Source organism: Populus nigra, chromosome 10 (assembly GCF_951802175.1).
Source record: "Populus nigra chromosome 10, ddPopNigr1.1, whole genome shotgun sequence".
NCBI lineage: Eukaryota > Viridiplantae > Streptophyta > Magnoliopsida > Malpighiales > Salicaceae > Populus > Populus nigra.
Window position 1 is genome coordinate 11,850,126 of NC_084861.1, and position 124,888 is coordinate 11,975,013.

The 124,888-nt window shown below is 35.5% G+C and overlaps 18 protein-coding genes, 1 long non-coding RNA gene, 1 other non-coding gene and 1 pseudogene across 32 annotated transcripts; 16 read left to right on the forward strand and 5 right to left on the reverse strand.

The window, feature by feature from the left end:
- Window positions 1-1,277: 1,277 nt before the first annotated feature.
- LOC133705968 (peptide chain release factor PrfB1, chloroplastic) lies at window positions 1,278-6,919 on the forward strand. The gene is made up of 7 exons (XM_062131434.1): window positions 1,278-1,611; window positions 1,847-1,924; window positions 2,388-2,608; window positions 3,526-3,729; window positions 4,014-4,229; window positions 5,704-5,890; window positions 6,390-6,919. Exons 1-7 carry the CDS (start codon window positions 1,434-1,436, stop codon window positions 6,692-6,694), a joined length of 1,389 nt encoding a protein of 462 aa, XP_061987418.1. The 5' UTR covers window positions 1,278-1,433; the 3' UTR covers window positions 6,695-6,919.
- A 752-nt stretch (window positions 6,920-7,671) lies between these two features.
- On the forward strand, window positions 7,672-11,294 carry LOC133705691 (ribosome biogenesis protein NOP53). Its single transcript, XM_062131037.1, has 12 exons — window positions 7,672-7,947; window positions 8,169-8,347; window positions 8,429-8,477; window positions 8,587-8,612; window positions 8,896-8,976; window positions 9,064-9,174; window positions 9,287-9,384; window positions 9,792-9,911; window positions 10,011-10,133; window positions 10,399-10,465; window positions 10,582-10,667; window positions 10,997-11,294. The coding sequence occupies exons 1-12, from the start codon at window positions 7,779-7,781 to the stop codon at window positions 11,001-11,003; spliced, it is 1,116 nt and encodes a 371-aa protein (XP_061987021.1). The 5' UTR covers window positions 7,672-7,778; the 3' UTR covers window positions 11,004-11,294.
- A 392-nt stretch (window positions 11,295-11,686) lies between these two features.
- On the forward strand, window positions 11,687-13,821 carry LOC133705692 (uncharacterized). The gene is made up of 6 exons (XM_062131039.1): window positions 11,687-11,977; window positions 12,069-12,144; window positions 12,246-12,353; window positions 12,435-12,533; window positions 12,959-13,084; window positions 13,520-13,821. The coding sequence occupies exons 1-6, from the start codon at window positions 11,960-11,962 to the stop codon at window positions 13,663-13,665; spliced, it is 573 nt and encodes a 190-aa protein (XP_061987023.1). The 5' UTR covers window positions 11,687-11,959; the 3' UTR covers window positions 13,666-13,821.
- A 3,552-nt stretch (window positions 13,822-17,373) lies between these two features.
- On the forward strand, window positions 17,374-20,736 carry LOC133704193 (alpha-soluble NSF attachment protein 2-like). Its single transcript, XM_062128970.1, has 9 exons — window positions 17,374-17,714; window positions 18,130-18,179; window positions 18,273-18,345; window positions 18,584-18,663; window positions 18,983-19,134; window positions 19,375-19,534; window positions 19,620-19,667; window positions 20,089-20,169; window positions 20,532-20,736. The coding sequence occupies exons 1-9, from the start codon at window positions 17,573-17,575 to the stop codon at window positions 20,610-20,612; spliced, it is 867 nt and encodes a 288-aa protein (XP_061984954.1). The 5' UTR covers window positions 17,374-17,572; the 3' UTR covers window positions 20,613-20,736.
- Window positions 20,737-22,009: 1,273 nt separating this feature from the next.
- LOC133705313 (uncharacterized) lies at window positions 22,010-23,543 on the forward strand (annotated as a pseudogene).
- Window positions 23,544-30,322: 6,779 nt separating this feature from the next.
- LOC133704387 (wound-induced protein 1) lies at window positions 30,323-31,295 on the forward strand. Its single transcript, XM_062129196.1, has one exon. The coding sequence runs from the start codon at window positions 30,646-30,648 to the stop codon at window positions 31,000-31,002; it is 357 nt and encodes a 118-aa protein (XP_061985180.1). The 5' UTR covers window positions 30,323-30,645; the 3' UTR covers window positions 31,003-31,295.
- A 5,662-nt stretch (window positions 31,296-36,957) lies between these two features.
- Window positions 36,958-37,933, reverse strand: LOC133705314 (protein LURP-one-related 14-like). The gene is made up of 3 exons (XM_062130454.1): window positions 37,688-37,933; window positions 37,288-37,512; window positions 36,958-37,089 (listed from the first exon to the last, which is right to left on the reverse strand). Exons 1-3 carry the CDS (start codon window positions 37,931-37,933, stop codon window positions 36,958-36,960), a joined length of 603 nt encoding a protein of 200 aa, XP_061986438.1.
- Window positions 37,934-39,899: 1,966 nt separating this feature from the next.
- Window positions 39,900-43,793, forward strand: LOC133705485 (uncharacterized). The gene is made up of 4 exons (XM_062130734.1): window positions 39,900-40,425; window positions 41,392-41,461; window positions 41,558-41,656; window positions 43,411-43,793. Exons 1-3 carry the CDS (start codon window positions 40,240-40,242, stop codon window positions 41,608-41,610), a joined length of 309 nt encoding a protein of 102 aa, XP_061986718.1. The 5' UTR covers window positions 39,900-40,239; the 3' UTR covers window positions 41,611-41,656; window positions 43,411-43,793.
- Window positions 43,794-43,943: 150 nt separating this feature from the next.
- On the reverse strand, window positions 43,944-46,572 carry LOC133705484 (staphylococcal-like nuclease CAN2). The gene is made up of 9 exons (XM_062130733.1): window positions 46,281-46,572; window positions 46,011-46,066; window positions 45,792-45,906; window positions 45,572-45,682; window positions 45,279-45,466; window positions 45,124-45,180; window positions 44,670-44,829; window positions 44,522-44,590; window positions 43,944-44,261 (listed from the first exon to the last, which is right to left on the reverse strand). The coding sequence occupies exons 1-9, from the start codon at window positions 46,431-46,433 to the stop codon at window positions 44,163-44,165; spliced, it is 1,008 nt and encodes a 335-aa protein (XP_061986717.1). The 5' UTR covers window positions 46,434-46,572; the 3' UTR covers window positions 43,944-44,162.
- Window positions 46,573-51,180: 4,608 nt separating this feature from the next.
- LOC133705652 (uncharacterized) lies at window positions 51,181-52,877 on the forward strand. The gene is made up of 2 exons (XR_009844323.1): window positions 51,181-51,556; window positions 51,743-52,877. It is a non-coding gene; the product is annotated as an uncharacterized LOC133705652 (long non-coding RNA).
- On the reverse strand, window positions 52,245-64,722 carry LOC133705650 (protein RETICULATA-RELATED 6, chloroplastic-like). 7 transcript variants are annotated; one of them, XR_009844318.1, is made up of 11 exons: window positions 63,985-64,722; window positions 63,756-63,885; window positions 62,741-63,268; window positions 62,416-62,523; window positions 61,709-62,257; window positions 60,999-61,112; window positions 60,455-60,602; window positions 56,448-60,070; window positions 54,138-54,255; window positions 52,715-54,058; window positions 52,245-52,616 (listed from the first exon to the last, which is right to left on the reverse strand). XR_009844318.1 is itself a non-coding variant. In XM_062130967.1 (7 exons), the coding sequence occupies exons 1-7, from the start codon at window positions 64,584-64,586 to the stop codon at window positions 60,456-60,458; spliced, it is 2,178 nt and encodes a 725-aa protein (XP_061986951.1). In that variant the 5' UTR covers window positions 64,587-64,722; the 3' UTR covers window positions 60,344-60,455. The 7 variants fall into 7 exon arrangements, 1 of the variants encoding a protein (XP_061986951.1); XR_009844321.1 differs by lacking the exon at window positions 56,448-60,070 and having other exon boundaries at window positions 54,138-54,215; XR_009844317.1 differs by having other exon boundaries at window positions 52,715-54,255.
- LOC133705651 (arogenate dehydrogenase 1, chloroplastic-like) lies at window positions 56,746-58,831 on the forward strand. The gene is made up of 7 exons (XM_062130969.1): window positions 56,746-56,927; window positions 57,012-57,180; window positions 57,285-57,440; window positions 57,945-58,027; window positions 58,098-58,167; window positions 58,294-58,368; window positions 58,494-58,831. The coding sequence occupies exons 1-7, from the start codon at window positions 56,746-56,748 to the stop codon at window positions 58,584-58,586; spliced, it is 828 nt and encodes a 275-aa protein (XP_061986953.1). The 3' UTR covers window positions 58,587-58,831.
- A 6,406-nt stretch (window positions 64,723-71,128) lies between the features above and the next one.
- On the forward strand, window positions 71,129-73,639 carry LOC133705315 (uncharacterized). Its single transcript, XM_062130455.1, has 6 exons — window positions 71,129-71,300; window positions 71,398-71,579; window positions 71,652-72,413; window positions 72,495-72,572; window positions 72,890-73,021; window positions 73,274-73,639. The coding sequence occupies exons 1-6, from the start codon at window positions 71,129-71,131 to the stop codon at window positions 73,637-73,639; spliced, it is 1,692 nt and encodes a 563-aa protein (XP_061986439.1).
- A 2,597-nt stretch (window positions 73,640-76,236) lies between these two features.
- LOC133705874 (uncharacterized) lies at window positions 76,237-81,075 on the reverse strand. Its single transcript, XM_062131292.1, has 9 exons — window positions 80,855-81,075; window positions 80,430-80,558; window positions 80,259-80,326; window positions 79,418-79,471; window positions 78,951-79,205; window positions 78,790-78,852; window positions 77,913-77,981; window positions 77,785-77,830; window positions 76,237-76,642 (listed from the first exon to the last, which is right to left on the reverse strand). The coding sequence occupies exons 1-9, from the start codon at window positions 80,886-80,888 to the stop codon at window positions 76,578-76,580; spliced, it is 783 nt and encodes a 260-aa protein (XP_061987276.1). The 5' UTR covers window positions 80,889-81,075; the 3' UTR covers window positions 76,237-76,577.
- Window positions 81,076-83,524: 2,449 nt separating this feature from the next.
- Window positions 83,525-84,564, reverse strand: LOC133706006 (PRA1 family protein B3-like). Its single transcript, XM_062131499.1, has one exon. The coding sequence runs from the start codon at window positions 84,354-84,356 to the stop codon at window positions 83,721-83,723; it is 636 nt and encodes a 211-aa protein (XP_061987483.1). The 5' UTR covers window positions 84,357-84,564; the 3' UTR covers window positions 83,525-83,720.
- Window positions 84,565-85,417: 853 nt separating this feature from the next.
- LOC133705316 (probable leucine-rich repeat receptor-like protein kinase IMK3) lies at window positions 85,418-87,214 on the forward strand. The gene is given in 4 exon segments (XM_062130456.1): window positions 85,418-85,509; window positions 85,982-86,214; window positions 86,422-86,946; window positions 86,949-87,214. Coding segments are annotated over 4 exon segments (1,032 nt in total). The 3' UTR covers window positions 87,131-87,214.
- Window positions 87,215-92,264: 5,050 nt separating this feature from the next.
- LOC133705606 (laccase-12-like) lies at window positions 92,265-95,527 on the forward strand. Its single transcript, XM_062130897.1, has 6 exons — window positions 92,265-92,475; window positions 92,587-92,738; window positions 92,917-93,164; window positions 93,375-93,503; window positions 94,115-95,077; window positions 95,180-95,527. Exons 1-6 carry the CDS (start codon window positions 92,350-92,352, stop codon window positions 95,308-95,310), a joined length of 1,749 nt encoding a protein of 582 aa, XP_061986881.1. The 5' UTR covers window positions 92,265-92,349; the 3' UTR covers window positions 95,311-95,527.
- A 1,039-nt stretch (window positions 95,528-96,566) lies between these two features.
- On the forward strand, window positions 96,567-96,639 carry TRNAV-UAC (transfer RNA valine (anticodon UAC)). The gene has a single exon. It is a non-coding gene; the product is annotated as a tRNA-Val (tRNA).
- A 2,558-nt stretch (window positions 96,640-99,197) lies between these two features.
- LOC133704243 (laccase-5-like) lies at window positions 99,198-102,109 on the forward strand. The gene is made up of 6 exons (XM_062129021.1): window positions 99,198-99,391; window positions 99,501-99,652; window positions 99,765-100,009; window positions 100,139-100,267; window positions 100,653-101,606; window positions 101,695-102,109. The coding sequence occupies exons 1-6, from the start codon at window positions 99,278-99,280 to the stop codon at window positions 101,823-101,825; spliced, it is 1,725 nt and encodes a 574-aa protein (XP_061985005.1). The 5' UTR covers window positions 99,198-99,277; the 3' UTR covers window positions 101,826-102,109.
- A 4,844-nt stretch (window positions 102,110-106,953) lies between these two features.
- LOC133704472 (dehydration-responsive element-binding protein 2C-like) lies at window positions 106,954-109,064 on the forward strand. Of its 3 annotated transcripts, none has more exons than XM_062129299.1 (2): window positions 106,954-107,198; window positions 107,906-109,064. In XM_062129299.1, the coding sequence occupies exon 2, from the start codon at window positions 107,970-107,972 to the stop codon at window positions 108,831-108,833; it is 864 nt and encodes a 287-aa protein (XP_061985283.1). In that variant the 5' UTR covers window positions 106,954-107,198; window positions 107,906-107,969; the 3' UTR covers window positions 108,834-109,064. The 3 variants fall into 3 exon arrangements, with proteins under 3 accessions (XP_061985283.1, XP_061985285.1, XP_061985284.1); XM_062129301.1 differs by having other exon boundaries at window positions 107,924-109,064; XM_062129300.1 differs by having other exon boundaries at window positions 107,932-109,064.
- A 2,012-nt stretch (window positions 109,065-111,076) lies between these two features.
- On the forward strand, window positions 111,077-118,696 carry LOC133705387 (SNF2 domain-containing protein CLASSY 2-like). 5 transcript variants are annotated; one of them, XM_062130556.1, is made up of 9 exons: window positions 111,080-111,374; window positions 112,288-112,620; window positions 112,779-112,865; window positions 113,377-113,627; window positions 113,976-115,610; window positions 115,731-115,859; window positions 116,182-116,974; window positions 117,662-118,127; window positions 118,228-118,696. In XM_062130556.1, the coding sequence occupies exons 3-8, from the start codon at window positions 112,817-112,819 to the stop codon at window positions 118,102-118,104; spliced, it is 3,300 nt and encodes a 1,099-aa protein (XP_061986540.1). In that variant the 5' UTR covers window positions 111,080-111,374; window positions 112,288-112,620; window positions 112,779-112,816; the 3' UTR covers window positions 118,105-118,127; window positions 118,228-118,696. The 5 variants fall into 5 exon arrangements, with proteins under 5 accessions (XP_061986539.1, XP_061986540.1, XP_061986536.1 ...); XM_062130555.1 differs by lacking the exon at window positions 118,228-118,696 and having other exon boundaries at window positions 111,077-111,374; window positions 116,182-117,558; window positions 117,662-117,801; XM_062130552.1 differs by having other exon boundaries at window positions 111,082-111,374; window positions 116,182-118,127.
- The last annotated feature ends 6,192 nt before the right edge of the window (window positions 118,697-124,888 follow it).

Genomic DNA, 124,888 nt, shown 5'->3' on the forward strand with positions numbered 1-124,888 from the left:
CAGAAAAAAAAAAACATTAAAAAAAAAAACAATATACTCTTGCTTTTTCCCATTGCAGATGGCCGGTTATTCTTGACTCCACGTTTTCATAGCTAGCCTAGATGAGCAAATTCTCCCTTTCATCTTCTTACTGAATCAAAATCATATGTTGCTAATTTATTAGCCATATATCGTGACCGTGGCTGACTACAAAATGAAAAAAAAACAGAAATCCATGTGCCAAGATCATGGCTATGTTTTTTAAAAGAAAAGAAAAGAAAAGAAAAAACGTTCAGCTAGTCATCGTGGTGAGCGCAGCGTGCCATTTCTTCTTATCAATTGGCTTTTGGTTGCCTCCAAGGACCAGGCTGCATTTTTCACGCGTTACCTGAGTATTTTGGACTCGGTGTATTTTGATGCATTTTATTTTTAAAAAAATATTAAATTGATTTTTTAAATATTTTTTAATAATTTTAATGTGTTAATATTAAAATTTTAAAAAAATATTCAAGTGATTTCTTAAAAAAAAAACATTTTGCACCTGGGTTGTTGATTGGTTTGATACACGGTCAGGTTCAGTATTGTTTCAACTTGCCGATTTTTAATGCATTGAGATTGTTCTTCGTTTTTTTTTAGATAGTTTCATGAATTGCTTGCTTGCCCCTCATTTTCACAATACTTTGAAATATCTTTATTTATAAATAATTTTAATTTATTTGATTATAAAAGCTATCACTTGTAATATAAATTTTAGGATAACTGAGAAATTACCTGATTATTATCTTTATAATCAAGAAGATGGGTGTAAATTGAACCAAACATCCAAAATTATATATATAAAAAAAAACATAGGATGCATCGAACTTCTCAATGAAAAAGATTATCAGCAGACATCATCTCACTGATCCCCAATCCGATCCAATTGTTTTGTTTTTTTTATACGAGCCTGTTTCTTGGATGGGCTTTTAGGCATTTATTCTTGTTATCGGGCTTCTATTACGTGGGCTTTAACTCCCTCGGCGCAGCCCAAGATTTGATGATTTCAACAGAAGAAAAAACTAAAGTCCTTAACGTTTAAAACTAAACAGTATTATCCTGAAACTATTAAATTTTAATGAATGTTACCCTGATGAAATCAATGAAAAAAAAATACTTATTAACCAAAATTCTTATTTATTTTCAGGATGTTAAATTATATTTTTTTTTACTGAAAAAATCCAAATTAAATTTATTACAATATTAATAAAAAAAATGGCACATCTTGTTATTAGGGTGAAATTGCTTAATTGTGAATAAAGAGATTTAATTGAAAGGCACTTGTCTTATCCTCTTGAAACTGAAACAGAAGTAAGAAAACAGGATTGAGCCACAAGCATCGAGAGAGAGAGAGAGAGAGCCATTCGGTTCTCAACAGACTGTTGATAGTTATAAAAGCTGGTCTGAATTGAGGTGGCATGGAGGGCATTCTAGTTCGCAATTTATGCAGTAGCTCCAGTGCTACTGTGCTTTTAGCACCACCATCAAGACCTTCATTTTTGTTTCAACACAAGGCCTCCTTTTCTCCTTCTAACTCTACCATGTTTCCATTGCTCTCTTCACTATTCTCTACCTCTTCTCGCTCCTTTTCTTCTGGTACGTTAATTTCAATACATTTTTCACTCTGTGTGTTTCTTATTCTTAGTGGTCTTCATTTCTCTATTTAAGTTCTGGTTTCGTGGGGTTGTTTAATTTGCTCTGAATTTTAATGGGTTTTATTTACTATCATGTTTGTATTGTGTAGTGCGATACAGTGTGATGGTTTTTAAATCACTGATTCTGGTAATGTTTAGTGCTTTTTTTAATTGATATTTGTATGGTTTGGATGTAGTTATATATGCCACACCAGACAGCCAGTTGAGTGTTGGAACTGATACGGATACGGATACCAGAGAATGGGCAATGCAAGGTTTTTTATGATCATTTCAAGCCAGTTATTTTTGCTTTTAAGTTTAGAATATAGGAGAAAATGCATAATATGTTCTTATGGTATGGTTGTTCTATTATAGGGCATTGAAATTGATAACTTTTCTTCAATATTTTCCCTGCGTGTCTTTGTTGATTCTTTATCCATTGGTTTTACAATTAGCGAGGACAAACATGGTGATGCATTTGGTAAAATTATTATACTTGAGCATATACTAGCAGTAGTCTTGTGACCTTGTCACTTGCAATATCCAATTTCCAATGATTCTTAGCCACCGTTTCTGAGAAAATCTAGAGTAAAGTGGCACTTGGAAGCGACAGAGCTTCAAACTAACTTGCTACTGCCATTTTAACATATATCATGAAATAACAATAGGACTTTATCTTGTGTGATTTATTAAGAGGCCCATCAAAATGTCTGTTTACAATGTTAATATTTCTAACAGATTTCTATAGCTTAAGGAAGGATGTCGAAACTGCCTCACAGCGTGTTGAAGAGATGAGAGCTTCTTCCGGTCTGCATCTATTAGAACAAGAACTTGCAGATTTGGAATCTAAAGCAGCTGATAGCTCCCTTTGGGATGACCGTGCTAAAGCTCAAGAAACCCTGCTGGCCCTGACCGATGTGAAAGATAAGATAAAGTTGCTTACAGAATTCAAAACCAAGGTCCAAATCTTTTCTTTTGGATAGCGTCACAGTTGCTTTTCCATTATTGCCACTCAGTTAAGAATACAGATTGGTCATTAATTAAGTAAACGTTGGTGAGATATGAAGTACATTTTCCCACGAGAATAACAAGTAATGCATCTTTTCACATAATTGACTTTGGCTATTTGTGTTGGGGAAAATCAAATGTGTTGAAAAGTTGTTCTCTAAGCACTGAGTTGTTCAATAGTAGCTGTCCCCTAAATGTGTAACTCACTAGCAGTCCCTTTTGAGGGGAAAAAACATTACAAGTATGTGTAGATTGTAGATATATTATGATTTAACATTTGATCTAATGAATATATGTTTCAATAATTTGATTAAAAAGGTCTGGTGTTGATAATTGTGACGAGTAAAGATAAGATATGCATGTATAATTTGTGAGTAAATAAATACTTTCCTAGACTTGTTATGTCGTTGTTTTGTCACCAACAGAATGAGCCTTGTTGGGGTTTACGTGTTTTTTTGTAATCTATGTAGTTGATGCAGGCCAATAAACTGGAGTTTAGATTGTGTGTGAAGAACTACCTAAATGAGGGAATACTAGCTATTTAAAAATAGATTGTGTTGGTGATGGGAATTCGTAAGAAGAATAGTTTGCTACAAACTTTTTTCTGAAAAATAGCGTCTCAACTAGTTGGTTCTGTTGAGTGTCATTGATATGCTTGTATGTTTATTATATGACGTTATCAAGTGTAGCATTATATTTGGGAAAAATGGGGGTTCTAATTGTTGTATCTGGATTCTAAGATGAGATGTTTTTTTTATATATAGATATAGTTGAAATTTAATAAAAAGTGACATGCCAATGACTGAAAAGTTGATTTGGCCTTAAATGTTTCTGGATATGGTGTTATATGCACATCTCATTGGTGCAGGTTGAAGAGGCTGAAACTATAGTTAAATTAACAGAGGAGATGGACTCCACAGATGCTGGATTTCTAGAAGAGGCAACTGGGATCATTAAAGAATTAAATAAGGCATTGGATAAGTATGAGTTGACTCAACTTCTTTCTGGTCCTTATGATAAAGAAGGTGCTGTTCTATCCATCACAGCTGGTGCTGGCGGTACAGACGCACAGGTAACGAGCCATTGCATGTAAAAGGCAATGGTAAAACATGGAGTTTTCTCTCTTCAGATCAGTCAGATTGAAATGTTGTTGTTTTCTTTATGCTGGATTGAATGGAGTCCAAATTCATCTACTTCAAAATTGCTATTATCCGTGACAGCTCCAATATCCGAAGAGGTGTGTCCCAGGTTGAAACTGGGATGTGCCGGGAAGGCGCTGGGTTCTAAAGATTATTGAACATCAATGCATATTATTGCTTTTTCTTGTGTAAAATTCTCTCATCATTTCCAGTGTAGGACTGGGCTGACATGCTTCTCAGGATGTATGTGAGATGGGGAGAGAAACAACGATACAAGACAAAGGTGGTTGAAAGTTCACCAGGAGAGGAAGCTGGGATTAAATCAGCCACAGTTGAAGTTGAAGGCCGTTATGCTTATGGCTACCTGTCTGGGGAGAAGGGAACACACAGAATCGTGCGGCAATCTCCTTTTAATTCCAAAGGTCTTCGTCAGGTAACTTCAAATTTTTTTTCTTCAAGAGAATGATGAACTTGGGGGCATGGAAAATATTTTCCTCCATTTTTTAGTGGGAAATAGAACAGAAAATACTTTCCATTGAACTCTTGAATAGTGCCAATCAAAGGAAAATATTTTAACCTTCTCAAGGAGGGGAAAATATTTTTCTTTGCACTGTCAACTCAAGATATTTGCCTGCCACCGAACCCTGCAACTGCCATCCTATTACTACTGTAAACACCATTTTGTAATCATCCCACCACAACCCTCTATCACCGCCACCACAACAACCACCGCCACAACCACACTGCCACTAGCCATCATCTTATTATAAATGTAATCATTATTTCATCACCATCTCACAATAACCTTCTAACAACAATACAATAACCTTCTAACAACAATACAATAACAACCACCACCACCGTTGTTGTCGACTCCACCACCAACCACTTTGTTTTGTTATTAAAGTAACCATTATTTCACCATTATTGCTATTATCATCACTCCTATAACATCCATTGTTCTATGACACCCGCCATTATCGCCAATAATATTACTATCACAAATATTATAACCGTAACCGTCATTAAGTTTACCATAACTATCATTACCACCACCACCATTTTATCACTAATATTGCAAGTTCAAGTTTTCTAGTCTTATCACCATCATTCAAAAACCATAAATGAAAAATAGCTTATTTTGTTAGAAAATATTTTTCTTGATTCATTCGAATAATGGAAAATAACTCATTATTTTGCATGAAAATATTTCCCTTAGGAAAATGTTTTCCTTTCTGCAAAACAAACGTACCCTATAAGTTCATGACTTAGATGCGGTGATGGCTATTTTCTGATTGCATCTCAACTCTACCTTCAATTAGTTACATTGCCTGGTTTTAAAGGGAAAAACTCATTAAATGGCATGTAGATGAAAATTGAATTTGAGTCACCACACCTTTTTCCACTTATACTTGTCATGTTTCTCATGGCATAGGTTATCTAGTTATCAGTTGAACATAAGTGTGAAGTCATGCCGTGTAGACATGGCATTGACCTAAAAAATGAGTTTCTCTCATATTCTGGAGTTCCGCTAATGTATATTAGAAAGCATTATCAATGTACCCTGGCGATGTGATTAACAAGCAGTTTCATGTTCTCATGGTTTTCAAAACATGATCAAAATGTTCTATTAGTTTCTCTTGCAGTCATGGTCTTGTGCTTTATGCATGCTTTCCATGATTTATACCAAATCTTGAATAGTTTTGTTGGTAACTCCAGACATCATTGGAAGCGGATGAAAGATTAGCAATTGAAATTTCAGGATCTGTACAAGGAGATAAAATGAAATTTAGGATGATATATTGATTGAGAAAAGTCGGTGATATAAGAAAATTCCGAATGGAATTTGGTTCTTCCTTTCTTTTAATGATCCACGTGTATGTTCTAACATGCAGTTTTAAGTGCAGACCAGTTTTTCTGGTGTTGAAGTCATGCCTCTACTTCCTGAAGAGTCGATGGACGTGGAACTACCTGAGGAGGACCTGGAAATTAGTACTTCAAGGGCAGGTGGGAAAGGAGGGCAGAATGTAAACAAGGTTGAAACTGCTGTCAGGATAACTCACATTCCCACCGGTGTAACCGTTCGCTGCACAGGTGTGGTTGTGCCCCTAAATTCTTTTGTTGGTTCTCTCTTAAAAAGTTGTGACCTTGAAGGGAAGTAGTGGAATTGGTTTATTAAGAAAAAAGCAAACGCTCAAAGTTCCCAAGTTGTGAACATAAATATTCAGCCGTGAGATGCAGTGTACACCTCATCACCTCCCACTAGCTTAAGGTGCTAAATCAGTTGGGAAGACAGGGGGTGGGGAAGGGGGAGCGGGAGCACACGGAGAAGCATCCCAGTAGCGTGTAAAATAAAGGTTTGAGAGGGAGAGTCAATAGACCTCGTTACTGATTGAGAAGAGAAGTTTTCACTGGTTAGAGTTAGAATGCTGATCTGTATGCCACTCTAGCAATGCAATTTCTCTTTCATTTGGGTATCAAATTTTCCATTTGAACTTTGCAGTGCTGACAGGCTTCTTTGTCAAATAGAATTTCTTGTTTTTGTAGTGCTGTACAATTCCAAAACTGATGGCGTTTCCTTGCTGCGTTGCAGAAGAGAGATCCCAGCTATCAAACAAGATCAAGGCTCTAAGCCGGTTAAAAGCGAAACTATTGGTCATAGCTGAAGAACAACGAGCATCCGAAATCAAGCAAATAAGGGGAGATGCAGTGAAGGCAGAATGGGGCCAACAGATAAGAAACTATGTATTCCATCCATACAAACTCGTCAAAGACGTCCGGACAGGACATGAGACATCAGATATTGCTTCTGTAATGGATGGCGAATTGGATCCCTTCATCAGAGCTTACCTCAAGCACAAATACAGTATGGCACTATCTGCAAGTGAGCCTAATTGACACTTAAGCAACTCCATGGAAGCTACTGATCAGTTAGCCATGCAGCAGTCTCTATCTTCTGAAGTAATATAATTTTTTGTATAAAGAACTGTGTATCAAAGGGAACTGTTTGTATATCAAAACAAAATCAGATTAGCGTGGCCAGCTATTACTTGGTTGAATACTTGTAGCGGGGATCGAGGACCCAGCTATATATGTCATAATATCATCATCATTCATCAGAAACTCACAATTTCTGGGGGCTGTACTTTGTTGTTCGTATGGGCCTTTAGGAAGGCTTTAATTGTTAGTGTTTTAGGCCCTTCCTCTGCAACATTCGGTATTTGGGCCTTGTCTACGAGAGGTTCCTTAGGTAGTAGGAGTATTCAGAATTACAACATTCTGTTCTCAAGCGAGCCGGAATCAGGGATTTAACTAACATATGAAAATTATTAAGTAAATCATGTGATTTATTTCTTTTTATAAATGCATCAATTTTTATAAAATCTAACTGAAAAATATTTTAGTTTCAGCATGCAAAATTGATTTGAAAATATTTTTATTATTAAGATAAAAAGAAGAAGATATTGCTGTGGTAATTAATGACTTGTACTCTTTTCTAGCTTGACAACACTAATTTCCAATTCAGTTTTGATATATTTTTTTTTTTGGGTAAATGCGTCATATTGGCTGATCATATGGTTAAATTACATAGGTGTAGATCACCTGCTGTCAGATTCAACCAGTTGACAACAAATGAAATAAAAATTTTAATTTGAAGGTTGAAAACTAAAGTGAGAATAGATTAACCCTCAAATCAAAAATAAATTAGATAAAAATCAAAAGGAATAAAAAAAAAAAGAGTTAATTAGGAAAAAGAAAGGGGGTTGAAATAGCATTCTTCCAGGAACAAGAAGCACGCATAAGACGTCGTCGTTCTGTCCACTAAGAAACGACGTCGTTTCAAGCAGGTTAGGTATATAAACGGCACTGTCCATATTTTGCAAATCCGCCTCCCTTTCATCTGCCCAAGCAAAGACGGGTGGAAGCCAAAGCACAAATACAAGCACGGCCACACACAGAGAGTGTTAGGAACTAGAGAGAGATGGGGAAGAAAGCAAAAACCTCAAGAAAAGGAAAGAAAGCATGGAGAGCGAACATTAGCACAGAAGACATCGATAATTTCTTCGAGAAATCAACAAAAGACGCTCTTACTGGCGGCTCTCTTGCCCATGTCGAAACCGACTCCCTCTTCTTCGTCGACAAATCCAAAGGTTCGCTTTTTATCCTTCTCCGTGATCTGATAACCAGACTCATTGCTTAACGGTTTCCAATTTTGATTGTTGAATTTCACCACTAAATCCCAACTCATGCTGTTATTCGTCAATGTCTTTGCTCCTTTTTTAATTCAAGGGCGTTTCCCTATCCTGTTATTGTTCTGTTTAATTATTGATTGCTTGTTTTGTCCCTAATCTCTGCCTTTTGTTGTTCACAGATCTTTCTGTGAAGCGGAAAATTGAGAAACACAGGGAGAAAGTGCTTCGTTGCGACAGTGTGCTGCATAAAAACCCTTTTGTTCAAGTGGTGCCATCATCTTCGCTGAAGAGATGCAAGAAAAATAATAAGAATAAGAAAGATTCTGAAGCAAAAGATGCGACTCAAGATGGTTCCAAGGTGCGCGAGGATAGAGTTGTTATGATTTTATGCTCTTATGGATAGTGTGGGATTGATTGTGTTTGTATTTCTTTGTTCTAGGATGGTGCTGTTTCGGGTTCAGAGATGGCTGATATATGGGAAAAAGAAGGTGATTTGTAATGACCTGGTTTGGCTTTTCTTTTTTTTCCTGTTTTTCTGTCAGTTTGGCATTTGGAAATAATGACTTTTGTGCTTGGTTCTTTCCGACACTCTTGCAGGCGAATGCGATGGCATAGCTAGAAAGGTACCTAATGCTTTTTATGATTTAACTTCCTGTGTGATTGGCTTTTATGCATGCCTGTTGATTTGCCACTGCCACATATTTCCTGTGACATATGATTTGAGAAGGAATGCATGTACTGTGCTGCTTCACTGTGTACAACGGCGTCTTTCTATGAATTTGATGCTAGTGGATCCCATTTTGCTCCTTAGAAATGTAGAAACACATAAGCAGTACTCGATTTGATATTGGCACTGTCTGGATTTTTCCTTTTTATGAGGCCTTACTGTTATCTGATTGATGACAGATATCCAAACCTTCAGTTATTCCAGCTGTGGAAGTTGAGCCTCCAGGATGCTCATTCAATCCTTCATTTGAAGCTCATCAGGTAATTTGATCTGCATTAGTGATCACATGTATTTCCTATGTTGAACCTTCCAAATTCAAATGCTGTATTTCTTTGAATTCAATCCAGGATTCTTTGGCTCAAGCTGTTGCAACAGAAATGCAGAAAGTTTATCAAAATGAGCTGGGACCTCAGCCTGTCCCTTTAACTGTTCCTGGACAAGTAATTGATGAAGAAGATGTAAGTATCTCGTGTTCTATTTGCTTCTATTGTTCACTGTGAACATTGCGCGTGAAAATGTTGCACTTTTGTATTTTGTGTGCCTTCTCTTAAAATATACACAATTTGTCAGATGTACTTTCTTGATGCGGATAATGGGAATGATGGTGATGGTGATGACACCGATGAAGAGGTCTTGAATGAGAATGAGGATTCTGCACAAGAGCAAAGGTCAGCTTATTTTAACCTTATATGACCACGGTTGGTATGATATATGTACATATCACATCTTGCTCACACAGATTATGCGGGCATGGATCTATATTATTGGGGTGCCTAGGATTATGTTCAATTATTATTAAATAATTGTAAATAAAAAAAATCTTTCTTTAATTGAATTATCATGCTAGACGTAATTGAATTTATTTTGATTTCTTTTGCTCTAATTGTTCTTATGTGGATGATCGAGCTGAATGGTGGGAAAGGATTCATATAGCTGACCCAACTAGTTTTGATTGAGGCTCCTGTTGTTGCTTTTGTTTTCTAAATTTCCTTGGGCTAAGAAATTGGGTGGGTTTTACTAATATCCTCAATATTCAATCACACGACTTCTTTCTGTCTTAATGACCTTTGTGCAGGCCCACTCAAACAAAGAGGGTGACACGAGTTGTATTGAATAAGAGAGCAAGGCGTAAAGAGCAGGAGAAAAAAGAAGCAGAAGTCAAGAAGAAACAGAAACTTTCCAAAGGAATTGACAGGTAGGAAAGCAGTTTTTTTTTTTTATGTTGAGAAAGGTGCTTTTCAAGTGAGATAGATTCCCATAAGGATATACTCTTACTTTGGCTTCTTGATTTCAGTTTGCCAGATATCATTCAAGAAATAGCGAAAGAGGATGAGGAGAAGCATAAGAGAAACATCCGGAGAATAGTATCTAAGCAAGAAAGACTAAAGGCACGTCCACCTCGCTTGGGAAGGCACAAGTATGTATGGTTTCATGTTAAAATTTTTATATTCTAGTGCTGGTTGGGAGAGCAAATAGATCAGTGAACTTTCTTTATTTTGTTTTTTCGGGACTCACTCAAGTTGGAGATGTTAAGATGTTAAAGAAACGTTTTATTTAGTTGGGAATCAAGAAAATTCGAAAGTTTAAGGTTTCTTATTAAATTGATTCGTGTCTCTATTTCCACTTTTATCTGAGTATATTAATCTCAACCATTGCAAAACTAATTGCAACCGGTATTTCAGATTTGAGCCTGCCCCTATTCAAGTACCGTTATCTGAAGAGATTACTGGATCCCTCCGTAAAATAAAGGTCATCTCATTTTTCTCTTCTGTTGTTCTCTGTTTATTTATCAGATTTTTCATTTGCTTTAAGGTTGAATGGAAACTGAAGGAAATTATCTTTCCTCCTTTTGTTTTTGATTAAAGGGTTGCTGCACCTTAGTAAAGGATCGATTTAAAAGCCTGGAGAAAAGAGGACTGGTTGTTCCAACAGCCAAAACCAAAACCAAAAGGTTGGTTTATGAGTTGCAGGATTGCATTTTGAGCAGCTTATGATTTCTCAAATGCACGTGCATCTTTTATATATCTTACTCAGATTGGTCTTTCCCTGTTTCCCGGCAGGCTCCATACTGTCCATTACTCTTCAAAAGAGTACAGATCATATGGCTCCATTACTCTTCAAAAGAGTACAGATCATATGGCTTGTCTTGCTTGACAGATTATGGAGTTTGCCACTTCTTTTATTTGCAAAATTTTTAAGCTCTTTGTTCCAACGTTTTTATGCTTCCTATATTAAATGTCGATGTCTTATTGAATTGATCTGTTTCGTATTTCTGGACAGGAAGTAGAGAGTGGTGGTTTCATCGGTAGGGATTCCTTGGTAGCTTTTACCGAGGCTTAGGTGTACCTCATGGCATTAAAGTACGAGAAGAAAGCGACCATTTGAAGATGAAGGGATAGCTTCACATCCTGATACTGAAGATTTTGGCCTATGTTATTGAGTTTATTACTACTTTCAAGCAAATTTTGACTCACTTTCAGACAGAGTCATGTACCAAGTTAAATTGTTCTGCGTTTGCCTTTTATTGAAGAAATAGATTATTTATAATCGAAGCAAGAGAATGCAGTTTAGTTTGTTATTTATTTATTTATTCTTTTCACATTGCAATACCTTCCAAGCGCGATTGAGCTGTTGGATGATAATTCCCCACGGTTGCTCATCATCATCGCTATTGGAACTAGGGTTTTTTCTCCTTTTCACTATCCTTCAATCGTGAAGATGGAACCTTCCCCCCCTTCTTTATTCTTCTGAAAAAAATAATAACTATAATCTGTAACTTTTTAGGGAAAAAGAAGTGGGATTTAAAGAGCATTCTAGAAATTACAAGAGATTGAAATATCTTCGAACTTCACCTCAAAGGGCAACGAGATTTATGACATCCTGAAAATGACCTGCTGCTGCTTTGCGGTTTTTACTCTTGATTTGATTCAAAAGTGAATAAATAACTTCAGGTATAGAACAAATAATCTTTCGAGAGAAAAAATATTTATCTTGAAAAGGAGTATCTGAAGTTCTGCAGACGACGCCGTAGGATTATGATCGCTAGATTTAGTCGATTAATCTCTTCTACAAGGCCATTTCATATATATACAAATATATTTTATTTTTATTTCACTTAACCAGGTGAGACGCGGTCGCGGTGGGCAGCAAAAAAGAAAAAAACACAGAGAGGACCTGCCTGTGCCTGGGTTTTGATTGAGAGAAGTGGAGAGGTCTCTCACACCCACTAGCAGCAGCAGCATCATGCGCGCGCTTAAGAACGTAATGCCTTCCTTCTTCTTAAAAAATCAAATCTCATGTCGTTCAGTCAATCAAACTATTTATTTCGTTATTTTCTAATACTGTGGTGCAGTATTTGTGCCGTTTTAATCCTCGAAATGTTCCATCTCGCCACTTCTCATCATCCTCATCACCATTCAGTAAAAGAGGTCTTCTTTCTCTCCCTCATTTTTGTTATGGTTAATTTTTTTTTATTATTATTATTTAGTTAGTTAGTTACAAGTATTAATGGGTAATTCTAAATTTGCAGATGAGCTATCCATTGAAGAAGATGCTGAGAGGAAAATTGGATGGTTGCTGAAATCAATCTTTGTCGGGACCGCAGCCTTTGTTGGTTATCAGTTCTTTCCTTACATGGGTATGCCAAACACAGTGCTGGTTTGGCCTTTGTTTTCAATATTCATAGATTTGACATTGTTTGCTTGCTTCCTCTTTGCAGGAGATAATATGTTGCGACAGTCGGTTTCGCTTTTGCACGTTAAAGATCCCTTCTTTAAAAGAAGTGGAGCTTCTAGACTAGCCCGTTTCGCCGTTGATGGTAACCACCTCTTTCAATTATTACTCTGGAAGAGTTCTTATCTGTAAATTACTAGCTGGTTGTTTTAAGTTGATGTGGGTTGTGATTGTGGACCTTTGTTCATCTCTTGTAATTAAAGTTCAAGCATTTGGTGATGTATTGGTTTGTACCTGTAAATCCACTGATTGCATCTTCTGAAATCTGTATCGAATATTTCTACTAGACCCTTCTTTTCTCATGACTATTGTAATTGAGTGTTTTTGCTGGGTTTAAACGAAGGAAATTCCATGATTTTTAGAAGTGGTGACCCATAGTGAAGTAGTCAACTACCGGATGTCTGGTTTAGATTGAATTAGCTTGGCATGCGGGATGTGGTTTGAAGATTTTTCCTTTTTATTGACAAATTCTCGCGTGTATGCGCTGCTTATTCTTCTTCTTGATTCTAGATGAAAGAAGGATGAAAATAGTGGAGATAGGTGGGGCTCAAGAGTTGTTGCTCATGCTGGAAGCTGCAAAAGATGACCGCACCAGGAAAGCAGCTTTGAAAGCTCTTGCTGCCCTCTCACAGTCAGGTTACATCAAAATGTTTGCATTCATTGGATTGTACTTTATATTCCTTTTCTTATGGATCTCAGATATTGATATCAAATCATAAATCATGGATACTTTTTTTCTAGCAACATAAAAATTTGATTTACCAATATAAAAGGAAATGACTCTGGTTCTGGTTAATGAACAAAAGCAGGTTAAGAACACAAATTGGAGTTCATGTTTCCAATATAAGACATGTTTAAAACAATAAAGAATATTGCACTCTTAAATCCTTTAGATTTTTCTAATCTCGACTCCTTGTTTTGAGAATTTTTAAATTCTTTAGGTGTGATTTTTTATTGGCTCAATTTACATATTTGAGTGTTCAAGCACGTTGCAACGTCCATAAATGTAAATGACAGCACAATTGCTGCCAAGAGTTACTGGAACTTAGCACTTACGTTTTGGAACTGCAGATGAAGCTCTAGGAGCTTTACACCTTGCTGGGGCAATATCGGTGATTAAGACTATCCCAGATTCCTCTGAGGAAGCAGAAATTGAGAAATTCAAGGCTAGCTTGCTGAAGAGGTTCCAGGATCTGAAATATGAGAACTCATCTTAAGTAATTTGTTCAAGGTATTAAACCTTCCCATTGTAGGCATGAAGTGCGGCCAGGTCAAACAGTCATTTTGATATCTTGGAGAGATTAGAATTTACAAGGAATGAAAACACAGTGCATCCTTTTTTAATGTAATACAAAGCCAACTTTTTTCCCCTATGATAACCATGTTTTTAATGCTATGAATCAAAGGGCTCACGTATCATGAGCTCATGGAGTCGCTAGCAAACAGTTCTGCGCATTTGTAATTGCATTCATAAGGCTGTGTTTTACATTGAGTAGCTTAGTTTGGTTTGCCAGGCAAGTAGTACTCAGCACAGGTCCCCCAACTATTTTGTGTGTACTGTTCGATGTGCTCGCCAGAAATGGGTATGTTCATTGGTGCTGGAGTTATGCATGGGCGTGGACAGGTGCCCTGTTGGACCTTTTCTCTTTGGAGAGTTTATGAAAATACCTTAAACAAATTCAGCTGTCGTCGTCAACCCAGCGATTCAGATGGTAAAATGGAAGTATTATGCTAGTCTTGTTCTTTTATCAATTAACCCTGTATGGTCCAGGATTCTTTGCAAGTTCACGCATTATCAAATGCACTTCGGCCTTTGTTCCAATCTGGTGGAATTTGGAAAGCTCTGATTCAGCCCTCTTCCTTTGTGTCTGTAAAATTTGCTTCCAACTTCCTATCGTCATATGAAATCTTTCTTCTTCCAACTTCTTTTTGTCATATGAAATCTTTCTTTCTTGCTTTCACAATGATGTATGAATCTGATTCAAGAATGTTTGGATTATCATCTTACACACCCCTGTTTTTAAATCCTGGGTCAATGCTCTCTCACATTACAAGCCAGTAGTTGTAATGAATCAAATGACGCGATCTCATATATTATTTTTCAACGCAAACTTGATCTTCTGTTCGATTATCTGATCTTGATCTTGTGTCGTCTGCTTCAATTCAGAAGTTTCAAAGAGCAAAAATAAAAAATCTTAATTTTATACGCAACTTCACATTTCTACATGTCCTCCGCTAGAATTCCGTGAAATTTTCCATTGCCTTGAACTGTGGATCACCACCCAAAAACATATTCATGAACGAATTTTCCCCATCTTTTAGCTCCAGAAGCCACAACCTATTTAACTCGAACAAGCCATCATCCAATTTTTCTCAACAGGTTCAATGAACGTCCAATTTCAAACATTCATTTTCTCAACATTCTAGTCACTCTCCTTAACCGAATAATCTGCGTGTGATCCCTCATTGAATTCCATATTTTCTGGGAACTTGAGCATTGCCACACTGTTCTCACCATGATCCTCTAATAAACTACTGGTTCTTTTGCCGGATGAAATTAGAACTTAGACAGTGTAGATTTCAACACAATTATGCCTTCAAAAAAAAGGATGAAAAAATAAACTTACCCACACGCCTGAACAAGACCAGTGGAAGCATAACAAAAATAACAACGAAGAGGAGCGCAAAAGCACGAGAATTCCAAACCATTCTTGCAACACACCCAAGTGCATTGATCCATCATGGACATTTCCAGACGGTACGTCCCCTGGCAAAAATGGTAAATGTATTATGAGCTCTACAATTCACTGCCATCATAAATAGTACTGTTATATTTAACGAGCTAGTCAAAGGACTGTTCATTATTGAAATTCAAGGGCAGAAGGCCTAATTAACGGAGCTGACAAACAAATTCACTTCCGTAGCTAAAACAAGACATGGATTACAGCCAAGTTCCATGCATAAATATATACATTTACCGATAATAATCAAGCACCCAGGAATAGTGATCATGACACATCCTTGCACAGACACGGATCCTACTCTCCCAAAAGCCTCCCTCATGACACCAGCATATGTTGTTGTATCCTCGGAATGTGTACATCTCCACAAGAAATCCACAGAAATATCAACCAGCCAGGCAATGATCGTAATCAACAGAAAAGCAGGTATTAGTGTATTACACCTGGTGTTTGTCGTTTGTTGTGGGGTAGAAGTGTAGAACCTTCCACAAGAAAAAACACAAAAGCAAAAGCGGTAAATTCATGCTTTTGCTATTATGTTTTTTTGAAGGATGAGAGAAGAAAAATGAGAAAAATTTATTTCAATGTAAAACTTTTTATATGGGTTATGGACTTAAATATTTGGAGCAGATTCCTTTTTGAAGGACAAATTCGAACACAATAATCAATAGTTTTTGCTTTTGTTTTTGTTGTGGGATAGAACCTTCCACAACATAAAACATAAAACATAAAAATAATAAAAATAAAAGCATTAAATTTATGTTTTTGCTGCTGTATTTTTTAAATTTAGTGATGTCTCCCACTAGAACAAGTGTAAATTACAATATAAAAAAAATATTATTTTTATTCTTGTGTTTTTTTTAATTATAGAGAAATTATATTCCATATCAAACATATAACAAAAACAAACACACTAATTTTGATGGTTAATTTAACTGGTCAAATCTTGAGTTTGCTCTTTAATGATCACGAGTTTGAGTCCTTTTAGAGCCATTAAAAACTTACATAATTATTAATTTTAAAATCTATAAAATTAATTGAGATACATATAAGTTGATCGAACATCTATATTAATTAAAAAAAACATACACCTTGTACCTTTTTTTGTTACGTTAATTTTTTTGTTTTTAAGAAATCTAGAAACAACCCAGTTTGAAGCCCAATCAAACAGCCTGCTCGCTCAAATAATAAAATTATAAAACAGAACCAGCCTGGCCCAGATCAAGAAAGCAGGTACAGGAAGAGCAGCCATTTTACTTGAAAAACACAAGCGATTTTTTTGTCTGGTTAAAATATAATTTAGTCCCTGTAGATGCAATCATGTTCGACTTTAGTGCTTATAATCTTAAAGATTCTAATATCAATAATCATGAAACAAAGACTTAATAGTAGTTAGTACCCGTTTAGGTAAAAAGTTTAGAGATAAATGCACTGAAAGTTAACTATAGAATATAAATTCTTGGTTATATGCGAGTTCCACGTTTAAAAGCTAAAATCTTAAGTCTTAATATCTTACATTTAATGTTTTCTAGATTCATTTTCCCATGTTATTAGAAATCTCCTCTTCAATCCTTCTTTTAACCAAATATTTTTTTTTTATTAACCACTATTGTAATTACATTCACGTAAAGCTATAGTTATAAAAACTGTGTAATTTTTAATGTTAGAAATATTTTTAGCACGATTATATATGTACATGATCCTTACATCACCAATTAAAATTCAAATTATAGGTTTAATTGTTAAAAAAAGTTAATGCATCGATAGGCTTTGAAAATTTTACAGTATTCGAAGAGTAATCAATGAAATCTTAATAGTTATTTCCTGGATTTACCTTAAATAAAAGAGAAATGTGAAGAAAAGAAAAAATAAAAACCACAATTCATCAAGAATAATAAGAATATATTCATCTAATTTATTTTTTCCTGGTTGTATCTATATTTTTTAAAATGAGCCTAACAAATAACTATTAAAATGCCACTAATAAATAATTACTAATGAATATCATCAAATTTATCAGTCTTGGATTAGAGCCGTAACAATAATACCTCTTATAGCTAAAAAAAAAAAAAAAAACAAACGGTTCAACCTGATGATTTTCGCAGGCTTTAGGTTAATATTGAAAAATAAAAACTACAAGGTCAAAAGAACATTTAGAAATAATAATAACTGAATATATTTTTATTTCTCTCTTCTTGGAAAATTCCCTCAACAAATACCATCGTCATTGTATTTTTTTCACTTCTACGATTTTTTCTTTCCGTTTATTGCCGAGTCTACATTGCGATTGACATTTTCATCTCTATTGATAATAATTTTAAATACCATTTTTTTTATATTAAAAAAATAAACAATAGAGAGAGATCGTTGAGGAAGTCGAGAAATGGATTTGGCAGCAAAAGGAGACGATTTCGAGAAGAAAGCAGAGAAGAAATTGAACGGTTGGGGTATTTTCGGTTCCAAATATGAAGACGCCGCCGATCTCTTCGACAAAGCTGCCAATAATTTCAAGCTCGCTAAATCCTGTATCGCTTCATTTCCCCCTTTTCTTCTTCTTTTTCTCTTTTCAAATAAATAATTCATTTTCCTTTCTTTATTTATTTAGGATCTTGCTACATCATCTCAGCTTATGATTTTATTTATTTGCTTCTGTATTCCTGATCATTTGTTGCTTTCGCGATTGAATCGGTTTTTTTCCCTTGGTCTGAGCAGTTATATTGGAATAATATTTTTTGGATTTTTTGTATCTTAATTCGTAAGGTTTGGTTAAAAATGGATAGGGACTTGCATTTTTTATTGTTTTGATTTGATTATAGTCAAAGTTTATCAATTAAATGATCACTTAACAAACATGTAAAGTTGTGTTATATCCTCAATTAGTTTTGCTTGTGGTAGGCTTGTACAATCGGTTGTTCATTTTTTCCGGTTATTATGTTTCAGGGGAAAAAGCTGGATCGACGTATGTCAAGCTGGGACAGTGTCATTTGAAGGTGTCTGTGTATGATTGAATTAGGCACTGAATTTTATCAAATATTTCTTTCCCTGACTTTGTTATTATCTTATGTTTTTTTTTTTTTTTGTAGTTGGATAGCAAACATGAAGCTGCCTCGGCTTATGTTGACGCTGCTCATTGTTACAAGAAAACATCCACTACTGGTATGCACTAGTGCTTGCTTTCCTACACAATTATTTAATTCAAGGCATGAATTTATTGCAAATATAACTCACATCATTGTTGGTTCATTGTTAGTGTGCCTTTTTTACATGTGTACGCTACTGTAAGGGTATTAATATAAGTTACCAATATGCGATATGTAATGGGGTTGTATCCGCCTTCCCCCATCTTGTGTTCCTTGCACACATCACCTCATCTGTGGAGCTTCTCCTTGTGCAGAGGCAATATCTTGCTTGGCTCAGGCTGTAGATATGCTTTGCGATATTGGAAGGATCAGTATGGCTGCAAGATATTTCAAGGTATACTCTTTTTACCAGCGTTTTTTTTTTACTATTTGTTGTTTTTACTTTTCTCTTTGTATCAGTTTTGGTATTTAGGCAATTATTTTTTCTTTTTGAGAAGAATTTCTGATTGACAAACTACATGTATAAAATATCCTGATTTATTGTTTTAGGTTTTACTGTATTAATCATCTGCAACATTATTAAGCTTCAAGAATTTGATAGCATGCAACTCTAATGGTATACTAGGGATACATTTGTAAAAAAATTTAGGGATCCGTGTTGCTCTAATTTCTTATAGATATTCAAGAACCTGGAACTGCCTTTAACTGTGCAGGAAATTGCTGAATTGTACGAGTCAGATGCAAATATTGAAAAATCTATGGAATATTATGATAAGGCTGCCGATTTCTTCCAAAATGAAGATGTAACAACATCTGCCAACCAATGCAAGCAGAAAGTGGCAGAATTTGCTGCTCAGCTCGAACAGTAAGGGTGTTGTTTTCATTTTTGGCGTATATTTGCTTTTTTTGTGTTTGGATGCTGTTACATGCACTCTAATATGTTTCATATTTATCTTTTTCTGTCCACGTTGAATGTTGCTGCATTGGTTGCTTGGTATGACAACTAGTATTAAACATTAATAATTTAGAGTAAAGTGATGTCAATTCGGGCGCACTGCTAAAGTGGCTTTTAGAGATTTGACTAACTTTCTGGTGATTTATCCAGATACCAGACTTCAATTGACATTTACGAAGAGATAGCTCGACAATCACTTAAAAATAATTTACTGAAGTATGGAGTCAAAGGTCATCTTCTTAATGCTGGCATTTGCCATCTCTGCAAAGGCGATGTTGTTGCAATTACCAATGCATTAGAGCGATATCAGGTCTTAAGTTTGGCTCCACATTTGCACCTGGATGATTTACCATACAGCTTGGATTGAATCAATGAAACTTAAATTTCTGTTGCAGGAGATGGATCCAACTTTTTCAGGAACTCGTGAATATAAACTGCTTGCGGTATGTTATGTATAACCTGGAAAACTTTTGTTGGTCTTAATATGTTTCTTTTATAGCAATTTCCTTGGAAATGGTCGATTGCTTCCATTTTTTCTGTTGGTTTTGAATGCGCATATATATATATATATATATATATATATATATTACTTTTTTTGTTATGAGACTGTTAAGTGTTAACATCCAATTTACCTTCTTTATGCATGATGCTGACAGCTTATTGATATATGCAGACTATAGACAAAAACTCTCATATACAATTATTTATTTGTGTGTATCCACATATTCATATATGAAATCTGAATCAGCCCCCCTCCCCCCCAACACACACACACCGATGCCGCCTCCTTTTCTGTCTCTATTTTCCCCTCTTTTGGGGTGTAATGATAGAATGTCTATGAGCAATCACATTTTCTGGTGACAGGATATTGCTGCTGTCATTGATGAGGAAGATATTGCAAAATTCACTGATGTTGTCAAGGAATTTGATAGCATGACGCCACTGGTACATCTCTCCTTATAATCCTTAAGTGCTTCACGCTTGAATTTTTTTTGAAAAAAGCAATTCTAGGGATAGGTAAATTTCTTCTGTATTTAGAACTTTTACTAGAAAATCTGTGAATGCATGTAACTTTGTGCATGAAGTATTCTATCTGTTGTACTCATCAAGGGTTCTATATCTGCTCCTATTGTTACTGTTTCACTTTCTCGGTCATACATCCCTGTCACCAAGTGAAGAAGTGAACCACTGAACTACACAGCCACCTATTAACCTCTCGCTATTTACTTCTTTTGTATATCTGATAACTTGATATCTAGTTTCTCAATCTGCTGATGATGGCATTCTTTGCCTTATTTGCTGTGCAGGATTCCTGGAAGACAAACCTTCTATTGAGGGTGAAAGAGAAGCTGAAAGCTAAAGAACTAGAGGAGGATGACCTCACCTAAACTTTAGGTTTCAAACATATGTTGTTTCGGTTTCTCACTGATAATTGCCCTGTACTGTGATGTGTGTCCAGTTGCACTCGTTCACAATGCGTTCTATTACTAAGTATATTTGGTTTGGTTTTTACTTGTGTGTGTTTATGGTGTTCTTTTGCGTCACGTGGTTCCCCCACGAACTTCAAAGGAGAAAGGGATTTGCAGAGGATAAAATCAAATTTCTTCAGTCAAACCCTTACGGTCTCGCCCATTTGGCGGGTTTACGACAAGAAAAGAAGCTTTTTAGCTTCTTCGGTCAATGTAGTTTAGTTGTCTCACTCATCCCATACGTGGATGTGAGAGGCAATTACGATTGTTGAGTTTGTCAATCCCTTCTCCCAACATTCACATACGATTGGAGAAATAAACAGAGGAGGTCTAAATATAGCTGTTTGTTTTGGATTGATTCACCTATCATTATATTATATTCTGGCGAGATTTTACTTTGATTTTCTGGTCACGTCTGCACATCATCATCGAGAGCTAAATGAACCAATGAACTGCGCCGTGTTTAACTGCTGTACTTGATTGGTCGCTAATCAAAGCAGCAATGAACAGCACGGTTAGATCAGGTGGAGTTCGCTGGAGATTCGGAGGTTGAAGGCTTGAACAACCGAACTCTGCCCTTTGTTTTGAGTTTTCAATCGTTTGAATCGATCAGCTGGACACTTCTAAAATCAAAGTTCTAAAATCTAAGCAGGCGTAGAGCTATCTAGGTTTTAGAATGGCAAGAACAAATTTTAGATTTGGAGAATTCTAGGCTGGTCTCTAGCACGTCTATCATATAAAATAAGCCTCATTGAGATCGCAGATTCAAGTCCAGAACTGGTTCGGGCTCCATTTTGGGGCTAATGGTGTTTCGAGGTGAATTTTGTATTTTATATTATATATTTTTTATAACAAATATAATATATAAAAAGTTAGGAGAGTTAATGCAAATCAATTGAACGTCAACTAGTAGAATATCTAAAATAATATTTATTATTTCATCTACATCATGAAATAAAAAGTTCAACGAAAACAATTCTTGAAATGAATATTTACAAGAAGACGTAAATCTTTAGATATGCTAAAACAAAGAGATAGTTAATAGCATCTCTAAGGAGAGAGATAGCTTTTTTGTTTATATATATTTTAATGGTAAAAAAGTTATTTAGAATATCTAATTATAGTTAAATATATTTAATATATAAATATTTTAATAATATTATATAACCTGATCATTCGACAGATCTAAATACGACTCGAAAGAATTTTAATCATCCAGATATTAAATTAATTAGTACTGATAACAGCTCAAATTTTGAGGGTGATAATGACTTCAGTTAATTACGGGAACCCCAAAGAAGAAATTGAGGAATGTAATGGTACTTAAAGCCCAGGATCAAATACGTCTTCAGATTTCAGCATGTAGGAGGACACTATTAAGCAATGAAAACCCACAGAGGAAGTCCCAAGATAGCTTACTTTCCCTTCCTAATAGGATTAACTTTCTTAAATTTGGTTATGCATCTGCCAAATTCAGGCAGTTAGCACAGGAGAGAGACGGCTTTTCACGTTCAGTGACATCTTCGAGTAGCCATGGTCTTCGAGAACGCATTAATGGGGTTTTTGCACGGAGGATTGATTGGACTTCGCTCATGAAAATGGGCAAAGAATGGATCCAGAACCCAATGAACATGGCTCTTTCTGTGTGGATCATGTGTGTTGCTATCTCAGGGGCAATTTTTTTCCTAGTCATGACTGGGATGTTGGACCATGCACTACCTAAGAAGTCCCAGAGAGATGTATGGTTTGAAGTCAATAATCAAATTCTCAATGCACTCTCTGCTCTCATGTGTCTGTACCAACACCCAAAGCGGTTTTATGACCTTGTACTTCTCTGTAGATGGAATCCAAAAGACATTTCTAGACTCATAAAGATCTACTGCAAGAATGGGACTTACAAGCCTCATGAGTGGGCGCATATGATGGTGGTGGCTTTACTCAATCTTAACTGTTTTGCTCAATATGCACTTTGTGGTCTTAACTTAGGATATAGGAGATCAGAGAGACCAGCCATAGGAGTTGGGATATGCATTTCTGTTGCAATAGCTGCACCTGCAGCTGCTGGTGTATACTCCAATCTTAGTCCCCTTGGGAAGGATTACGAGTCTGAAATAGACGAGGAAGCACAGATGCAGATTTCCGCTGGTTAAAGGCCAGGGAAGTTGAGGCCAAATTCATTAGAGATGAACAAAGAATTATTGAGACTAGACCACAGTGGAGTGGAGGGATACTTGATTTTTGGGATGATATTTCTATAGCATATCTATCGCTTTTCTGTTCTTTTTGTGTAGAAAGAATTCATAATCATCCGGAATATGGAGAGACTCGGACTTGGGAACATGCGTGTATGTTCACATTTTAACTTTTCTCCACTTTTGCTTGGCCCCTTTTTGGATTTTCAACATGGCTGCTGTTAATATTGATAATGAGACTGTCAGAGAAGCACTAGGCATTACTAGAATTATTCTTTGTGCATTTGGATTACTATACGGTGGCTTTTGGAGGATTCAAATGAGAAAGAGATTCAATTTGCTAGCTTACACATTTTGCTTTGGTGAGCCAGCTGTTTCTGATTGCACTTTGTGGTTATGTTGTTGTTGGTGCTCTCTTGCTCAGGAAGTTCGAGCTGGGAATTCTTATGATATTATCGAAGATAAGTTCTGTCAGAAGCAAATGGACTGCAGTAACAAGATGCCACACATTCACCTTTCCCCTGCAGAGATGGTTCAAACCCAAGTTCTCCACTTGGAAACAACTCTAGCCCATCCAAGTTTACGATATCTAATTCTCCAAGCCCGAGCACAGATTCAAAGGGGTATAACACGCCTAGTAGGCAGCTTCTTATGGTGAAAGAAGAGTCTTCTAGAGGAGTTAAGGATGAAACTATGACTCCACCTGCGCCATAATTGATAGAAAGAGAAGCCAATTCAGCTGGAAAAGAACATATATAGCATTTGTATTTTGTAATTAATTGACGAGGTGGGTTTTGAAAACTATTACATGTATTGTTAGTGTAGTATGTTGAAATGCAATAGATATCCCTGTCTCTCTCTCTTTCTCTCTCTGTTTTTTACATGCAAGTTTGCCTCGTACAAGTGTTTTTATTCTGAACACCATTGCTTTTGATATGGCTTCAAAATCCTGTCCATAGTTTGATCAAACTACGAAGAAAATATTTCCAAAAACAATTATTTTCTGATAGCAACGGTCTACAAAGTTGTGATTAGGTTCTTTGAAATGAAATGACTTCTATGTGCTTCATTTGATTGCAACTTTCTAAGTTTTTAGACCGGGATTCCGTGACCCAGCATTTTTTTTTCCCGATGAGTTTCTTGCGCAATACTTGGTCTGCTTAATTTGTTTGCTGACGGCTTGTGTTAGATTTACTATAGGGATGTGGGAATAGAAGTAGGTTAGGGCACCTAGTTTGACTGCATGAGTTAAGGTGGTGAAAAAAGACAGATACTGGCACATATCGATGGCACCTGGCTCCACTCTGCGAGACACTTTTTAGACTACAAAAATTCTTGGAAAAGATTTTTAAACTTCCATCAACCTAGTTTGTTTTTTTTCTTTGATAAATTAGCAATCCATTCAGAAAAAATAAATAGAGAGAGAAGAGGATAAATACCACTGAGAATAAGAGTTTCTGAACCAAGGAAAAGAAAATACTCAAATCATCCGTCAAGGAAAGGTACCCCTTTGGTATTTTGTTAGATCCATACTATATAAGATGCAGTGATTATACGTTTTGACTCACTCAAGCCCCTTTCTGCATAACTTAAATCGTTTTATGTTCCTTATACACACCCGATTTTATCAGCGTTCTTTTTTGTTTTTGTTTTTCCTGTGAATTGTGATTCTCTTTCTAATTCTTTTCTGTTTCGGATTGTTCTTTAATCATCGTTCAATACAAGTATTGTATCTGACACTATTTGATTCCAGTTGCTGGTTAATTGGCAATTACAATTCATACTCTAATTAACGCCCGTCTTCTTGGACACTGATAGGGCTGGAGGTCCACAGGGGAGAAATGAGAAGTCCAACTGTGGCAGGAATTGTTCTGTTACTTGTTTGAGACTGTAACCGCGTGTTTAGTGTTCGTAAGGAGATATTCAATGTTAGCTATTCCTTCTCATTATTGCATAGCACAAACATGAATATACATAGAGAAGGAGAGTAGTGGTTACTTTGTCATATAATCACAGGGGTCATTAAATTATCGGTGGTATTGGTTTCTCGCATGGGTGACGATCGCGGCCAAGATTCCAAGCTGTCAATTTATGTGCCTGTAATGGGGCATGTTAAGCAATATTATGAACCTGTAATGCCATGAGAGTCAAGAGTACACTGCTCACTTTATTATTGACGTCGATAACTTGCATTCAAAGTGATCACGGCCGTGCACCTGTAAGACCAGCTTTTTCATTGAGTGGTATTGCATACACAGAGAACCGGGCTCAGGCTGCATAATCCTAGTTCATAATTCTGCCGTGAGTATTCTGCTTTGCAAATTTAAGATCGTATATATGATGTGTTAATGTCCTGTCCATTCCCAGAAAATTATAGCAGTGGGACTATCTCCATGCTTGAGGACCTCGTGGAGAACACTAGCTAGACAGGGTTTAGCAAAGGGTCTGTTTGGCTGGAAATTGATACTATTGTAACTCCAGGTCTCTTTCCATTCTGCAGAGTACAGACCTGTTCACCACCAATTTTTTAATTGCCGTAACAACATTATGTGCGGTCCCCTTTAATGGTAATGCCTTGACATTATATGAAAAGAACAGGAAATAGTTTGGTGTTAGAGCTTCCTCTTAACATAATACTATAGAGTAAGAAAGATAGTGTCATGGTGGTCAAATGAAATTCATACTGAAAGGGGAAGCCGAATTTTATATGAGGTGGATGATTGTGGTTTCAAACTCTTCTTTCATGACAGAAAGTGGACTCCATGTAATGCCATTCTCCAGAAAAAGAGGAGCGAAATGGAGAAATGTGTCCCCAAGGGGTGTAGCGTGGTGGCAAAGGGCTTGAGATCTGCACAGCAGGTCTCGAGTTCGAGTCAGGGCGTGCACCTCTTGTAAGAGCCTGGGACAGCCGGGGTTTTACTCACTCACCTGGGCCCACAAAGTGCGCTTTCCGGGAGGTGGGGTTTTCCTCGAATCCAAAAAAAAAAAAAAAAAAAAAAAAGAAATGGAGAAATGTGGATACATTTGAAAATAATTCTTTAGAAGAATTATTTTTTAAGCAAAACTTTTAATTTCCAAGATGAAGTCACCTGCAATTGATTCGGAAAGGTGATTGAGAAAAGAAAGATATTATTTGAATCAAGAACCCCCACTGTCTTATAGAAAATTATACCATGCTTGTCCTTACCGAACATAGGAACATAGTATGCTTGTTAGTGTTATGTGGGTGGTTCAATGATTAAAGGAAAGAAACCTATCGCTTTTGTCACTCACACCAACTTTCTTGTTGTTTAACTGGTTATTGCTTGCTTCTTGAATCTTGTCCCTCGATGAAAAGGGTCATTTCTTGAATGACTATGTTAAATTCACCCCATGAATGCATAAGCAGACAGTAACAGAGAAAGATTACCAAAGCATGCGTTGGTTCTTGTTTCAAACTTTTTCATATTTTACTCCGTTGTCTGTTTTGCTTTTGATTTTTTTGTTATGTTGCATCTGTATTGTATACGCGTGTCTTGCCATGCAGGAAAGACGGTGTAATGGAGTAGTAGGTTGATTGGTCACACAAATTGACAACAAGATCCGGTGAAGGTTATATCAGCAGAACACGTACTCCAAATTAGCTTTTTGATGATGGTATACGAGGAGAATGGCCGGAGGTCAGTACAGGAAAGGCTACCGGAAGCTCTTCATGGCTCCACGCGTATTCGAAAGGACATCAATGCTTTTTTGTCTCAGGTAAACAGGGTGGTAGGGGCAAGTAGCAAGCACCAACCAGGTTTCTGCTATGCCAGAACTGAACAGAGTGGATTGAAATGCATGCATACTGTTGCTTTCACTAATCAAAGGTGACTTCCCACAATGCAGCACTAATTACTCGATCCCGCGAAAGGGATTTTGATTATAAGCACGTATATTTGCAAGGTTGCAAATTTTCGAGATCATCTCAATACATCTAAATCAGCAATAAATTAGTGTCAATCTTTAAAAGTGGAGATCATTTTTCTTCTTAATTATTAATTTTTTAAATTTTTTTTTTAAAATACATTAAAATAATATATCTTTTTATTTTTAAAAAATTATTTTAATATCAACCCATCAAAACAATCTAAAATTATATAAAAAAATTAATTTAAAACAAAAATATTCAAAATTTACTCAAACATGTTTGTAACACAATACCAAACCGGAGCTTCCATCGCCACTTGGGTATCTATTTTGTCTGTTTGGGATTGTAGTAATGATGGCGGGTAAAAATATTTTTCACTTAGAAATGTATTAAAATAGAATTTTTTTATTTTTAAAAATTATTTTTAATATTAATACATCAAAACGATCTGAAAATATAAAAATTTTATTTTAAATAAAAAAAATAAAAACACGATTTGGACAGCTTTCCAAACACTCCCGATCCTTTTCTTCTACTGATTTTTTCCTTTCCTCTTGATTCCATATCTCTTGTTAGATAGTGAGGCCATGAGATCCCTGCTAGGTGCCTAGCACTGTTAACTGGTCTTCCTGACGATGATATCATCAGGTGAGTTTTCATAAACCTAGATCAAATATATTTTCTAATCGATTCATGTTAATAGTCTATTAAGATTTTTGATCGATAAATAAATACTTGCCAACTATACTAAACTCTCAGGCATGCTCTCTGGTAAATTTAATCTTTAGCAATAATATCAAGATATGATGGCTACTAGAAGCTTATATAATTGTTAATTTCAGACTCGCGGGATTAATTGAAATACACGCAAATTAACCAAACATTCATGTTAATAAAAAATATATATAAAAATAGGCACGTGTGTTAATCCATTAAAAAGAGCAGCATCTCTTCGTAAAACAGTCTCCACGCCAAATGGCCTACTCTCCTCATCGGAACAAGCGAGTGCCATCGATTAGCTTGCAAAACCTGTTGGAACATGAACACCCACTTGGACATTGTCTACTCTAATCCTGTTCTTTGAAAGCGATTTGAGTTTTTAAGGACTGGAACGTATATACAATATAAAATCTGGCCTCTTAATCTCAATCCTAAAAAACCTAATTTCATTTTGCTTTATGGACAAGGGAGGGTGGTTTGCCCTTGAAAAAGGCATTGAACAGTGATGCACGTCTTCTTCAAAGCATTGTGCTTGAGCTTTCTTTTCATTTCAGGAGAGGTGTCTTTTTCAACGATGGGCAAATCAAAGCGCAATGCTGTCTATGCACACCGATTGATAAAGCTCTTCGCATCTCCCATCATGGGCAAACCAGTTGATAAGATAAAATCATGAAAAAAATAATAATTTCAAAGTTCGTGGTCTTTTGGGTGGCCCATATGCCATTAGAATTACAAACTACTGAAATGAAATTAATCGTAGCCCTTTTTCAGTGCCTTTTTCAAAATCCATTTCTCGCAGACTACTGAAAAGTTGGTTGGTCAAAAAGTTCCATCCTCCCATGGTATAATCCAAACTAGTCTTCCTCGCGTTGATGAGTAGCGTGCAACCTCCCTTATCAGGGCAACTTTGGACCCCTTGGTTCAGTATATTAGACACGGTGGAAAAATGAATTTTTTATTTATTTTTAAATTATTTTAACGTTATGATGATAAAAATAAATAAATTTTATTTTTAAAAATTAAAATTTAAGTCAACTAGAATTAACCTACTAACCTTGTGGCTATGAGAATATAATTAAAATAACCCTACAAAAAGAAAAGTAAGGAAAAAAAACACAAAGATCAACTCTAAAAAAAATTAACGTTGAAAGATGAAATTTAAAAAAATATATATAAAAAACATAAAAATAACCAAAACTTACCAATTTTAAATTTTAAAACTCGTGACTATAGTCATGAGGTTAGGATTGACCGTATAGAAAATAAACCTTAAAAAACCAACGAAGCAAGACTCTTAATAAAAAAAATGTTGAGGTACAAAGCTGAAAAAAAAATTAAAGTTAACTCGTTAATCTTCCGACCATTGATATAAAATTTGAATGATGTTATAGAAAGAAATATGAAAAGAAAAATATGAAGACCAATTTTAAAAATCAAATATTTAAAGATAAAATTAAAAAAAATAATTTTATAAAAAATTTAAAAAAATCCAAAGTCAACTCGTGTTGACTTTCAAAACTTATGGCCTAGTAAAAAAATAATGGATGAAATTAAAATAGATGTAACAAAATAAAGATCTATAACAAATTAAATACCAGCAAAAAAGGATGTTGTCAAAATTAACAAATTTTAGCTAGTGAAATGATATAAAAATATCAAAAAAAAAGAATTAAGTCTGATTAAAAAAAGAAGAAGATAAAACCTAATTATTGAAGATGAAAATGAATAAAAAAAATCAATTAAAAAAAGATAAAAATAAATATGAATAAAAAAATAAAAATTAAACTGGATATGAAATATAAATGGCAGGATACTCTCATATTTTGACCAATTATTTTTTTATTAATATTCTATATCTAAGTTCTTAAATCAACTTAATTATATATATATAAAAAAATCTCTAAAATGAAACTTTATTCCAGTAACTTGCCAGGACACCTTAGGAAATTAATCGTGCTTGAGAAATGAAATGTCTAAAAGGTCTCTCTCTCGATAAAAGTTAATATTTGTTTACTTATAATGCTAATTAAGTCATTTGGCTATTTATAATGAAAGGTAAAAATTAAGCTTGTCTATAATTAATTTGCATGTCCCGTGAAAAATTAAATCACCCATTAATTGTTCTCTGCTAAAATACTTTACCCCCATGTTTTAGTTTCTTGTTGATTAATAATAATTAATTAATATAAAAACAATCCCTCACAAAGTCGATAGCGTAAAATACCAAAAACACTTGTCTTTAGCTACTTAAATTCCAATCAAAGGTCAAAAAAGTTGGCTCCACTAATCTGTCTTCACCGCTTATTTGTCCTCGCCTCCTCGGCGCGTCCAAGAATACAGACAAGCCCCAAGAATCCTCCACAACCCTTTCTCCAATCCTTTAACGCCACGTCATCTCTAACCATCATATTTCAAAACTTACATTTTAACCCCTACAGATTCCGGGATATTTCATTTCGGCTTTTATCGTATCAATTATTTCAGTATCGATCTTGAAGTCTTATATAAAACTATCCTTATGGTTTACACACACACACACACGTGGCTAACAATTGTTAACATGATTTTTATTAAAGTTCACTCAGCCTCATATTCTTTTATCAAACATATTATAACATTTCATATTTTTATACTTTAATATAATGTATAAAACATCCCAGAAACCATACAACCAAACACTCATCGAGTGTAAACAATATTTCCTTTGAAATCACCAAAGCACCCTCGAGAAATAATACGATGACAAAATTATCCTCAGAAGCCCACCGAGCATGAAAACACAGAATCATAACCCAATCCATGCCCCTCTATATAACGCTCCCCTCTCCCAAATAGAAACTCCACCAGTTCTCATTTCTCTGGTAGCTATTTCTTCTAGACACATCTACCTCTATCTAGAACTTGTCTGTCTTTCTCTTTCTTTCTTATTTGTCTAACAGGTACTGTCAAAGCTTTCCAAGAACTGGCTAACTCACAAGAAATTCTGGCAGAAATCACTGAACCAAAGCCACCAACATCATCAAGAAAGAACCAAGAAGTGGTTCTTGCTTTCTATGAAGCCTTAAAGTCACGTGACGTGGACACGGTACACAAGATCCTAGCCCACGATCTTGAATGGTGGTTCCATGGCCCGCCGTCTCACCAGTTTCTGATGCGCCTTCTCACTGGTGAGCAAAAAGACAACGACGTGCCGTTCGAGTTCTCGCCTATTTCCATCACCTCTTTCGGAAACATTGTGGTTGTTGAAGGGTGTGATACCAGTCGTTCCATTTCCTGGGTGCACGCTTGGACTGTTACGGATGGGGTAATTACCCAGGTTAGAGAGTACTTCAATACCTCTCTTACTGTTACTCGTCTTGGAAACCAATCACAGCCGTCTGATTTTAAGTCCAAGTCAAAGTCATCATCAACTACTGAGATTTCTCCTGTGCATTGCCCATCCGTCTGGGAGAGTAGTCTCTCCAACCGGATCGGTAAGTCCGTTCCGGGTTTGGTTCTGGCTATTTGAGTGGACTCTGATCAGGTGCATCCGGACGTATTGTAATATACTCGTGGTTTGGAATAAATAGGGTGCGCACGTGTGTTTTGTTTGTGAAAGAGAGATGTGAATCATCGTCACTTGGGTCCTGTCTGGTTTGTTTTACTGGTCTGGTTGTCGTTTTTCGTTTGGTTTTGATTGTTAAAGTTGTAAGAGTGAAAGTAGTTAGAGCCAGCCAAGATGGGGAGACCTCTTCGGTTAACGCTACATGTCCCTGTTATTCGGTATTTTCATTGCTCAATAAAGATGTGGTATTGTGGTGATGATGATGATGATGATCTTTTTTCTTCTTCTAATTTTAATTTACTGGATGCGCCCTCGCTTTTTACCGTTTTACCAAAATTGTGGCAACAGTATTAAATAACTTGTGCACTGAGCAGTGAGCACTGCTTTTAAAATATATAATTAGAGAAAAATATTAAATTACCGATAAATGTTAAATTTAATGAAGATGGAGAACGGACAAGATTTTGATGAAGTTAGAGAACCCAGGGCAGGAGCACGTGTCACTCTGGAGCCCCGTGGAGTGTTTGAAGGTTTTGGTCAGCATTATTGGGTGGAGCGGGAACAGGGCTCCATACCATTTAGGTCTACACTCTGTTATTCCAAGTTTCCAACACCATCATTTATGGTAAAAAAAAAAAAAAAAAACTAAAATAGCTTGGCTGGACATGTATTTTAATTACTCTTTAGTTTTAATTTCTATAAAAAATCATTTTATTTTTTTATTTCAAAACAATAACAAGGAGAAAAGAAATACTACACCATAACAATAACAATAATAAATATTTTAAGGATTTTATTTTATCTTCAATGTTTGGTTCATATTTTGTACTTCACAGTATATGATTTATTAAATAATATATTTTGAAATATATAAATTTAAAAGGGGATTAATATGTATAATTGCCGTATTTTTTTTCATAATATGTATCTTTAATGGCGAAGCGATTGCATTAAAACAAGACTAAAATATAAAATATTAGTAATAATTCATATATAGCATGTGATATTTTTTTTTTCTTGGTAAACAGCACATTTCTTGTGGCGTTATAATTATTAACTTAGCGACCTTGTCTTGCCAGGTGAACGGCCCAGATTAGATCCTTATAGGTGATACTTTCAAACAGCACGGTGAGAGTAGGTTCATCGTAGCATCAGCGTGCACAGCCCTATCGAACCAATCATTTTGATGGAAGGTGTGCGAACTACATTATCAAAATAGTTTGTTTTTTTCGTTTGGGGATCACATAATCGAATCAATTTTGATCACATGAAAAGGAGCGACCAACAGAAGAAGTGGGTACGTTCTCAATTGATAATAATTACAAAACAAACCAAAAGAAGTGCGTCCTCATATGGGATCATCGTGGGGACTAACATGGTAACTTTTTCTCGAGGTGGGACAGCGGTCGGGTGTCCATGGGACCTTGGACTCTTCCCACTTTCCCAGCTAGCCCTCCGCTTCCTTCATCCTAGCTGCGCCGGAATAAGCTACCCCTTGGTTAATCATGCATATGAGATTCTTATACACTAATTGTAGGTTTGAATTTGAATTTCTAACTTGTATTTTATTAAAATTTATTTTTTCTAGTATTTTTATATTGATTTGATGTATTGATATTAAAAATAAATTTTAAAAATATAAAAAAATTAATATTTTTTTTAAAAAAACACTTCTAAGCATTCATTAAGAGATTTATTGTATTATAACTCTACAAGTGTTCATGATAAGTTTTATTAAAAAAAAAAAAAGATAAAGAAAGAAGATTGAATGGCTTTTAATAATTATCCTAAAGACATTCACGATCCAAAAAACAAACAGAAATAACAAAAGCGATCGAGCAAGGGAACTCGGACAACTTTCTATTAATATTTAATATCATGCACCGACTCTGGAACGGGAGGGCCTGTCGCTTTTGTTGTGCATTATTTGGGTCACATATGATGGTGTGCCAGAACTCCCACCCTCCCCTTTATTTTTATTCCTGTCACGATGTTATCGAGGTACATGAACGTGGACATGAATATTATAAATCAAAGGAAACGGAGATTAAGCGGGCAATTACTTGGGTTTTTTATCCTTAATCTTAATAATTAATCACGAGTTGTTTTTAATTAGAAATCGTTAACGATGAATCGCTGATAACACCCAATCCATACATGTTTCTAAGTCTGACGCTCAAATTCGATATGGCACCTATCTGATCCTATGGGCCAGGAATCTACAAAAATTCACTTGTTTTGCTGTTGGGAGATGAGGACAACCAATCTGTTTCAATTGATTTAACTAGTAGATGAATTTGGTGTGATAATTCTAACGCTCGATCAAATCCAATTTCATTGAACGAGTACTAGTGTCTCCGACAATTATTTTTTTTAGAGTATGTTCTGAGTGCGGTTAAATTACACTTATAAAAAATCTTGATTTTTTTATTTTAAATTATTTTTTTAATTATTTTGATGTACAAATATACTTAAAAAATTAAAAATATATTTTAATGTATTTTCAAATATAAAACACTTTGAAATATAACATGTAACACATTTCTAAATAAATTATTACTTGGTAACCATGTAAATAATACGAAGGTAGGATTATGATGGCTCTTTGATTAAAGTTTTCATTACTCCCCAAATAAATTTTGAATACTAAACATGATAAATATATAGAAATATATATTAGAAATATATTAAAATAATATTTTATTATTTTTAAAAAATTATTTTTGATATTAGTATAATATCAAAACGATATAAAAAAATATAAAAAAATTTAAATGATTTATTTTAAAATTCTATTTAAAACACAATTCTAAATAGGGCAGAAGTGCAATTGTGATAGAAACAAAAGCAGGAAGGAAAGATAAGGCGGGGAATGTTGGCCAACATGAGCAGTGTCCAGAGAACAATTTCGTTTTTGATTCCAGTGTGCTGAGATCCTTTATGCAGAATATCAATATTCCCCATACTGATTTTGACAGTACTTCCTGCTGATATGCGACTCCGAATATGCCCACCATTTCATATACTTGCATGATCGATTAGTGCAAAAATCTCTCCATCTTGATTCGATATCATGATAAGAAGACCAACATGATGGGATATGATTTCTTTTGTAGCTTTAGAACCAGTTGAATAAATAACCGAACCAAACAAAAGTCGACTCGACAATGCCAAATTAAAATTAAAAACAAAAAAAAACATGCAGAAACTAGTCTTTGCTTTGAGATGCTGGTGGTGCCCTTCTGCCTTAGTGCCCTTTTGCTAGAATCCATCCACTTTTCTTCAAAAAAACAACGTCGGGATTTGTCCTGGTCGGAGGAGAGAGGGGGTAAGTCTTGCGTTGATAGCTTGCAGCAAACATGGATACGCGAGGAATTTGGGATTGTGTTATGATTATTTTTAAAATATTTTTATTTGAAAATATATAAAAATAATATATATATTTTATTTTTAAAAATTCATTTTTCACGTATCAAAACGATACTAAAATACTAAAAAAACATTAATTCCAAATAAAAAAATTTAAAATCTTATAAAATATAGTTTGTACCGAAAAAACAAACACCTCTAAAATAATATAATATTCTCTTCGAAAGTTTTTTTTTCTTTTCTTTTTGGTTAAATCACAGTCGGAACTGGTTGTCACATTCATATCAAATGTTACACGTATGATGAATACAATGTGCTTGCAAACAAGATAAGCATGGCCACTTCAATGGTGGAGGAAAATGTAAGCCCATGAAATTACTATGTTTGGTTGTTTTCTTTAATTTTCACACCAATCTTGTCCTGTCATTTTCGGTGCCTTTTTTTATCCTTTTTAATTGGTTACAGAAGCTTTTGATTAAATCAATGGTTAATTGACAAAATTTGTAGTTTTCTCTCTTCTTCTATGTATCTTGGACACAAGTAGCAGAGAATTTTTCGTTGTTACTTCGACTTTACACGGAACATCGTTGAAATATCATCTTTACACTGAAGGAGTGTCAATCCGAATTGTCAGTTGGCAGAAGTATTCGCTTTGGATCACCAGGAGGGGGAAGTGAGTAGATTTAGGATAGATTAAAAATATTAATTTAAAATAAAATACAAATTAATTTTTTAAAAAACATAAAAAATAAATATTCCAATTTTGATGGGAAGGAGATATTAAATTAAATTAGTATTAAACAAATGGTGTCGGCCGTGTTTGACTAAGGCATCGTTTGGCGTTGTGTTTGTAATTGCGTTTCATCAAAATTTAAATTTTTTTGTTTTTGCTAAAATTGAGTGCGGTTTATACTTTTTGGATCGTTTTGATGTGCTGATATCAAAAATAATTTTTAAAAAATAAAAAAACATCATTGGCATGCATTTCAGTATGAAAAGTTATTTAAAAAACACCTACAACCACACTATCAAACACGCTCTAAGCCCACATGCCACAGACTGTAACCACAATTTAAAGCCCTTTACTCATGTTTTTTTTTCTTAAAATTAATTATTCGGTAACTTTTTTAAAGAATGATTTACCTATCCCTTCGGTTTTGTTAATTTGTACGCGTTGCCGCTAATAATAAGGTGCGGGTTTTCATCGCCGAGCAAGATTTTTGCGCAAGCATTTTGGCCATTTACGATTCGATAGTTTCGGGGCTTCTACTCTTTAACATAATTTATATCTCAATGCTTGAATTTAGACTCGGAAGTTACACGAATCCAAAGCTATAATACACAGCTAAACTCGTTCGGATGCGGTTTTTTATCTGGATCCGATTGTAGCAGGTGTTCTAATGATAGAGGTGATTATTTTCAGTTCGGTTTGATTTTTATCTAAAAATAATTAAATCAGATTTAAAAAAAACTAAAACTTGTTTAAAACGACCGGTTTCGAATCAGTTCGGTTATTCCATTGCAATATTAAACCTGATATACTTCTTACAAATTACAGGACAAAACATATATTCATTAAATAAAAACATGTTTTTATTAATATTTATGTCCTAAAAACTGGTCTAGTTATTATCATCATATGCAATATGCAACCCATAAAATTTCAAATTAGAATAATTTTTGCATTGATATGTTATAACTCCGGATCTTTATTATTAAGTAGTTTAAAATCATGGATAACATGTATATTAGTCATCTTATTTTTGCGTAGACAAACTCATTTGAGTTCAATGTTAAATAGATAGTTTTGAACCTAAGAGAAGTCATCTTTTTCTCAAAAAAAAAAAAAAACCTCTGTATTCTTCTTTTTACTCAACTCTAAATATTCTCTACAACTAATAACGTATATGCACGAGCTCACAAGGCTCCTTCCTATCTCCTACCCAAACAGGTTAGATATTAAAGGGCACCCGACCTTTTCAAAAGACTTATTTTGCAAGTGTCCTAGCGATCTAAATCCAGTATTTTACGCCTTCTAATTTATAACAACCATGAGAAAACCATAATTTTTTAAAGGTTTCTAATAACCTCATCACGTTGATTTCTTCAGGACAAAAAAAGGTAAGGGGAACAATCTTTGGAAAGAGTCTTTCGAGACCTGCGTATTAATCCTTTTGTTCCCGTTCAAACTGGCGAGAGCGATCTTCCCGTTCAAACATGATAATTATGAAAGGTCACAATTAAGCAGCGGCTATGGAAGCAACGACTTGACAAGGAATCATTCACTGTCCATGTGATTTTCTCGGAGAAAATGGGGTCTGCGGGCATTTTCATGATAGATGGATCCAGTTTTACACGAGAAGATACGATTGCTATATCTAATAATTTCTTTGATTTGACAACAATAGATTAAAAGTAACTTCCATTAATATACTCAAGTCCTTACGAGTACAGAGATAATACAAGGAAATAAAATAAAAGCTTAACAAACATCAGAAACAATATCGGAGCGTCGTTGCATAATACCGGTGAAGAAAAAGGACCACTTGTTCAAGGGGTGTCATTCTCATCAAGAATCACCAGCAATGCCACGATGAATGCATAATCAACCTCTGGATAAACTTTAACCTTGTATTTCTCCTTTCCCTTGCAGAAACTATCAAGAGTGAAGTTATGTTTGACCTGTAAAATATCGTTACATTAATAAATCGTTAAGTGCAGTCGGTTAAAATTATCCATCGTTTTTTAATAGAAAAGAAACTATATATATATTCAACAATATTGTTGAACATTGTCAAACAGATGTTCGCGTTTTCATATCTGAAGCCAAATTATTATGGAAACTAAAAATATATAAGCATAAAAGCTATTCGTTAGTACCTCTGCAATGAGTCTACGGCCTTCATAAACTTTGAATGACAAGGATGTGTAAGCTCCGGTTATATGGAAGTCAGGTTCCTTTTTCTTGAAGTTGTTTGCCAAGAAGATATTGATCTGTTTTTTTATCTGGAGAGGATGAGATTGCTTCACAGAGAAGAGGATATTGCTGGTGTCGTGTGTGCTTTCACCTGCGTGAGCCTTCCATTTATGCCGAAATGCAAGTGCCTTGACATAAAAAAATAACAGTAAAACATAGACATCTTCAGGTTCTTCAATAAATGCAATATCAATATAATCTGGCAATTTATCACTTCTTAAAAAATTAAAGGAATAATATATATGATCTTCTTTTTTCATGCTAGCTAGGATTGATTTTCACAAGAGATTAATTATCAATTACCTTTCCCCGCAATGTGAGGATTGGAAAACCAGCAGGATCAAGCAAAACTCTTTTCAGCTTGAAGTTCCAGACACCACCATCTACCTTTAGGAGAAAGTTTCCACTGAGATCAAACACTTGAAATTGCGAACTGGATAGTTTATTAATCTTCTTCTTGACAATCAACTCAAGGGGGTAAGGAGTACAATAGCTTTCCCCAATAACACTAACAGGAGGAACCCCATAAGCCCACTCAGGAACCTTCATCGAATTGCCTGAAAACCTGTGGGAAACTATCTAGCTGGAAGACAATCAAATGCTTCTTTTTTTGTCGCCAAATTATTACGGTTTGTGCTCGGTTATTTATCCAAAAACTGCTGGTTTGATTTGTTTCCTATTTTTTTAGTTGTCTTCTTTACGTTTATCGTATCTTTTTACATAGAATTTTTTACTCAACGTTTTCTATAATTGGAGGGGTACTTACAGGTAGATACTCTATCCCTTTTTGTCTGAAAACGGATCTCCCTCGTTTCAAATGAGAATTTTTGCTGGGAGGAGTTTCCAAATGAACGTTGGAGAGCGTTCTGCCCTATTGATAGGTCTTTTTTTTTTTTTTGGATTTGGTCAGCAGTTGTAATGGCTTCGTTTGACGTGGCCTGATGAACTAATCATGTAAAAAACCTCTACTTTGTATGGTGGAGTAATTTCATTTTTTCTCCTCTCGAGTCTTGCTAGGTATTCTGTCATGATGATCGAACAAGTAGAGGAAATCTTGAAATAGGAAGCCAAGGCTTGATTGTATTTCTGTGAGATTTATAGAGCAATTTTCTTTCTTTCTTTCTTTCTTTCTATGTCGAAAACAAATTAGAAAATAATCTTTCTATTTTTTGCGTTTGCATTTTGCAACAAAGAATTCAAAGACTTATTTGGTCTCCTGTGTAATTGAATCAACAATCAGCATTCTGCAGGCTGCAAGATTATGGAAACTAAAAAGTTGTAAATATATTGATAAATATCAGTTTGGAATCGAAATCGTGTCGAACCAACTTGGAATTGCGTTTCCCTTCCTTCCTTCCTTCCTTTTTTTTTTTATGAATGAAAAGGATTCGTAGGTCAAGAGACAACAAAAAGGGCCGGGCTCTGCCCTACAAGAGTTAATACAAAAAATGCAAAAATCTAAAACAAAAGGAAACAATTCCTTGAATACAGAGCAAACTATCAATTCGTAAAAAACAAAACACACTTTGGATTGTTAAGAGCCTTATAGAACAGCTTAGAATTGTGAAACCTACTCCTTACGATATCAAAAATCCACATTTGCAAACAAATTCCTCGGAGTGCTGAGCATTATCGTGAATTCTGCAGTTTCTCTCTTTCCGAATCATATATTGTGACACTCCAAGCTATCCTGAGAGGAGCAGACAAGAAAGTCATCTTTTCAAAGTCAATTTTGGCCCATTGAAACTCTTAATCCCAGCTGACAACAGTTCTATTAATACAGCACAATCGCAGAATTGATTTCCAAATGTTTTGAAAGAATGCCCAACTCAAAAACAAATGATTGCTATCTTCCATGTTATCATCAATGTAGAAAAGGCAATCACTATTAATACTTGTGTCCATCTTAATTTGTTTCATCTCTGTAGACAATCTGTTAAGACAGCAACCTTGGTAGATTCCTAGTGCCCAAAATAAGAATATGCCAGTCAACACGAGGCTTCTTGCTTCTTATGTGTTCCCTGGCAGTCTTGGTAGAGAAATTCCAGTCCGCGGTAAGCTTCCAGTTGATGATCTAGTTGATATTCAAGGTGGTTTATGTGGTGTTCTAACTCCAGAAACTATGGTAGAGAAAGGAAAGGATTAGTTGGTAGAGAAATTCTCACAACTTTTCTCGATTTCAAACTAAAATGACAAAGTAAATAACAAACCGACATATCCCTTTCTCAATGAATGATACCTCAAGAGTTTTAAAATATATTATTTCAAGAAATAAAAATATGAGAAATATTTTTTTCTTCAAAGATAGGTATTACAAATAGGATTTGCCGTAATTCAATTAGATCACGGGTTTAGTTTAACTAGGTCAGATGGGAATTAAGTCGTCCTTCGAGGCTAGGAGAAAAGAGAGTCTCTCCATGCCTACGCCGCTTCACATCCCACCCTACAAATCTGAAGACCTTTTTTTAATTATAAATAAATAAAGAATAAGTTGTAAAGAATCCCCCCAGGAAATCACCGTTACCATGGATATCATCTGATGAGGAAGCTGTTCAAACAACAGATAAGGATTGGATATAAAAAAGGAAAAACAAAAACAAAAACAAAAGCAAAGTAAAAACCCCAACAATAGAAAGAAACAAAAGCCCCAATAAAACTGACAAAACCCCCCGGCAAAATATTGTCGATCTTTTTCTCTTGTACGGGAAAGTCACTTCCTTCCACTGGCAAACTCCTAGAACTCTCCAAAAGAGTCTCCTTACACAAGCCAAAACACAAAAGAAGCATCCTGCCCACCATTCCATCGCGGCCGGGTGAGGTCCGGGTTGACTCGGAGCGTTTGAAGGTCAAAAGGGATGGAAAATAGTTCTCTTATTTTGGATGGCCAAAAACGGGTGCCCTTAGGTCTGGTTGTATCTGATTGTGCTAAAAGATGGTTTCAAGATACATTAAAGGAAGCAAAGACTGGTGATATTACCATGCAAGTTCTTGTGGGTCAGATGTATTTTAATGGCTATGGTGTCCCTAAAGATGTTGAAAAGGTTTTATCTTTTTCTTTCTTTGATTGTTTATTTTATGGCTCTTTATGTTGTTTTCTTTCTGGGTTTTCTTTGTAGTGTTGGTTTCTTTAATTTTATTGTTCTTAGCGTTGTATTTAGTTCCAAGATCAGGATGCAGCCGTTGATGTGCGATTTCAAGGTTTGGTGTAAATTGTAAGAAAATATTGGATTTTTGAGTGTTATGTTGCCTTGGGCTTTAAAAAAGGGAAAACTCAATTCATATTAGGTTGCAGGTTTTCCTTTCCAATTTCTTCTGCATGCTTGTTTAGTTGTGTTTATAATTTGGGTTGAGAATATTATATAGCATTCCAAGGCTGCTACATTTGTTTGCTTTTGAGGAAATTGGGAAAAGGAACAGAAAATTAGAACTTTTAAATACTTCCGTGGTCTTCTTTGCTGTTGTTTAAAGATTAGTGAAGTAATACTGTGCATTAGTTGCATGAAGCAAAATGGAAATGGGTTTAAGTTTATATAGTCCAAAGATAAGATTCTTCCATCGGCAGTTGGCATCCAAATTGCAGAATGGTATATACAATTTTGACGTTTGAGAGGTCACTGGAAGCCTGGTGGATATAGGAAATTTTGCTTTTTAAATTGACATTTAGAACTGTGAGCTAAGCTTGATTTTCGCTATTTAGATTATAAGGGTTGGAAAGTGTCTTTGTAGAATCATTTGTTTCTAATTGTGACAAATACCAAAGTTTATCATTTTCTATTCAACATGAGAGGGCGTGTTAAGTGAAATGTTTACAGCGTGACAGTCTCATAGTATGTGTTTGATAAAGGCTTTTTGTTTCATTGCTAATCCTATAGTCCTACCAGGCTACCAGCTATTCTTAGCCTTCCATTTGTCAATTTACCTGCTTAATCTTCAGTTTTGTACTGCCCCCCAATCTCTTTGGTTGTGAATTTTCCATTCTAAATGATCTTCATAAACTCATGTTTAAGGGAAGTGATTGGATGAGTAGAGCTTCGAAACGTCGAATGTCGGTGTGGAAAGTAAGCGATAAACGTCCAGGTACATATACTCTCCTTCCCTCCCTCCCTTCTTCTCAGTGGTATTTTAGAGTATGGCTCTGTTTGTTTTACGTGACTTTTATCTGGACTCCTTTAGGTTATAATGCAAGTGACTCAGATTCAGATGAAGTGGAGGATGACAGGAAATAAGACCAGACATTCTTAGTCTTGACAAAATCACAAACGAGAATGCAAGGTGAATCTACCATTGTTGCTGCTAATTTGCTAATTTCTTGTTATTGATTGATTCTATTTCCACTTTCCTTCCATGCACCAGTAGAAAACTCATCTTTCGTACCAGTTTGTCTAAGAAAATTAACCATTACTGGATGTACTATAATAACTTTTAAAATTTATGACGTGCTTAATATGTTGGGTCATGTTCAGCTTCAATAGAAGCTCTTGCTACGCTGTCGATTTGTTCATTCCTAACAAAGTGTGGGAATCACTGTGTTTTATCCTCTTGCGGCTTTGAAAACCACAAAAGAGGAGAAAACTCCCAAAGTAACGCCATAGTGCTTAAGAACCCTCTTGCGGCTTTGGAAACCACAAAAGAGGAGAAAACTCCCAAAGTAACGCCATAGTGCTTAAGATTATGTAACATAATTTGTTGTTGGCAATGTTGCGCTCGATGATCTTAAGTGGTTTCAGGGAGTAATTGTCAACTGCTATGAAGTTGCCATAACGAATCAGGATATCCACTGGACTTGCATGTTTGCTTATAAAACAGAGCCAGGAAGTAAGACAGAATAGCTTCCACTCTACCCCCCTGTCCAAATTATTAAAAAGCTTTCCTTTCTATGCATACCTTATGGTGCCAATTGAATCCTAGAGTTTCTCCTGCTGTCATGATCTGTTTCTATTATGCTTGCTTTATTTTCTTGAGTTCTTAATCCCAAGCTGGACTGTGAAATAGCTTTCCAGTATTCAATTTGATCCATTTTACTTCCTTATGCCCACATTGGATATCTGAGATTATTTTATATTGGCAAATAAAGAAAAAATGAGATGATGATAGGGATATATGGTCCAGGAGAACTGAGGAATTTCCATTTCTTTTTTAATGTTGCATGACTCTGTTAAATTTTTGCTCGTTCACTAGAATAAGTAAATTTTGTTGACATTTGATGTATCTAAGGAGTACGAATGTGTATTCAGGCCTCAATCAATCTATTCTTTAGAAGTCAAGGGCTTGCTTGTGCCATTGACCTGATGGGCATGACTATGACTACCAGACATAACTCTTTTTGACATTGCACCCACATTAATCATCCCCCTTAATGATTTTGCATGTTGTTAGTCTCAAACTAGACAGTTATAGTCCTTGCCATGAATGGGCATTGTCCTTGGATAAAGTATCTTGCCACTGCAAATTCATGGGCTTGCTTTTTTGGATTTAGAATGGATCAATCATTTTTTTACAGTATGCTGAATAGGCCCATCTATGCATGACTAGCTTGTAGTGATTATGAATTTCACTTTATCATCAATAGTTTGTAGTGATTCTATAAAGTCGGTGGTATTTCCTAGAAGAAGGTGAGAGAAGCTATAATCTCCATTTAATATTAGCAAGAGAGATATAATTGCAGAGCATACCATCATAAAACTTAAAGTGACCACCTGTTGAGAGCACGCTAAGCAACAGCTGACACTGCTGGTTTGGACAGCGCATTGAGCTCTGGTTTTTACGAGGGTTTTGTCAGGAAGCCATGAAATGTGTTTGGAGGGATTAAGCTGTATTATCCTTTGAGGTGGAAAGATTTAGGGGTATAAACAACTGAGGTCTTGTTAGGCGTGAATGGCTGGTTGGTCAGGTTGATGGTCAGCCAGTAGAAGAAAATTGGACACTGGAAAGATATAAAGCTATTAATTGTAGTTTGCATCTCATAAATGGATTTTGGCAAGCTGTGAAGAGCTTTCATACTGAATTCTGTTTATTGTCTTTTGCAGTGTATTTTTCAGCTGCGCTGTCTCTTTGAAAGTCCAGATGCTGATGATATCCTTCCCACCTGTTAAACTTTTTTGATTTAGTTTTCCCTTGTATTATCCAACTATAGCCTCTAGGTATGTTTTCTCATTTGTAGTGTGGTGTTTTTGCATTTAAATTTTGGGCCCTGGTTCATATGTTTCCGGACCATTTCCGGAAAGAATTTCTCCTGTCTCTCTTTCTACTCTTTCTTTACCACAAACTGTTTAGCACACAATGTGGAATGAAGAGGTTGCGCATATGGTTTCGCTTAGAAACATCTTCGATTATGTCTTTTATTGGTCCTTTGGTACATTTGCCTCGAGCAAAGAAACAGGAATGTTGCATATAAAACGTGTTTTACTAATCTTTTCTCTTCCCCATTTGCAATTGATTGTCGGATATTCATGGTTTCAGTTTAGAGGTGAGATTCTAACCTAGCACGCTTGTTATTTCCCTTCTTTTATCCTCTTAAGTTCTTGATCATTGACAGATATTTTACTGGCTCTCAACAACATTTTCAATCCAACATTAAATAACCAAAACTTGAATTAGCATTTAGCATAAATTTGTACAGGATTTCTAGACAAATTCCAAGTTCATACGCGGTACAATTAATGGGTTGCTAGTTGCTGAAGCCTGGTTCGGGTCATGCCGGCGTAATATGGTTCAAGGCAGGCTCCTTCCCACCCAAAAGAGAACTCACGCCTGTCTGGATGGGTTAATTAGGACAATACTATCTGCCTTCGCGTCTGTCCTTTCTCCATTCCCATGGCTTCTCAGGATTTGGTGAAGCCCATAACCCTACTCGCTTTGCTCGAGCCTCCTTTTCCCACTAGTAAGATGAATACAAATTACAATAATTAGGTTACGAAAGTGTCAGAAATGTTTCAAGTTTGGTGGATCTAATGATATAATTTTACTTTTCACCAACACATCCCTATACTAGTAAGGAATCGCTGGTTATTAAAATCTTTTGATATTATATTAAAAAACTCTCTCTGCGAGGTGAGGTTTCAATCTTATTATATCCACTAATGGAAAGGAGCAAGTAATTTCCATTGCGGGAGTTAGCTAAGAATAATGGCCACTTACTGTTTCTAGTTCCCAGCGTTGATCATAAGCAGTATAATGCCATGCGAGCCCCTTCTTGAGCATTATTTCCTATTATACACACAGATTTTAGAAATCTCATACACCACTAATAAATCAGAAAGACAAATTCGAGAAAATGGGGACACACCTGTACAAATATTCCATTGCAATATATATCACCTACACAGCGGCCATAACGATCTTCTCCATAAACAAAGATTCTCAAACACTTGCCCTGAACAAGATTAGCAAGCTCCTCTTTCGCCTCTTTCCCATATGGCATTGCACTCTCAGGTGCATCTATGCCCCTATATCGTTTCCCCTCCAGATACATTAACCTCTTATGCGAAACGCAGACTATTCAGGGACTGGGGGGTTTTTTTGTTTTTTTTTTTAGTGGAAACCGTGTTTTATAAGAATTTTTTTAAAAAAATCACTTAAAATTAATTATTTTTTGTGTTTTTAAATTATTTTAATGTTAAAAATTAATTTTAAAAAATAAAAAAAATATTATTTTTATATATTTCCAGATAAAAATCACTTTAAAAAATAAACCACACTACTAAACACCCCCCCTGAATCTTACGGGGAGCAGATGTTACCTTAATCGAATGCGATACTTTCGAGCAAGAATCTCCTGATTTTGAATATTTAATACCCTGCGCGCAAAAGAGTTTACAAAGCATTTGTTGGAAAGGGATTTGTCGCCCGAGTATTCATTGAACAAAATTCATACAAGAGAAATCAGAAAACCAACCGATATCCTGCTTCAACAATTTTTTTATGAAGCGCATCTGCCTTCCCATAGTTCCTCTCTGCACGAGCTTTAGATCTCTGAACATTTGCCGTTTGAACCTCCCTTGGAACATAAGCTGACTCCCTGGGGTCGGTCGTGCCAACATAAACTGTAATGGTGTCTCCATCAGCTACGGCTTTTGCATCCACCTGGGTTAATTAAATCAAATTGTCTATCACATGAAACCTATTCTCAGAAATAAATTGATTGTAAATAAATTCAAAGTTTGAGCAAGGGCTATTGCTATAATTAACTGGTAGTGTTGGCATCTCAAACTTGACCCCTTCAGGCAATGATGTTGGGATCCCAGTAGAAACTTGAATAAGCGTGTGAGGAAGCGGGAGACCATAGAAAGCCAATAAACCCTGTGAGGTAAAATAGGAACAATAATCTTGCATTAAACCTACGCTGATGTAGTAAACATTCTGCACCTCAACAAATCTAATGCTATGGTAGGTGGTTTTCAATTCGTACCTCAACATCTGCCTTTTGGTGTCTCTTCAAGGTCTGAATAACCAGCCTAGCAGCTTCTTCAGGAGTTTTTGGTGGGGGTTTTGCTTCTTTCCAGGCCTCCAACAACTTTCTATACCTTCATAAAAGTCCAAAATTTATACTAGCTACATATTACTACATGCTTGCAACTTTGCAATCATACAACCTGCAGAGAATTAGGGATTGTGGTGTAATTATTACCAGTTAGCTTGAGCCTTCTTGGATGAAACCACATGCTTGCCAAGTCCTTCTGGGACCTTAAGAAAAAACAAGCAGAAGACACTCTAAACTCTAAAGATCATAAAAATAAGGCAAATCATAGCATGGTAATAAAAAAAAAAAATAACGGAAGTTCCATGATCACTCAGATCGATCATGACCAGGAATTTAATTGCACCATGAGAAAAGTCAACCATTAACAGAGACAGCCAGAATTTCAAGAAAGCTTAAAACATAAGGAAGAAAGAATACCTGAGAGGTGATTTCAAAGTGTAACAAGTCACGGGCAAGAGCTGAAACACCGACTGTGGCTGCTGATACACCGTGTGGTCCCAATGAATAAGAGTCCCCTGCTTCCGTTGGTTTGCAACAATGCCCACACAGGAATCTCAGGGCATTTCCCATTTTCAATTCGAGATTTGTTTTCTATTAAAAGAGAAGGTTTGATTTATCAAGAAAGAAAGAACATTGTTTCCTTTGAACGTTTTCGTTGAGAAGGAGAGAGAACAGGGGGGGGGGGTTGGTGCGGGTGTAGATTTTTGGGCAGGAATCTTGACGAAGAAGTTAATGAATACGAAGGAAGAAGAACACGTGGCAGTGTTTGATTTGGTAGTTTCTGTTTACTGGAGAGGTAGAAGACGCTTTTATAAGCAACGCTGAAATCACGCGCTTGTAACAGACGTCACTTCAATTTCTCCCTCTCACTGGTCAGTTTACCAAAAAAAGAAAAGAAAATCACGCGCCTGCTTTCCAACATCCAACGTTCTAATTATTATAAGCAAGAACGTAATAATTTCCAGTTCACAGGGGTAAAATGGGCCACACCAGCCATGTGCGCATCAAATAAAAATAAAAATAAAAATAAAAATAAAAATAAAAAATTGATAAAAGTCCTGCAACACAGGTTCAAAGCAATCGTGCATCCTCGGCTATTATTTTCTTATGACCTCCTCTAAGATTTAGACTTCAAGTGAAACAGGAAACATATGGACCACACCAGCCATGTGCGAATCAAATCAATTCCTTAAATTAGGCATCGTATATGATATCTTAGAAGACCAAAAAAAAATATCATTCAAAATTTTATTTTTTTAGCATTAATAAAAATGATATGCGGGTTTTTTTCAGCTAATATTAATGAAAAGTTTTAATTAGTGATGAAAGATAAGATAAAAAAATATTTTTAAAATATTTTTTTTTAATGAAAGATTTTCTGATGTCTCAACCGGTATAGTAAAAAATAAATATACAAGAAAATATAAGTATAATAAAGTGTTGAGTTTGAAAAAATTATGATATGATGTATTTACTTAGTGATCTAAAATATTCATAGATCTCGGTCATTTCAACTCATCTTAAAAGTTATATGAAAATTGTTTGGCGAGAACATATGTACTTATCATTGGATGCAACACCCTGCATTATCATTGGCGAGGAGGTTAACGAATGCCAGGAACACATTGACAATAAGTAGTCATTGGTCAAAAAAGAATGCGTCTAATTTGCAAAAAACGTGGTGTTTGTTGCACTATTATCATCAAAAACGATGTGTCATCCTAAATAAAAAAATCAGCACTTATAGAGAATTCGACAATAAATACATAAAAAATTTGTGTATCCGAGGGACTCTCTAATACTTAAGTTAATATATGTATAATAAAAAATAAATATATGAGAAAATATAAGTGTAGATAAGTGTTAAGTTTGAAAAAATCATTACATGTTATGTTTATTTAGTAGTGTAGAATCTTTATAGACCTTTAACACGTTAATTCATCTTAAAAGTTGCATGAAAATTATCTGGTGAAAATATCAATATTTATCGTTAGATGCAATACTTTATATTAATAAAAAGGTCGATGAATATCAATAACATGTTCACAATAAATAATTACTGATTAAGGAGAAAGGTGCTTAACTACTGTGATTATATATAAAAAAAAAAAAAGTGTCATCCTGAGCAAAAGTCAACACTTGTAGAGAATCTTACAGTAAATACATAAATTGTTTGGTTGTTCTAAGTAAAAAAAATAAAAATTCAATACTTATCTTTTTTTATATATAATTTAAGATGTTTAGATTAATTTACATGTATTATAACTAATTCTTGAACTTACTAAATACCCTACAAGCTTGATAAGCAGGTAAAACACTCGCGAATGTTACATGCATCCATGTTAAGGCTTGAATCCAAGATACAGAGGTAAGCAATCCCGATCCTGACTTGAAGAGGCAGGAAATGCCTACCAGGATCGCTGGCCAGAAACCTCGGTGCTCAATGCCCTATGCCTCTGTCGTTTGGATTGACCATGAAGGTCGTTTTTTTTTTAATTAAATTGAAACTTATTTTCAGGAGAAAGGACTATCTTAAAGCAGAGATATCTTTCCTTTCCTTTCCATTTCTTTTTTCACGAATTTAACGGCTGCACAGGCAGCCCTTTTGAACTATCTCACGAAAACCGATGTCATCCCATCACCGCCTGGTATAATCTTACAAGTGCTGACAGGCGATTTGGTGTGGGTTCTCTGACACTAAAGTTTTGACATCATTCACTTGTTATTATGTACAATATACAGGATATTGATGATTCACTCGTGCGTCAATTTGAAATAAATATTTGATGTTGCATATTACGTAGGCATGTGATACATATAAAAAAAATCAATTTAAAATATATATATTAACTCATTAAAATTAATTTAATAATATTTTTAAAATAAAAAATTTATATTATAATTGTTTTCTTCAAGTTTTTATATTTTAAACCGCTTTATAATAACTTCATTATCAATCTCATCAAAAATATATTTTTAATATATATAACCAATCTATTTTTAGTTTATGGTGGATTCAATATTTGTGTTTTCTAAATTTTTCAAGTATTAGTAAAGTTCTTGGACAACAATTCTATGGTGATGTATATTAGAGAGTAGCTAAAATCATGGTTTAAAAGGATTGTCATGACAAATTGATGATATTCTTAGTGATTTATTGTTTTTTACAAGTAGGTTAAACATAAATATTAATTATTATTATTTTAATTTTTCTACTGCGTCTTTGATTTTTTGAGTTGTTTTATAGTTCATTTTTAATTATTAGTAAGTTCATTACCATTAATTTTTATATGAAATTCATAGCAAAATAAATATCAATTCATAAAAACCTGTTATAATTCATATTCATATAATATTACTCATAAACATATTAATTCAATAAACCCCTAAATTATTATAAACCCTAACATTCTCAATAACTAATTATAAAGGAATAATTAGTTATTCTACCTTTTATTTTTGTATCATTCTGTTTTTTTTTCTCTGTTTTCAAAAGAAAAAAAGCTCTCAATTAGTTAATAGAAGAAAAGGAAAAGTTTAATGAAATATGTGGTGCATATATATTATATATTATGTTATGTTATAAATTAATAATAGCTAACTTGGTTAATTAATAGAAATCAAACCTGATAAGATATTATTAATATTCTAATATAAAAAATATTTTTTAAAAAATAAAAATAAAAGGGTAAATGACCTCACTTGCCCTACAGATAATAACAAAAACTAGTAGCTGGGATAAAATTATGCAAAGAAAAAGGGTAATGATAATATTCTACACATGATCTGCAGTGACTTGCAGCAGCTGCTTGCACCGACCCATTTGATTTCATCCATCGTTGCTGTATACTTACGCTCTATGACGACGATGCTTGATCCGATTCCACATTACACTTATTTACGAGGAATGGTAACGTGCTGTGTTCAGTTATTTTCTCGGGTGTTTACCTTAGCTTCAAAGGGATTAGTTTAAAAAGATGGCGACAGTGGGTATTTATTGCTATTCTGTTTGGATAATGAGCCTAATTATTTATAGTGCAGATGAGCGTTTTGTTTTCTGCAGAATGGAAGAGGGAACTCTGTGAATCAGGAGGGAACACGTTCCCTTTGGGCTATAGCGGTCACGAGTCCAGACAATCCATTTTGTACTTAAAGCCCTTCTTTTGTGGGCTCCTCGATTAGAAGATGAGCCCGTATGCTGAAATCTTGTCTCTATAGCTTGAAGCCGCCCCTTAATTGTTAATTAATTAACATATCCTGAAATGCTTTGATATTTCACATCATTTCAATTTTATTATTTAATACTTTAATCATTTTATTTGCTAGAAATAGATTTGATTTTTTTATTTTTTATAAGGTTATCATGTTTTCATTTAATTTTTTACTTGTTTTCAAATAAGATGTTTCAACATTTATTTTTTTAAAATAATTTTTTTTATTTCATCCCCCAACATTTAATTTATTAAAAAATAGTTTTTATGCTTTTTTTTCTTACTTTTTTTTCTATAAGGTTATCTTAATCTTCTGTCAATGATCACGGTATTGACAAGTTTAACCTGACTTGATTCAAGTTTTTTTTTTATTACTTTTTTTTTAAAAAAAATATATTTTTAGTCTCCCTTTGGATTATTTCATAATTGAATTTTATAGTTTTATTCAATTTTTTTTGTAGTTATCCTAATATCATGATCAAATCGCAAAGTTAGCATGCTAATGTAGATAAACTCAAGGTAGTTTTTTGATATTTTTATTAATTTATTTACTGTGTTTTTTATTTATATTATTTAAACTAATCAGTTTATTAAATTCAATTGATGACCCAAATTTTAATTTTTCTTCTTGTTTTTTTTTTAAAACGCTTGCATTGCTATCATTTTTCTTATCATGAAAGAAATTTAGACTGGCCACCTATCTAGCAGGATAGCAAGTCAAAACCACAAAAACATATAGATCAGGAAGTCTCAATGCTTTAACCTGAAAAGCTTCACATTGCCATGTTCCCGTGGCTAGGTTTTGGTCGTATAAGAAGTTATTCCTGGTGAGAACGCATACACTGCAATATCACCAATTAAACAGATGCACGACGACATTTGTTGGCTCTCTTATGACAAGGCTTGTTCTCTCGTAATACTTCCATTGGAATGGTAGAAGAAACGTGGCGCCGGGCAATACTGAATTGAGGAACTTGAATATCGAAGCACTGGAAAGGGCCCCTTGTTCTATAGGTATTCTTATTGATCGACATAGAATCCTCGGCTTGTCTTCTATTTCTGCCACATCAAAGATCTATCGGCTAGCCATAGTGTTCGTCGGGAGGCACTATCCTTTGCCTTAAGGACGGCCAAAAACCCCAGAGTTCATCCAACAGTTATGCGAGTGTGTATGATGAAGAGTTTTTGAGAAAAGTTAGAACAGAAATGCCAAGCGGTGCTAATATCAATTTCATAGAGGATAGTGCAAGAGATGGATCTGGAATCTTCTCGTAGTTCAGTCAATTTTGGCAGACTACGACCTATCCTGGCAGGTCGTTGCCCGAAACAGAGCCAGAAGCTCTATCAAACCTATCAGAATGGATGAATTTGCGAGAGCTTGGGCCGATAGGGGATGTACTTGCTTCCGAGGATATTTCTAGCACTTGCTTTTGTGACATTAAAAACGCCATCAACATTGCCTCCCTATCAAGTATAAGCAGGGTACGTAGTAAGACCCTAATAGAAACTCCTTTTTTGTTATAATCAATCATTGATAGATTCGTGAAAACCATCAAGAACATACAAAGAAACCATACAACTTTGACATTGTACCAGTTACGTATCCTTCCTCGTTTCCTAAAGAAGTAGAATTTGCTTTAACAGATGTCTTTTCTTTTTTATCAAAAGGTACTGAAGCATTAACGTCGCGGGGCGTGTGTTACTGGGAAGAAAGCAAGCACATGGATGGCCAAGGTAGATAAAATTAACTTGCTAAACTATGAGACCACAATGTAATCAGCTCTGTCGGGGCAACAAATTGCTAAGATAATCAGTTATTTCCATGACGAATTTCAGCTTACCTTCAATGCATCACACAAAGGATCAAAACCAGCTTGGTAAACTGATGTTGCTTCATTTTCTATGCTTGTGTAGATGGCATAATTTACCTAGCTTATACTCGGCCCCAGCAACCCACTAATTCTTGCGTTTCAATTATTATTATTATTATTTTGCAATAACAAAAGCATTACTTTAGGAATTTTTAATCGAATTGTTTAAAAGCTAATCCAGACACCTTGTTAATTAAAAAAAATACCTTACAAATTATGCCTATGCCCTATTAGAGTCAAATCAAATTTACTCTCTGTCCAAGGCCATCCAAGCTCAAAAAAAGTATGAAAAAACTGGATTTAATCAAATGCTTATTATTTCATTTGCTTTATTATTCCCGAATAAAGCTAAGATTCTACAAAGCGCTTTCTTTTTTCTACACAATAACATGAAAAACCCAGATAAAAGAAACAGCTAGAACAGAATTCAAAGTCTAAGAGTGATTCTATACAAAACAACCAACTGGGTTATCCTCAAACTTGCCGAGTCACACAACTCTACTTCGGTTGCTGAATCGTCCTTGGACTCAGCTTCACACTCACTATCTTGGGTGCCTTCTCCAAATACCTCGGTGCCTGAGCACGATCAACTCGACCCTTTTTCCACTTCATCACTCCAAGCGAAATCAATTCCTTGTTGCATCCCTTCACCTCCTCCTCCTCCTCCTCCCCTGCAACAAAAAGAGAGAAAAGAAAACCGAGTTAGAGAGTAGACTTGGCGACTCGGGCGAGTTACCACAGAAATTTTAATTTCTAGGACGGCACTTACCTTTGATAGTGTCGTAAATTGGGTCGTCGAAGAAGAGAGAGTAGAGATCGTCGGGGAGGAAAGAATCGTAAATATCAGAGAATGAAGGGTCAGATTCGGGATCATAGAAACGTTCTTCGAGCCAGTAGTCTCGGAACCAAGGGGAGGACTGGACAAGGGCCCACCATTGGTCGGAAAAATCCTCCACCGTTCGATATGACAACGGTACAAATAGCGGAGCGTTGGGATTTAATGTTGATGCTGATCTGTGAGACATTACCTCCATTGCCAATTGAAATAAAGCTGTGTGTGAGAGAGAGAGAGAAAGAGACAGAGCGCGAGAGATGAGTGAAGGGTGGGTATTACTAGATGCAGAGAGACGGCCTGTTAAGGATAAGGAGAGATATTTTCTATAAAAACTATGATGGTTATATAGCAAGGTCCGGTTTTAAATAGCCTTTCTTTCGGGTTCTATTTGCAGAAATGACACTATTTTTTTTTAATATATTCAAGGGCTATTTTGTTTGCTTTTAAACAAGTGTTTTCTAATTAAAAAAATCGGATCTTTTAAAATTAACATTTAAACGGAACATTATTTCCATTTAAATGCATGCAAAATCTTTCTTTTAATTATCATTTAAAATTCTCTTTGGTTGGTTAGGCATGTAAAATGTACATTTTTTTTTCTAGTTATGAAAGAAAATTGATACTATACTCGAAACATAAATATAAAATGTACATTTAAAGTAATTTTTGTCAATAAAAGCTTATTATATAATCATATTTTCTTAAATAATATTAATCTAATGACAACAAAAAAATAATAATCTGATTAGATGATATGTTTTGAATTACTCAGATCATTGTCAAGACAAGATCATATAGTTAAATCTGCCTGGACAGCAAGAACTATTAGTATTTGTTGAGATCCTTAGAAAAGTAATGTTTTTATTAACAACATTATCTCAAGTCACTAGCAATTACACTTTTTTTATATGACCGGAACAACAGAATTTAAACGTTACGGGGAGGTCACCAAACAATAAAGACAGAAGTCAGAAATATAAATACCCCGCACCATGTTTTTGAAAAAAAAATTATTCTTTTTATTTTAAATTATTTTTTTATCGTTTATAAATCTTAAAAAATACATGAATTTAATAAATATTCAAATAAAAAATAATTTTAAAACCAACTTTTACCGGTAAACAAGTAAGGTGATCCTGGCAGGTTCCCAAAATCCAAAGCTACTGGGACCCCAAAGAAAGAAAAGCATTGTTAAAAGGCACGTGCTACTCCTCCTTTTCTTTTTGTTTCTTCTTCTCCTTTGTTTTTTTTATGGAATGAACTGCACCTTGTTTTGGCCTGAGAGAGTACATTGGATTATGCAATCCACGAACTGATAATTAGTAATATTTGATTTAAAAAAGAGAAGAAAACTGACGTGTAACGATGTGAGTGGAGTTTCTGTACTAAATGCTTTAAATTTAGGTGGTCCCCCCCTTTTCTTTTTGCCTCTTATCTGCGTAGTAGATAACACGTCATTGCTCTAATCCTGTGTCCTGCATACAGGGCCCAAGGCCCAAGACAAAAGAACAAGCACGCCTAAATTCGCATGCACGTTTACTCTCTATACAAATTATGCGAGGAAAAAAAAAAGATTTTGCTAAATCTAGATGAGCAAATTCGAAATGAAGAAATATTTAAGGCGAGGTAAAATTCATAAAAATATAATTACTTAACATTTCTTTCTCTCTTGCCCCGTTTAAATCATTTAACCCAAAAATGAATCCAAGTAAATTTGGATCAGAAGCCTTCTAAACATGAATGGATCTAACTAAGAAGAAAGAAAACAAATATGTTATATCTCATAACATTGAAAAAAAAATCATGAAGGAGATGTATCCCTCTCTAATCTTTTTTTTTTCAAAAAAAGAAGAAGAAAGTGTTGGGGCTGCTACAGGCATCATTTGCCAACAACAGCCCTCCACATTTCTTTTTCTCTCTTTCATGTTTCTTTGTATATTTATTTATTTTTTTGTTAGTCGTCTATCTTTTCTTCTCTTTTTTTTTTCATTTTTTTTAGTTTAGAAATGTGTCCTTTTGGATCTTTTAGTACTCAAGAATTTATTTTAGATTTAAGTAAATGATATGAATTAAAATTAGATTCTTAACTTTAAAGTACGAAACTTTTTTTCTTTTAAAATAAAGGAATCAATTGCCATTGAATCTCTATAGTCTGAGACAGAATCAATTCAGGGCGCGCTCTAAAAATGAAAGAATCCAATCCGACTCCGAATAGTGGTCCAATTGGGTATAATTTTCGTTTAACGTCCGCCCCACAAAACTTGCTCTAAACCTATTTTGTTATCCAACTCACGGTGTACTCTCAGATGTCAGATTGCGGTGATTGACAGGTAAATTCGTATGCAGGTGTCAAATATAGCCCAACGAGTATGAATTAGGGCTCAACATTTTCGGTTCGGTCCGGTTTTGGACCAAAATAAACAACCAAACCGTTTTTTTTTTTAGATTTTGAACCGAACCGAACCGAAAACCGGTTCAAACCGATTAATTTCGATTCGGTTCGGTTTTTTTCCCTTCCAAACCGGTTCAAACCGAACTGCAATGCCAAGATGCCATCCTCTAAGAATCAACAACGTTGTTCTCGTTGTTACAACTTCCTGCAAAGGAAAAAATAATTGCAAAAAAACAGTATCAATTCTTAGCCATTACTACTTTGATTTTTCTGGACACTCTTCAGCTTCTAGACCCAAAATAATTCCTCTCCGGTAATCAAGGTGGGATCTGTTAAAAGTCGTGACCCATGAAGGAGAATCAAATAAATCAATGGAAGAATCATCAGCAATTCATCTCTGACATGACAAGTTTGAGAGATTAGAGATGAGAGACAGAAAGCATGGAAGATTGGAAGAGAAGAAGACAAATTTTACTCAAATGTTGAAAGGAAATATTAAAGCTTTACCTGTAATCTTTACTTTGCCTTCACGTTGAGAGATAAGAGACAAAGAGAGCATTGGGGCTGTGAATGAAGGGACCCTTCAATGTGAAAGCATTCAAAGACTTAAACAGGGGAGAGGGCGGCTGTGTGCAAGGGAAAGAAATGATAAAGGTCTGCTGGGGTTGGCTAATGGAAGGGAGGGGTGGCCCGCGCTTGGTTTGTTACTTTATTTTATTTTTTTCATTTTTAAACCGAACCGGTTCGGTTTGTCCGGTTCAGGCACACCAAAACCAAAAACCGAACCGGACCGAACATTTTCCTAAATATTTTAATCGGTTTAATCGGTTTTTTGTACCGGTTCGGTTTTTTCGGTTAATTTTTTTTCAATTTTCTTGGTTAAATCGATTTTTCAGTTTTTTTGCTCACCCCTAGTGTGAATTCATAAACAATTTTGCTCATATTCGACATCAGGGATGCATAAAGAAGTTTCGATGTCGAGTTTTGAATCACTAAGCTAGAGTTGTTTATTTTTCATTCATTTAAATTCTATAAATTTTAAAATTACTAAAAATTTATATTATCATTAATTTTAAGGTCTATAAAGACATTCATATTAATAAAAAAAAATCAATGTCATTCTATCTTTATATATATACGAGAAGATAATTGGGTATTCGTCATTGGGGGTTGAAGAGAAGATGAATGTTGCTGTCAAGTATTAATTGGTGAACGTGATTTGTCAAGAATATGGAGTGACCATTTTAGGCAAAGAAAGAAAAAGAGATAACTAACCTGGGCCTGTGATGACTCATCAATTTGAGCCGCTGAGAAGGGGGAGGCAAAAACCCTCACTGGGTTGAGAAGAAACTCAGGAACCACCACGATCAGAATCTAATGCTTCCTAACGGTCAAAATGGAGGATGCATCATGCATGACAGTAGCCACAGGGCCCACGATTATCAATAAAGGAAACGTCCAAATTCCTTCCCCAGTCAATTACGGCTCTTGTTAGAAAGCCGCGCTAAACCAGACCTCTCATTTAAACACAGCCCCCCTCTCCCCCTCCTCTCTATCTCTCTCCATTAACAACATGGCTGTTTCATCATCTTCTTCTTCTTCGCCTTCCAGAAATCTGAAAATAGGTATAGTGGGCTTTGGCCCCTTTGCACAGTTCCTGGCAAAGATCATGATCAAACAAGGGCATACTTTACGGGCAACTTCTCGTTCCGATCATTCTTCCCTCTGCCAAGATTTGGGCATCTCATTCTTCAGGTTAGCACACATCCAAACACACAAATGTCTGCAAGAATTGTTGCTGAACATGCAGTCTTTATAATTCTGCTCATGCTTTGCTAGGGACACGGGCACATTTCTTGAAGCAAATAATGATGTCATTTTGATTTGTACATCAATCCTATCCCTATCGAAGGTTCTCAATACAATGCCACTACATTGCCTGAAACGGTCACCTCTCTTTGTGGATGTTCTCTCAGTCAAAGAGTACCCGAGAGATATTCTATTGAAAGTATACTGTCATTTCCATCATACCATATTGAAGTTAAAATACGATATGTTCCTTTTGATGTTATTATATCGGCGAGTATTCAAGCGCGCATGTCAATTGCTCAGGTACTGCCAGAGGAATTGGACGTGTTGTGCACTCATCCAATGTTCGGGCCGGAGAGTGGGAAAAATGGATGGAAAGATCTTGCTTTTATGTATGAAAGAGTTCGGATAAAGGACGAAGCTACGTGCTCAAGTTTTCTACGAATTTTCGAAACTGAGGTAACCTGATAACACCATCAAGATAACTCTCCCTTTTGGCCTAAGCTGGCATAGATGTTACTAGTTGCTGCTAAACAACAGCCTAATCAAGCGACCTATAAGCCATGTATATCAGTAAGCACTTGACCCAAAGAGATAAACCATTAGCCAAAATTAATTGACCAAAAGGAAGAGTGAAACGGGCCCACTTTCTCGACATCTCTATCCTAAAAACAACGAACATGAAACAACTAAAACTCGAGTAGTGAGAAGTTATCCTTATTAGTCATTGGACCACTTCTGAACAGATAAAAGAATAGCTACTGAACATACGAAGACAGCAAAATGCTTGTTATACGCCTTCACTTTTCTTCTGAAGGAATCCACCTATTGATAAAAACGGGTGTGGGGGAGACAAAACTCCACCAAGCTTTCGACCCAGCATTTTCAATAAGATTGCATCCTTGATATATTCCCCATTCCATAATGCAATAACTATGAAATGTGTGTTTCTTTGTTGACCAGGGTTGTAGAATGCTGGAAATGTCTTGTGAAGAACATGATATGGTCGCTGCACGGAGTCAATTTCTTACTCACACAATTGGGAGGTAAAACTACTGCCTTCAAACATTCTAGACAAAAACCACAATTAAGCTTGGATTTCTTCCGATGTAATAGGATTTTATCGGAAATGGAGGTCAAGCCCACATCTATGAGCACAAAAGGTTTTGAGACACTGATTCATCTGGTATGCTCAATTGCTCAAATTTTCATCAACTCTGTTTTCCCCTGTATCCTTGTCATTAAACAGACCGTAAATAATACAAAGTGAAGAAAGAAACCAAAAAAGTCTTTTCTTTTTTCTTCTTCCCAGAAAGAGAGCACCATGAAAGACAGCTCTGATCTGTTTAGTGGCTTATTCGTCTATAATAGATTTGCCAAACAAGAGGTAAATTTGTTATACTCCTTTTATCATGGCCACCTAAATTTTAAGATTTTAGTTCTTTTTCTTTGTTCTTTTTTTAAGAATGTGTGACACAGAATCTAATGTTCCACAAAAAAAATCTGATGCAGCTGAAGAACCTAGAACTTTCCTTAGAAAAGGTTAAGCAAATGCTACAAGACAAGATGACCGAAGAGCAGAATCTGAATGAGTCTAAGTTTTGATGTAGAAGTCTTGCCAATATCACATTAAACATATACTGTTGTGCTATGACTAATTATGCTTTCCGCTTAGATTTGGGCATTCATTCCTTTTGACTTCTATTCCTTCACGTTGTTTTAATTCTCTCTTAGAAGACATGGGATTTCTTTTCCAAGAATGTACCCTGTAGTTTTCTTGTTCTAGGGCTTTAAGCTCTCCTTCCAATCAAAATAAATAAATATAAATATCCAATATGTTAAAATAAGAAGCTACATGTTCTCTAACTTCTATGAAACCGTATGTCAAATACCAATCCTATTGGATATGCAGATGTATCACCAATGCTTTGCTATGTCTGTACCTCACAGTTACTAGGTGGCATACGAAGTTTGGATTTATATGCTCCCTAAAAATGGCAGTGTGTTATTGCTGGGTAGGTTTGAGGATTGCAAAGTTTGAAGTCAAATAATAAAGTTTCAAGGGTTTGTTTGCACTTATATACTAGGTGAGATTTGATGCCAAACAAATGGCGGCCTCCAATCTAGTGGTAGTGAAGAGTTTACTAGTTCAAATCCTCCGTCTAGCATATTTGAGTTTTAAAAAAATGCCCCATTACAAAAAAAGTCAAGAGGAGCCCCTCATAATGGTAGCCAATTCAGTCCCCGGTGGCAATACACTTCCCCTACCCCGCTAATTACTAATGCTAACTCCCATAACCATTGATTTTGGGATCCTATGTAAAAAAAAAAAAAAACAAATTGCTGGCAGAACCAGAGTAGCCCCTCATCTTTGTAGTGGTGGCTAAATCAGTTTGTCCGTGGTAATACTATTAACTCCCCTACCACTGATTGAGGGTTGCACATTTCTATCTTTGGCACACACGAGAAAAAAAGGGTTCTGTGAGTTGGAATTCTAAAATCAAGTTTTGGGATCCCTGTGGCGGTAGCTTAAGTCAGAAATTTAGGATTTTTTTTCTAATGATTTAATTACTTGAGAACAGGAGGAAAACATGCAGGAATAAGAATCTCTAGTAGTTTACACTCAAGGCTTAAGCAAGGACAGAAAGTGACTTGGAGATTACCATAGAAGAAACAAGACAGGGTAAACGAGATGAGAGAACAAAAACTTGCATTCCATACCCATCCTCAAATGCAAATCAAAACACTCACTATTTCATTATGAAATCTAAGAAAATAACCCCGGCACAAAGGTAAATCCCAACCAAAACTTATCCTACTTAGAACCTTACTTATAGTAAACACGAAAGCTTCAGAATTTCATAGAAGATTCTAATTTTACCAAGTTATCAAAATACCGTTGTTTCTCTATAAACTACAAAGAATTATGATTTTATGCACCTTCCAAATTCACCCATAGCTCATCAATTATATTCCCAAATTAGGAACCGTGAACTTAGACCAGATGGACTTACCTCCCACGCTCACCCACATTTCATCAAATAAAAAATCCCAAACTAGAACCCATAACCTTGGACTGATAATCCAATCTATAAAATCCCATAAAAACAACATTTTAGTTTCCCTTGGAAGAAAATCCCTGAACTTTCAAGTTAATATTTAGTGAAATAGACAGTAAAATAAAACAAACTGCCTGAGGTTTATGCCATTCATTTCTCTGGAGAAATAATTTCATGCTATATTTCTGAATTTATTGCATAAATTCAAATTTAGTGCGCAATTGATATACAATATGCAGCTAAATCTAGTGTGCCTACGCCATATTTGCCAAAATTTCAAAGAATTATACTGAACAAATTACATTAGGGCCATGAAAGAGGTATATGATTGAAATCTATTCCTTTCAGTTCTCTCAGCAGCTCAGGAAGAAAGCTTTACAAAGTAGTACAAAAATATGAAAGTAGAATCATCACCTCATTGATTGTTGATTTCATCAATATTGGTATCTTCCAAGGTATTACATCCAATTGCAGCATTACTCGGAGAATCCAGTGTCTGATAAGAGGGTGGTTCACTCTTCTGACTTTGCAGTCCTGAAACGCGTGCAAGGTCGACCCATTGCTGCAGGAATTAAGGCAAAAGACAAAGTCAAGTTCATGCTAAAAAAGAGAAAACACTGGAATGCAATGCCATTGTTGATTTTGATGGTCTGAATGCCATTGTTGATTTTTTGTTGATGATTTTGATTTTGGTTGGGCCCATCAAGTAGATATTCGTGAACTAAATCACCCCAAATGAAACACCTCCACACTTTAATACCAATGAAATAAATCCCCTTAGTTTATAAATGGTTTACCATTTTTGCAGAAGCCTTTCTCTTCAGATAAGTACATGCAAATGCTTAGTATCTTTGACTACATGATTTCAAAGAGATGCATGACTTAAAAAGATATTTCAAAGAAGAAAATAGAGCTTTTACCCCAAGTGGAACTTGTAGTGAATGAAGAAGATTCTAACCTGAGTTCCCCAATAGGAGTTAATTGTCCGAACAATAAATGACAGCATATTTACAAGAAGAGTTTGAGAAGAAAATTCATCAGAGATTCGATGCTCAACAATTCCAGCAATTATCTGCAATAACCAAGAAAAAGAAAAGGCTCAAGCAAAATAATTTACCAAATCCTACAGAATATCAGCTACGGAAATGCCATGTGCATGCTTTTTCAATCTTCTTATAGAGACAGCTATAAGCCTGTAAGACTAAGCCTACATAGCTTCCCTTATAAAAGCAGCAGAGCAAGGACATGGAAGCTGGGAGCTCGATGCTTGCAGGAGTGCTGCCCCAGTTGTTTAGCTCATTTATCATATTGACCAATGAAATAACAGACCATGCTTTTCAAGGACTATGTAAATTTCAGAATGAAGGCGCAACACTAAATCAAATTTATATGCTATAGCAGACATTTAAGAATTTACAGCCTTAGTTTAAGCAATTGGGCAAATACAGGTCCTAAAAAAGCTAGGTATGCATGGTAACCTAAAAGCCAAGGCAGATTCAGACTCTGGAAGGTCATGAACAGCAATTTCTCTTAAAAGTGATGATGGAAATTGAGAGAAAATTGGATATCAACAATAAACAATCTATGCCCAAATAAATTTGTCAGATAATTTGCAATGCAAAAAATGTAATTAACAGGTCCATTTTTCACAGCAACAAGTAACTCTACCTGGTACCGCAGATTGGCTGATGTTCCAAGAAAGCATCCATAGATAGCTGCTGTTTTGAGTATTGGTGATCTTTTAGTTCGTTGATCAGTAACCAATGCTGGATTGATGAGTTCGCGAATTGCATACAAAAGATTTGAGGCAGCAACAGCCCCAATACTGGAAATAAATCCAACACTAGAAAGTTTCACACCACCAACAATGACAGATGCTACTCTGTGACTGATATTCCAGTCCTTCCCTACAAGATTCTTTTGAAATGCATTATCTGGGATGGACTTAAGGAGACCTTTTAAAGCATCCACACTGTCAGGGGCCGCTGTGTCATCAGCATAAGAAAGGAATGACAAAGTTGGGGCAGGAAGCCACACAGTAAAAAAATCAACAACTATTCCCCTGACAGTATCTGTAATTACATAGTCAAGCTCTTCAAAGAAATTTTCTTTTCGCCTCTCATACTGCGCCAAGAGAGTAGTGGTGATTGAGATTGCCTCTTCTATAGCTAATCTATGCAAGAATTTGGGATCTGCCAACAGCCTTTCCCTGAAACCCTGCACACTTAAACGAGCTATGGTCAAGTGAGTACCAACAACATTACCTTCCCTAGCAGCATCCCATATCAAGCAAATGATAATGTCAAGAAGCTTTGCGGTAAGAATGACAAAATTCTAATGAGAACAAAGTTTTTGCTGCCAGAGAGTGAGTATACCTGGAAACGATGAGTGAGTTCCTTAATAATAGGATATTGCTCCAGATCAAAGAAATTCTGCAGTACTTCTGGCGATACCAAACCAAGATCAAGTCCCTTTTGAAGGTCCTGATGAGCATAGCAGCATATCATTTCATGAAATAAAAGGAAAGGAATGTCCTTGAGGAGACAGCAATTGTGTGAGAAAATTTATGATTGGAAAATAATGGTAACTTGCAAACTCAGCAAAGTAACCACATTTTTGCACCTTTCTTCTGTCCTATAGTTGTTATTTCAAGAACAAAAAAGGAAAAATATAGCTCTTATATTGCACCCTTCAGCTTACCTGAGGCAGGGCATCTCGCCTCCTCCCAGCTGCATTCATCACTCGAGCAATTTCAGCACGATCAAAGCAATTCCGATTGCAAGGTCTGGCAGCAGAATACCACAAGAAATCACCGACGGGGACTTCCCCCTCTCTTCGTATGAACTGTCTTTCAGGATCAAGTAATATAACAACTTGGTTTTTCTTCTGTGTCTTCTTTGAAATTCTTGCTGGCAAACCTGTCCCTCTGGATCCATACATTACATGGCTTGCACCTGTCACCACTACTAGCAAACCATTGGCTCCTCCATCTATAACTGCTTGCATGATAATTTGAGACATGGCATGATCCTCGACTACTCTTGCTTGTGCAGATAAGTACGAGCTAGGTCCAAATGGAACAGATTGCTTTGGAGCATTCATATCAGTTGATCTACGTGAGATAGATGAGAATCCTGAGATGAAGCCTGAACCAGCTGGAGGAGCATACAGTTTACGATCAGCCTTAGAAAGCCCACGAATACCCTCGGCTTGCACAGTCCTCAGAACCTACTCATGCCACAGGGATCAATAAATCCATGACAATATATCATTTCACACTCTGACTGATATACAAACTAACAAACTAAACTAAGTGAAACAAACACTTCAATATGAAAGAAGAAGGATAAGCAAAAAGTTTACTACTTAAATATAAAACACCCCCCACAAATCCTGAAAGAAAAGCCTGATAATAGACTCCAAAAATAGGCATTGCAACTATTGTCCGACGTATTTGATGCACATAAAATACAGCGATTTTACCGTAAAATCATAAAAATCGCAACTTTCTTCCAATGTTATACAATAGCTAACAACAGAACCAACGAAACAAACAAATTATCTTTCCTTTAATACAAATGATCCGTAAATCGAGAAAAAACAAGCTGTCACCCTCAATAAGTATAGATTACTAACATTAACCGATGTGTTAAAACTTGCAGATAGCATTATTCAACACTTTGATGGATATACAAAAGAAGCGATTTCATTTTACCTTAAGCGGAACACCACAAGCAACAATTCTAATTCCATTATCACGACAATAACTCAACATAGGCTCACACTCCTGCCATCCTTGCGGCGGCCAGTGCGTCATGTAACCCTTCAATGTCTCTCCATCTATCCTGCCACCAAATTTCCCAAACATCAACGTGAATAATCTATTATTGATTTCTCAGAATAATGTTTATACAATAAATGGTGAGAAAAGGAAGATACACCACCTTTTATCCAAGTATTCATTTAGCAGGCGCTGCAAGTCACAAGGGAAGGCTTCCATGGCAAGAGAAATTGATTTCTCCCTCTCATCGCACTGTTTTTTCAAATTCTTAACAATCTCAAGCTCCAACTCTTTATCATCTTTTATAGGCACTTGCTCTGCTTCTCCTAAATACACAATCCTACCATTCATTATCTTCTCCCACACTTTTCGCTTATCCTTCCCGACAGCCATCGGCTCCCCGATCACCGTCGCGTCATAAATCCTCGAACTTATCACCTCCTCCGCCTTCTTCTCCGCCGCCGGTGGCGGAGGCGGAGGAGGCGGAGAATCCGGTTCTTTGTTGGCTACCTCGGCTTTGGAGGCGGCGGATTGGAGGATTGAAACGCCGAGAGCGAGGAGAGGAGTGAGCAACACCTGGCGGCGTCTGGTGGTGGTTTGAGTTTGACTGGAGCATGGAGAATCGGGGACGCTGAGGTGGCAGCGGTGTGCAAGGGAAATTGTTTTGGAGGGAAAGAGGCGGCGGAGAGGTGGTGAGGGTGGAGTGGAGGGACAAGTGTGCCGTGGTGGTGTAGAGGCAAAGAGTCGTTGCGTGTGGGGCCTCATTTTTTTTTGAAACGGTAGTAACTAACTGTGGTGTGGTGACACACGGCTAGGGCGTGTGAGAGAGAGACTGTGGCCCATTGAAATAAAGTACTGTGGAGTAGCAGGAGTGTGGATTTGTACTCAGCAAGTAGAGGGAAAAACAAAACTTCGTGACTTGGAAGTGGCGTGTAATTGTTTTTTTTTTTAATAAAAAAAAACTGATAATTTTGCTGAGCTGTTTTTTTTCTGAGGTGCAGAAAATTAGAAATTTAGGATATGTGGCTATAAAAAGGTTTGTGGTGTCTTCATGGGGACCAGAAGTGGCTTCTGTGGTTAGGCTTTGGGGTGATGACAAAAAATCAATTTCACTCTATAATTTAAGAGGAAAAGAAGATGGATTTTCTGACAGTAGAATCAACATTTGCAGATGGAGGAAGGAGATGAGTCAGTATATTCGCAAAAAGTATGGCAAGTTTTCAACTGAATAATAATCACTCTCCTGTAAACTGGTATCCGGTAGCTGTTAAAGACAGTGGGTACTGGATCATGCAATTGGCGGTTGAACTCGGTCGAATTTTTTATTTAACAAAATTAAACTAAATTATTTTGGATAATTTTTTTAAAAAAAATTAAATAGTATTATCTTGTAAGAAAATTAAAAATTTTTTTGAAGTTGATTTGATGAGTTCAGTATCTAATTAGTCAGGTTTCACAGCCTTAACTTCCATTTTTTTTATATAAAAAAAACATGGTTTTATCTAGATTCCAAAGGAATACACTTGGTTTTATCTAGATTCCAAAAGGATACAGTCACATGGACCCTTTGGACCGATCCAGATTAAATAATTAAGAGCAGCTCAGCTCCTGGAAAAGAAACAAAAATAATGGGTAAATTGGACAATTGACACATAAACTTTTTTTTAAAAAAAGGCAAATTAACACATTCACAAAAAAAAAAAAGGTGAAACTTCTCATGATTCAAAACAATAACATCAATTATCTTGTAAATAGGAGCAGCCAGATTACACTTAGAATTAAAGCTACAAGAACCCAGCTAGCAACCAAAACCTGGATGTCATGTAACAGGTAATCTTAGCAAATAGAATATTACCCTCCGAGATAATATCATTCATTGATTTAAAAAAGGAAAGAAGCAATACCAGGAAAAGCAGCGAATGTAGTGGTGGGGAGCCTCTCCTCCTGAAATAATTGATTATGAAGCATTAATTTCAGACTTTCCCTCCTTCTTTATCACTTTAGAATTTTTTATTTTCTCTTGTTCCAACTCGCAGTCTAAATTCTGAAATACAGGTCCACATACATGCCTAAGTAGATTTGTGATAGGGTTAGTTGGATAATTGTTACAATTACGATGGTGATGGAAGAGGTGGAAGGATCACCATTCACGGTGATGATGGAGCATGAATGGTGGAGGAGATAGGAAGATAAGGTAGGTCGGGAGTGGCAAAGATTATCTATTTGATTTTCCTTTTCTCTAACCCGTCTTCGTTTGCTTAGTTTGTTTTGTGAGTTTTTAATTAGCTTTGTTTTTTTATTTTCAAATGCAAAAGTAATGAATAAATTTAAAAAATACTATTTTTTAGAAATGTAATAATTTATTTTTAACACAAGTAATTGATTTGAAGATTAAAAAAATAAAAATATTTTTAAAAAATATTTTTAAAATAGAAAAATAAATGGGTTCTAAAATAAATTTTCAGTATCAATTATTATATCAACCAGCCATTTTTTTCTACCATCCATTTCACAATATACCCACCCACTGCCTCTTCACATATTGCTTATGAATCAAGTACAGGCAACAGACACACAATCACCGAAGAGAAAACCCATGACAGAAGGAGACAGATCTTAAACTTCTTCTCTCTTGCATGTACATGGGCAGTCGTTTTCTGGAACGATCGATAGTCAGGCATCAGCCTGATCGTGACCTCTCTTCCACGAAGGCATTTTTGGTGGATTGAAAGAAACCACATCCAGCTGCTTCCGGATCTTTCATTTTCATCAAACAATGACTGCCTCTGTAGACGAAAATTTTAGAAGAAGAAAAAATGATACGACCTCGAATTCTGGGCAGCCCATAAACCTCCCGCCCGGATTACATAAACTTCAGCTAGTTCTTGTTTCGAGCTGGTTCGCCACGGTGGCAGACCACATGAACATCAGCACCCATCTCCATGCTTTCCATCTCTGAATTATTATTGAAGGAATTGTGAGATTAGGGTTACTGTATTCTTCGATGGATCGGTGTTTTAGAACAAAAATTGGGGCAGCGGGTGGTGTTGTTTAATTGGGACTTTTTATCGAACTCGTATGCTTGAGAAACGCGTGGGAGTGTAAAAAAAGAGAAATTTCCCTCCAAATTTCTAAACAGATGCTGCTCATGTTAATCTCGCGTGTTTTTTTAACGGTTTTGTTAACCATGGTTGACGGAAAGGTTCAATTGAGAAAATTAAATCATTGGTTGGTATGGTTGATATTAATAAATTTTAAGCGGTAAATTTGAAATTTTCACTGAATGTTATAGGTTTAATCAAAGTCGTCATCTTGTTTAGCCTTTACGGACGAAACTTCGTCCATGATTATGTAACCATCATGCCTTTACCATTTACAAACATGGAGAATTTCTTCTCTTCTTTGTAATTGATTTCTTTTGTTACTCTAATTTTCTTTGGTTAAAGATATTACAAACGAAAAATTCCAGATATTGTCAGGTGTCTTGCCCTCTTTGGCGCAATATATTTTTAAAAAATATTTTTTACTTAAAAACATCAAAAAAAAATATTTTTAACTTTTTAATTTTTAATATTAACACATTAGAATTAAAAAAAGTTAATTTTATATTTTTAAAAAATATTTAACTATTGTATTTCCAAACATACCAAGGAAGAATCATGCTCCCCGGTACATCACTTATATAATATATGCATTTAATTTTATCATGTAAAATTTGATCTGAAGATATCCTGATCATAAAAAAAATAATAATAACCCAATATATTATTTTGTGATTATTATTTTACTATCTAATGCACGTAATAGTTATAATACTGAACCTGGACTTATCTCATTCATGATCTGAAATGGGATATATATGCTCTTAAAAAAACACAAGGGGCATCCACTCTCCTCGAAGGTGAGGATGTTTTATCATTATATATTGTAGACGAACATCATAAATAAGGACGAACGTAGTGCATGTGTTGAACATGAGATATCGTAACATATTTTACAATATTACCGCAACACCATAAATTCACATGGGTTCGGTAACTTTTTGCATCCATTTTTATATATTTAGACTAAGATTAACAAAAAAAAAACTAAGGGGTTTGGAAAAAATATTTTTCATCCATACTCATTGCACCGTAATTATAATAATTCACTGTGTTTTCTTTTAATTTATTTCTTTAAAATTGTGTTTGTTTGAAATTGAGACTTGTAGTTTGTTTTATTTTCGAAGCTTATGAGATTCTGGAGTGTAAAAAAAAAGCTTAATCCATTAATATTTGATTTGATAAAAATTAAATTAATTTAAAAATATTAAAGCTACAAGAATTGAATTTGAACAATATAAAAATATTTGTCTCTTTTGTTTTTCTTGAAATAGCTAGGGGCTGATCAATTGCACGGGGCAAGGGAACGATTAACACCATTTTTTTTTGTCACTCGTTTTCTTTTTTTTAGACTTAACAATGTTTTTTTTGTTGCGTGGAAACTGGGACACCTGGCCTGGGAGAAAATTTCTGAAGCACAGTTAATTTTATTTTACTGACCTAAACAAAATAAGCCTCAGGGTGCCAGATTTGAATATGAAACAATGTAAAAGGCGCGAGGTAAATGAGCATAGCTGTTGGTTTTATTTGTTCTCGTATCCCCTCTCTTTTCTCTCTCCCCTTATCTCCTTATTTATGCCTGTCCTCGCCAAAATAGCAAAAGGTCCTGCCATTTGTTTTTATGTCAAATTGTATTTATTATTTTAATATGCACTTCTTTTGTTTTAAATCATTTTTAATTAATTTTTTTAATTCCATCCATTGTCACTTTGAGTGATTGAGAAATGGTTTCGTGATTATTTATGGGTTGTCATATATATATATATATATATATATAGAGGGTTGTTCTAGCCTTGTGATTAGGATCGTAATTTTAGAATATTAACACGAGTTAATTTGAATATTTTTTGTAATATAATTTCAACCTCTCAATATTCTTGCTCGTTGGGAATTGGATTTGTTAATTTATTGGTTAAATCCAAACGCAAAACTAACTCATTTATTACTTGAATTAACACGCCAAGATTATATTCGACTTTTATACTTAAAAAATGGAAAATAAAAGAAACTGTCGCAGAAGTCATATCACATATATGTACATTTCATGCATGTATAGACTATAGAGTCTATATTTTCATTCCCGCCTGAACCACCACTACCATTCCTAATTACAAATAAACCTTGTCATCCTGCACCAAAAGTAAAAAGGAAAATGTCGAATCGTGGGCAAATAAATAATTTCACTTCCCTGTCAGATCGTACACTCTCAAAACAGCAAAGATGAGCACGAGAATGGGGGTCATATTTCGCACTTCTTCGTGAGAGCCTATAACGTTTTCCTCTCCCGAACTGTTGTGCCTTTTACCTCCCTGAACTCTCTGCCACCCCCTGCTCTCCTTCCGTCACCCTTCATTTCCATATTTGTTTACAGAAACCCTAACCTTTTCTTTCCTCTTTTGACTGTTTTTTCCGAGAAACAAACAAACACTCTTCTTCACTTCTCTTCTTCGCTCATGCATCTCTTCCGAGACGTTTGATTTCAGTCTCAAGGTTCTTACGTTAAACTATCCTTTTGTTTTGTACCTTTAGTCTTCACTTTATATTTCTAAGCGATTTGTTTTTATTTTTTTTGGATGATCAACTAGTTTGCCATTATTCTGCGAGCGAGTGAGAGAGGTTTGTGTTTCTACTTCTCATTTCTTTCTATTCTGGAAAATAATCATTATGAATTCCTTTTTTCCTACCTCAAATTTACAGCTAAAAGAAAACTTCGGAGAAATATGTGCGACATTAATTAACTGACGGTTGACCTCCATAAATACTGATTTTCTTGTTTTGTTTTTGGTTCATTTTTAAGATGATGGTGTTTTTTTCCCTCTTTATTTTGTTAAAAATCGTGAAAGAAAGCTGAAATCAGTTTGCTATATTTATTTATTATTTATTATTTAATTCAAGAGGATCCTTCAACTGTGGTTCATGTGGAGTAGAGTTAAGTAGCTTAATTAATCGTGTTTCGTGTTCATCGTGATGATCTTTCCAGCGAGAAATTGTAGGCATTAGTGCTTTTTTTTTTAAAATGTTGATTTGAATTCTAAGTATAATATGGTACAGGTTTTCTCTGTTAAGATACGTTTTTTTCGGAATTCTATTTATTGTCTCATGTCATGTACGTTGATCGAGTATTTTCTGTTGTTGCTTCGATGTTAAATACGTTTTTTTCCTCATAGGTTGCTTGAATTCTGGCTCAATGTAGCTCCAAGTTTTCCTTCTTACGACATGTTGTGATTACTGTTTCAAAATGATAAAAACATTTAGTGATTATATCTCTTTCTTGTTTAGCTTGCTTGCCGGGTTTGGGGAAAATTCAAGATTCAAGGGGATTGTATTGTAGTTTATTTAATTCAACCCTGCTCCTGTTTATGTTCACTTGCCTAGCTTTGTGCCACCGATATAGACTGTTGATTTCAGTCTCAAGGTCACTTTATTCACTCTCTTTTTTATGTATTTCAGGCTTTTACATGAGGCTTTTCCTAGATTCTTTTCTCTTTTTTTTTGTTTAAATTTATGACCATTGCTAGGCAATGGTCATCAAATAAATTTTAATTTATTTGATGAAGAGGATCCCTGTTAGCATTTGGAGTTTGAACACCTTATGGAATATTCTTCATGTCTGATGAGAGTTTTGATGTTGTTGATGAAACGGGACTAAGTGTAGTGACACTAGTCAGCATTATCATTGTGATACGTGATTGTTGTCAGCTAGAGCATCTTAAGGAAGGAAGCCAAACTTGAATGAGAACATAAATTTCTTTAATCATATGGAGTGTTTAAGGTCTGATTTGCTAAACCAAGATATGCAACGAGTCGTGTTCATCTTATGTCCTTTGTCTAGTAGGAGATTTTAGATGTTTAGTGTGTTTTTCTTTTGTTGCTTTGAATTGTATCGATGTGGTTCAAATTTTCTTTGTTATGATGTGTTTTAATTCCAGTTATGTATATTTGCTCAAGTTTTTCAGTTGCCGTTTATTGTGTTTTTCCTTCATTTATTTGTTCTCACTATAAAACCTGTTAGTGCGGCGCAATTCTCCCTGTCAAGGCATGCTGTGATTAGTTTTCGCTTCTTTTTCCCTTTTGGCTTTTGGGGTGGGGGAAGGAGGGTCAAGGGGGAATTGTTTAGTTGCTGAATCTGTTCTTTATTCATCTTGGAATATTGATTGAAAATGAAACTAATGGAAGGCTATTATTTTTATTTTTTGAATCAAAAGAATGGGTGCAGGAAGGAAGACACGGACACTCCACTTTAAGGAGAAATCAGTATCTCAAACGTCAGTTAATAGCAGTATAACAGCTAGGAATCTGAGGAAGAGTGATCTAGCTGGAGTAATATTTGGATGCAAGAATAATACAATCAGAGAATGTTTCTCAAAACAGTTGTTTGGTTAGTACCCTTCACTTGTTTTTCATGTTTAGATTATAATGTGTACATACTCTGACTCCACTTACTTGGGAAATTTTTAATATGCTTTCTTGAACAGGAATACCAGGTTCACATTACCCCTATGTAAAGAAAATAGATCCTGGTTTACCATTGTTTTTATTCAACTACAGTGACAGGAAGCTTCATGGCATATTTGAGGCTACCAGTCATGGAGGATGGAATATTGATCCAAATGCCTGGACTGAAGATGGCTCAGGCATTACCCCATACTCTGCACAGGTATCACATGTTAATTCTGTTTTCGGTTCCTAAGTTATCAAGTCTAACCTAATCCATGCTTGTTTCCTTTAGGTTAGGATACGAGTCCAGATGCAGTGCCAGCCATTAGTGGAAGATCAGTTCAGTCCAATCATCGCAGAAAACTACTATAGACCAAACCTTTTTTGGTTTGAACTAGACCAGGAACAAACAAACAAGTTTATCTCAAAATTCTCATCTTCACTGGTCATTGCAAGTACCAAGGATATGCACAACTGGAATTATCTGCCTTGTGATCCCAATGCGAGGCAAGAAAATGACTATATGGATAAATTTAATGATTTTAAAGAGAGCACCACGACCTCTAGCCTTCCTCTGAAACCATGGAGTGCCTTGTTTAAATTTGAAACTTGTCCCGATACAAGAGCAATGACCGAAAAGGAGAACGCTGAGTCATCCAATGTAAATCTTACAAATCTCGATACATCCATTGCAGATCATATTGGTGTTGAAACATGTATTGATTCTACCATTAAGAAAAAATCACTGTCTGCTTTGTTTACAAAGAGCATTGATCCTGGCGCAAGCGAGATGACAGCAGAAGATAATAATGAATCATCTGATGCAAGCGTGGGCAACGTTGAAAATCTGGATGCCAATAAGTTAAGCATAACAACCTGCATGGCTACTGCTTTTCCAGAAAAACCATGGAGTACTTGGTGTGAAAGTGAAAACAGATCTGATGCAAGAGAGGTGATGGAAGTGGGTAGTGATGGAGAAAACTCTGAGGTAGATTCACAGGAAAGAAAGAACTCAGAAATGGAGTCTTTATATCTTCGTTCCGTGCTAGCCAAGGCAAGCTGTGGTATTTGTCGTGCTTTGTGTTTTTAATATGGACTTTTCTGTTCCTCTAATAGTTTGTGACATGTCTTGAAGTTATCTATTGAATTGGAAGATTTGAAATCATCTCAGTCAAGTCAAGTTCCAAAAATCAGTTATTTGGAGCATGAGCTGGTATGATCTATTATTCACTAATCACTATTGTCTTTGGTATATGACAACTTTTGAAATGCTATGCTAGTCTACTAGTGCAAACTGTTAAAATTGACTCATCTTTAATTAAGCACCTTTTTTGTGCAATTGGAACTGATAAAGTCAACTTCATGAGAACTCAGGGAATTTGCTGTCTTCTTTATAGATCAAACAATTTCTGTGATCAGCGTGAACACATCCATTAAGCTACCATTCATGTGCGATCTCTTAGTGCAATGCCGTGGTCCATGGTTTCTACTATGTATTGTGCTTGCTTGTATGTATTCCTTTCACAATAGGTTGATTATGAATCATTCACTACTCTCTCAAAGCCTCTTCTAGAAGTCGATGCAAATTTATGTTCTGTGAAAATTCCATTTTTCTCCCCAAAACTTTCTTCAACATTGCTTCATTTTGGAGTTTTTGTGTTGGTCAATTTTCATCGTTAATTTTCTATTCAATTTACATGTGTTGAAATGTTGTTAATGGAATATTCTCCCTATTTAAAGAATTTGTTAAATCTCTGAATTCAACAAGTTTCATATACTTGTATGATGAAGCTGGTTACTTTTATATATAATGGAGAGAAGGTCAAATGGGGTTATCATATCATTTTGCTTTTTATAGGATTTTTTTCTCTGTTGGCTATTGAATTAAAACTTGAAAGTAAATTGGCAATTCAGGTTCAATCAAGAAATGAAATTAAACAACTAAAAGATCGGTGCAAGATGTTGGAGTATGTGTCCTTTCCAGCAATGGGTCATCTTGCAGAAGATGGGTCTGAGCTAGAAGAATTCAACTCTTGCAGTGATGAGTTGATACTAATAGGAGGGTTTGATGGTTCTTCATGGCTGTTGGGTTTGGACTCTTATTCTCCTTCACAGGACCAGATGGAATCTCTCACTTCAATGAGTGCCATACGCAGATATGCCTCAGCAGGAAGGTTAAATGGTGAAATCTATATATTTGGTGGTGCAAATGACGATGTCTGGTATGACACAGGTATATTTGTTTTTTCTTTCAATTTTTCATCCATTTCAAATTGCTGAGTTTCTATTTCACAAAGCAATAACATTTCAATTTTCTTCGTGTGAAGTGGAATCATACAACCCTTTGATCAAGCAGTGGAGTTCTCGACCTTCCTTAAAGCGAAGAAAGGGAAGTGTGGCAAGTGTTTCTTTGGAGGACAAGATGCTTGCAGTTGGAGGTGGTGATGGGGTTGAATGCTTTTCTGAGGTGGAAATATTTGATCTGAATGTTGGAAGGTGGATCCCTACTCAATCAATGCGTAACAAGGTACCCTTTTAAAACCTGTTCACAACTTGAGTTGGTAGAAATATTGAATCTTTCAACTTTTAGTAATGTTGAGTTTCAAAGTTTTCTCTTCGAAGCACTGTCTTCTGATGGTTATTTATTTGACTTGCTTTCGTTCTGCCAGCGATTTGCAGCCGCTGCAGCAGAAATCAATGGCATGCTCTACGTTGCTGGGGGATACAATGGAAAGGAATACTTAAAGTAAGATGTTCCTTTCATTTCTTTCTCCTTTTCAATTGCTGGCTGGATGGGTGGTTGTTTGTAATCGATGTCAGAGTTAATTCACAAACATTTGGTATTACCTTCTTTGAACCTATTTGGGTCAATATGTTCCTTGTTTGTTTTGCTCTTCTGTACAGAACACAATAGGCTAGAAGGCGATGTTTTGTAATGAGGGTCTTTCAATTGTTTAAGGACATCGTACACGGTTCTTTTACTTTTGGGCACAGGCAGTGCGGCATGTCTGAAATAAGCTTAATGTATTTTTATTATATTAATCTATTAATTCTGCAAATGGATCTATATCTTCAAAAATATTTTGAAATTCTTGCTACCATGTAAAGATAATAATCCTTTCAGCACCTACTACATGTAGTGTTACTCATACTAAGCAGTAGATGTTCTTGACTTGTCTTTTGGGATTTTCTCATGATGGTCTTACATAAATATGTTGTTGTAAATTCACAGGTCAGTTGAAAGATATGATCTACGAGAACATGCATGGGCAAGACTTGACAGTATGACCACAAAGAGAGGGTCACTTTCTTTGGTTGCTATGAATGAGAAATTGTGAGTCTATTTATATTGACTTTTTTTAACCCTTCTATGGATTAATTCTGTATCTATTTAAAGCAATCAAAGTAAAACGGAAGATCATTTTAGTAACTGCCGCAAAATATATTAGTAAAATATCCCCTATGCCTGTGCTTTTATACAGGGCTTACAATGCGAGGACTGAACCTTGGAAAATTGTGTTGGCAGGTATGCTTTGGGGGGCTATGACGGGGACAGGATGGTATCAACAGTTGAGGTATTTGATCCTCGTGCTGGTTTGTGGAGGGAGGCAGAATCCATGAACAGTTCCAGGGGATATTTTGGTGATGTTGCGATGGGAGATTCAATTTATGTCATTGGGGGGCTGGATAATGATAATCAAATACTAGACACGGTATACAACTGCTCCCAAAAGCACAATAGTACACCATTTTGTATTTAGCCACTTAGGGCTTCCTTACTGCCAAAATTGTCTTAATTTTCTTTCATGTGATGACAGGTTGAGTGTTTCAGGGAAGGCCATGGATGGCAGGAGGGTTTCTCGAAAGCCATTGGGAAAAGATGCTTCCTCTCTGCTGTTGTTGCATGATTAAGGGCCCATGGCAACAAGACCACCTGGTACTGTTGTTTCTGTTCATATGGATATAGGTTCTCATAGACGAGTTAGTTTTAATAGGATGCCTTGCTCTCGCCTTCGCTTTAGTAAAAAACATACAGGGCACAGTCTCGTTTTTGAAGCTATCATGTCCTCTTAGCTGTCTGTTATAATGGCAGTCTGTTCAGAATAGTGAGCGTTGTGTGGCTTCAATCAAAATTCGAAGCTCTTTATGAAATTTTTGCGAAGAAGTTGCATAGCTTGTTTCAGCATCACATATAAGGGAGTTTTCAATGAAATATTTACAGCTCCTCCCTAGATAAATTTTGGCCCTGTGCTTTATGCGTTTTCAGAATGGCCGGTACTTTACAGTGTCGCACTCCATTTCCTAGCATCACATTACTGGAATAGGTTAGAAAATCACTTTGTTATGCTTTTGTGAATAATTTAATTCATTTGTTCTTCGTGTTGGTCATCTACTATCTCTTAAGTTGATCCTTTTTTTAATAGAACAAAAATCATACTAGTTGATCTCTAATTTAAGGGTGCTTGTATGGATTAGCCTTGGAAACGGCAAAGGGAATTTTAGATAGATACATAATTGGATCTCGTGATATAGCCACTTGTTTTGGATTTTGGTTCTTATCTCCGTTGTTTTACAAGGAAATAAAGAAATACTGAACAAGTCCTAATTAATGGCAAAAAATTAAACCAGAACAATATCTAAACTACCTTTTCATATTTTCATGCTTTCCGAGTCAAAATCTTCAATTTTATATTTTTTAGCGCAGCCTAAGAGCTCTCTGACTCATTTGGCACTTGGAGTCATGCTCGTCACCTCGTCCTGTTTCCAAGCCTCGCCAATTTTGATGCTCTCTATCAATTCAATTTCGACCAAATTTTACGTTGTGGAGAGCCGAGGTGATGAATTGCTTGGAGAGAAATTGACTGGGGACTCTCGAATTGAAGAACGAACCGAATAACAACAATATATTACTGAAAGTTTTGTAGGAAATGCTCCCGAGTTTTTTCATATCGATACACCACAAACAACAGGCATGCATTGCTCAACTGGAAAACAAAAGACCATCTAATACACAAACAATCCTCTCAACGGCCTAGAATGCTCAACAAATTATTCCTATATCAATGTAACTGACGAAAAAGCCAAGTAAAATTACCATCAAAACCTGTGTCTTCTGATAGCCAGCACATGATGGAGAGACCACAAGAAACAGCGAAAATAATATGCAACCCTTGCGAGCTTCCCAAGAATTGCATCAAGGTTACCAGATACAGTACGGTCAGGTGTTGATTCCGTGAAATGATGGCAAGACAGCTATAAGAGGGTCTCCATACCCAACTGCATCTGTATTATACCGAACTAAGACGATCAGTTTCTCAAAAACCCAACAAGATAGACAAGATGAATTTATTCACAGCCAGATAATATAGCAGTTCATGTTTCACCAGCATCAACGCCTCTTACCAATTTCAAAATTTTCATTGCGCTGACTTGATGATTTTTATATCCCACAGCTGTAAATTCTAATGCAATGCCAAGCAATTTCTCAAAAAAAGATTTTTATTGAACAAGGACCTTGTTCTCTACTGACATTGCCAAAGCATAATTAGCCACCGAATAATAAGGTCAAAGGCCAATGGAAGCAACTGGTCCAAACCCCACCAAAAATGAACTCTGTTGCTTCAGAAGTCAAGTTAACGAGCAAAGACCTCACATACCAGCACCAACATTAAGAGAATAGGAAGAGTGGAGTTCAACGAGGAAACCTTTGCTTGATGAAAGCATTCCAGGACCAAAATGCAACATTATGTAGAGACAGCAAGACACCTATCTATATTCATAATCAAGTGAACCCTTCCCTTTCACATTTTCCCTAGTAAGTAGTTAAAAAGGTCTTATCACATGTTTGAGCCTCAGAGGAAAACGCATAAACTCCTAAAACAAACTCTGTATGATAAACATATAACTTGCATTTAATCACATATCATTCACAAAATCATCAGAAAAAGGTAGATCGATATTTATGTTAGAAGTGTTTTGTAGATAGAAAGGTGCTATGTTATTATATTCCCCCCTTTCCCTTGGCATATCTGTCTGCATGTTGCACCCTTGTTGACCACTTCTTTTCTTCAAATTATATATATATATATATATATCTTGAATGCATCCCATATCTAACACATTTTTATCAAAAACTCATATCCTAAACATTTCACTTCAGGCAAGCATCTTTATAGTCTGAAGCTGCCGGCAATTTTTCAGAGACCTAATTACTCATTGGATTAGATACGATGAAACTATAATGACAATTACTTCAACTTGTGCTTCCTGGGTTGCACTCATAGCCTGATTTATTCTGAACCTGGCAAGACTCCATTAATAGTGTCTATATGTTCATTAGTGTCAGAGAAAAATTGACTCCCAAGTTATTTGAAAATTAAGATGCTAAAATTCTGCAAGTGAAATTACAATGGTAGATGTGTTACCTCCATCATTGAAGAGGAGCTTTAGTACTTCTCCCGCCACATCAGACTGTTCAATCATCAACAACAGCATGAGACAAATCAATCATCAAAGCGAACTCAGGTCTGGAGAAACTAAATAGAAGACTCACCTTAACAGGAAGTTCAGTACCAAATTGATCCAAATATCCTATCACTTGTCCTTCTTTGATCACATCACCCTATAAATTTGAATTTAAAATGTTCAGAATTAAAGAAAGGGCAATATAAGACGAAGCCATTATGCAACATTAATTTCAATATTTGGATCATTTAAATTAACGCAACATAGTTATCAAGAATGAATGTGATTAATGCCATGATAATGAGGTTCAAAGATATCTTTCCACAATAGCATTCCTACAATGGATGGTAAATATGAGCAGGGAACAAAAAAAAGTTAGTACATGCCAGGCCACAGTTTTGGTGATGGAAAAATTAACTCGATCAAATGAAATTTTGAATTTGAGATCTCCAAATTCAATACATAAATTCTAGCACATGCAAGTTATCGGTGTGCGCTATTCTCTTCAACATGGCTATTCTCCGTTAATAGATGAGTGAGCATAAGTTACTTATGAGCAGCACATCAGTAACCAATAATTACTTCCACGTGTGCCACAGATCTACCAAGCTTAAAAAATGTCTCATCAACCTGAAACTATCTACAATCAAATAACTTCTATTTACCAAATCGTTTCTCTTTTTTCTTTTCATTTGGTTCACATAAATCTGATAAAGGCTGCAACTACAGATGAAATTGAAAGGTACCATAAATACAAAACATAAGCTAGGATTGGCCCTCAACCATTAACTCTCACAATGTCATGCTAGCAGATAAAAACTAATACTAAATGGCAAATAACACATTGCTGAAATAAATGAAATTAGGGGAATTGAATATAGATAGTTTAGTTGACGAAATTTGTTGTTGGCAACAATTCAACAAACACAAACATCTGACAGACAAAAATGGTGTGCCGCATCTACCTCTTTACAGATAGGAGGCTGCTTCTTTCCTTTCACTGTTCTGTTCCTTCGGAATGAGCCAACCTAGCAAAAAAAAAAAAGTGATCGCATATGTCACCTTAAAGGCTTTGTTCACGAGTAAAGAGGACATTGGCCTTTTGCTCTCTGGTAACATTACTTACAGTTGGAGAAGCAACTAGAACATATCCACTAGCTCCAGAAGCCTCTAATGCTGCCAACTTAGATGACTTCCCAAAGGAGACATTTGTAAAAGGAGTGGTTTTCTCGACAGAGGATTTAGATGGCGATGGCGATGGAGAAACAGCTGCTGATACCTCCATTGGTGGAGTTGGAATAGGTGGTAGTGGTGTTGATGATATCAAGGGAGCTTTCGCAGCCCCAACGTTCCGCTTCAGATGCATTTCAAAGTCCCCGACCTATCGCAAACAGCAGAGAACCAGTAATATAATGTATTCATAAGATTCAAGGAGATTGCAGACATGGAACATAGTGTCACTACTATATTCATCTACGCTGAGGTGCCGAAACCTTATTTTTAACAATCAGAGACATTTCTAAGGATGTGGCTGGGCAACAAGAATAGCAGTCTGTGAAAGACAAACAAGCACAATATGAATCAGGAGTTCACCTTCAGTTTCAGCTCAGCAATCTCTGTCTCATCACAGACCTCTAGTACCAGTGCCTTTGATGATTTGAAAACAAGAACCAAGGAAGATTCATGTCAGAAGTATGCAAAATGATATAGATCAAAATGAGATGTTGAATCAAGCCTTCTTGAGAAAACCAAAGTCATCAGCATGATAAATAATCAAACCATCAAGGAAAGTTGATGTGAAAATCAAATCTGAAACCCTTATGTGCCTGCCAGGGCAAATAGTCAGCAGGGATGATATGTTAGCCTGGTGATTCTGGGAAAGCATTAGTTAATATCAGGACAAAGTCCATTCAGACCTTAACAAGCTTATATGCAATCCATAATCATGCATCTAGTCGCCTTTTCAAGTTGAAAGTCCTAATCCGAATATCCGGTGACAAATTTCAACAGCTTTACAGAGGCAAGTAATTGACTTTCAAGTTGATTGATTCACTAACTGCATTCATTTCTAACACCATCGAGAGAGAGAGAGCACATTTGATGTCTAGTTTGGTTATTATGTTTCCTAAATCTCAAATTCTCGCAGAATGAGGGAGGATTGTTAACTATTATTCAAGCTTTCTCAAAACAAAGGCAACCAAATAAAAACTTAAAATGTATCTCTGTTACCCTGAATCATAAAATCAATCCGCATTTATCTAGTATACAATTAGGAGGCGTTAAAAATCATGATCAGATCATCAGAACAACATAAAGTAGTTTAAAACAGAAAAATGACATAGTTTGAATATAAGAATCCATCTAATACTATAAATTCACAAGTTAATAGCAACAAAACTAGAAAGCAATTAAAAGCTCAAAGAGAAACACTCACTTCAAATCCATTCGGAAAAGTTGCATTTCGCAGAGAATTCTTCTCCAATGACCCTTGTTTATTGCCATCTAATAAAACATGCCTCGTCAGTGGCAGCAAATTTTAAAAAACCAAGCCAAAAATAAAAGGCGCTCAAATCATATTTACACATGTTACTAGAACATAACTCACCATCACTCTTGGCTATTGCAGGAGCTTCAGATGTTTTTACACAGGATACTAGTCTTAGATTTCTCTTTGATGGATAAGATATCAGTTTCCTGCCAACAGTCAAGCCTTGACCTTGAGCGAGCAAGTTACCTGCAGTGGGAATCTCGAGTATTATATACTTATAGGTGAAAAACTGCAAAATAATTAGTAAGATGAACAAACTGGACTGCAATATTTAAATTTTGAGCCAAACATGCCTTAAATATCAACTCTCTCTCTCTCTCTTTAATGCAATTTTTATTTCATAAACATAAGCAAAAAATTATAATAGATCTCGCTACTTGCAACCTGATTTGAATCTAACTACAGAGATAGGATGAAAAAAAAGAACAATTATCGGCAAATTAAGCAACAAAACACACAAATGCAAGGAGAGATGGAGTTACACTGGAAGGATCGAAGAAGAACAGAGGACTCCATTGGAGAAGAAATGAAGAATTTTGTTTGTAACGCGTAGAGAGGAGAAGACAGCAATGGCTTCCTGTTTAATAAGAACCTTTACAAAATTGTTAGTTCAGTCAGCTTAGCTGAACGGTTCGATAGAGATATAGAACCCTGCCTTTGTAATTTCCGCCCACTCTCCTCAGTTTCTCCACCCCTTCACACCCCCCTCCCCCCAATAATAATAATAAACAAAATTATACAAATTAACCCCTGAATTGAATATTGCGTTCATATTCAGTCTCTACAGTTTAATATTGTTCAATTTCACCCTTACACCATTAGATTTTAGTAATGTTTCTCTGGAAATTGGTAGCAAGATTGATGCTTTTATGGGTGCCAGTATTAGCATTATCTTTTCCATCAAGAACCTATGCATGATTACAAATGTGAGGCAAATAAATTTACTTATATTAGATAATTACTCTGGCTTTCTTTCTTTCCATCAAGTGCGTGTGATAGAGTCACACGAGTGCATGCTATTTCGTATACCATCACTTGCAATTAGAAGAAAACATTTTCTGATTTTTGAATTTTGAGGCTTTGATTGAAATTAGTTACACATCTTCAGATATCAAATCAGTCCCTGAAATATCTAATCTTACAATTCTACCAAAAACTATAGAGATGTGACGATGCCATCTCATCAATAAAACTACCATTTATGTGCTGGATATTTAGCTGCACTTATGTCGCTATAAAATATAATAATGTCATTTATATGACAGGTTTTTTTAAAAAAAATTATATTTATAACATCTTGATGTTAAAAATAATTTTTAAAAAATAAAAAAATATTATTTTAATATATTTTTAAATAAAAAATATTTTAAAAAATAATTACTCTCTCGTTGATACATGCAAGGATGCAAGTCCTTCCCCGCCTTCTGGCTTGGCTGATACCAGAGGCTGATGACACGAAGACCTGTGTGCCCAGGTGTTAGGTTCTTCTATTCTACCTCTCACAACAAGTTCTTAGAAGGCCCAAGAAAGAATCAGCTTTGTTTTCCTTTCCAGCGAGAGCTAAAGGGGATCATTCTTATGGTTTGGATTTATCTTTACTAGCTCTCTGTGCAATTAACCAAGTTCTCGGTGATCTTAGTTTTACAACTAAGTTCAATACGTCGCATGGAGCGGCACACAAGCATAAAAAACTCTTTTGAATTTATATTATCGTTTTTTCTTTTCAAATTATATAAAAAATTAACGGAATAACATTGTTTTTAAAAAACATTTGAAAAAATAATATATTTTTATCTTATCATATTTTAAAATCATAACTAATTAAAAATCTAATCATATGGCTCAACTAGTCGGCTAATTAGATCTATTTATGTTAATTGACCGACCATTTTTTATAAAAAACATAATTTTATAAATATTTGCTTTCAAACATATTTCATAAGTTAAAATATATATCTTTATTCATTTTATAAACTAAAACATAGATTAAAAAAATAGTTATTATATATTTTTTAATGTTAATAATATGATTAAACTTGTGATAACAAATAATTTATAATTTTTAAATAGCTAAATATAGGTCTATCATAACCAAATGAAGCTATGTCACCAATTGAGTGCAAATCTTCACTGCTCTAAAAAGTGACAAAATAAAAATATATTGTTTCGCTAAATTTTTTTAAACGATATCATTCCACCAATTTTTTACATTTACTGTGATAATTGCCCAATTTATCTATTATCGGACCATATATGTTAGAGTTCATTGCATCTATAAAAAATAAAGAAGAAGAAAAGTAGAAAATGGTTTGGAAGGGCTTCTAGCATGCGTGCAAACATTTGCAGTACTCCGAGAAGCAACAAATCCTGGAAGACTAAAGAAAGATAGCTGCACAGCATCATAGAAAAACAAATGCCCACCATGTATTCTCCAAGATTTTGGGTTTTTTCTCATACATAAATCACAAGGCGTGTTCCTTCCTCACTGCCAACAAACTCAGCAATCACGACAACAATTAGAAATACCCTAACACAACATTCAAGGAAAATTTCCAGCTTGATCTGTATTTAAGAGGATTTAAAACCCTTGGACGTAAGCTCGAAACTCAAATGCATGGCAAAACAAGCTAGAAGCAAAACACATTTGCCCCGGCAAAGAACTAAGAGCAAGCCAAACTACAAGCACAATACATTGAGTTATTGTTGAAGCTCCCTTAAGCTCTCAATGTCATCATGTAAGTGCTCCTTTCCTGAAAATGAACACAGTATGGCAATCCAAAGCTCCAGATAACTTGCAACAAAAACTAGTCTAATTTATCAAGAGCCCAGGTTCACTTCCTTTCGAATACTTGACAGATTCATCCCATCCAATCCCACCTGCTATCATAACTTGGCAACCCTAAACTTTGCCATGACTTTTCAAACAACTAGCTCACAAACTTTCATCTTTCATTGCTTCTCCATCTCATACAGAGTCAGTCCACTTTCAACCATGCAAATCTCAGACCTTAAACAAAGTCTCATGTCATTTGTCAACCAACTATTATTTTCCCAAACTAAAGTAAAACACTAATTAGGTCTTAAGAAATGATTAATCAATAATAGCACACCCTCACCACAGGAAAAAAAAAAAAGGAAGGAAGGAAGATAAATTTAAAATTAGAAACAAAAAGCTTGAAACTATCAAATTCATCATTACAAGATCAATTACTTGAAAGATCTAATGATGCATCAAATTTCCAATTCATTCCGATCTACAAAACCCTAATAAAATCTTTTGCAATTGTTCTACCATTGAATCTTTTCACCACTAATCTAAAACAGAAACCAAACCGTGTTCAATCACCATCAAACACGAGCGACAACAGCAGGAGCAGCCGCAACAGCGGCGGAAGAGGCGCCGCCGCCAAGGAAAGACAAGAAACCAGCACTAGCAGGTTCCTGGTCATCAAGAAACAAATCATCAGGAACCCTAAACGCGCCATGAGCACAAACAAGAGCAAACCCAACCATCAAAGCGGAGATCAAGAGCGATCCTACGCTTGTCAAGAAAATAACAACAATCGTCAAAACAACAAGAATCCCCAGCGTCTCACGTTCCGAGAATGTACGGCCGAGAATAACCAAAGGCTGATCTGACGGTCGAAAGAGGTAGAGGAAAATCCAAGAGGCAAGGAGTGATAGAAGGGCGAGGAGGGAGAGGGGGTGAGAAAGGAGGGAAAAAGCGAGTATAAGTGCGAGTAAGGTTATGTAATTGACTTTGAAATAAGAGAGATTTTTTAGGATGCGGGTTGCGGCTTCGGAGATAGAGTCGGGTCGGGCCATGGAGGATCGGTCTATAAGCTCGTACCATGGGCGGCGTTGAGAGAAGCCTTGGCGGATGGAGATGGAGAGGCGAGAGAGGAAAGTGCGGAAAGCGGGAGTTGCTATCGGGGGTTGGGATAGGGTTGGGGGATTTGAGATTGGGATTGTAGGAGAGGACATTTTGGCGGCGCGTGAAACCTAGTGTGGAAAATGCGTGGTGTTCGTTATGAGATCTTTACCTCAAGAGCGAGAGAGAGTCTAGAGGAACAAGGCTAATGGCATTCGAGAATCGGGAGAGAGAGAGAGAGAGAGAGAGAGATATTGGAGATTCGAAGGGATATTATTCGATGTATCGATCGGTATGATAACGAAAATTAAACTGGGCGATTTGTCGGTGCCATGAGATTTCATCTGTTTATTAATAATAACCTTTTTTTTTTTTTTTTTCCTGATTGATGATGCACTTTGTTGATTAACCATTTAATTGGGTTTCATCATTGATTATTCAATAACGTGCAGCTGTGCTGGTCTCCTTCTTGGCCTCACCTATGGAAGGCTCCAAGATTTTTTCAGCCGCTGTTTGTAACTGCAAACAGCCATTTACATGACAGAAAAATTGAATTTTTTTTATGTTTAAAATTATTTTAATATACTATATTAAAAATAATTTTTTTTAAATAAAAAATATATTATTTTAATTTATTTTTTTTAAATAAAAAATATATTTTAAAAAATAATCACTATTATACTCTAAACACCCTTTAATACATCAAGTTAATATCTTTTTATAAATAGGTTATTTTCGGTGAGGCTTTTGGAACCTTCAAAGATGAAATAGAAGCTTTCTTCTAGCTAGCAAAGAAAAGAAGATACAGTTTGACTTGTCATGTTTTAAGAGTTGTCTTCATAAATACCTAGCTCTTTGATTACTACATGTAGTGTATTTATGGATTATTAGTGACTACTCATAGATTTATTTGCTAGAACGCCACTTGTGAGTTAATAAAAAAACAGTACCAAGTGATTTTCTAGATACCTATGCTCTATGATCTTCGTCGTTTTTGATCAATCATGATTTATGATTTCATATAGACCAGTCCAACCTAATACATCATCTCAAGCTACCTCCATTTAAGTGGTTCAAACCATATGAAATCCCATCTCTTTTATCGAATTTCATGGAATGGAAATTGACAGCTTCGTCATTATCACTATCTATGAATTATGTGTGATTTATATGTATGACTGACTCTGAATATGCAGACATAATGGATACTAGAGAGAACCTCCAATACATTGAGCTGTTTCACGGGGAGGAAAAAAATGTAAAAAGGTGTGTTTGTTTGCTGGGCCAAATAATCTCTCTGCCATCAAACAAACAACGAAGAAAACCCACTTGTAATATTCCTCTAGAATTGGGCTAGTAGTATTTTTTTCTAGGACAATCAAAGGCCTGTAGTAATGGGCTGTTTATTACAACATTCAATATATAAATTCTGATGGTCCATTGAAGATGATGAAGTCTTCAAAACGAAGGTCCAGGCTTCAAAATCTGAAACAGGAAGGTCCGAGAAACAAGATATTTGATAGGTCTTCGTTTATGCATTAGAAGTGTTAAATCGTTACAAACCAAAAACCAAAAGAGAAGAGGATATATTACTCTGAGTAAAATATCATAGTATATATTATATTAGTGTTGTCTTTATAGATAGATGAACACATGATGTAGTTTACATTTGAATTATAGGATTTTGGTATAGTTCGTACCTCTACTAGTAGAAAATGTTTTATTGATCCTGCGATAGGTGTAAGTTGAATCTGGTGGAGAGGCTGGAGGGGGAACTAGGCATTTTGATGGGCCAGTGGTTTTTTACAGCTGATGATCTTTTGCGTGCAGTTGTAGAAATTATGGGAAAGAGCACTTATGGGACTGTCTATAAGACCACATTAAAGGATGGGAATCAAGTTGCAGTGAAAAGATTAAGAGAAAAGATCTCAAAGGGCCAGAAAGAATTCGAAAACGAGGTTGATGTGCTCGGTAAAATCCGGCACCCAAATCTTTTGGCATTAAGGGCTTGTTATTTGGGACCTAAGGAGGGAAGAATCTTGTTTTCGACTCATGCCTAAAGGAATTCTTGCAACATTCTTCCATCAAAAGCATAAATTCTTTTAGTTTGCTTTATATTCTTACAAGCTATTCTCTTCAGCTAGCAACATGCTGTATTTTAACTTGCTGCACTTGCAGCTAGAGGACCTGATACGCCAATTGATTGGCAAACAAGAATGCAAAGAGCACAGGGCATGACGCGCGGCCTGTTCTACCTGCACGACAATGAGAATATCATACATGGAAACCTTGTATCAAGCAATGTCCTCGTTGATGAGCACAAAAATGCAAAAATTGCAGATTATGGACTATCCCGGCTAATGACAGCTGCTGCCAACACTAATGTAATTGCAACTGCAGAAGCATTAGGATATCAAGCACCAGAGCTTTCAAAGCTTAAGATAGCAAAAACACAAAAACAGATGTGTACAGCCTTGGAGTGTACTTTGGAACTTACCGGGAAGTCTCCTGGTAAGCCAATGAATGGTGTGGATTTGCCTCAACGGATTGCCTCTATTGTCAAAGAAGAGTGGACTAATGAAGTTTTTGACTTGGAATTGATGAAAGATGCCTCAATAATCGGTGATAAGTTGCTTACCACATTGAAATTGGCTTTGCATTGTGGTGATCGCTCACCTTCAACAGGACCAGAAGTTCAACAAGTCCTCAGCAATTGGAAGAGATTAGACCAGAGACAGCTTTAAGTCCCGGACCTTCCAGAGATGATGGTGCAGGGGTTCCTTCAACAAATGGGGAAGGGACTCCAGAAATGGGGTTACTTATTTGGTGGCCAGAGAGTTTAGGAAATAGAGTAGACTGCTACAATTCTTTCATTCTCGAGTCTTAGTGTTAAGAGATATTTAGTGTCCGTAATACACGTTTGTTCCGATCTATTTGAGGATATATTTGTTCTGGCTCAGCTCATCTTGATTTTTATAAGCAGGTTCTCCCAATTGATCTGAAAAACAGGACAGTTTTTTTACCATGTTCGTATTAAGAATTTCTGACTTGCAAGCTTAAGATTTTTCTTTTCAATCTTGACTTGGTCAAGTTTTTTTTTTTTCAGATGATAGTTCACTATCATGGCCCTTCTTTACCAAGAATGATTTGCGTAACTTGATTTCCAAGTTCATCTTTTAATAAAACAATCAGCAAGGTAAAAATGCAATCTAGCTTCCGAAAGCTACAGAGATTATTTAACTGATCTATCCTTTACTATTTGCATTAGTTTCACGTAACGTTTTGGCATTGATGCCCACACTTTCTGGCAGACTACTACAGTCAGTCAGTCAGCTGTTTGGATTGAACAAAAAGAGAGGAATTTTAAAAATTCTTGATAGTAACAGTTGAACTGAAAGAAATCAAAACAGTTTATTGCATCCAGAAACAAATGTTGGAACCGGTAACTTGTTTGTGGTGAGGCCATAACTTGATAGAGGCACAGTTAATCAAAGCCCAGATACATCACGATGCTTTGATTTAAAGTGCTCCAGATGTGCAATGAACGGAGATCCAAAGGGCCAGTAGATGTGTTATGCACCAGTCATTTGGAATGCTTATTCAGCCCTGGGCTTTGATTTGCTAATCCTTCGTAAGGTACAAGCCTACGATATCCTTAGAAATTAAATGAATTATGATTAGGGATCGTGATGGATACCGAGAAATTCTTGGACAATAGGATAACTATAATTATATCTACATAGAAAAAATAATAACAATAATCTATCCATTAATCCAATATAGATTGTTTTATACGACAGCTCAATCCCGATGCCTACCTACAGGGGAGGATGGCAGTAACGTAACCAGTGGACTAGACTCGGTAGCTTGTATTCAAGTGTCAATTAGCAAATCATAATGATGACTATTCACTCATTAATTAGTAGCGCAATGCCTTTCCTTTTTTCAAGGATTAATTAAGTAATTGCCCTCCATAATTTTCTTATTTCTTGTGAAAACATTTCGCTCTGTTAACCAATATTTCTAGCTTCACCGCCGCTTGAGTGGTCGTTAGTTGCTACAGGCATGCTGATGGTCCTGTGGGAATACTGATACTCTGTTTCTTGAGGGAACAAGCTACGAGGAAAGGTATACATGCATGATTCACAAGCTAAGATGATGCCATGTGAAAACTCTTGAAATAATGCAGCAAAATATTATAAATTTGCACCCATCTATTCAAAATTGCCACAGAAAATGAAAGCCCATGAACAGGACCTGACCAAACACATGGGAATGACTAAAAAAGAAAGCAAAGAGCGAAAGTTTTATTAAGATAAAGCACCAGAAAACTTTGACAAGGAAACTTTCCGCTCTTCAATCAATTCTTTAATGTTTTGATATTCACACTACTAATGTACACTTTGTTTTCTCAAAGTCAATAACAAACTCACCAACTTATTATTCTATCATTCATTCTAGTTCACCTATCCAATCTCCATCAATCTCTCTGTATCATTCTGCCTCCATGCTTCCATTCAAAGAGATTAATATCCGTTCTTCCCTTGTAAATTTCTCTTGCAGACTTTGACTTGATGTCTGCTCGTTTTTTCATTTTTATATTTCTACATTGTTAGGCATTGCCAACTGCCAATTGACCCAACCTCAACAAACCATGCATACTTTTCCTTGTGCTCTAAGGTGATTTCATATAAGTTCACATTGGCACCTGCTATATAAAGGCCGTGTGACAAGGTCTCCACTGTGCTTGATTTGATTGTTAGGCTAGTTGAATCTCCTTCTGCTTTGTTGGTTAGATCCGTTCAATTCTGATTTATGATAAATTTGTTGGGGGGGGGGGGGGATGAAGTTTTCTTAAGTTTAGTGATGATCCTGATATATAAAAAAATAAAAAAGTTTAATTCGAAGCCTTGAAGTTTTTTTGTTTTTATCAAGTAGTTTTAGCTTAAAACTCAGTTTGAGCAGGTTTATAGGCAAAATATACAGGAAAAGCATTAGGATCGCTTATTTAAAATAACTGCACAAATATCCCTTCATTTGTGCCCCGAAAAGGGAGAAAAAAAAAAAGAAGAATCATTATTGGTCTTCGAGACTGCTGGCCAGAATCTCGACCCACCGATTTCCGACAAACACAATTTCCGGGATATCCATCATTTTCGAACTTTTCCCTGGCTGTCTTTTTAAAAGGATTTCTCTCACTTTTTGAAAGGCGTTGGGTACCTAATAATTCCCTTTTGTACTAAGGCATTGAGAACATTGAGTAATAATCCTAGTGCATGTAGGAGTGGCGAGAGAGTATGATTCATTTCTCAATCCTTGTTTTATTTCCTTTGTCCTTTCGCCTCTCTATCAGCGAGCTTGTTGAGATCGATGATGAGGGTAAAAAAGTTTCCAGGCGGCTATTAAATAAGATCAAGTTAATCTCTTTATCCCTGAGGAGAAAAAAGAGCAATGCTTACGAATTACAACCGATCAAATCAATGTAGAAAGCAATTTAACTAGAAGATTTTTATCCAACTATATATGAAAAAAAATCTTCTATTTTTTGCATGGATAATTTATGTTTTAAGAAAAAGAGTAAATTATTATTTAATCCTCATGTTGCAAGGGTTTCCAACCAAATTCTCTTTTTCAAGAATCACAAACTAATCTTTGGACTGTAAGTGCTCTGCTCCACCAGAATATACATTACGTTGCTGAGATGCGACGATTTTAGTCATTTTCCTTTCTAAGATACCCTTGTTTTTGCTAAAAACATAAAACCAGTCAATTAATATCACATTAAAATTTACTAAAATTATCACAAATTGTTAATGAAATACTCCACGATCGATGCCAATTATGTAACTAAATTATAATTTCTAATACAGGAGGGACAGCTTATATATGATCACGTTAATTAAGAACGTGGAAACTGTATAAACTCACTAATAATGCTGTCAAAAGATGTTATGGACAGCAAGATTTGTTTTTCTTTTTTTATTTTGGCAATTCAATGTCAAATTTGACCACCAACAACAAGAACCACCAATTCCAAGCATCGACTATCAACCTAATTCTTGCTTGAAGACTTTATTAACGACAGGAAATCGGAAACAACACGCGATCATAGAAAAACATCAAACAAGATGATTTATAGTTGTTCGAACATGCATTGACAAGTGTAGACGAATGGAATAATAGACACGGAAATCCATGGTTCCTATGCTTTTCTGTCTCTTGTGATATTGATCATCACAAGCTACGTACCTAATTAATGCCCTATATATCATTAATCCCAGACTCTTTTTATGCATTTCAAACCTGCTGTTTCTAAGAAAGAAATTTTTGGTTAGACCCAGCATTTTTCTACTACAAATTAAATCACGTTAATTAATTACACCTACTAAGACGACTTTTACAGTCATTCGGGGAAGGAAACCGTATTGAATCTTCAGCTATGGCCCGGGCATTTAACCTAAACTGGTGACTTGTATGTAACCCTTGCATGATAACACCTTTTTCAGCCATCTAACTTTTAATCGATGATCATGCATGCTTCTGGACTCCATTATTAATCAGAAGAAATGCTTTGGAGCATGTTGGTGACAAAGCACTTACTAATCTAATACTCTGCGTGCACTAGCTATCATTTGTTTCAAGAAATTGAAAAGCAATAATTAGGTCGCGTTTTCAATAAAATTGACCGTTGAACTCAACTAATCCATTTATCTTGTCGTGACATGTAAAAGAAGCGAACTACAAAACCACTATAATGATTTAATCATATTTTTATCTAATAATCAAATGTATATATCTTTTTATCAAATTGTGCATCGATCAATGATTTTTTACCCAGAGTCTTGAACAAAAGAATTAAAAAATGAAATACGGTTAATGATCTAATTAATGAAATCAATTCTCAACCCTAAAGATAACGAAAGTATGGCTTCAAATTGTATGGCCATGTCATTTGTAGAACTTAAACAATTGGATTTATACGTGACTCATGTGTTTTGGGAACAAACATTTTTTTACATAGGTAAAGGCCTCAAAAATATCTCGGGAATCAACCAAACACAGAATAAAAAGAGCAATGGCTGCAAACACCTTTTCTTTACAGGAATTATGTAATGTTTTAATCTTCATAAATAGACTATTCACTCCTGCCTGGACCATTCTACGTAAAAGGTCAACCAGCAGGCGCTTTCCTCTTCTCAAACACTTCGACACATCAGTCTAATATCACGGTTGCTTAAGAAATATATATATTTGATGAAAAGGACTGCATTTTGCTCGCAGATGGGTGATGTTACATGCAATAGAGTTATTAATTAGTCGTGAGCCTGGGTATAAATTTATCAATTAAGTAGGTAGTTCCCTTCAATTACGAAACACTTTAATATCTACCACGTCGTCCTAGCGATCACCCTTGTTAAAAGGAAAAAGAAAATAAAAACGATGAGAACGTATAATTTCCGTTTTGGAGTTTGAAGTTTTTTGCATTGAAAAGAAGCTGTTTGACCATTACGTGCTTTGTCGCTACTGTTAATGTATCGAACTGTGCATATACTCGACGAGGGGGGGACGAAAGGCGTTTTCTGGCCTCCCATGGGCCGGGGGTATAAAATAAAATAAAGCTCTTGCGTTAGACTATTGCTCTCCTAATATCTTAAAATATAAGGATGGGGACTCCGTTTTGTGATCTGTGCATTAAGAAAGCATGCAAAAAACACCAAATCTCGACCTTCTGTGAGCTAAATCGTTTAGTTAAAGGATTAAGAAGAATAGGGTCCATTTTATTTTCAAATAATTAATTATAGTATTGATGCTTCGTTGAATTTTAGCATCTAAGAAAGAATTGTCCACCAAACACTAAAAGAAATTATACGCTTTTTCGTAGGCTAGTGGGTGCACCAAGCTAACTAACTCCTATGAGGTTGAACTAAGTTTGCCCTTGCATATGAGCACTTGGCTCTTGACCGAAACCTAATCTGCCAGCATCGCACATTCCTGTGCGTCTAATTTTCTTATAAATAGAGCTTCCTCTCTCCCACTCTCCACACTACATTACCAACTTAACTAATACCATCAATCAAGGCGAAGGTTGTTTTGATTGAGAGAACGATGGAGGGTTTCGACAACATCTTTGCCATCAATCATCGTCTCTCTTTGTTCTTCTTGGGCCTTTTGTTACTCTTAGCTTCTGCATTGTCCTTGGCAAACGCCGAAACGCACAACCATGATTTTGTTGTGTGTATTTCTTCTCTCTTTCCTTCATTAAGCTTATCATAATCTCTTCTTCTACTTAATTAGATGCTATAAATATTAACTACGATATTTATATTATGATCGATGGTTCAGATTCAAGCAACTCCAGTGAAGAGGCTGTGCAAGACCCAGAATTCCATCACGGTTAATGGGATGTTTCCGGGACCAACACTGGAAGTGAATAACGGAGACACTCTAGTAGTCAATGTTGTCAACAAAGCCCAATACAATGTCACCATTCATTGGTAAATAAATGCTCTCTCGTATTTCAGCTTTTCCACATGACGTAAAATCTTTTACTTTCAATAATTTTATTTCTTGACAAGTATATATATACAACAACAATTGTATAGTAATTAACCTTGTATATTGTACCACGAGGCTTGCATTTAATTATATTAGTATCATTTTTTCCCCCAACAGGCATGGCGTTAGGCAAATGAGAACGGGATGGGCAGATGGACCAGAATTTGTGACGCAATGCCCAATTAGACCAGGTGGGAGTTACACCTACAAATTTACCATTCAAGGGCAAGAGGGGACCCTGTGGTGGCATGCTCATAGCTCATGGCTTAGAGCCACTGTTTATGGTGCTCTAATTGTCCATCCGAAAGAAGGATCTCCGTACCCGTTCTCCAAGCAGCCCAAGCGCGAAACAGCAATTCTTCTCGGTAATCAAACAACTCGTTGCTGAAAAATTAATTTTTGACTCTTGGCTAATTAGCTGATCATGTTTAAGAGCTATCGATTATATACATTATGTACGTGCATATATTTGTTGCTTGTCCAAGCTTATCAAAGAAAAGGTAGCTTAACGAACTAAATATTGTAGAATGATATTAACCATGATTAACGGTGGTTAATTATCGTGTAATGATCAGGTGAATGGTGGAACGCGAATCCAATTGATGTCGTGCGGGAAGCAACTCGAACGGGAGGAGCACCAAATGTTTCCGATGCCTATACCGTCAATGGTCAACCTGGTGATCTTTACAACTGCTCAAGCCAAGGTATGCTTCAATATTCTTGTAAACGAATCCTTAACTCAAGCTTGCGGTACAAGCACATTAGATTGATCGCTTTCAAAGTCTCACGGCCCCAAAAAAAATAAAATTCTACACTCATGTATTCTATAATATAAAAAAAAGGAAGAAAAGGGCAATTGGATTTTATTTATTCATGGGCCATATATCATGCTATATCAGTTAGAATAACATGATTAACATCCAAGGAAAATTCTAGCTAGCTGGGAGGAAACAACAAGTCCACAGCGCGCAGAGGTTTAAATGTCTAATCGAAGGTTTTGTTTTATCCTAGGACAGAACTTAGTGGTGTTAATGATGCTTTTTTTTCACTCGCATGCATGTTTACGTGGACCCAAGCATGAAGCATCCACCCACAAAGTCGTAGACTTAACGTCTGAGACAATAGTTTGTATAAACTGTTCTATTTGGATGGATATAGTTTAGTAGTGTTGGACTTATGGGCTGGATATTCACTAACAAGCCCAGGTCCAGAACACTTCAACAGAAACTTGAATTCCCAGTGCTAGTAGTTCTCGGCTATGCAAGCCATCAACAACACAGAAACTAATCTACTCGAATATGAATTTCTTTTGCAGATACTGTAATTGTGCCAATAGACTCCGGCGAGACTAATCTTCTTCGAGTGGTCAATTCTGCACTCAATCAGCCCCTTTTCTTCACTATTGCCAACCACAAGTTCACTGTCGTTGGTGCGGATGCATCCTATGTCAAACCGTTCACCACATCAGTCCTGATGCTTGGACCTGGCCAAACCACTGATGTTTTGATTTCCGGTGACCAGACACCTTCACGGTATTACATGGCAGCACGTGCCTATCAAAGCGCGCAAAATGCACCATTCGACAATACTACCACTACCGCTATTCTTGAATACAAATCTTCCGCCTGTGCTGCCAAGAATTGTTCATCAAACAAACCAATCATGCCACCGTTGCCAGCCTACAATGACACAGTCACTGTCACTACTTTCACTACTAGCTTCAAAAGTGCTGATAAAACCTTAGTCCCAACTGACATTGATGAGAGTTTATTCTTCACAATTGGTTTAGGTCTCAATCCTTGCCCATCTAATTTTAACAAGTCTAGCCGGTGTCAAGGGCCTAACGGAACCCGCTTCACTGCAAGCATGAACAACGTATCTTTTGTGCTCCCATCCAACTTCTCTCTGTTGCAAGCTCATCACCAACGCATACAAGGAGTTTTCACCACTGATTTTCCAGCAAATCCACCACGAAAATTTGATTACACTGGTAATGTGAGCCGGTCCCTCTTTCAGCCTGTTGCTGGGACTAAGCTGTACAATTTGAAATATGGTTCAAGGGTTCAGATTGTATTGCAAGACACGAGCATTGTCACACCAGAAAACCACCCAATCCATCTTCATGGATATGACTTCTACATTATCGCACAAGGATTTGGGAATTATAATCCCCGAACAGATCCATCAAAATTTAACCTTGTTGATCCACCTCTCAGAAACACAGTTGCAGTCCCTGTAAATGGATGGGCGGTCATTCGATTCGTCGCAGACAATCCAGGTAAAAAAACAATTCTGCATTATCATACTAGGATGTCAAACTCTAACTTCAATTCAACTCCAATTTTAAATTAAATGATTCCATTTTCTTTTGCATAAATAGGTGTATGGCTAATGCATTGCCACCTGGATGTCCACATCACCTGGGGTCTTGCCACGGCTTTCTTGGTAGAGAATGGAGTTGGACAATTGCAATCCATTGAGTCGCCTCCAGAAGATCTGCCTCTATGCTGAGATCAGCAATAAAAAAGTGTACCTGTTTGCTGGAATTCATAAGCCCGACAATATTATATGGGTTCTGCTAGCTGTAGTGTCTTAGTTTCGTTTTCCCCTGCATTACCTTTTGATGAAAGATGTAATTTAATGTTCTCTCTGTTTCTTAATCCCATAAACATGAGGGATGTAATTCAAAATTTACTTAATTTGAGGAATATTCAATTTGAGGCAAAAATCTAAATTATGATTGCAAGAAGATCCCTCCAAACCATAATTATCAAACCCGGTCTAGGAGTTGGCCCGTGTTAACCTGAAAAAATTAAAAAATTTTGTTTAAAATTTTACTATTTCATGTGAAAATATTAAGAAATAATCTACGTGGATATAAATTATATATGTTGTAAATAATGAAATTAAAAATATTATTTTAAAAGGTTTTTTATCCCACAATAAAAGGATATTATTCTAGCCTTTTAAGTTACTTATTTTATATTGAAAAAATATAACTTTTTTCTTGTAAATATAGAATATATATGTTAAAAGACTTTAAATCTCATATTAAAAAAATAAAATATTATTCTAGTATGTATATAGTAAACTTTAAAATTAGTTAATAACCAACTGAAATATATATATATATATATATATATATATATATATATATATATATATATATATAAGGTTTTTAGTTAAAAGAAAAAATATATTTTAAAAAAAATTCAATCAAGTTTTGAATAAAACAAACCCGATCAAGGCTCTTAGTTGACATATCAAATCGAGTCGGGCCTCATAACTATTCTTCAAACTATTTTAATGCTTTTATTCAATCCATGTATATGGATTCCATTCATTGGCATTGGCCCGCACCTATTCATCATACCTGCCTCCTTCAACTCATTCTGTAGCCGCTGGCCTTACCCGCTGAATTATATTATATGCTCAAATGGCACGCTCAGCTACCTCATTGAAACAAGTTATCCTTTTATGAGGTTAAGAGAAAATAAATTAATTTTACAATGCATAGTTAATTATTACTTAGTCTCTACAGTTTAAAGAGACTAATAAATTAATCCCTGCTGTTTCAATTTCTGAGCAATAAATTTACCCCGGCATTCATTGCTCTCTTAAGAACTAGAGATCCCAATTGGGAATATGAAATTCAAGTTGGAGGAAGGGGACTCAGTTACGGGTGCGTCGTTGCTTTGAAAGGAAATTTAGGGGACTGTATATTTCATTGTAATGATATCATTAACGATGCAGAAGACAACAAATCAGTTGCTGTGGTGTAGTGGTTATCACGTTAGTCTTACACACTAAAGGTCCCCAGTTCGATCCTGGGCAGCAACATATAGGTTTTTTTTTCATTTACAGACAGGAAGTTTAATTAATCGTTCCCGACAAAAGGAGTTAAGGAAGAAGAGACTTACAAAACCGAAGCTCACAGAGATTGGCTGTGAAGTTTATCGTGGGCACGAGAAAATCTCGGGTTTCTCCTTACTTTTTTGAAGTTTATCGTCGCGTAATAAAAAAGTGATGTCAATCTTTGGTTATTGATAATGAAATGTCAGTTGCTGAATACGACAATAATATTGCTGAGCAGAAGCCATATGTGAACCTTCGCACAAGTGGGATTGATTCACTGATTTTGCTTCATCACTCTTTCTGTTAGCATTGCGGCTTGTTCGTGAATATGCATAGGGTTTATGCTTCACACAGCAGCATGCCAACCACTTTAGCTTTCCCAATAGGAATGCCGTCAAAAAAATAATATGGATCTGTATTGTGTTAGCATGTTTAGTGATGATCTGTTTCCCATAATCTTACAAGCAGGCCACCAATTATGTGATCATTTCTGAAGCATATATAACCACTGGTAGTTAAGGCCTAAGGGAGAGTGTATTTGACGCATTCCTTAGGCCTCCCCAGGCTCTTGTGCTCTGCCACAGCTAGGTTCTTTGCAGCTTGTTCGGCCTACAGAATGGGTTCATACGGTAGTGTTTTTATTCTGCGAGTTTAACCACACCATTCACAACTACCATGGAAATTGAAAAGCCAAGAAAGCAGGGTCGACCAACAAGCTATTAATGTTTCAATTATAACAGGAAAAAAAAAAGTGATGAAAGATAAAGCACCAGAAAAACTTTGACAAGGGAGCTCTCTGTTTTTCAATCATACCCTCATTTACGAGACACTAATTGAGAATCTATTCTTAAGAAGTCAATAACTAACATTACCAAACTGTGGTTTTTTCTCTTCCAATCTTGTTCACCTATCAAGATCTTTAACCATCCTTGTCTCTCTCAAGATATGCTTCAATTCGAAGAGATCAGACTGTTTTCAATCTTGGGAGTTCGAGATTTAAATACTTCATAAACAGCTTGTTTGGAATAATTCTATAATGAAATTTATTTCAGCTATTGAAGTTTTTTTTTTTTTGGGAATGAGTTTTAAGATTGTGGGAATCATTTGAAGCAGTTATTCCTTTTTTTAACGTTTTTTGTTGTTTTTCATTGGCAATTTAAATTAAAAAAAATTACTTTGGATGATGACAAATTATTAACTAAAAATAACAGCTCAAATCAAATGACATTTAATTCAAAACACAACCCGTGATGATATCAATATACCACATCAAATCAATATGTAAGCAATCATATTACAGGGTTGCATATTCTTAGCCAGACCGGCCTTTTTGTTTACCTATTTTAAGCATCTCCGACCTAATTATACATCGTTGAGAAATTTGTCGTGGGACCAAACAAATAATTAATTTTATACCTTGCACAACAATGGAAAATAACTCTACACTCAACTTACAAAAAGACTTTCAATATAGGGATCGGGTGGTCCATGTTTAACATATAATCAAAGACTCCGTGGTCTCCAAAGCGGCATCGTGTACATAAGTCCATCCAATTATCACATTAACTTAATTACGAGGAGTAGTTTTATTAGTTAGGACTTGTATTTACTCTTTAATTATCATGAATTTAAGTTTTTTCAATATTAATTAAAGCTAAACTGAACAATCATGTTAATAAAAAAAATATATCATTTTTTAATCCAGCCATCATCAGATTTGTCCTTCGGCAAGCTGGAGGAACTGCATCGCGCTGATTAACCCCGCACGTCTTCATTTTTATTTTTTTTCTGGGCCAAAGAAATCGGTATATATCCTCCGAATCTAAAATTGATGAAGTCGTTGCCATTGGAACAATTACCAGCTGACAAGATCACTTATATTCTCAGTAACATTTGATGAGAATAAATTACCTCTAATAGTGCTCGGCTTATCCCTTAATAAGGAATTAAAATAAGTGGTAGCATTGTTCATGCACGTGTCAATATTTAACCCTGAACTCTTAAGGTTAATTGAGTTGATTAAAAAATTAACTGAGCATCGTCCATCAAAGAAGTAATTTTCGAGCATCGCTCTCAACATGTGTGTACAAGATCTGGAGGCCCACGCCAGCACCTTTGCCTTTAACGAGTTTGACCTGCGTGCAGGGTTTCTTCTGGTACTTGACGATTATAGATGTTGAAGTTTTATACATTGAAGAGACGTACAGGAATTGCAAGAAAAAATAGCACCCCATTTCCTTGTAACAGAACACAGAAAAATGGAAGGGACTAAGTCACAATCCCTTGTTTTTTCCTTACAAAAAAATTAAATTATCAATGATGGTTATTTGTTGAAATTCAACAAGAATTTAGCGAAAAGACTTGTGAAACAAGCATTTGAGAAATTATTCAATCTCGATATGCCAGTGGGTGCAACAACTCTTGTAGGATTGAAGTAAGTTTTATTGCTTTAGAAATCTGACCGCTTCCTAAATCAAAACCTAATCTGCCAACCTCAAACAACTCGTTAGGCTTCACACCCATCCTATAAAAGGATTTCCTTAACTCCCTAATTTCATCACCACTTATCTTAATCAATCACCTTTCAAGGAAAGGCTTGGTGTCTTAAACAAAAAAGAAGAAAATGGAGGTTATCAACCGTATCTTTGCCAATCGCCATTGTTCTTTCTTCTTGCTCCTGCTTCTGGCCTCAGCAATGTCATTAGCTATTGCAAAAACCCACCACCATGATTTTACTGTATGTCTAAATAACTCCCTTCTCCTTGCTTGTGTTTGTGTGTGTGTGTAATCTATACATTATTCCCCTTCCTCTTTCTCCTGACATTAATTTGATATATTCTGAACAGGTTCAAGCAACAAAAGTGAAAAGGCTATGCAAAACCCACAATAGCATCACAGTAAACGGAATGTTCCCGGGGCCAACCTTGGAAGTGAAGAACGGAGACACTCTAGTTGTAAAAGTTGTGAACAGAGCCCGATATAATGTTACCATTCACTGGTAACTAATAGCATTCGTGTCTTTCAACTTTTCCAGACTGTTCATATATATATATATATATATGTTCGTGACAAATCCTTATATGGAGCGTGTGGCATTTTTTTTTGTGCAGGCACGGTATTAGGCAAATGAGAACGGGCTGGGCAGATGGGCCAGAATTTGTGACACAATGCCCAATTAGACCAGGTGGAAGTTACACCTACAGGTTTACTATTGAAGGACAAGAAGGAACACTTTGGTGGCACGCTCATAGCTCCTGGCTTAGAGCAACTGTTTATGGTGCTCTAATCATCCATCCAAGAGAAGGATCATCGTATCCATTCTCTAAGCCAAAGCGTGAAACACCCATACTCCTTGGTAATTAGTTATCCATCATTAATTTCCTCGCAAATCATTATTAATTACTGAATCTGTGAATTTCGACCAAGTAATCAAATAAACATTCGTTTGTTACAATTGTTGATTCTAACGAACCATGATGTTCAGGTGAATGGTGGGATACGAACCCTATTGATGTGGTGAGGGAAGCAGCTAGAACCGGAGCGGCTCCTAATATATCTGATGCTTATACCATTAACGGTCAACCTGGTGATCTTTTTAACTGCTCCAGCAAAGGTAAATTAACCACTGTGTATTTGCTCAATGCTCACAAACAGTGCCGTAGTAAATAAACAATGTAGGACCTGCTGAACTACATCAGAAGAGCCCTGTGAGAATAGCTTAGGTTGAAGCCTAAATGGGCCCTTTTTTAATTTGGGTCACTATTCCAAAATCATCTTTTTCCAAAAATAGACATCTAGGCTTTATGAAAATAGTGCAAACTGTAACGATCTAAGAATTCTTTGTGGGCCTAGTGGGGTGTAGCCCAATGGCCTTTTAGGGAGACGAAGACCATTTCCAAGACTTCCAACTAAAATAACTGAAATTTGATTAGTGCACAGAAGCTTCATCACATCAGTATTTCATAGATGATGATCTCATGGACCTGATATTGTTGCAGATACTACAATCGTTCCGATCGACTCTGGTGAGACAAACCTCCTCCGAGTCATCAATGCTGCACTCAATCAACCACTTTTCTTCACCATAGCCAACCACAAGTTTACAGTTGTCGGTGCCGATGCATCCTATCTCAAGCCCTTTACCACCTCGGTCATCATGCTAGGACCTGGCCAAACCACAGATGTTTTGATCTCTGGCGACCAACTACCTGGCCGATATTACATGGCAGCCCGAGCTTATCAAAGTGCGCAAAATGCACCATTTGACAATACTACCACCACTGCCATTCTTGAATACAAATCCGTTCTTTGCCCTGCGAAGTGTACAAAGAAACCATTTATGCCACCACTTCCAGCTTACAATGACACAGCTACAGTCACAGCCTTCAGTAGAAGTTTTAGAAGTCCTCGAAAAGTTGAGGTCCCGACCGATATTGATGAGAACCTCTTCTTCACAATCGGCCTAGGACTCAACAATTGTCCTAAAAACTTTAGAGCTAGGCGGTGTCAAGGACCCAACGGCACTCGTTTCACTGCTAGTATGAACAATGTGTCCTTTGTGTTTCCTTCAAAAGCCTCGCTACTGCAAGCATATAAGCAAAAAATACCTGGAGTTTTCACTACCGATTTTCCAGCAAAACCACAAGTAAAATTTGACTACACTGGCAATGTTAGTCGTTCCCTCTTTCAACCTGCTCGTGGAACTAAGCTGTACAAGTTGAAGTACGGATCAAGGGTGCAGGTTGTGCTTCAAGACACGAGCATTGTCACACCAGAAAACCATCCAATCCATCTCCATGGATATGACTTCTACATCATCGCTGAAGGATTTGGGAATTTCAATCCCAAAACTGATAAATCCAAATTCAACCTTGTTGATCCACCAATGAGGAATACAGTTGCAGTACCTGTGAATGGATGGGCGGTTATTAGATTTGTTGCTGATAACCCAGGTAATTTAAAGTTGATCTAAAGTTGATCCATGATGTGCTTCAATTTGAACATTAACCTCATTAACATTTTTTTGTGATAATTAAACAGGTGTGTGGCTAATGCACTGTCACTTGGATGTTCACATCACATGGGGTCTGGCCATGGCATTTTTGGTAGAAGAGGGGATTGGGATTTTACAGAGTGTCGAGCCTCCTCCAGCCGATCTGCCAATATGTTAATTCATATCAATACGTAAAAGAAGATTTTACCCATTGTTGACACTCATAGAAGCCAACAACTATAGGATTTTCTTTCACCTTTTTTTCTGTTTCTTGTAGTCAATTTCCCATGTTGTTCTTCCCTGCATTTGGGGACATATTTCATTATTGTATTCTTCCTCTCTGGGCTTACAAGCCTTAGAAACAAGAGCTGCCATCTTATTTTAGTTATTGACCTGCTTGTTATTGATTTTCCAGAGCTGTTTTTGCTTCTCTTCGTTAATAATACATTCAAACTTTTTGAATTCTCTGCTATATGTGCTTTGAAATGTTTAACGTTTTGAGCACTTCCGTAGTAAAATATGAATATAGAAATTGGAAAGGCAGCATAGTCACCAATTTTTTTCACCTCCTCGAAAGGCTAGCCCTTAATATTCAATCCCCTTCGACCCAGATCCAAACATGGAAGGAGGAAACAACGGAGTGGTTCATTTATAAAAAATAATAAAATAGATTCGATTATTTAGTAGCTTTTTATGAGTTGGTCATTTAGTATTTTTATTTGAATATCATAAATTAATCCTTTTTATTAAAGTTAATTGTTAGCTTAGTGATAGGGTTACTGAACAACCTTAAACTGACGTGGTTTTATGATTTTTCAAGATTATCAGATAATTAAGTCAAATTCAAGACTAGCGGGAAGAACTTGTAAGGCTAGAAGCATGTATGTCCTGTAACAGAGAAAATGTTAGGATTCTGAAAACAAAGATGAAACTCTTTATAAAGAAGTTTTTCTTTTTTAACCCTGGAGTTCAGCTGATTTATATACCTTGAATTCACATGAGTATATTAATGCAGTGGTATTATAATTAATTCTCTTGTTATTTATAATTTTAAACTACTTTAAGATAAAGACTAATATGACAAAAAAAAAGTTATGTTTATGGGTTATATATTATTGATAATGATTATTTAAATTAATCCCTGCAGCGATACTTTTCTAAGATAAGGGATCACATTTAAACTATATATACATCTTATCTCATTGAATGCCAGTGAACTTAATAAATTTGACTAGATGGGGATGTAATTTAGTTTTTTATATGAGATTATGGTCTAAATAAAGATCAGTTAAAATTTAATTTTTAAAAATTATTTTTAAAAAAAATTTAAATTACTTTAATATATTAATATTAAAAATAATTTTTTAAAAATAATAAATACGACATATACAGATCTCATGGAAGATTTTGAATGGACCAGGAAGATCTCTTCTTGTCTGGGGTGTCAGCATGCTGGACCATCAAGGTGCCCCCCCCCCCCCCCCAGTTCAATCCCGAGGGTGACGTGCTTTGGACTGATTGGGTCTCGAGGCTTCCAAAATTCCAAGCAGATGACGTTTGCTCTTAGGGGGCTCGTGTTCGGGAAGGCTAGTCTGAGCCATGTGTACCGAGATAAATTTTTAGTTCCGTCGTGATTGTGGGCCTATGTCTATCCTAAGCCCAGCTATGAATGAATAAATATGGCCCGAGTCCAGAGCACGGAATTACTAGGGGGTTGGAATGTGCCTCGGCTCCCACGCAATAAAAATCGTCACTTCCTCGGAAAAACGTCGTCATAAAGATCGTCACTTCCTTGTAAAAAAACGTGGATGCTTTACAACTCCGAGCGATCCGTCGCTATTCAATGGGTTCTTTTCTTTTGAATGTCGTCAATGATGGCATCATAGGTGACACTTCACACACCCACGGGACAAGATTGCTTTCACGTTATTTTGAAACGCGGTGACATACATAGATTAGGGGAGCGTCGTTATAGTAATACCTTTATTACATCACGGTACACGTTTTACTTTCAAAGTAATATTATACTAGCAACTAAAAAACGTTGACACTCGATTTAATTGCATTTTAAATTGTTTATATAAACAGTAAATTTTATTAATATAGGTTGTTAATTATTTTAAATCAACTTCGTGTCCTGGCTAGAGTTGTTAGTGCGTGTTGCATTTCAGAGATCACGGATTTAACTTCTATGAAGCACAATATTTCATTTAAAACAAACTCGAATTGATTAATATGTTTTTTTAGTAATTTTATATTTACTTTGTGTAGTAACTCAAGTGACTATAGCATATTTTGTACACTAGATCAATATTTCTTTCAAAACAAACACAAACTGTGATTGTTTTTTTTTAAAAAAAAAGAGTGGAGAAAAATAAAAACCCAAGTGCGTGGGTTTAAGTTTTTTCAACAGTCTTGTGGCTTTTTTTTTTAATTGGCCATTTGGGTTTATCGACCATTTTGTAATCTTCTGGGTTTTAATTTTTTGATTCCATGTGTTTTGTTTTCATTGGGTTTTTATAACTCTTTTTTATCTTTTTAAAATTCTATCTTTTAATACAAAGTTTAATTTTATTTTATTTTCTAGAGTTAGTGGTAAATTTTATTTTTTTATCTTGTAATTAAACTTTTTTTGCCCTTTTTTATCTTTTATTTTTTTCAATTTCATTCTTTAATACATGTGAGTTTTTTTAATTCATTCAGTTTTTTTATCTAATTTTATATTTATTTTTCAGTTTCATCATTTAATATGTGATTTTTATTTAATTATATCATTTAGTTTTAGGTTGATTTAATTTTCTCTAAACCCACCTACTGAACAATATCATATTAAGACAACTCCCATGTGATTTTACAAGTTTGAACAGTTGTGCTAAGATGAGATTCATAACAGTGTTAGAAAGTTTTTGACAATTTATATATTTTTATTTTACATTCAAGATCATTTTTTCAAAGTCGCAGCAAAAATGTGATCAATAAACTAGTACTAGCTCAACATTGGATTGTTGACCTTTAAGGAGAAAAAAATAAGTGTTTTATATATTAATATCATTTATAAAAAAATAGTCAAACAACACGAGCAAAAAAGGTTTGGGTGATCATCATATTTTGGTGTATGTCATGATTAAAATTAAAACATTTCAAACAAATTGTTAAATGGACCAATACAAATTACAATCAAAGAATAAGAAAAAGAAGAAAAAACTTCAAATATAAATCTAACTTTATGATAACCCTATTTATATTATTGAAGAGATACCGACAAAATAAATCCAATGCAACTAAGAAAGGTCGCCAACTATAATTGAAGTTGACCATACATGTTATTAGAGACAAGAAAGTCATTTAACTTCTTTGCATGGCTTATGTTACCTGCTATGATTGTTGTTGCTGACTTTTTTAAATGTTGTTAAAATCATATTAAGAGATTTTTTTAATAGCACATGTTGTATTGTAATTTAGCATTTCAAGGTTAATTTCTTTCTTTTATTATCTTCTCATTGTAGTTTGTTTTAATTTATTTAACAATTTCTTTGGAATGTCAGGTTTTCACCAACAACATCCATTTTGTTTTGCCAAATTTTTTAAAAATGTATTATTTTACTATTTAAAAAAAACAATGCTATTTTTCAACAAAATAAAAAACTATGCAGCTATAAGCTCTTTTTTTTTTCTGTGCTTTATAATATGATAATCTTATGGCACAGTCTTAAATGTCCATGATAATTTTACAGTAACCGTTTCTTATTTGATCCTGCAATGTTGAGCTGAAATTGAGACTTGTGTTCTTGTGTTTCTCTGTGTTTTTTTTTTTTTTTTTACAAGTAGTCTTTATTTATCTTTTTTTTTTTCACTAGTAACTTGAATGACTTAAGCAGTGTTTGGTTTGAAAAATGCTTTTAAAAAATTCTGAAATTTTTTTATTTTTTTAAAATTAATATATATTTTATGTTTTATATTTTCATGTCATTTTCATATGTTTATATCAAAAATAATTTTTTTAAAAATAAAAAATATTATTTTAATAAATTTTAAAATAAAAAACACTTGAAAAGCAATCCTACTGATTTCAAAACACCTTATAAACACCCAAATCATACATCTACCAAAAATCACACTTGTAAAATAGAGTCAATTCCAGTCCATAGCACACGAGCTTCTCCATGTGAAGTCTCTATTACGCAGACATAGCATTCTCATGAATGTTTACTTCACATATGAATATTTAATTTTGATAGATGAAAAATGTTCATTTTTCGATATGTATTGATTATTACCCTGTTCTACTAGAACAATTAGAAGAAATCATGCGGCTTCATACAGATTGTGTTTAGATGACTAATGTAACCGTATCATTTTATAATAATTTCTAAATATTTTAATTTTAAACACAGACATGACAAGGAGTCGAGTTAAGATGTTTTTTTTATTAATTTTATCTTTATATTTTGTTTATTGGTTGATTGGGTTATTTTTGAAGCAGTCAAGTCGATTTAGTCATATTAGGATAACCCTGCACAATTTAATTTAAAACCTGAATTAGATTATGAATTTTTTTTGTTATTTTCATTGTTTTTTTCCCCTCAATTTAAACCCTTAACTTTTTAACTCTTGTCTGAATTGTTTTTTAATTGACAAAGTTGATTGAATCTATTTAATATAATTTTTATTTTGTTTAATTTTAAATTTGAATTGAGTAAAGAGTCGTGCAATAAATTTTTAAAATTAACTCATTAGATAAGTTAAAAACAATGTTAATTAATTTTTTATGATATAAATATTTTTTGTTATGTTAAAAAAATTGATATGACACAACAAAAACCTATAAACTAGTAATAATCTATGCATTTCAAGAATAAAATCAGCATAATTCTAATTAATATACATTTTAGATCTTGAAACCATATTTATTAGAAAAATTAGTTACTTATTTTAGTATGATTTACGAACAAATTAAAATACCTTCAAAAGATCAAACAGAACAAATTATCTCTATTAAAATATTCTGTTTAAAAACCAATGGCAATTAAAATGAAACAAAAAGATGGAATAAACAAGTTTAAATGGCAAAATGGAAAGTTCAAGGAAGCACCAGGGAGAAACTAGTCAGAAAGAGGCCTAAAGAGGGGAATTCCTTTGGTGCCATGTAGAGACGAGAGCCTCTCTTGGTTCGAGAAGTTTCGCGTTCCCAGGTGTCAGAGTCACCAATGTAAAATCGACACGTCATCGATAAAAAATCTAATTTACAAAAGTATCCAGATAAAGCCTATAAATATCTCGGTACGCTCAAGTTTCTACAGATTTCTCGATTATTAATCGATTAAAGCTGGGCGTGACCTCTCTGTTTCTTTTAAAACCTCTCATTTTCTCTCTCGACAGCGAAGAAAAAAGAAAAGAAAAGAAAAGAAAGAAACGCGCTGAAAAGAAAAGGAAATCATCATACGACAACAATTCCATAAGAGAATTAGAAGCCAAGGAAATTTAAGTGATACGTGTCTGGTCTCGAAGATTTTGATTTCTTGAAGCGAATTTCTTCTCCATTGGTTGACAGGTTAGTTGGTTAATCTCAGCCTAAGGTTTTTTTTTTTTTTATATATATATATATTCAGTTTCGTTTTTGTTTCTAGGGTTTGATTGATTGAATTGGGGACCTGGGCTTTTTTTAACTGGTGGTAATCTCTGGTTTCTTGGTGTTTGATAGGTGAATTTCGTTTTCCGGGTTAGGGTTTCAGAATTTGGAGTTATTATAATTGGAAGAAATTCTGGGTGTTAAAAACCCAATTGGATTGTGAGATATTACAAAGCTTGTTTGGTGTTTGTGTTGTGGTGAATTCTTGTTCTAGAAATTAGATCTTCTTTGTTAAGTTTTTGTGGGCCTGTTTGGTTACAGAGGAAATCTTCTTACTGTCTGGGTTTATTGATTTACTTGGTGGTCAAGACAACTCTCTCGGTGATGCCTAATAATACTTACTCTTTCAAGTGCTTTAATTGATAGAGGCTTATTCCTTGCTAGTCAAGGAAAATCTCCTTCTCGGAAGAGGAAAACTTAAAATAGGACAAAATAGAGAAAACTTTACGAACAAGTAAATTTGTTGGCCTGAGAGGATGAGAATTAGCTGGTTCTCTATGTACACATATATCGAACATTAGCTGTAGTGGAGTCACTCTTTGGAGATTTTGAGATTTGTTATTTTATTGTGTTTCTCCTGTTCAAGTTTGTGGCAGTGGTGCATAATTTTACTTTTCTATCTACTGCAGATTCTGAAACTCCTGTAGTTTTGCAGTACTGGGATCATAATTATTGGGTCCTGAGATCGAGAATATGGGTACTCTTATTCAAGGTTCGAACGCCACTTCCATGTCCATGGATTCTACTAAGAAGAGGAAAAGGGCAAGTGATAAATCTGTAGCTGAGACCCTTCAAAAGTGGAAGGAATACAATGAGCATCTTGATGCTCAAGGTGATGGAGGTAATAAACCAGTTCGTAAAGTTCCTGCCAAGGGCTCAAAGAAGGGGTGCATGAAAGGTAAAGGAGGGCCAGAGAATTCAGTCTGCAATTACAGAGGTGTGAGACAGAGGACATGGGGGAAGTGGGTTGCTGAGATTCGGGAGCCAAACAGAGGGCCTAGGCTATGGCTGGGTACTTTTCCTACTGCCTATGAAGCTGCTCTTGCCTATGATAATGCTGCACGAGCTATGTATGGTTCTTGTGCTCGTTTAAACATTCCAGAAGCGGTGAATTCAACAAGCTCATCGAAGGATAACTTCTCTGCTGTGACACCATCATACTATTCTTCAGCTGCAAGTCCTGTTGACTCCGTCACCACATCAACCCACTCTGAGGTTTGTGTGTGCGAGGATCCTAACCAGAATGTATTAAGCCAAGCTGAGGATTGGATGACAAATATATCAAGCCAAGCTGAGGATTGCGAGCAGAATGTATCAAGCCAAGCTGAGGTTTACGAGCAGAATGTATCAAGCCAACATATTGAGGATTGTTCTCGGGGAGTTGAAAAAAATAGCAAGCTGAGTCAAGATGAGTTGAAGATTCAATCAGAAAATCCTTCGTGGACCAATGACTGGCACAGCTACGGCTGGGATGAGATCTTTAGCGTAGAAGAGCTGCTAGGGGATATTGATTCTGGGATGACAGGAGCAGAGGGGTACTTCAGCTTAGGATTTTGACAGCTTTGTAGCGTTTTCTCGAGTAAAATAGTGTTTGTGTTTCTAGGTTCTGATTGAAGGCTCGTAAATTATGATGTAAACTGGTTTTTTAGTCCCTTGATTTACATTTTGCAAATTAGAAGCCAAACTTGAAAAACAATTGTTAATTATCAAACCGATGTTAGTGAACTAAGCTAGGGATCTCTTGTCATTCATTTAGTGGTTATTTAAATTTTTTTTGTATTGTGTTTACTGGTCTTTCAGACATTCTAATTTGCTGATCTCATCTATTTGTAGTAATTAATTCAGTTACTAACTTATTTAAACGCATTGCAAGCGAATCATTCGCTCATACATTTTATTATAATGAAATTTTTTTATTTCCTTTGAAATTATTTTTTTATGTTTTTATATTATTTTAATATGTTAATTTAAAAATATATTTTTTAAAATAATATTATTTTAATATATCTCTAAATAAAAAATATTTTTAAAAATATCTGTCATTATTCATTATAATACTATACCTATTATCTAAATGACATGGAAGCTAAGGTGGAAGTCCGCGTCCGATAGAAGAAAATTACTTGCTTCTATCTTTTTCCTTCGATGCAATGAGCCTATCTTTCTGTCACTGAAATTGTCTGGAGTAAATCAATCAAAGGGAACAAAAGCTCAAATTCATGAGACGGAAGAAAAGCAGTTCGAATCAACGGATAATTTATTCCCATTTCCCAGTGCCTTAGATGAGACGCCAGGGAATCTCGCAGACCGTGTGCTTTCTAACACCACCGCTCAAAACCCATTTATTTCCCTTCCTTTTAATTAAAAAAAAATAATCCAAAAACTTTTTTTTTTTTTTCCATTGATCATAGATTGTATGGGCTTATCTACCAATTCAGGTCAATAATAGATTATGGGCCTGGGCATCGTACGTAGATCTTGATATAATTAAAGCCCGGTTCAGTTATGAGTGCCCAGAGTGCGCGTTTTATTAGCTCGGAGCACAAGAAGTCTAGATGAGAGCGACAAATCTCGAAAAAAGATGCTGACATTTTAGGTCTGAAAAAGAAGACTGACGACACACCTCCCTGTTAGGTTTCGTAGTTGGACAGCTCCTGTGATCTGGACCCTGGGCTATAAAGAGAGTGATATAGCCTATGGCCTCTGGCTAGCCACTAACGTGTACTTAACGACGAAAGTGGTTTGACCTTTATCACTCTCTTTAAGCTCTGTCTACTATTTTTTTTCCCTCGAAAATAATTGAAGAGAAGTCACTGTTTTTTCGTTTTGCTACGACATAAACATAATTTGCAGCCCAAAGGGGGAAAAAAGAATCGGTATTCCGTGGTGCGTGCTCCAGTCGAGCGTTTTCTTTCTTGTCTGTCTTACCTCGTCAAAGTCGAGTGTAATACTTTGTCTTGGAGTGCGTGGGCTTTTTAAAAATATATTTGTTTTAAATAATATTAAATTAATATATATTTTAAATTTTTTTATATAATTTTGATGTACTAGTTAAAAATAAATATATTTTTACAATTTTTTAATGTATTTTTAAGTAAAAAATATAAAGTACAATACCATTTAATTATGTTTTTTTTTCTCTTTTGATATTTAGAACCCCACGACGGTGCAATATGGAAATTAAAAGGTTCGTTCTTGAAAAAAAAAGCAAGAAGTATAAGAAGTGGTATATTTATTGAGCATAATTCTGATACTCTATTTTTTAAAAGAAAATTGTCAGTGATGGCCTTATAAAGACGCCGCCAACACCACCATATTCCAATCTCCTGCATCACGTTTCTTCAAATATTATCAGCTCAGATAGCAACAATTCCAGATGAACTCTTAACCTACGCAAGGACACGTTATTTGTGCAGAGACCTAGAATTTAAGAGATATTCCAAGGCATGATCAAGTGAGGACATATTCCTCGGATATCACAAGATGATCACATGTAAATATAAAAAGCAAATCATCGATATCAGTTCTGAATAAATATAATATCAAAGTACCAAAAAAATCAAGGGATCAAAATAAAAAGAAAAAACAGAGGAAAAAGAAAAAGAAAAATCACAGCGATCCCTTTACATAATACAGTAATTCACTCTTTTCCTTCGCACGTCACTGTTTGACCATTGTATAGGTCTGTTTTTACATTTTAAAAGTTTTTAATTTTTTTAATTTTTAAATTAATATATATTTTAAAAAAACATTTTAAAAAATAATTTAAACCACACTCATTTACGACCAGAACAGACCAAACTCATGAATTTACTACCAAACAGGCCAACTGGTTCACCACGAACAGACACCTATGATTTTACCAACGCAATAACACAAACCCCGAGGTTCCCAGTGACCCAGACCACTTATAGGATTCTTCGCCCCACTATTCCCCTCTCGGTTCTAGCGGGTACCGAGCATCCACATCTCCAAGTCCACTCCATTTTCATGGCTCAGTGTCTCTTTCTCGATGAAAACCTTGCCGGAGCCTAACTCCTTTCCATCATAACTCACCCCAATCTGCCTTTTTATCAGACACACAGAAGTTCTGTTCAGGTATTTTACTTTTAGTATAATAACTTCCTTTCCTTTTACATACCTCTCTTTTTTTCTTTCATGTTTGTTGAGACAACCCTCTGCTCTGTCTTCCTTTCTGATATAAAACTGGTACTGACAAGGGGTTTTGACTGGTTCAAGCTTGAATGTTTCTTAGATTTCTTTTTGGGGTTGAAAAAGAGGAGATTTTTTTTGCAACATTACTTTCTAGGGAATGATTGCTAGAATGATAAAAAGGTGGATTTCCCCTTCATTTTTCCAGTGAGAAAAAAAAAACAAGAAGAAAAGGGGGTTGTAAGTATTGTTGCTTAACTACTTACCACAGAAGTCTCATACTCAACATCATCTACTAATTGCCGATTAATTTACCGTATCATGGATTTATAACCAGGAAAAGAGAGCGAAAGTCACTACTCACTAATGGGAGTGTAAATAATCACGTTTCTTTCTCTGGTTTTTTTTTTCTTTTTTCCTTTTAATTTTCTAGTTCGTAGAACAAGAATCCTTGGGTAAAAGCGAGAAACTATTGCATGGAGCTGGTTCATTCCACCAAACCAATCACTCTCTCTTGGTTTACACTCCAAACAGTTATAAACCGTAGGCTCCATTGCATCAACTAGTTAAAACTGTGCTGGACCAACGAGCGAACTAGTCCTTGTAAAAATTTCTCAGGTGAAAGCAAGTAGGCGTTATTTTGATCACCCTGGCTTGAAATGATAGCACTAGACTTGGACTGAACTCTGTCATGGCTATATTAAATAATTGATGGTATGGCAATACCAAGGAAAAAAATTGGCACCAAAAACAATAATGATGCCATGGCACTGCTTGCCAATCTTACTATTTCTTTTCTTTTCTTTTCCGTTTTTTTTCCCTCTTAAAGTGACAAGTGTAAAACTCCAACTCTCTCCAGTCTTGGTTTTGCAGAGGTGAGAACCATTAGACAAAATGCAGATGCTTATTGACCTATTTTGTGGGACTCGTCATTCCCCACTGGTTTAGCCAAGTGGAAAACGGGGGAGCTTGGGATGAGCTGTTGAGGCTCACATCTACCATTAGACAAAATGCAGATGCTTATTGACCTATTTTGTGGGACTCGTCATTCCCCACTGGTTTAGCCAAGTGGAAAACGGGGGAGCTTGGGATGAGCTGTTGAGGCTCACATCTATAGTTTGAATCCTCATTTATGCAGCCTGGATTATTGCATTGTGGCTCAAAGGACTGTTCACTCACTTGGAATTTACTGGTAAAAGCTTGTTGCATCAAATCTAAATTACTAGATAAAGAAAAGCTACTTTGGTGGAATTTCATGTACTTCATGAACATTAATTGGTTTCAAGTTCGAATTTAAATGTATCTCCTTGAGTATATGATGATGCTGTCATTTTCTTTCTACTATCTCAGGGTTTGCTGAAGAGAATTAGCTTCTTCGCTGATTAACAATGAAGAGAAAGCGTTTACATCAGTCCAAGCATCCATTTAATGCACACCGTATGTATTACCTCCTTAATTCCCTTACTCTCTCTTTTTTTATTTCTAATGTTATCCTTAACTTTACTTAGGAGCGAGCCCCAATACTGAGGAGCATAAGTTTTTGTTATTCTGAGCAAGGAGTCCATGCTAAATATAGGTTCATGTATTATCATAAATTGTTGGCCTGTGGAAGTTATATAAGCATATATGTGTTTTTTGGATAGCCAAATTGTCAGAGCCACATAATGTTTGAGCTAAGATGGGACAATCATAAAAGACAAATTGATGGTGTGAACCATCAAATTCAGATTTTTTTAATCTTAAAAATCATTTGTCCTTACTATTTATGCAGCGATGAAATCTGTGCGTTTGATCGTTAAGAATATTCCGATTTAAGTTGTTGAAGCCTGGATGGTTTCATTTTTCAAATGGCTATGGATTCCCGAAATATTTTTTGCAATTGTATATGCATCACGTGTTGTGATAACTATCTTTTTAATATGGTTCTATTGATGCTTTATTCGCTTAGCTTTTGAGGCTTTATGCTGTGGCTCTTGGCAAAGCGTGGAGCTTATACAAATCAGGTATGGGGCTATGACTGTGCATTTTGTAGATAGCCATCATAGAATTGAGGAGAAGGGTCCTTTCTCAAACGTTCGAGTGAAGTCGAGGAAAGCTACCTCATCTGATTGCACATGCTTTCTGAGGCCTGGTATTGATGTTTGTGTGCTTTCATCTTCTGAGCGCGCGAAGAATACTGGGGAAGGAAATTCAGAACCTGTAAGTGACCTTTTCATGTTGCTGCATTACTGAAAGCTCTGTAACTATGAGAGGACTATAGATGGTGTACATTTATCACAATCTTGCTTATTGAGTGTTTACAACTGTTTGCATTTCTTTAGAACAGCACATGACTTAAACATGATTGAAAAAGTTCTTGTGGCTTAATAAATGCACATCATAATGCACAAAACATTGAATTGCTTCCTCTAATATCCCTGTCACCCACTGAATACATAATAATTTTCCTGCTTGAAAGAGCTTCTCGTTAAATTTTGCAGCAGTTAAATTTCAAAAGTTATGATGTTCATATTTAACGTTGTTTTTCACATGCTCTTTCTCATGTAGGTGTGGGTTGATGCTAAGATAAGTTCTATCAAGCGGAAACCTCATGTATCTCACTGCTCATGTCAATTTTTTGTTAACCTCTATGTTAACCAAGGCCCTCTTGGTTCAGAGAGAGCCAGACTTAGTAAAGAAACTGAAGCAGTAGGAATCAATGAAATTTCTGTTCTTCAGAAACTTGACAACGATCCATGTGAAGCAGACAACAATCAGCAAGAAGCTCAGTTCTATCGTTGGGAATTTTGTGAGGACTGTTCTTTAGTACAAAGAAGCAAACTCTTTTTGGGGAGGTTTTCAGCTGACCTTACATGGCTGCTTGTAGCATCAGTTCTGAAGCAAGTTGAATTTGATGTAAGGTCAGTCCAAAATAAAATTGTCTACCAAATTTTGGGTGGTGAGAATGAGCACTGTTCATTAAAATCTAATAATCACATAAATTGTGTAACTTTCAAAGTGAAAGACAGTATTTCAACCCCATTTGTGGTCCAATTGGTTCCCACTGATGCTTGTAGTGAAGCAGGCCATATTAGTGACACCAATGGGACCGAACAATCACCATGCTATGATGTTATGAGTTTGCGGCGGTCAAAGCGTCGAAATGTACAACCTGAGCGCTTCCTTGCCTGTGATGCTCCTGCAGAGACAGAAATTGGCTGGGTAAGATCCCTGCCATACACACCACTGAAGTGGAAGGCAGAAGAAGAAGAAGAAGAAGAAATGCACTTACCACTGGCATACCTGTTTGGGACACATGCAGGTGCAAGTTGTGCAGAAGAGCAAACATGCAATGAAGTGGGAGTTAGTTCTCGTAAACTAGAACTCTTGGAAGGTATCCCTGTTTCCAGAACCAAGACTTACTTGAAGGAGATTAAATCAAATGTGGTTAACAGAAGAGATCACCAAACTGAGCCCGGGGAGGTTCGAGCAGGCATGGCTAAGAGAAGAGAATGCCAAAAGTCAACCATGGCTGACCGAATAGAACACCAAACTCGACTCGGGGATGCTGAATCAGGCATGGCCAACAGAAAAAAGCATGGAACTCAAATTAGGGAGGTTAAATCAGGCGTGGCTAACAGAAGAGAACACCAAGATCAACTTGCTATTGTTCCTGTGCATGCTGAAGATGTTCTGGCAACCTTTGAACAATTTGATTCCCCTGAGAAGACTCCTGAACCTTATTCACAAGCGTTTATTGAATTTCCGATTAGTTATTACAGAAAAAAGAGTTCTCCTGCTGCGCACAGGAAGAATGATCGTGATGGAGATTTGATGTTTGGAAATGGATGGGGTGGAAAATTTTCTACTAAGAAAGTTCAAAGAGCAAGATACCGATCCACACATGTAAAGCAGGATGATTCTTGTGCGCCAATGACTTACAAGCGGACAGCCTTAAGTGCTGGTGCGTACAATAAACTCATAAGTTCTTATATGAAGAACATTGATGCCACAATCAAGTCAAAGGAGGTTCCACGCATTATTGACCAGTGGGAAGAGTTTAAAGCAAAACATAGCTCAGATCAGAAGGAGAAAATGGAACCATCTTCGGTTAAGGATGATGGAGAAAGCTCAGAAACTGAAATGTTGTGGAGAGAGATGGAACTATGCCTGGCATCAGCATATATACTTGAAGATAATGAGGTAGAACTGTTAATTTGATTTGATTCTTTTTTGTACAGGTGCGTTATTTTTATATTTTCATATCACTTGTACCGTATTTTTTTCTTCATTACCGTTTCTGATTGGCTCAAGGATTTGCAGGCTCTACTTTCCACTCAGACTACACAGAAAAATTGCCAGCACGAATTCAAACTGGATGAAGAAATTGGGATATTATGCCAAATATGCGGCTTTGTGAAAACTGAAATAAAATATGTTTCAGCACCATTTGTAAGTCAAATTTTTAAACCCATGATGCCAATGTTTTCAATGTGGCTGCTGTACCTCGTTTATTAGCCCTCTGGATAGACGAGTGAGTATGAAGGGGAGGCACTTAGTAGTTATAATTAGGTATCCTACTGCTTGTGTAATGTATACTGAATTTCATCTCATTGCATTTTGGTTGGTCTTTGACCATAGTCTCCTAGGTGGGGTAGTTTAATGGCAGGTTCCAACTTCAGTTGTTCAGTTTCAACAATTTTGTATGGGAGTATCTAATGCTATTGTTTCAAACAGAATCCTGATTATACTATGCGCGTTTACATTTCTCTAGATGGAACACACAGGCTGGACTGCAGAAAGTAAGCCACAGAATGAAGAGGATTCGGAGCTTAAACCTGATGAAGATGAGGGCTCGAGTCTTTTTGGCAATCATACCTCAGGTGAAGATGTGCCTGTATCAGAAGTGAATGACAATGTTTGGGACTTGATCCCTGAGCTCAGACCGAAATTACACATGCATCAGAAAAAGGCTTTTGAGTTTCTATGGAAGAACACTGCTGGATCCTTGGTACCGGCACATATGGAAAAAACATCTAAGAAGATAGGTGGTTGTGTTGTTTCTCATACTCCTGGAGCTGGAAAAACATTTCTCATCATTGCATTCCTTGTCAGTTACTTGAAGTTGTTTCCAGGAAAACGGCCTCTGGTCCTTGCTCCAAAGACAACTCTCTATACCTGGTACAAGGAATTTATCAAGTGGGAAATCCCTGTTCCAGTTCATCTTATCCATGGCACCAGATCTTCTAGAGTCTTCAAGCAGACTCCAGCAGCGCTTCGAGGATCAGGTCCAAGGCCCAGCCAGGATGTTGTGCATATTTTGGATTGCCTGGAGAAAATGCAAAAGTGGCATGCACAACCAAGTGTGCTTGTAATGGGCTATACCTCATTTTTGACATTGATGAGAGAAGACTCGAAGTACAACCACAGAAAATATATGGCTAAAGTGCTGCGAGAGAGTCCTGGAATGTTGATACTTGATGAAGGACACAACCCCAGGAGTACAAAATCAAGGTTGAGAAAGGTTTTGATGAAAGTGGAAACAGATCTGAGAATATTGCTTTCAGGTACTTTGTTTCAGAATAATTTTTGTGAATATTTCAACACCCTTACCCTGGCAAGACCAATGTTTATCAAAGAAGTTCTGAAGGCATTAGACCCGAAGTTTAAGAGGAAAAAGAAAGGGGCACAAAAAGCACGTCATTTGCTGGAATCTCGCGCCAGAAAATTCTTCATAGATAACATTGCAAGCAAAATTAATTCGGATGAGGCTGAAGAGAAAATGCAGGGTTTGAATATGCTGAGAAACATGACTAATGGGTTCATTGACGTGTATGAAGGCACAGCTTCTGACACCCTTCCTGGTATACAGATTTACACCATATTGATGAATCCAACAGATATTCAACATCAGATTTTGGTGAAACTCCATAAAATAATGGAAAAATGCCCTGGATACCCCCTGGAAGTAGAGCTTTTGATAACTCTTGCTTCAATACATCCTTCATTGGTCAATTCTTCTGTCTGTGTTAAAAAATTTTATAATCTGGAGGAACTGATGGAACTTGAGAAGTTAAGATTTGATTGTAAGAAAGGGTCCAAGGTGATGTTTGTGTTGAATCTTGTGTATCGTGTAGTCAAGAACGAGAAGGTTCTGATCTTTTGCCACAACATTGCACCCATTAAATTATTCCTTGAATTGTTTGAGAATATCTTTAGATGGCAGCAGGGTAAAGAAATTCTGGTTCTTACAGGGGAACTAGAGCTGTTTGAACGAGGAAGAGTGATGGATAAGTTTGAGGAATTGGGAGGGCCTTCAAGGGTTCTACTTGCATCAATTACAGCTTGTGCCGAGGGAATAAGTTTGACAGCAGCTTCACGGGTAATTCTTTTGGACTCGGAGTGGAATCCTTCCAAGACAAAGCAGGCCATTGCACGAGCTTTTCGGCCTGGCCAACAGAAGATGGTTTATGTGTATCAGCTTCTGGCAACAGGCACAGTTGAAGAGGACAAGTATCGTAGGACAGCATGGAAGGAATGGGTCTCACGCATGATATTTAGTGAGGAATTTGTGGAGGACCCTTCTCGATGGCAAGCAGAAAAGATTGAGGACGATGTATTACGGGAGATAGTAGAGGAGGACCGGGTTAAGTCATTCCATATGATAATGAAGAACGAGAAGGCTTCAACAAGTTGATGGTAGACTACCTTCCTTGAAGAGTAAGAAATTTCCTGGTTTTGTTACAGTTTCCTCTTGTTTTTTTTTTTTTGTCTTTCTCTGGCTTAATCATTATATCTGTTTTTCATTTTATATTATCAGGGCGTCAATATTGCTTATGTTTCTCTGTGGTTCCAAAGGTTCAAGTAATTGCTGCAATGGAGCTAACGGCAAATATAATAACTTGCTGAACCATGTCTTTGCCATTCAGAATAAGCTCCATGTCCAAGTTGTTCAAGCAGTTTCTTTGTCAGCAGGATAATATATCCTAATGCTGTTTAGCTTAACGAACTGGTTTAGTTTTCTGTCATTTCATTTCCAATGCTGTTAGATTATCATTCAAAATCACATTCCTAATTGCATTGGGAAAACTTTGTTCAAAACTTATGCGTACATACATGTTAAGTCTTGACATGCTAGGTTAAAGAATCTGGTGCTTTGAAACCTGCCCGCAGACATCATGATAACTCAATTTAGCTTGAAATGCAAGTACCTGAATCATCTGATAAATTTCTCTGTTTTGATGCTTCATGGGATCATATTTTACATGGAACATGGTTTATTTTAATAATTGAGATGCTTCTTGTAGTCAATAATGATATTTATAGCTTGTTTTGCATCCATAATCTACTTGCATGCTTGTCTTTTATGTTTTATCTTCTGATGCAAACCCATAAAGTTGTATCGATCATCACCTTCTTTTTTTATGAATAGTTCCAATGATTACTTTCTTTGGATTAATCATGTAGAACTGTTTGCAGGGAAGCCTCTTCTATTATTTTTATTTTTATTTTATTTTTGTGAGTAGCACAGTATCAACTAATAATAATCAATTTCATTCCTCTCCTGAAATAGTAACAGGAAGTTGAATCCACAATTTTTTTAGCTGCCTTTCGAGCCTGGCCTTACTTTTTGGGCTACATATAATTAACTGGATCGGGCTTTCATATCTTTTGAGATTATAACACATGGGCATCAGGCCGACAGTAATCCTTCTGGTCTAAAAGAGGCCCACATGCCTTTACACTTCAACATCAGCCTTTTTTCTTCTGTGAGCTATAAGCGTATCGCTTGAATGGAGCTTCCTTCATCCAAAGGCACCGGACAAAGGCATGGCGGATACTTTAATTATGCGGTTATCCATTCCTTGTCCAGTCCAGAAGTTTGACTGGAACTTGACCGTGAGTGGAGAAAGCTCCTGCTACCATTACTTGTGAACATGTTTGTGCTTAATTATATTCGTGGTCAAATTTCGACTCGTTGTTGAGGTGCATATGCAAGGTGGTTGTGGAAATTACCCCCACTAGCTGAGAAAAAAAGGTGAGTGGCTAACATATATGAATATACCTCTAATTCAATAGTTGGAGATGGTGAGCAGTCATGTTCGTAAGCTTTTGCGTATATATAGAATTTCATCCAAAAAAAAACTCACATCGTCCTCCCGGCGCATGGTTCCCTGACATTATACAGACAGACAAGGAACGAATGAAATGGTAAGTTGCAATATTAAAATGATAATCCGAGTTGGTCTCGGCATAACAATGTGCATCACTAACGGACATCACACTACAGTTTTGATTTTGAAGTCCTCGAGAACAGGGACGGAGTCAGGGAGGGGTTGGTAGGGGTTCCGGTTCCTGCAAGAATTTGTTTTTCAACCTTTTTTTTAATTATATTTATAATTTTAGTTTAAGTAATAAAATAATTAAAAATTTAATCCTTTTTAATTTTATTTTCTACTTCCACCACTGCTCGAGAACTCTTTTACCGAGGTTAAATTGTTGGCTCTTCTTGAGAGGGATGCGTATCTTATAGTGGTATTAAGTGGCAAAACCATGGGTTGGATTCGATGGATATACCACCATCAACTTGCAAAACTGTTGGCCTCTCAAAGATGACCTCAACCATGAACTGTTAGGAGCATCTATCAGCCGAACATCCACGGTATGTCCCAAGTTGACGAAAATAAAATAAACATCAATTGCAACTTGGTCGTGAAAATTTATAACTTCAATTCGACTCTCACATATAATCCACACCAGATTAATTTCCCTGACTAAGAATTCCATAGATCCGTTTTTATAGGGAAGTTGATTCATTCCAAGGCTAGCCTGCTTGTAATCTCTATCTTATTTATTTCTTGGTGTTTTTCCAATTCTCTTCGTTATGTTTGACAATATTGAGTGAATGTTTTTTTGCCACTGCTTACACTGCACGGCTTTCAATTGGCATTGGTTTACGAAGAGTTGCAGGTGATTGATTCCCTTTTCTTTTTCGGTTGAAATTTCTCCTTTGTGGGAAGGTTTATAATATGTACTTGGCACAGCTTATTTTTATTTTGAAAAGCGAATTAAATGGGAAGTAAATTGGTGAAAAGTTAATGCTTTTTATATTTGATGATGTCATAAAAAATGGTAAAATAATTTTTAGATTTATTTTTTTTTCAAGTTTATCAAAAGAATGGGGAATGGGTTTGACATATAAAAAATTTAGAGGATAAAATTAAAAAATAAATTCATAAATTGTTTTAAATAAAACAAATAACAATTAAAAGAATGAAAATCAAATATGATAAATAAAAAAAATAAAAGAAGATTAAATTGAAAAAAAATCAATTTCATAGAATATTTTAAATAAAATAGAAAGCAATTAAAAGAATAGAGATAAAATATATATAGAAATTCTCAATTGAAAAAAAGAATAAGAGAAAAAAAAATAAAAAAAAAAATAAGGACCAAAGTTGGTATAAAAATTAAATTTTAAGGGATGAAATTAAAAAATATCAAAATAAACTCTATAGCAATCAAAAAATTAAAAATCAAATTTGATATAATTAATTAACAAATATCAAGATGTTTTTTATTTTTTCATAACTTCAAGAAGGTTGTTTGAGAATAATATAAATCATATTCTGGGATCTCATCTAAAAGCTTAAGTTTTTGGGTTGAATTGGTTCTTTAACATAGTATCAAAACCTTGATGACCAAGCAGTTTCGAATTTGAATCTCACTATTTCTATTTATTTGATAAAAAAAATTAAGCACAAGGTAATATGGGTCTATACAAGTTTCAAGTCCAAAAGACTTTCACTTGAGGGGGTGTGTTAAAGAATAATATAAATCATATCCCGAGATCTCACCTAAAAGTTTAAGTTTTTTAGTTGAATTGGTTCTTTGACAAATGTGTAATCTACCCGAAATAAAAGGAAAATTCTTTATTAAAAACCAAGTAATGTTTTTCTTTAATCATAAAGTATTTTTTATTTATCAATTTTTTTATAATAGTAAGTAAATATTAAAAAAAAATAGAAAGTAGTTTGGCGTAAAAGTTTTGATTCAGTTACAAGGCTTGGTTTTTTATTTTTTATTTTATTGGAATGAGAACTGTGCTCCGAAAATTACACACGGATTATTCCAGGGCTAGCCGCCCTCCAAATATCCTCTAACAAAACACGAATACAACCAACATGGCTCTCTATAAATTTAGTGATGTATCGAAGTATTGTTTGTTTGTCTAAAGGAAAAAATAAGACACGAGGAATGAAAATATATTTGGTTGTTGCAATAGAGACAAAATCAAGTTTGAGGGACATAGAAGACATGGACAAGACTATATATATATATATATAAAATTACAAATCATAAAGAAAAAAAAAGAGAAATATAAGCAAGAGAGAGGTCGTAATATTTTATCAATTTAATAATTTGTAACAATTGCAAAAAGAATAAATTAGAGTAAATTATTTTTTTATTGAATGACAAGCAATGAATATCACTATTAAAAAAAAATACAATAATTAAAACATAAATAATATATAAAAATAAAAATTGATCATTTCATGAAAAAACAAATTCAATGTCGTAGATGTATGGATTAATTGAATGTTAGCAAAAAAAAAAAAAAAGACATTTGTGATGAAATTATTATCTTGCATTTTCAACTATATTTGATTTTAGTTTTGTGTTGGTATATATATTTTATTTGATATATGATTTATTTATAATTATTTATTTTATTATTAAATATATTTAAAGGAATAAATTATTGATTGACTCGGTCATAATATTTTTATCCATGATATCATTTTAACAATGAATTATCTTTTCCTAGATGATTATAAATCATTTTTTAACATTTATAAAACAAGTGAATAGATGGTTTTAAACTAGTTTTAAGAAATAACTTGCATTATAAACTAAACTAAAATAAAAATAATGATCTCTATTCAACTTCTCTGGCAAGAAAATTGCAAAGCAAACACTGGGTTAGTTCCTTGGCGGCAGAAATTCAGGTACAAAAACAAGTGGAGTCGCGCCAGTTCCACGACTGCCAGCACCCAGTTCCAAACCAAGGAGTCCACAGAATAGATTCTACAACCATAGCATTACATGAGAGGTAGTGTAGCATATAAGGAAACAAATCCATAGAATAAAAGCTCGTGACCCACGAATCAATTATGCTCTCTCTCCAGGCATCGCATGCATGGGGCAGTCCCTCAATACAAGAAGAACCATCTCAGATCTATTGCCTTCCAGAAGAAGCATCTTCAACTACATATCTTCCAACTCTACTCTTTCCACATTTGCAGTTTACTGTGTAGCGGAGTTGTTATTTTTTTTATTAAAGATATATTAAAATAATATTTTTTTATTTTATTTTTAATATCATTTTGAAACGATAAAAAATACTATAAAAATTAATTTTAACTAAAAAATATTAAATTTAAAGCAAATAATATTTAAATCGTAATGTGGAACACCCTTCAACTAGGTAGAAAACCACTGGCTATAGACTTAACTTAAAAAATTATTATAAAATTAAATTAAAAATTCTAACCTTAACTCATTGATACTAACCCATGCAACATTTATTTTTCAAAAGAGGTATTTTTAATTTGTTTTTATCATTAAATATTGTTTTTAGAAAAATGAATAACATCTCAGAATTAAAAATCAATCTTACAAGTTATTTCAAACATACTCTCAATATTGAATGTGGTCCCCTTATCAATGATCATTCCTTTTTTAGGGTCAACACTGTACATAACGCTATCAGTGGGAGTTGTAAAGCTATCACCCAATCGCTGGAAAGGGCGGTCAGTTGGAAAGCATCTAACTTTAATTAAGGCTTGATTATATGGAAACTTTAAACTTAAGGTCTTCCTGTGAGAGCGCAAAGTCGTTGTTGTCGTTCTTTTCCTGTCTTCCATAAACCGAAGAGCTGGTCTCGACTTAAAAACAATCGAGTAGATTAATGGAAGTTGGTACGAATGGGAAAGAAATAAGGAGGAAAGGACAATAAAGTGGAGCTAGAAAGTTTGTCCGAAGATTAAACTACACGGTAATACCTCAACTAGCTATCTACTGGAGTAGAGAGATGATTAGAATTGATAATGGAATTATATAAAGCCCCAAGTTGGATGGCCGAAGTTATCGAAATACCCCTGCGCATAGCCAGGGAAAATAATTGCAGTAAATAGATTTATTAATTAATGGAAAATAAATAGCTGCCCCCGAACTCGATCCACGTGTTCCATTTCTGGAAGCTTCACATAAATGTATCATCCACTTACAGCTTTTAAAAAAGTGTTTTTAAAAATTTTAATTTTTTTGTTTTAAAAAAATAAAAAAAATTATTTTAATATAATTAAAAAACAAATGTTACCGAATACAGTGTAAAAATCCCACATAAATGTCGATGCATGACGACATAGCTTCTAGTCGATGGTTGAAATTATGTAACAAGCTCCCAGATCTCGAGATAACGTCGCCCTTTAACCTAAGGAGAATTTCAGTGACCAATCCTGTCAGTTAAATATCGTTTCCGTCAGAGCAAATAATTGCTAAGACTAAAATTCCAAAGTTGCATAAATTTCAATGACAATATTAAAAAAGTTGACATAATAATTAATACATGGGATTAACGGTTAAGCTTTTAAAATTAACACGCCTTTGACATATGTGTTTATCTCGGCCGCTGAGGTTTGATGTCATCTCAGTTAAGGTAGTGAAAAAACAATTTTTGTTTTGTTTATGAATTCAGTTATTTCAGGTATTTACAATAAGGGTATCCAAGAGGATTTTGTGCACAACAAAACAAAATTCCTTAAACTTCCTTCCTCGTCTGGTTTCCCTTTTTTTCTCCCCTCTCTCTCGGCAGAAACTTAGTCTCGGGTACGTGCAGTGTTGATATATTGTATACACCCATGACATGCATTTAATGCAACAGTAGAATAAACAGACCTGATTATTCACTTCACCGTGCTGCCTTGATTTTACCTACATTTTCATATATTTTTAAATAAAATACACTTTTAAAAAATATAATACACCACAATATTAGAAAGCACTGAAGCTCAGCTCTCTCGAGTCTCAACATTTACCAAAAAAAATAAAAACAAGGAAAGGGAAAGGGAAAGGGAAACAAAAGAAAGCCCCCCGTCTCAAGGTTTTAGACGAGCTCGGTTGAATTATTAAAAAAAAAAAATCATCTCTGTTATTTAGGCAAGATACATACAGCAATGCTTCATGCATAACGTTAATCGGTATCTAATTGTTTGTGAGCAAAAATCGATTGATGTAGGAGTAGCTGTATAGCACGCTTTCCCGTTAATTCCTTACCAGTAGTTTATTTTCGAAAAACAAACAATCACTTTGGGTTCCTTTCCGAAGCGTATAATTTATTTTCCTGCGTGTCTTTTGTGCTTTTGAATTCAAACTAAAATTCAGATTTGTTACCGAGTTGCATTCAACTTGATTGCACT

Excerpts from the sequence above, each read along its gene's own strand:
- LOC133705968 (XM_062131434.1), top strand. The coding sequence starts at position 1,434 with ATGGAGGGCATTCTAGTTCGCAATTTATGCAGTAGCTCCAGTGCTACT. Across the intron at positions 1,612-1,846 it reads TTCTCGCTCCTTTTCTTCTG|TTATATATGCCACACCAGAC; the intron begins GTACGTTAATTT and ends GTTTGGATGTAG. Across the intron at positions 3,730-4,013 it reads CTGGCGGTACAGACGCACAG|GACTGGGCTGACATGCTTCT; the intron begins GTAACGAGCCAT and ends TTTCCAGTGTAG.
- LOC133705691 (XM_062131037.1), top strand. The coding sequence starts at position 7,779 with ATGGGGAAGAAAGCAAAAACCTCAAGAAAAGGAAAGAAAGCATGGAGA. Across the intron at positions 8,348-8,428 it reads CGACTCAAGATGGTTCCAAG|GATGGTGCTGTTTCGGGTTC; the intron begins GTGCGCGAGGAT and ends TCTTTGTTCTAG. Across the intron at positions 9,912-10,010 it reads CTTTCCAAAGGAATTGACAG|TTTGCCAGATATCATTCAAG; the intron begins GTAGGAAAGCAG and ends TCTTGATTTCAG.
- LOC133705692 (XM_062131039.1), top strand. Across the intron at positions 12,145-12,245 it reads ATCACCATTCAGTAAAAGAG|ATGAGCTATCCATTGAAGAA; the intron begins GTCTTCTTTCTC and ends CTAAATTTGCAG. Across the intron at positions 13,085-13,519 it reads TGCTGCCCTCTCACAGTCAG|ATGAAGCTCTAGGAGCTTTA; the intron begins GTTACATCAAAA and ends TTGGAACTGCAG.
- LOC133704193 (XM_062128970.1), top strand. The coding sequence starts at position 17,573 with ATGGATTTGGCAGCAAAAGGAGACGATTTCGAGAAGAAAGCAGAGAAG. Across the intron at positions 17,715-18,129 it reads TTTCAAGCTCGCTAAATCCT|GGGAAAAAGCTGGATCGACG; the intron begins GTATCGCTTCAT and ends ATTATGTTTCAG. Across the intron at positions 19,535-19,619 it reads ATGCATTAGAGCGATATCAG|GAGATGGATCCAACTTTTTC; the intron begins GTCTTAAGTTTG and ends TTTCTGTTGCAG.
- LOC133704387 (XM_062129196.1), top strand. The coding sequence starts at position 30,646 with ATGCGCCTTCTCACTGGTGAGCAAAAAGACAACGACGTGCCGTTCGAG.
- LOC133705314 (XM_062130454.1), bottom strand. The coding sequence starts at position 37,933 with ATGAAGGTTCCTGAGTGGGCTTATGGGGTTCCTCCTGTTAGTGTTATT. Across the intron at positions 37,513-37,687 it reads TCCTCACATTGCGGGGAAAG|GCACTTGCATTTCGGCATAA; the intron begins GTAATTGATAAT and ends TTTTATGTCAAG. Across the intron at positions 37,090-37,287 it reads GCCGTAGACTCATTGCAGAG|GTCAAACATAACTTCACTCT; the intron begins GTACTAACGAAT and ends GATATTTTACAG.
- LOC133705485 (XM_062130734.1), top strand. The coding sequence starts at position 40,240 with ATGGAAAATAGTTCTCTTATTTTGGATGGCCAAAAACGGGTGCCCTTA. Across the intron at positions 40,426-41,391 it reads TCCCTAAAGATGTTGAAAAG|GGAAGTGATTGGATGAGTAG; the intron begins GTTTTATCTTTT and ends CTCATGTTTAAG. Across the intron at positions 41,462-41,557 it reads AGTAAGCGATAAACGTCCAG|GTTATAATGCAAGTGACTCA; the intron begins GTACATATACTC and ends GGACTCCTTTAG.
- LOC133705484 (XM_062130733.1), bottom strand. The coding sequence starts at position 46,433 with ATGGGAAATGCCCTGAGATTCCTGTGTGGGCATTGTTGCAAACCAACG. Across the intron at positions 45,907-46,010 it reads AAGAAGGCTCAAGCTAACTG|GTATAGAAAGTTGTTGGAGG; the intron begins GTAATAATTACA and ends ACTTTTATGAAG. Across the intron at positions 44,591-44,669 it reads GCAATGGAATATTTGTACAG|GAAATAATGCTCAAGAAGGG; the intron begins GTGTGTCCCCAT and ends TGTGTATAATAG.
- LOC133705651 (XM_062130969.1), top strand. The coding sequence starts at position 56,746 with ATGGCTGTTTCATCATCTTCTTCTTCTTCGCCTTCCAGAAATCTGAAA. Across the intron at positions 57,181-57,284 it reads CGAGAGATATTCTATTGAAA|GTACTGCCAGAGGAATTGGA; the intron begins GTATACTGTCAT and ends TCAATTGCTCAG. Across the intron at positions 58,028-58,097 it reads CTTACTCACACAATTGGGAG|GATTTTATCGGAAATGGAGG; the intron begins GTAAAACTACTG and ends CCGATGTAATAG.
- LOC133705650 (XM_062130967.1), bottom strand. The coding sequence starts at position 64,586 with ATGAGGCCCCACACGCAACGACTCTTTGCCTCTACACCACCACGGCAC. Across the intron at positions 62,524-62,740 it reads GGCGAGATGCCCTGCCTCAG|GACCTTCAAAAGGGACTTGA; the intron begins GTAAGCTGAAGG and ends TATGCTCATCAG. Across the intron at positions 60,603-60,998 it reads ACTCCTATTGGGGAACTCAG|CAATGGGTCGACCTTGCACG; the intron begins GTTAGAATCTTC and ends TAATTCCTGCAG.
- LOC133705315 (XM_062130455.1), top strand. The coding sequence starts at position 71,129 with ATGGGTGCAGGAAGGAAGACACGGACACTCCACTTTAAGGAGAAATCA. Across the intron at positions 71,580-71,651 it reads TTACCCCATACTCTGCACAG|GTTAGGATACGAGTCCAGAT; the intron begins GTATCACATGTT and ends TGTTTCCTTTAG. Across the intron at positions 72,573-72,889 it reads GTTATTTGGAGCATGAGCTG|GTTGATTATGAATCATTCAC; the intron begins GTATGATCTATT and ends CTTTCACAATAG.
- LOC133705874 (XM_062131292.1), bottom strand. The coding sequence starts at position 80,888 with ATGGAGTCCTCTGTTCTTCTTCGATCCTTCCAGT. Across the intron at positions 80,559-80,854 it reads TCTTCTTCGATCCTTCCAGT|GTAACTTGCTCGCTCAAGGT; the intron begins GTAACTCCATCT and ends TTCCCACTGCAG. Across the intron at positions 76,643-77,784 it reads GCTCCTCTTCAATGATGGAG|ATGCAGTTGGGTATGGAGAC; the intron begins GTAACACATCTA and ends GGTATAATACAG.
- LOC133706006 (XM_062131499.1), bottom strand. The coding sequence starts at position 84,356 with ATGTCCTCTCCTACAATCCCAATCTCAAATCCCCCAACCCTATCCCAA.
- LOC133705606 (XM_062130897.1), top strand. The coding sequence starts at position 92,350 with ATGGAGGGTTTCGACAACATCTTTGCCATCAATCATCGTCTCTCTTTG. Across the intron at positions 93,165-93,374 it reads CGAAACAGCAATTCTTCTCG|GTGAATGGTGGAACGCGAAT; the intron begins GTAATCAAACAA and ends TGTAATGATCAG. Across the intron at positions 93,504-94,114 it reads TTACAACTGCTCAAGCCAAG|ATACTGTAATTGTGCCAATA; the intron begins GTATGCTTCAAT and ends TTTCTTTTGCAG.
- LOC133704243 (XM_062129021.1), top strand. The coding sequence starts at position 99,278 with ATGGAGGTTATCAACCGTATCTTTGCCAATCGCCATTGTTCTTTCTTC. Across the intron at positions 99,653-99,764 it reads TATAATGTTACCATTCACTG|GCACGGTATTAGGCAAATGA; the intron begins GTAACTAATAGC and ends TTTTTTGTGCAG. Across the intron at positions 100,010-100,138 it reads TGAAACACCCATACTCCTTG|GTGAATGGTGGGATACGAAC; the intron begins GTAATTAGTTAT and ends CATGATGTTCAG.
- LOC133704472 (XM_062129299.1), top strand. The coding sequence starts at position 107,970 with ATGGGTACTCTTATTCAAGGTTCGAACGCCACTTCCATGTCCATGGAT.
- LOC133705387 (XM_062130552.1), top strand. The coding sequence starts at position 112,817 with ATGAAGAGAAAGCGTTTACATCAGTCCAAGCATCCATTTAATGCACAC. Across the intron at positions 113,628-113,975 it reads GGGAAGGAAATTCAGAACCT|GTGTGGGTTGATGCTAAGAT; the intron begins GTAAGTGACCTT and ends TTTCTCATGTAG. Across the intron at positions 115,611-115,730 it reads ATATACTTGAAGATAATGAG|GCTCTACTTTCCACTCAGAC; the intron begins GTAGAACTGTTA and ends AAGGATTTGCAG.